We start from the raw sequence: 144,179 nt of genomic DNA on the forward strand, positions 1-144,179 counted from the left end.
TGTTTTTAATGAACAGTTCCCCAAGGTGGATCTGGGTTGAAACAAATTCCAGAACAATGCATTACAGAAGTTCTTCATCCCTTGGCTTGGGCCGTGGGTAGGGAACATCTTATACATTAACCCTTCAGAACCCTTGCCTAATTGGTGGCAATTTGTAATTGCTAGATGAAAGTGAAGTCCTTGTCCAGTGGATGAAGTGGACATCCCCATATGTTATTATATCTCCCTCAATGGTGTGCCTGGTCAGTGTTCTAGTGAACACTGAGTGAGTGGTGGTATAGGGCAAAACTCAATATTGACCAGGGTACTGGGAAAGGATGTATGTAAGAGGGTATCAGCAATTTTGCCCAAGTATTATTCTCTGTGGAGTCCCCTCACTTTGTCTTGCAAAGATTTGGCATCACTCACAAAGAGACCAGATCATTAAGATCCAGGAATTGATCCTTACAAAAAAGAAAAAAAAGTGAAGCTGGGGATTTCTGGTCTCCATTTTCCTCCATATTTAACCATTTTTTCAAGGAGCCACATTACATGACTTATTGTCCTTTTTCTGTTGTCCGTATTTGGTTTTCATTGTACCTGCACTAAACTTCTGTAGCATTTCCTATACTAGACTTTAATTGCCTTAAAATGATTTAAACAATGGAATGGCTTCCAGAGGACCTTTAGAACCTTGCCACCAAGGAGGTGGGCATGGGAGGAACAACACTTCTTGGGGTCCCTGGCACATAAGTGCTAGTTTTTCCATAAATGTATGGAAGTCATCCCCAAGATTTTTTTTTGGTCCAGGAGAATAGGATTTGAGCTGTCATTGAAGCTTCTTGATCACTCAGGGAATAAAATGTCCAGCCAAGGAAGAGTTAGGGCTCCTCATACTTAAAAAAATGTCCCAATACACTGTGTATCAACACACCTTTCTGACTAGATATGTTTCCATATGGAGACGATATATAGCATCTGCCTAAACTAGTTTGTGCTACCGCTGAATGAACTTTCTGTGCTTCTGTTAAATAAACCTTCTTTAATAAAATTAGTCTGAGAGTAACTCATTTTGTGCCAATCCAGAACCTAAGCCATAAGTCTGGCCTGAATCAGGTCTGAACCAGAAAAGGACCCAAAGAGCTAAAATTCAGTTTGTTGTTGCTGTTGTCCAGTCATTCCGGTCGTGTCCGACTCTTCATGACCCCATTTTGGGTTTTCCTGACAAAGATACTGAAGTGGTTTGTCATTTCCTTCTCTAGTTCATTTTACAGATGAGGAAACTGAGGCAAATAGGGTTAAGTGATTTGTTTAGGAAATGAGTAAATGCATGAGAGAGGCTATCCAGAATTTCATGAGAGATTAGAAGAGACGTCACTTCAAACTAAGAGGATGGGATGGTGCAGAGATTCATGGGAAATAGCAAGGAAGTATCATTTGAGAAGGGCTCTTAGAAGAAAAGGATTCAAATAAGTGGAGAAAATCAAGAAGGGTACGAGGATGAGAACTCTGTTTCAAGCATGAGGGACAGCCCAATGAGGCTGGTCAGTTGGATGTCTCTGGATCCTCCCTCAAAGGGTTTGGAGACGTCTCAAAACTCTCTGAAAGGTAAAATAAAATTAGACCTCATCATGAACCTATACTATACTGTAATATGCTATAAAGAGAAACGATTTAGAGAGATTCAGGGATGGAAAACAAAACACATGACTCCTACCCTAGCTAGTTTATTATTTTAATTGAAGAGATTAGGCATCAAGAAACAATTAAGAAGCAAAATTTTAAAAATCACATAATATGCTCAATAATATTTCATATACATTCTGGAGTTATTTCTCCGAGAACATGCTGTTTTTGACCCCACTGGAAAATAAGCTACTAGAGGGCAGGAGGTGTTTCTTTTGTCTTTGCATATCCATCACAAAGTCTGGTAATTGGCAGGTGCTTAACAAATATTGTTGTTGTTGTTGTTTGTCCTTCCATCTAGAAAAGGACCTTGAATTCAGGGAAGTTAAGCCAAGACATGTGTATTGGATTTAAGTGAGGGAAGGTGGTGCAAAGTCACCAGGTCCCAGTTTGACTGAGGCAATGCCCATTCAGTGATTTAGGCTTAATAAGAATTGAGGCTGAGAATGGCCTCTTTATCTAGTTTAAAAAAAAAATGGATCTAGGAGGGGAAGATCCTCAGGGGTTTCTGGCCAAAACAGAAACAACTGCTATTTACATTCATTCTGAGCCAATCAGGGCCCAAATCAGGGCTTTCCCTTCCCTTACCCACCTAGGGTATCACACCCTTACTGTGCTCTGCCCAAAGGGAATGTAAATTTTAGTCTCCGAAACTTTTTTTTTTCTTAAAGACCAGCTTTAACCCCAAATCACTCTGTCCCTCGCCAAGCCCTACTTGTCTTCACAAATGCTAGTGGAGTGAAAGAAGAGTTATCTAGACTATAGCAGATGGGTATTAGTTCTTGCTGCTTCTGTTGGGTTAAATAAAACCAGTTCTATTTTTGACATTTAAGTGGTTTTATAGGGACTGAGGAACCTTTTAGACATAAGTCATATTATGGTGCTGTTGGGGGAATATTTGGGTGAGGCAAAATGAACTGTGAGGAAAAACCCTGGGTGGAGACACAAATCATGCAAATTATCAGAGAGCTTCCTGCCCTCTTCCCTTACCCTAATTGAACAAGATTGCCCGGACATGTGTCTCTGAGCCATAGGCTACTCTGGTTATTTGTAGGTTTGATCTTTGCAAAGAAAGGGCTGTCTAAGACCTCGTACTTCTTGTTTGAAGATAATTCCAGGTAATGAATGAATCAGTTTCATTTACTGGAAGTGAAGTAAAGGAATGAGGATGTGTGGACTGGTTTTATGTTTATGTAAGATATATTGGGAAAGACTCTTTGTTTTATTAGTTACCAGATTACAGACTTGTAAACATTTTTACTGAAGGACTGAACAACCACAGCAAACATTTTTAGGAGCTGCAGAGAAGTCAAAGATTAGGTACCCGTGGGAAATGAGATTACTTTTCTGCTAAAGTCTTAAATCACAGATATCTTAGAGGTTCTTTCAATTTTCATACACTTTCCCTCCTCCACTTGTTGTTGAGTTGTGTTCAACTCTTCATGACTCCATGGATCATACTGTCCATGGGGTTTTCTTGGCAAAGATACTACAGTTGTTTCCCATTTCCTTCTCCAGTGGATTAAGGCAAACAGTTTAAGTGACTTGTCCAGGGTCACACAGCTAGTGTGGATTAGGCTGGATTTGAATTCAAGTTTTCCTGACTCTAGGTCCTATCCTCTATCCACTGAACCACCTAGCTGCCTCCCCTCCATCAAAACCTAGCGGCTAAGATATGGCAAATTGCTGGTAAGACTGGCTTTTTAGAAGAGCAGGTCCTAGGCTCCTTTGGGTGTCACACCTTTGGGTACCACAAAGCCAGCGCTTTGTTTTCATCCTCCAGAAACCCAGGGGCTTTCTGCTACCTGTCACAGCCACCACTTCCTTTTCCATCTCAAACTGACAACATTGACCCAAAGCAGACCCCTCCCACAGCCTTTTATGAACACTAATCTGAGCTATATCCTATTTCCTTAAAGCTCTACTCTCTGCTATTTGAATGTTCTAATGTCTAAATCACTAACAGCCTTGATGACTGTTAGGGTCCAGTGTGCTGCTATTCTTGGATAGGAAAGTCTGGTGACTTCCATCTGGGGCCATCTCCAGTTGTCCTAATCTGTAGTTTGCCACTGGACCTAGATGGCTCTGGAGGAGAAAGTGAGGCTGGTGACCTTGCACAGCCCTGCCTCACTTAAATCCAATTCACTTGCAAGTCTTAACATCACTTTGCTGATATCATGGTCCTCTTCAAGAACAAAGGACAAATAACAACAACAACAAACATTCTTGGATAGGAAAGTAATTGCACAGTAATTTAACAGGAGGAAATAGAGTAATCCAAAGGGATGACCCCGGCCCTGTGGAAGGTTGGTAGGGGATCTGAGGATAGACTGGCTTTCCAGGTCTCCTTTGGGATTTTATAGGGCTAAGATTAGCCCTGTTTGTAAGATCAGAAGATTCCACTTAGAGGATGATCTGTACAAAGGAAGCAAAGATCCCAGCTGGAACTGACACTGAGCTTCCTTTTAACTTATTCCATTCTTAGGATAGAAGACTTAGTCTAGGAGTGTGCTGGCACCAGCTCTAACCTGCTCATGAGCCTACCATTAAATTTGCAAGGTGAGCATTTACCTGTTAGAAATGGGCAGATGCTATAAATCAAGGTATGAGAAATTGTTTTGACTTAAGAAAGTGATAGAGAAAATGTTAATAAAGCAGATTATATTTAAAAGCATGTTGTGTATAATTTTTTTCCCCTAGAAAGTTGGTCATTACACATTTACCAACATACTCCTGCTTATTCCCTCCTTGTATGACAGAACACATTATTTCCCAATGTGTTCCATTGGCTGACCTGGAGCTCAGAAGAAATCCATGCTCTCACTTTACACGCCTTTGAATAATTTGGGTTTTGCACATGTCCAAAATGGCATATCCTTGGCACAACTCATCATTCCTAACCCCCAAAAGAGCTAGATATGCTCTTGTAAGACTTTTCCTTTTCAATAGGCTCAGGTCAGACTGTTCATGTGGGTAGTGTTCTCTTGGTAATCTAGGTCTAAGGTGAAAAGGTGCATAGATTTAGAGCTGGAAGGGACATTTTACAGAGGAAGAAATAAGCCCCAAAAGATAAAGTGACTTGTTCAAAGTCACAGGCATGGCACAGGCAGGATTTAATCTCCAACCCTCTGATTCCAGAGCCAAATTTGCTCCTTTGTATACCACATAACCTCTCCTATTTAATTCTTCCTGGCTTGCTTTTAGACTGAGGACAAGCCCAGAATATGTTTTTTATGCTATGCCATAATTCCTTCTTCTGTTAAATGTAAATGGTTAAATTTGCCCCTATTTATTGAGAGGATTAGAATAAAACTGACAATTTCTTGCCCTTTTTCTCTTTTTTCAACTTTTTCCTCCAGTCATGAAGGTTGTTTGGACACTGAAGAAAGTAGCAGTATTCTATAAATACAAAAGATACAAGTTCAGATACTGTTTGGTTGTGGTAAATAGAGGTGACATTTTCTTTATTAATGATTGATTCTTAAATTCATGGGTTGACCATTCCATCACAGCACCATTGTCTGTGAAACAAGACATGTACCAAGAAACTTTTCAATTTAACAAATACTTAGTGAATGCCTATTATGTATTTTTTTCTTTTCAAAATTATTTTGCTTTATTTTTAAATTAAGATCTGCTTTTTCACCCACTCACTTTCCTCAACACTGAGAAAAAAAGAAAAAATAAAACTCTTGTTATAAACTTGGATAGTTAAACAAATTTCCCTATGGTCATGTCCAAAAAGTATGTCTCAATATTTATTCTGAGTCCATCACTTCTTTATCATAAGATGGGCAGCATACTGAGGTACCACATCATATCTATTAGATTGGCCAACATGACAAAACAGGAAAATGATAAATGTTGGAGAAGATGTGAGAAAATTGGAACACTAATGCACTGTTGGTGGAGTTGTGAAATAATACAACCATTTGGAGAGCAATTTGGAACTATGCCCAAAGGGCTATAAAAATGTGCATACCCTTTGACCCAGCAATAGCACTTCTAGGGCTATATCCCAGAGAGATCATACAGATGGGAAAAGCACCCAGATGTACAAAAATATTTATAGCAGCTCTTTTTGTGGTGGCAAATAATTGGAAATTGAGAGGATGCCCATCAATGGGGGGATGGCTGAGCAAGTTGTGGTATAAGAATGTAATGGAATACTATTGTGTGATAAAAAGTGATGAACAGGCTGACTTCAGAAAAACCTAGCAAGATTTGTATGGTCTGATGCTGAATGAAGTAAGCAGAACCAGGAAAACATTGTACACAATAACAGCCACATTGTGCAATGACTAATATTGATAAACTTAACCCTTTTTAGCAATACAAGGATCTAAGACATCTCCAAAGGCCTCGTGATGGAAAATGTTATCTATAAAGAAGAAAGAACTATGGAGTTTGAATGCAGATCGAAGCATACTATTTGCTATTTTTTTCTTCTGTTGTGTTTTGTTTCCTCTTTCTGGTGGTTCCTCCTACTGGTTCTAATTCTTACAATATCACTAATGAGAAAATATGTTTAATAAGAATGTATATGTATAGCCTATATCAGATTGCACACCGTCTTGGGGAGGGAAGTGGAGAGGGAGGGGAAGAAAAATTTTAAACTCAAAAGCTTATGTGATTGTTGATAAATCAAAATAAATTAAAAAAAAGATGGGCAGCATATTTCATCCTAAGTCCTATGGAATTATAGTTGCCTATTATATTGATTAGAGTTCTCAAATCTGTCAAAGTTGTTTATCTTTTCAGTACTACTGTTATTGCATAAATTGTTTTTTTGGTTCTGCTCACTTCACTCTGTATCAGTTCATACAAATCTTCCCAGGTTTCTCTAAAATTGTCCCCTTCATCATTCCTTACAGAACAACCATATTCCATCACATTCGTACACTATAACATGTTCAATCACTTCTCAATTAATGGGCACCTCCATGGTTTTCAATTCTTTGCCACTGCAAACAGAGCTACTGTAAATATCTTTGTATGTATGGGTCCTTTTCTTCTTTCTTTGATCTCGTTGTGGGCACAGACCTAATATTTACATTTCAGGGTCAAATGGTTTGAACAGTTTATTAGTTTTTTGGTTATATATAAATATCTTTCCAGAAAGGCTAGACCAAACAGTTCAGAGCCCCACCAACAGTGCATTAATGTACCTGTTTTCCAATGGCTTCTCCACCACTGTCATTTTCTTTTCTTTCTTTCTTTCTTTCTTTTTTTTTTTGCCATATTTGACAATCTGACAGATGTGAGGTAGAAACGCGGTTGTTTTAGTTTGCCTTTCTCTAATTGTTAGTGATTTAGAACTTTTTTCATATTCTTCCTCTGAAAACTGCCTGTTCATATAAATGGATTTCTTCTCCAAAGTCAATGAATTAGAAGGTCTCAGAGGTGAATGCTAGTTTGCTTTTGAGAAAGAGTCCAACAGTAATCTAAAAAGTAAATATTTAAATGTCACCCCCCAGAAGCATTTTTGTCCTTGGATTTCAAAGCTATTGTCTTGAGGAAAAAAAAAAAGGTTGACTCTGACTCATTTCAATTGGACAACCTGAAGTAGTACAGCTTCTTCACAGGTTATTACGGGATGGTCATAAGGGTATTACAAATAAATGTAACAGTAAAGTGAGAAAGCATCCTACCTCACCCTCCTTACCCCTATCTTCAAGCTGTCTTGACAATCCTCATTAGCTTTTGAAATACACATTATGGCCACTCTGTCCCTCTGTCACTGGAACCTTAGGTCAACTTCCATGTCACCATCCACAAGTTAAAAGCAGAGAGTTCTCCCTCAAAGAATACAGCTCTGACCCAGTTTTTCCTTGCACTCCTTTTTCTCTACCCTTCTACTCTATCCAGTGCACATATCCAGTTACTATATATACTATAAAAGTCGTTATGTCTGTACTGAATAAGAACTTACCTTTGTATAGTACTTTAATGATTGTACAGCAATTCCTTCAAAACAACCTTTTAAAGTAGGTATTACAAGTATTCTGATCCCCATTTTATTGAAGAAGAATCCTCTGAGAAGTTAAGCTGTCCTTGATCACACAGCTAGTAATTATCTGAGGTGGAATTCAAATCCAGGTCTCCAACCACCAAGTTCAATGCTCTTTCCCATTCTTTAAGAGTCGTGAAAATTAGTGGTAGACCCAGAACGAATTAGCCCAAGGTTATTCATTTCTAGATATTGATGAGTCAGTCAAAAAAACAATTTATTAAGCAGTTTTTATATGTCAGGTAGTCAGCCAATTAGCATTTATCAAACACTTAACTATGTGCCAAGTGCTGTGCTATGCATAGGGAGACAAAGAAAGGTAAATATAACCCCTACCTTAAAGAAGCTCATCAAAATGGAAATAACTAGGTACATATAATATATGTACAAAGTACAGGAGATGAAAGATAATCCCAAAGCAAAAGTCCAAGGTAGGTGGGGATGGTTTCTTGCCGAACGAAGGTCGGATTTTAACTCAGTCTTGAAGAAGTCCAAAGAAACTAAAGGCAAAAGTGAGGAGAGAACATCCTAGGCATGGAGGAAAGCCAGTACAAGGGCAAAGAAATGGGAGATGGAATGGATTGCAAGAGAAATAACAAACAGGCTAATGCAGGAAGATCACAGAATGTGCGGAAGGCAGTGATGTGTACGAGGATTGTGAAGGCAGGAAGGGGCCAGTTTACGAGGTGTTTTATATGTCAGATGGAGGACTTTATATTTGATCTTGGAAGCATTAGGGAGTGTGTATGTATGTGTGTGTGTGTGTGTGGTGATGTGGTCAAACCTACGCCTTAGGTAAGTTTCTTTGGAACACTGAGTGAAAGATAGGGGTGGGAGAGGCAGGGAGGCTATTATTATAATAGTGTCAGCACAAGGTGATGAGGACCTGAACCAAGGTGGTGGTTGTATGAGCGAATGGAGACCTACACAAGAGGTGTTGTAAAAGCAGAAGTGATGACTTGTCAAGGGACTTGATATGTGAGTATGAGGTATTGAGGATGACACTCCTTCACTTGTAAGCATGGGTGCCTAGAATAATGCTAGTATCCTCAACAGAAATAGAGAAATAGGGAATAAGGGAGAGTTTTGGCAGGGGCAGCTAAGTGGTGCTGGGCAGCTAGGTGGCACAGTGGATAGAGTGCCAGGCCTGGAATCAGAAAGACTCATCTTCTTGAGTTCAAATCTGGCCTCAGATACTTACTAGTTGTGTGACCCTGGGTAAGTCATTTAACCCTGTTTGCCTCAGGTTCCTCATCTGTAAAATGAGCTGGAGAAGGAAATGGCAAACCACTGCAGTATCTTTGCCAAGAAAATCCCAAATGGGGTCACAAAGAGTCACACACAAACTGCTGAATGCTAATAACCAAAAGGCAGTTAGTGATCTATGAGTGTTTCTCAAGAGAGAGGCTAGGTCTGGATACATAGATCCAGGAATCATCTTCTTAGAAATGGTAATTGAACCCATGAGAGCTGATGAGATTACCAAGTGATAAAGTATAGAGGGAAATGAGAACAGCATCATTAGGGGCCACCTATGGCTAGTGGCCATAACATGGATAAAGAACCAGTAAAAGAGACTGCGGAGTGGTCAGACACATAGGAGAAGGACTAGGAGAGAGCAGTGTTACAAATACCTAGATAAGAAAGAATATCCAGGGGAAGAAGGAGACCAAGGGCAAAGTAGATTTAGTATCTAGTTTGTTTCTGGTCTTTGATATCAGTTGACATAATTTAAAGGTCACTGAGAAATGTCCTCCTGCTTTAAAAAAAAAGGGCAAGAGGGATGAGGATTGAGAAAAGGCCATTGGATTTTACATTTAAGAGTTCATTTCTAACTTTGGAGAGAACAGCTTATTTCTATATATATGGATCAGTTAAGACCAAAAATCTCATAACATAGGATATCTTAAAAATGTCTACTGACATCATTGCTTAATGAATTGATAGGTACCTGCCAGCTTTTTGTTAGGTGAGATGCTGGGACTGCTCTTAGTCCATTTAATAAAAAGGTAGAAAAAACATGATACAATATGATATGAAATGATATGATTATGACAGGATTTGATAGGATATGATATAATATGATATGATATAGTGTTATATATGATACATCATATTTATATAGCCCGTTGAAGTTTAAAGATCATTTTCACATACATTGTCTCATTTGTTTCTCATAATGACCATTTAAAGTAGGCAATTCAAGCATTTTTATTCTTATTTACCAATGAGGAAACTGAGACTCAGAAAGGTCAAGTCACTTAAGTTTACAGAACAAGTTAGCACGGATCAGGAACTTGAACCTGGGTCTTTGGATTTTAAGACCAAGGTTCTTTCTACTATACTTTAGGCAGCAAGTTCAGCTAAGATTTAGTAGTGAGACTCAAGGATGGAGAAATTCCTGTTTGTGTAATTACATCAATGACAAAAGTAGACTCAGAAGATTTTGATTATGATTATAGATGGACCTTTTGAAAAGTTGATCCTTCTACTACTTTTTATACTTGGATAAATTAAAAAGTAGTTTTACTGATGCTTTTTATTTTTATATTAGTAATTTCCAGATATCCTATCCCCCTATAATTCTGCCTCTCAATGAACCTTTCTATGTAACAAAGAAAAAGGAATGTTGAAGCAAACCAATTGATACACTGACTGTGTATAACCATGTTTACACAGGTTAGTACCTACAGTCCCCTGCTTCTTCAAAGAAGGGGGAAAGATGAACTTCCTAATCTCTTCTCCAAGGCCAAAATTGGTCACTGGAATTAAACAGCACTCTGCTTTCTTTTATTTTCTTATTTTTTTTTTTTTTGTTGTTGTTGTTTACAGAGTTGAAACTGTTTATATTGTTTTCTTGCTTCTGCTTATTTTACTCTCTCCCATTTCATTCAGTTCTTCCTATGGTTCTCTGAATGCCTCATATTCACTGTTTTTTGTTTTTTTTAATAGCTCAGTAATATCCCATTACATTCATATGTCACAATTTTTTTCAACTTTTCCTTAATTAGCATCTACTTTGCTTCCAGTCCCTGATGCCAGGCAGTATGATTTAAAAGGCACTAGGAAATGTCCTGCCCTCAGACATTTCTGTTGCTGGTCCTGTTGGGCATCTCAAATTCCCACTTCCCTCATTCTTTTGGGGCTAAGGCAGGGAGGATAACATAAGCCACTGGGTAAGGAAGGGTGGCTAAATGAACTTGTCAACTGCTACAACTTTGTTCTACATTGGAGGAGGGGAGGCAAAATGGAGAAAATCTATACCACAATTTTATTTGGGGGTGATGTTGCTTGGATAGAGCGCGAATGTCTTTGCACAGATAGGAGACAGGATCTTTTTTTGGCTTCCTGCTGGACTTTAAGCCACAATGGCCTTTTCTTTTAAGCTCCATGTGCAAATGATCCCAGAGCCTATGATGCAATCTCACAGTGAGCCTTATGTAATCAATAAGCAAATAGAGAATGCCAGCCTCAAGACCTTTTGGAACAACACTTTCACTATATTAAAAGTATATATATATATAGCCTAAGATTTGTTCAACCTAAATATTTTCAAGATCTTTGCTAAATTCCAGGTGGTAACGTCTTATCATATGAATAAGCATCTCTTATTTGCTTTGGGCTGAGAACAGTCTGGGTTAGAACTCATTTAACATTCCATCTTTGAATATTTCAGTATTGAGAGACTAGACCAAAAGATATTCATATTAGCAAACTATTGCTCAATCAAATGATTATCATTTACTGTGGCTAATCCAAACTTTGCTTCTTCCTTCAATTCAATAATACAACAGCACGTATAGAAGACAGAATAATTGCAAGAAGGGTAGACTTTGAATTATGAGAGTCAATTGGTGTCAATACTTTGCTTAATATAATGCTTTAAAAGATGAAAAAATGTCATACTTTGGGGTTCAATCTAAATTTACTTTTAATTATGTTATCTCAGTGTTGGCACACACATGCTGCTGTTTTCACTAGAAAACATCAATTTAGACCGGTTTCCATCATTGTCATTATCATCAAAAAACATTTTTAAAGCATGCATTTTCTTACAGCCCTGGGCTAAGTTTTGTACAAAGCAAGGTGTTAGACAAGAATTCTTGCCCACTGAGAAATTACATCAGGATGACAACCCTATTGTGAACATATATGAAAAGGCATATAGGCAATTGAGCAAATACACATGTTAAATACACAAGTAACATATAATCAATTGTAAAGCGCTTTGCAGTGCTTTCTTTTCTATATCTCCCATGACTCCTTTTCCCTTTGCCCCATCTCCTATCAAGTGGTGAGAGTATGTAAATTAAGTCTCTTTGAGGGAGATTTTAGTCAGACTTGGAAGGGAATGGCCTATGACATACTAAGTGCTATATAAATCTTAGCTATTACTATTATTATTTTTATTATTGTCAAGCAGAAGCAGGCATATACTGAGCCACAACAGAAGGCAGAAATTTCATGGAGGAAGTGAGGTTTCAGAAGGCTTTTAACAAAAGGGAGAAAGCTTGGTGAGTTGGTAAAAAGGATTACAGAATAGTAGATTTATTTTTAGTTGAGAGCCTTTAGTTGAAACATTTCCTCCATTTTGCTGATGAGGAAACTGAGGTGTAGAAAAATAAAGTGATTCATCCAGAGTCAAACAACTAAGTAGGAGGGAGAGCTGGGACTAGAATTCAGATCTCCTTACTCCCAACCCAGTGCTCATTCCATGACACCATAATGCCTCAGTCAAGAGTGTTAGAGGTATAAGCTGTGGCCTATCAAAGCTCCATATCCAGTAGGAGTTAGTTACCTTTGAACCTGCTGGAATAACCAAGAAAGAGGAAAGGCAAACCAATCAAACACTGAGGCTAACAAAGAAGGATGCAGTAAGAATGCAGTTGACTGGGAGTCGAGAGTTTTCTTGTCAAGATAGTAGTTCTGATACTGTGTGGCAAGTTACTTCAACTAACTAGCTAAATCCATTACACTAAATTTCAGTGATAAATCACTTCTCTGGACTATAAAGCATTTTACAGGGTGTTTGTGTATCTAATGGCCTGTTTAAGTTTGGGAAGGGAAACTATTAAAGATCTAAAGGGAAATGGTGGGTAAATCTTATGCTCATAGGACTAGAGCTGGAAGGGAACTCAGAGGCCAGACAACTTGTCCAGCCCCTTCATTTTGCAGTGAGGAAGCTGAGACCCAAAGAGGTTAAGTGACCTGCTAGAAGTCACTAGGTTAGAAAATAACAAAATTGGAACTTGATTGTAGGTCCTCTTTCTCTAAATACAGAATCCTTTCCATTGCCCTGTCCTGCCCTGTTACTGTTTTGGTGGAGGAGTAGCTCACAGAAATAAATCAGGACCTTCTTTTTCAGGATACTATTGAAAGTTATCCTGATTCAGTGATCCATTGTTCCCAGACCTGCTTGTCAATCTGTGTTGAGGGAAGCTTCTTCCAGTCTGCTATTTATCACATGCCAAGTCACCCCCTACCTTTTTGTACCTGACTAATTGTCACATACTTGCTACCTTGAGGAAGATGCAATGGCCCATCCCCTTTTGCTGATGTGGACCTATCTGAATTGTCTTTATCTCATTACAAAATTACCAATAAAAGTTGGCCCCATCTTGAAACCCTTGCTGATCTCCAGCAATCAGCCCATCAATGAGTTGCCACCTTGACGTACTTTTAATAAACTCCTTTAATTCTCTTTGTCCTGATTTGTGCCTCCTTAATCAGGGTGAAACCTCAAACAAAGAATTTTTCTTTTAACAATAGGATCAGACTTTATTTTTCCTTCTCCACTGGCTTCATTCTTCTGCCACATTTTCTTGGACTCAGCTTACACAAGGAGAACTCTTGTTTCCTGGACTCAGCACTTCCACTAACACTTTATATTCTATTTCGCTTTCTTTTCTATATCTCCCATGACTCCTTTTCCCTTTGCCCCACTCCCATCAAGTGGTGAGAGTATGTAAATTAAGTCTCTTTGAGGGAGATTTTAGTCAGGCTTGGAAGGGAATGGCCTATGACATACTTTATTAGAATGGTCTATGATATGCTTGATGAAAAAATAAGAAGGCAGATTATCACAACAGACCAGATTCCCATATCACTCACTCATTTGGGTTAAGGCACTGAGGGTAACACATTAAGCCTAAGGGTAAGGGAGGATGGCTAAATGAGCTTGTGAATCATGGGGTATTCTACATGGGAGAAGAGGAGACAAAATAGAGAAAATCTACACCACAATTTTATCTGGGAGTGGTTTTGTTTAGTAGAGTGATTTTCTTTTTCTTTTTCTTTTTTCCGAGGCAATTGGGGTTAAGTGACTTGCCCAGAGTCACACAGCTAGGAAGTGTTATGTGTCTGAGGCTGGATTTGAACTCAGGTCCTCCTGACTCAAGGGCCGGTGCTCTAACCACTGTGCCACCTAGCTGCACCAAGAAGAGTGATTTTCAAAATCATACAATTAATTGGAGAACACAAGATCTAGTTGTGCTTCTCAGTCATCCATTACAAAAAGGTAGAATGCAGACTTAAAGTCAATAAGGTATATTATCATATATATGTTAAACTCATAAAGGATTCCTTGTAAGATGTAACCAAAGAGATAACTTTGTTCAGTGACCCCTGATTATTGATCCCAAGCAAGGAATAAAGCAGGGAAATTTAAAGGTGTTCATCACTGTCATGGAGGATGTGCTGCACTAAGTCCAAATTAAAGATGGATTCCCTGTATCAGGGGTTCTTGGTCTGGGCTCTGTGAGCTTTAAAAAAGAAATGAAAACAGTATTTCAACATAATTGATTTTCTTTGGAATATTAATTTTATGTGTTTAAAAACATTATTTTGAGAAAGGGACTATAGGTTTCACCAGATTGCCAAAAGGGTCCAAGACATAGAAACCAACCTGGAAAGTGATTTGAAATTACACAGAAAGAAGTTAGATGGGCAGTTAGTTCAATGAGTTGGTCAATTAGTAAAGTATCTGACATAGGCACAGTGATTAGACAGTGAGATGGGCCCAGGGAGTGAATGGGAGAGAAGGCTTGTTTGCATTTGGGAAATTATGCAGGATTTTTAGTGATTCCTAAGCTGTTTTTTGACACAAAAATCTTTCCGTATATTCCCAACATTCTCCCAGGGATCTTGAGTGGCTTGGGTCATGGAATAAATACCAAGATAGCTAAAGAATCAATACTACAGGTAACTTAAAAAGAGATGAGTGACTCCATAAAAGATGTGTGGTGTATATAAGTAGCTTATAGTACATTACCAGTGATGACATATGTCCAAAATATGACACAAAAAATTATCATTAAGGAAATATTTGACCAGAAAAGGAATTGGCTTGGACATATAGCAAAAGAGAAATAATAGTTCGAGGGCTATATAAACTAGTAGTAATGTTAAAAGACCTAGAAGAAGTTTTCTAGGGCATAAGGTAGAACCTGTAAGGAGGATTCCTGGGCAGTCATGAACAAGAATTACACAGGAGTGAGAAGGTCTGTGATCTGGACCAGTGTGGAGAGGACCCACACTAATAAGATTATAGATTCTTCAAAGTAAGTACATTTGTCAGAATTGCTACCTTAACAAGTAATGTAGTCTGAAAATATAAATAGGTTGAAGATGCATATGCAGTCAAATAAAAGGTTTAGATAGGTTTTGTTTTTGGTCCTGATCTATTTTTTTAATTGATGTAGGTAATACCCAGGAAGGAAACTCCCTCTACCAAAGCAGGTTGGCAAATTGTAATTTATAGTCTTTCTTTCTTTCTTTCTTGGCTAGGCAATGGGGTTAAGTGACTTGCCCGGGGTCACACAGCTAGTAAGTGTTATGTGTCTGAGGCTGGATTTGAACTCAGGTCTTCCTGATTCCAGGGCTGGTGGTCTATCCACTGCCCCATGTAATTTATAGTCTTAAAGAGTTTCTTGAAACACTGAGAGGTGGTAGTTTGCCCGTGGTCACATGCTACTATAAGTCAGAGGCAGGATTAAAACCCAGTTCTCTCTGACTCCCACCTGAGTTTATCTTCTATTCACTACGTTACCCTGACTTTTATATTAAATTATACATGCATGTATCTCTCTATGGTGACAGTGGTTAAGGGTGCTGGACTTGTATAGTCAAGAAGTTAGGAAGCCTTAAGTAGAGATTCCATCTGAGAAACTCACTAGCTGTATGACTCTGGGCAAATCACTTATCCCCTCTCAGCCTCAGTTTTCCTTATAAGTAAAATGGGGATAATAGTAGTACTTGTTTCATAGGTTTGTTTTGAGGATCAAATGAAATTATGTATGGACAAAGCTTTGAAAACCTTAAAGAGTTACACACACAAATAGTTTAGGATAAGTTCGTGTATGAGGTCTATAAAAAGATTATTGAAGGAAGGTGGATGCTTGGCATGATCTTTGATAGTCATATCCTCTTACAGGTGATGGAAGGCATGGTCAGTGATAGGTTCATGGGCTAAATGGGTCACTAATGTGACCTGGTATGATATCTCATATACCCTTACACTGTGGTAAAGGTGGTGAATAGGAGAGTTGCTAATGTCAGAGGGCTACGAGCTACTCTTTGAAGACAGGTTATCTACAGCAAGACACAATCAAGAGGAGGTAGGAAAGGTAGTAGTAACAACATACTTATGCTCAAATTCAGAGTGAAGGCTCACGATTGAATGAACCAAAGCCAGAATGTCCTGCTTGGGTGTGACCAAGTCACTGTGAAGTCCACTGAGGTAGCCTGTTTTTCATTTTGAGGCTCAGTTTTTAATTACAATTGCACAAGAATGCATTTCTGTGTTCTTCCGTCTTTTTCAAAGGACACTTATGAACACCCAAGGTCGACATACAATATTTTCTTTTGTTCCAACCCGCTACCTCATATCCTTCCACTTTTAGAGTAGCCACAGGGCTTTTCTCTTAATATTGGGTGCAACTGTGACACTGGGGGGAGTCATGCCGAAATTGCAGCATCCTCTTTGGTGTCATTCAAGTGTTGTTTCTTGGAGCGAAAAGCCAGACCAGGATGGAAATGCCAATAGCAAAAAGCATTTGAATTGTAGTCTTGGGTTCGTTACTTAACATTCCATTACCTCCCACATTCTCATTTTAATCATGACATTATGGCCCTGATGTTATTGAAGGGATGGTACTGAGTATTGATGAGATAAATTTTGAAATATATTTTGAGCTTTCTAGATGAAAAGTCCTTGACAAATACCAGGTTACAGAATTATTTAGATACATGAGTCGGTGAGTATATATTAAAGTCACGGATATTTCTCATTTTAAAAAAAAGACTTTAAACCCACAGGCTATCTTTGACTTAAGTTCAGGAAATTATCCAACTTTCACTATAAGATCTATTATTAATATTCTTTTTCATCTTAGGGATATTAAATATGATTAACTTGTATATTAACTTAATCTGCACATATGTATGTGTATATATGTACATGTGTATATATAGAGAGAGTATATATATAGAGAGAGAGAAAGAGAGAGAGAGACAAGTCACTTAACCCTGTTTGTCTCAGTTTCCTCATCTGTAAAAAGTGCTGAAGAAGGAAATGGCAAACTACTCTAGTATCTTTGCAAAGAAAACCCCAAATGAGGTCACAAAGAGTCAGACAGGACTGGAATGACTGAATAACAAAATACACACAGACAGAAAGGGGGAGAGACAGAAACAGGCGTAGAGAAAGAGAGGAAGTGGGGCAGGGAGAAAAGAAGAGAGACAGAGACAAACAGTGCAGGAAGAAGACTGGGCTGGGAGCTAGTGGACTAAGGTTCTAGATCTGACTCCATCATTAAGTAACTAACATCGGGAAAATTCCTTAACCTCTTTGAATTTTAGTTCCCTCATCTGTCAAGTCCACCGCCTAACAATATCTGCCTTAACTATTTAATGACCTCACTAAGGCATTGCGAAGGTCAATGTAATAATAGATGTGAGAGTGAAAGCATTTTGAAAAAAATAATTGGAGGGGGTCTTCTGGCCTAGTACATTTCATTGGGTAGGGAACTCACAGTGTAGAAACTCCTTCTACTGACCTATTACTTAAAATTAAGTTGTTGGAGGCACTGAGAAGTAAAGTTAAATTTATCCAAGACCACCTGGCTACTATGCTTCAGACTCAGGAGTTCAACCCAGGTCTTCTGGTTCCAAGGCTGGCCCCTCTTATATACTATAGTATGCTGCCTTTCTTTGAAAATGATTGAGACTATATATATATATGTGTGTGTATGTATGTATACATATACATACATATGTATATAATGCAAAATTTTACTAATGTCTATATCAAAAAAATTTTAATTGAATTTTCAAATAAGTAGCCTGGAACTGATAGGGGATGGGATTTATGCTGGACCCCTAAAGGGACTCAGAGGCCCTAATCCCATATCTCTGGTGTGAGGCACCCATCCCATCCCAGTATAATCTTTTTAACTGCCCTTTCATGGTAGCCCTCATTGTCTGCACCAGGTCCCAGCCCAGGCTATTTCGCCACTCCTTAATCCCATCTAGACCCCTTCTCTGTTACCTCCCAGTCACCCCAAGCTATTTGACCACATCCAGATCTTCCCACAGTCTCTTTGTATATAAGGGTCCCATTAAATTGCTCAGATCCTTTAAGAATCTGGTCCGCTTGTCAGTGCAAGTGGCACAATAGCACAGATTCTTAAAATTGTACCCATCTCAACCAGCGTTTTAATAAACCTTGTCTCTGACTGAAAGAAGGCTTGAGTTGAATTCTTTTGAGGCAAAAGCTGTGCATTTTGCCCTTGAATTTTGGGGTTCCCAACACCCCCAGACTGCAACAGAATTAACATACTTTAGGGGAAAAAAATGAGATGTGCGGATTCAGCTTTTATGCAGGAGGGAAAAGTTTATATTAAGTCTGAGATCCATCATAAATCAGAGTAACAAAAACGTATACTCAAGGTCTTTTTTCAAGGCAAAGGGGAGTTCTGATCATACATATAACATTAAGTCATATATGAACCCATGTATGTATCTATATATACATGTGTGCATAATATATATTCATATGTGAACTATTATATATTCTATATAATGCAGTTTCCAAAAATGCTTTCCTTTTAACACCCCTGTGAAGTGGTAGTCCAAATAATATTATCGTTATTTTGTATTTGAGTAAACAGAAACTTCTCTTAGGAGAAGGCAGTATGGCATAATAGACAGAGCACAGGACTGGGCCTTAGAACACTGATTTGAATCAGCCCCAGCTATGTGACCTTAGGCACTTAACTTTTTTCATCTGCAAAATGGAGTAATAATTTCTGTATTACTTATCTCACAGAGTTATTCTGAGCAGTTATTATTATTTGCCTAAGGTCACATGGCTGATAAATGGTGGCTCTGGGACTAGAATTCTGGTTTCCTTACTTCAAGTCCAACTGTCTTTCTAAAAGTCTCTGTGTCCTAAGTTCCAGATTAAATTCGTGGGCCGCATTACATAAATCACTGCAGGCAAAAGTGATTTCATAAGGCCAAGCTAAGACTAGTCTCTTTTCATCATGACCAATGGTTACTTCCAAACAAAGAAAAAAAGTAACCAGACAAGGCTGACCGTTTTTGAACGTATGAGGCTGCGATAATGGAATACTTCTGTGTCAGATCCTGGTAAATAAACACTACTAGCAAAACCAGTGTGCTCCTGAATTTGAAAGAAAGGTACCACCAATAATTCATTGTCACTATTTCTTACAGCTTCCTGGTATTTCCCATCTGCTAAGTAACAGGCAAGAAAACACCTGCTGTGCCACTGACTCCCTGTATGAATTTGGAGAGGGCATTTCAGCTCAGTCAATTTTTGTTTTGCACTTAAAAACAAGAATAACTATAAAGAGCTTATAGTAATATGTGGTGAATGCCAGGCCTGAGAAACCAAAACTTATCTAGTTGTATCCCTGGTGTTTTAGGTAATTCTTTGCACAAAGAGCTTAATAAATATTTTTTTTATTCATTCATTCATATGACAAATTTATCTTGTCCCAACTATCAAGTTGACATCAAAGAAACATCTATACCTAGTAACTCAATCCATTTCTATTTTGATAATAAAATCAAATGCATTCTCAGGCCATGAGAATAAAATAGTTTAATTTTTGAGAAGTTTTTCCTTTATTTTATCCCATATTATCTACCTATTTAGTTTTACCGGATTGTGAGGGATGTGCTTTGTAACCCTTTTTTGCTGTTGCTCAGTTGTTCAGGTCTGAATCTTCATAACCGTATTTGTGATTTTTCTTTTCTTTCTGTTTCTTTTTTCCCCCCTCCAATTACACATAAAAACAATTTTCTACATTCATTTTTTAAAATTGAGTTCCAAATTCTCTTCCTCCCTCCTCACCCCTCCCTCATTGAGAAGGCAAGTGATTCGATACATGTTATACATATGTAGTCACGTAAAACATATTTCCATATTAGTCTGTTGTAAAAGAAAACATAGACCGAAATAAAAATCAAGAAAAATAAAGAAAGTAGAAAAAGTATGCTTAGATCTGTATACAGATTCCATCAGTTATTTCTCTGGGGATGGATAGCATTTTTCATCATAAGTCCTTCAGAGTTGTCTTGGATCACTGTATTGCTGAGAATGGCTAAGTCATTCACAGCTGATCATCTTACAATACTGCTGTTACTGTGTACAACATTCTCTTGGTTCTACTCATTTCACTTTGCATCAGTTCATTTCAGTCTTTCCAGGTTTTTCTGACAGCATCTAGCACATCACTTTTTATAGCAAAATAGTACTCCCTCACAATCATATACATTTGTGGTTTTCTTGGTGAAGATACTGGAGTGGTTCGCCATGTCCTTCTCCAGCTCATTTTACAGATGAAGAAACTGAGGCAAACAGAGTTAAGTGACTCGCTCAGGGTCATACAGCTAGGAAATGTCTGAGGCCGGATTTGGACATGTGAAGGAAATTCCTCCTCACTCCAGGCCCTGCACTGCGCCATCTAGCTGCCTTTGCAACCCTCAAAATGTAGCATAAATGTGATGCTTATTTTACATTGTTAAAAATAAAAGTCAACCCAAATTAAAAGAGGTAGGGAAGGAAGGGAAACTGGGTGGTAAATGATATATGCTTAGCAAGCCAATTTAGCATATCTGATATCTGAAATAGTGAATCCAGTCATGAACATATGAATATGCTAAAATATTCAGTGTCTAAAGAAACCACAGTGGGCTTGGGAAAAATTGGGCAATAAGCAACGAAAGTTGGAGAGTCTAAAAGAAATTTAGCTCTACCTGCTGTTCTTTCTGTGCCCTTTGAGTTATGCTGGAATGCAAGTGGGAACACGGGCTTGTGGGCAACTGGCTGTTTTTACGTGTAATCTCTGAATCTGTACGGGCACGGTCAGTTTGTTCAGTTCTTTTGGCACGTTCAATGGGTAACTGCTACAGAATTAATTAGATCCACTTTGCTGTTAGCTACTTGGATAGTCAAACAATGCAGGAAGCAGGCCTAATAGTTATTTCAGTTGCAAGGGCACAGTCTCTGAATATTTGCTGTAGCAGATGCTGAGAACTTATTAGCCTGTTGGCATGATAAGGAGTAAGTAAAAAGGAAGTGGGAGTGGGCAGCTAGGGCGCTCATAAACATTGGTTGAATGGAGATTAAAATTAGTTGTCCATGCAGACAATGGGTTTTTTTTGAAGCCCACTTACTTTCATAGCTGGTCCAATCTAGTCAGTGCAGAAAAGACTTGGTTTTTAAAAACAACAGCAACATCAACAAAGGCAAGAATGGACTGGTAGCCCTTTATAGAGCAATCATTTAGGTGAATTCTGGGGCCTTTGAGGAGGTAAGAAAGCATAAACTTATAGAAGTAAGATCCTTCCCAGAAAACCCTCCTTCCTTCCTCAAAGAGTTCAGTGCCTGACTCACGGTCTTTCTCTCCTCCCCAACTTCTGCCCTCATACTTGCTGTTGTTGAGTTGGCCTGACTCTTTGTGACCCCGCTTGGGATTTTCTTGGCAAAGACACTGGAGTGGTTCGCCATTTCTTTCTCCAGCTCATTTTACAGATGAGGAAACTGAGGCAAACAGGGTGAAGTGACTTGCCCAGGGTCACACAGCTAGTAAGTGTCTGAGGTCAGATTTGAACTCAGGTCTTCGGGCCACCTAGCTTCCCAGCCCTCATATTAGGGGACTTCAATGTGTACACTGATACTCCCTCAAACACCTTTACCTCTGAGTTCCTCAACTGGCTCATTTCTCATGACCTACTCCTTCATTCTACCTCAGCCACACACAGAGATGGTCTTACCTCTGATCTTGCCATCAGCCACAAGTGCTCTGCTTCCATGTTTATAAACTCTGAAATTCTCGTATCTGATCACAATTGGCTTATTCCATCTCTTCCTCTGCCTCGTGAACCCTGCTCTTCTTCACTATGACTGCTAACCTCTGAACCCCTAAATACTTCCCTAGGGATTTACCCCCTTTATTCTCCTCCCCCTCCCCATCTTGGACTCCCTTAGTGAACCAGTTCCTCCTGACACTGTTCTCGTCTTGATTCCCTTACCACATCGCTGATCTCGTCCTGCCAAAACAGCCGTGAATTACCCTCACCATCTTCCGCCTTTGCTCCTGCTTATGTGCCGCCTAACGAAGCTGAAAAAAAAATCCTGAAACTGCACTGACTGGATCCACTACAAATTTGTGTTCTGTAATATCAACTGCTGCTTACTGCTGCAAGGTAATCCTTTTACATTCCCCTAATTTACTCACTAGACCACTCACCACAGTAGCTTTTCCGAACATTTTTATCCCTCCTCAAACCTCTCACGGTTCCCCTTTCCCCAGCCTCTCAACTGAGAACTTTGCCTTACATTACATTGGAAAAAACAGAAGTTCCTCACCAAAAGTTTCCTCTTCTCCCCTCTTCCTCAATTCACATGCCTTGTGTCACTATCTACTTCTTCCTCTCATCTCATATGGAGACGTGACACTTTCCCTTGCCAAGGCAAGCCCTTTCTATGGTAAGCAGCTCATTTCAACCTGTCTTCTCCAGCAGACCGCGCCCTCTATCATTATCACTTTCTTACTTTTGTTCAATAGCTACTTGTTCCGCGGCTCCTTCCTTACTGGCTACAAATATGTCCGTGCATCTCCCATCCTCAAAAACCCCTCACTGGATATGTCCACCCCTCGTAGCTAGCATCCCTCATTTCTCCTTCCTTTTCTGGCTAAATTGCTTGAGGCCATCTACAATAGGTGCCCCCACTTGCTTTCCTTTTGCTTTTTAAAAAATTTCTGCAGTCTGGCTTCTAATTTCAACATTCAACCAAAACTGCTTTCCCAAAATTAACAATCTCTTAAGTGACAAATTGGGGCAGCGAGGTGGTGCAGTGCATAGAGGGCCAGGTTAGAGTCAAGAAGACTCAGCTTTGTGAGTTCAAATCTGGCCTCGGACACTTACTAGCTATGTGGCCCTGGGTAATTCACTTAACCTGGTTTGCCTCAGTTTTCTCATCTGTAAAATGAGCTGGAGAAGGGAATGGCAAACCACTCTAGTATCTTTGCCAAGAAAACCTCGAAGTGTGGGGAAATGGTTGAACAAGAAGTTATAAATCCAAAGGCATTTTTTCTCAGTTCTCATCCTTCTTGACATCTTTGTATTCTCTGACACTATCAATTGCCCTCTTCGTTTTTGGTAAATAGTATTTTAGTTTTTCTAATTACATGTAGAGATGGTTTTCAACATTCATTTTTTATAAGATTCTGAGTTTCAAATTTGTTCTTCCTCCCTTCCTCCTATCCCCCCCCCCCAAGATGGCAAACAATCTGATATAGGTTATACATGTGCAATCATGTAAACATATTCCCATATAAGTCAAGTTGTGAGACAAGAAATGAACAAACCTCCTTTTTCTCAAGTTTTTGTGACCCTACTCTGGTTGCTTCTTAGTCTCCTTTGCTAGATATAGGTCATGCCCATTAGCTGTGGATGTCCCACAAGGCTCTCTCTAAGCCCTCTTCTCTTCTCCTTATATTATTTGGTGGTCTTATCAGCTCTCATGGATTCAATTATCTCTATCATATCAATATCTCTATGTAATATTAATCATCTCTATGCTGGTGATTCTCAAATCTACTTATCTAACCTAACCTCCAGTCTTGCATCTCCAACTATCGATTAGACTTCCAAAACTGGAATGTCCCAAAGACATCTTCAATACCACATGTCCCAAACTGAACTCATTATTTCCTCCTCCCACCAAAATCTCCCTTCTTTCTAACTTCCCAATTACAGTGGAGAATACCACCATCCTTTTATTTACCCATGTTGGCAACCTAGACATCATCCTTCACTCCTCATTCTCTTTCAAACCCACCTCCCCCAATCCAATCTATTGCCAAGACCTATTGTTTTGTAACATCTTTCAAATACACCCCCTTCTCTCCTCTGACACTGTCATTACTGTGGTGCAGGCCCATATCACCTCACAGCTGGACAATCAAAAGAATGTTGGTTGGTCTCCCTGCCACAAATCTCTCCCCACTCCAGTCCATCCTCTGCTTAGCTGTCACTGAGTCTGACAATGTCACTACCCTACTCAATTAATTTCTTGTTACATACTGAAAATCTTGTTTTGGATTCAAAGCCTTTCATAACCTGCCCTCTTCTCTCCCCTCACCTTCTCGTCTTCCAACATCTTATACTTAGTCTGTGATCCACTGACAAAGGCCTCTTTGCTGTTCCTCACACAAGACACTCCATCTCTAGATTCTAGACATTTTCACAAACCTGGAATCTTCTCCCTCCCCATCTCCACCTCCTGGCTTCCTTGGCTTCCCTCAGGAATCCTTTCCAGATCCCCTTTAATTCTCCTGCCTACATTCCCTGTTGATTATCTGATTACCAGCTAGTCTGGAGCCTAATCCTATCACTTGAGGATTATTCCTCAAGGAAGGAAGGAAGTAATTAGGAAATTAGTAATTAGGAAGAGCTGAGGTGACTCTTAATCCACCTACTCATTAAAATGTCTACCAGTCAGTATTGCTTTACCTTTGCCAGGGGCAGTCTAAATGATTTAATCTCAGACCAATTAGAAGAAAGACACATCTACGTTTAAAAAACCCTGTCAGGCCCTCACTCAGAGTCTTTGGTCATTGAAGCAATTGGCCCAATTTACTGGTTACTGTTAGCCTAACTAATAAATTGATCATGTTTAGAACCTTGTCTCTGATTTCACATTTTTTGGGGGCTTTTTACAAATTTAATATTTTATTTTTCCCCAGTTACATGTAAAATCAATTTTCAACATTCATTTTTAAAACTCTGAGTTCCAAATTTTCTCCCTTCCCCCTTCTCCCCATTGAGAAGGCAAGCAAAGTTTACATTAATTTTCAAAAGTAGCAATAGCTTGATTGTACATAGTTGTTTGCATATTGTCTCCCCTATCAGACTACGAGCTTCTTGAGGTCAGGTACTGTCTTTCGTTTTCCTTTGTATCCCTAGAGTTTAGCACAATGCCCGGAACATAGAAGGTGCTCAATAAATATTTATTGATTGACTAACTGGACTTCTTTTTCCCCATACAGAAATATCATTGTACACACAATTAAACATGGCCCTACTACTTCTTCTGAGGATGTATCCTGAGGTGAGCTGCAAATTAGGGAATATGGATGCCAGCATCATAAGCACATCTCCCTGGTTGCCAATCCAATTCAATCCAGCAAACAGGTATTAGAGACTCACCATGCAAAGGCTGCATGCTGAATGTTAGGGCTACAAAGACAAAGAAACAAATGGGTTCCAGACCTCATGGTATTTGCATGCTATGGGGGAAGGGGAATATAATATGAAAACAGACAATTTACGTATAACATAAACAATGAGGAACATCAGGAAAGGTTTCCCATATGTGATAAACAAGCTGAGCCCTGAATGAAGTTAAGGATTCGAAGAGGCATTACAGCTATGGGGAGACAACTCCATGCAAAAGCACAGAGACAGGGAAGGAATATCAAGTTTGGGTAACATTCAGTTGATCAACTTGGCTTGAAAGTGTACTGCATAATGAGAAAGACATGAAATAAGTCTGAAAGAGTAACTAGAAGCAGATTGTGAAGGGTTTTAAATGCTGAGCTGAGGAGTGTATATTTTATCAAAGGGAAAACAGGGAATCATGATCAAGAGAATGAATGACCTGTTCAGTCTTATTCTTTGCTGAGGATCATTTTAGCAGCTTGAATGGGGATGACTGGAGTGGGGAGGGACTGGGGTCAGGGAAACCAATTAGTTGGCTACTGCAACAGTCTAGCCAAGAGGGCTTGAACTTCAAGGAAAGCAAATTGTTTTGGGTAATAGAACATGGTAATACAAAAATAGTTTGTCAAAACGAACCATGTGCGCTAATGGTTTTAATGTTTAACACAAATGGACAGCAAGATGTTCTTGGTAAGTACTACAATGAAATTTCTAAGAAAAATACATTTGGTACATCTTTGCTATGGAGAACTTTCAACTTGACAGTTGTTTATGGTGCTTAGATGCTCCACTATTATTTTCTAACTCCAGGGGCTATTAATGTCATTGTTGAGAGAAGTCAAGGCCCAGTAGGGGGAAGAGTAGGAAATGCCACAGTGCTAGGCTAGGGAAGAGGGACTGATGCAGGTCTCCAGAGCCCTCTATACTTCATCTGTGCTCCTGTCCTCATGTGTTTTCAACCTCTTTCCATACCTTTAGACACCATTCTAATTTTTTCCCTTCATTCCATCAATTTCCTGTGCTTTCTGGGCACTTCTTTTAGATGCTCCCTTGGTTTTAGTTTCATTAAATAACTACAGAATACCAAGAATGAAGATAAAACACATTTCTATAAAGTAATTGGCTAGAATCATGAGCAAGCAGCGCAAAAGGAGTCAGACCACAGAATCTTACTTTGGTGACAAAGAAGATCAAAACATACAACCAGAAGAAGACAACAAAGTCAAAGCTCCTACATCCAAAGCCTCTAAGAAAAATATGAACTGGTCCCAGGCCATGGAAGAGTCAAAAAGGATTTTGAGAAGTAAGAGAAATAGAAGAAAAACTGGTTAGAGAAATGAGAGTGATGTAAGAAAACCATGAAAAAGAAGTCAACAGCTTGCTAAAGGAGACCCAAAATAAAAAATGCTGAAAAAAATAACACCTTAAAAAATAGCCTAACCCAGGGCAGCTAGGTGGCGAAGTGGATAGAGTACCGGCCCTGAAGTCAGAAGGACCTCAGTTCAAATCTGGACTCAGACCAAACACTTGACACTTACTAGCTGTGTGACCCTGGGCAAGTCACTTAACCCCAATTGCCTAAAAAAGCAAAAATAAAAAACAAAACAAAACAAAAAAAAATAGCCTACCCCAAATGGTAAAAGAGGTTCAAAAAGTCAATGAGGAGAAGAATTCCCTAAAAAGCAAAATTGGCCAAATGGAAAAGGAAGTTCAAAAGCTTACTGAAGAAAATACTTCCTTAAAAATTAGAATGGAGAAATTGGAAGCTAGTGACTTTATGAGAAATCAAGGCACTGTAAAACAAAACCAAAAGAATGAAAACATAGAACACAATGTGAAATATCTTGTTGGAAAAACAACTGACCTCTCTCCAGGAGAGATAATTTAAAAATTACTGAACTATCAGCCATGATCAAAAAAGGGCCTAGACATCATCTTTCAAGAAATTATCAAGGAAAACTGTCCTGATATTTTAGAACCAGAAGGCAAAACAGAAATTGAAAGAATCCACTGACCACCTCCGGAAAGAGATCCCCAAAGGAAAACTCTTAGGAATATTGTAGTCAAATTCCAGAGTTCCTAGGTTAAGGAGAAAATATTGCAAGCAGCTAGAAAGAAACAATTCAAGTATTGTGGAAACATAATCAGGATAACACAAGATTTAGCAGCTTCTACATTAAGGGACTGCAGGGCTTGGAATATAATATTCCAGAGAGCAAAGGAGATAGGACTACAACCAAGAATCACCTACCCAGCAAAACTGAGTATAATCCTTCAGGGGAAAAAAATGGACATTCAGTGAAATAGAGGACTTTCAAGCATTCTTGATGAAAAGACCAGAGATGAATAGAAAATTTGATTTTCAGATACAAGACTCAAGTGAAACATGAAGAGGTAAACAGGAAAGAGAAATCATAAGAGACTTATTAAGGTTGAACTGTTTACATTCTGCATAGAAAGATGATATTTGTAACTATTAGTCCTTTATCAGTATTAGAGTAGTTGGAGGGAAAAAAATTATACGTATATATGTATATAGATATAGATACAGATAGATATAGATAGATAAATAGAGGACACAGGGTGAGTTGAAGATGAAGGTGTAATATCTGGAGAATAATATTAAGGGGTGAGAGGATTACACTGGGAGGAGGAGGAAGGGAGAGATAGAATGTGGTAAATTGTCTCACATAAAACAGACAAGAAAAGGCTTTTACAGTGGAGGGGAGGAGGGGGAAGGTGAAAGGGAATGAGTGAATCTTATTTTCATCAGATTTGGCTTAAGGAGGGAATAACATACACACTCAATTGGGTATGGAAATCTATCTTACTCTACAGGAAAATGTGGGGGGGAAGAGGACAAGAGAGCAGGGGGATGATAGAGGGGAGGGCAGATTGGGGGAGGGGGTAATCAGAAGCAAACACTTCTAAGGAGGGACAGGGTCAAAAGAGAAAAGAAAAAATGGTGGGTGGGATAGGATTAAGGGAAATAGACTTAGTTTTTCATAACATGACTACTATGGAGGTGTTTTGCATGACTACACGTGTGTAACCTGTATTGAGTTGCTTGCCTTATCGTTGGGGGTGAGTGGGGAGGGAGAAGGAGAGAGGATTTAGAACCTGAAGTTTTAAAAACAAAAGTTAAAAAAAAAACTTTAGTCAGGTACCCTCTCCCCAAAGGAGCCTGGTGTATACTTATTGGTATCCATACTTTCTCCTCCCATAGAATGTAAGCTTCTTGAGGGCAAGGGATTTTCAAGATTTTGTTTTCTTCTGATGGTTTGTTTTGGTTTTGGTATTCTCCAACAGCTAGCACGGTATCTGGTATAATAGGTGCTTAATAAATTCTTGACTGATTGAAAAAAAAGTCATAATTCTTAATTACATTATTAAATGCTGTACTTTGTCTTAAAGGATCAGGAGGACCTGCAAAATCTTAGTGCATTTGGTACAAATGAGGGTAGCTGACACCATCCACTAACAAATCTTGTCACAGATGAAAACCGAAACAATTAGCTGGATGATTCAAACTTGTTGAGTCAAAGTATTGGGGTGGGGAACACAGCACTTTTTTTGAGGGGAGGCAGCTAGGTGGCACAATGGAGAGAGTGCTGGTCCTGCAGTCAGGACAGACTACTCCTCCCTAATTCAAATCCGGCCTCAAACACTTACTAGTTAATTGATCTTGGATAAGTCAATTAACCCTGTTTGCCTCAGTTTCCTCATCTCAGAAATAAATTTGAGAAGGAAATGGCAAACCACTACAGTATCTTTGCCAAGAAAACCCCAAATGGATTCATGAAGAGTCAGGTACAACTGAAAAATGACTGAACAACATTGGATGAATGCCTGATTTAATTTATCAGATAATCTTTCTACTCTCTCATTTGCCTGTATTAAAAAAAAAAATTTTGGGAATCAACACTAACTTGGTGAAATTTTAGGGTAGGCCTTCCTTTCTAAACCAGGTCCCTATTCTTGCCTATGCAATTATAAATAGAGAAAAATTCTGGGGCTATTTAATCTACCTGCTATCTCATGGTGTATTTTTTTTTTGCTTTTCCTCTTCCTCCTGAGAAACAAATTAAATAAATAGGCTCACATCCCATTGTATTGATTATTATCTTCTTGAGTAATGAAGTAATTTATACATGATGATATATTTTTATCTGTTCGGATGATCTTCAATGAGTTTGGAAGGAAGGTGGAATACAGTATATAGGAGAAGGTAAAAAATTAAATAATGAAAACAAAAGTAGAAAAAGGTTATAAAGAATGTGATAAAGGACGGGAACCTGATTAATTACACATAATATTACTTCTACCAACTTGTCATCACTGTTGCCTTTCTCTAAATTTATGCCATTCTCTATGTCCAATAGAAAGTCTAACACCCACAATAATAACTACCCAACCAAATATCTTTTATTTTGTTTCAGGGATGGCTGGCCAGTTTGTTGTTCATTAGCACAGCTGAGCACAAACAGCCCTTCACTTGAAGAGTTTGTCATTTTTTTCTTTTCCTTATGAAATTCTTCTTCATTATATGTGAGTTAAGTGCAAATTAAGGCTAGATACCTGTTCTCCTCCTCATGCTTGGGAACACCTACCCTACATTAGTTAAAATGTCTAGTATTTTTCTGGGGGCAACAGAAACTGGATGATACCTCTAACAGAATCATTTTCTCCACGAAATCTCATGTAGCATTAAAACAATTAAACATCAAAATTCAATATAGCTAGGACTTTTAAAACATTTGTATTTTTAAAAATTTTTATTTGTCCAAGAAAAATAAAAGATAATTTCAGATAACTGGAAAATAGGGAGAAGAGTGACTTTGTCTTCCGGGACAAAACTACTGCAACAGCATCTCATGACTTCCTCAACTAGCTTTACGTAGTAAGACCCTACGGAGATTACAAAGACCTACTCGATGCTCATATTCCATTTTCTAAATTTTAACATATACGTGGGGTACACACACTTTTCAAAATTTTATTTTCAATCTTTCAGCCAACTGTATGATATAGTCTACTGTAGAATATCTCATATGTGAAAACCCATCTGTTTCCTTCCAAAATCATAAATACTAGGATCAAAGATTTAGAGCGCTAAGGGATTTTAGAAGCCATCCTAAAATGCTTTACCCCTTCATCTTTCAAGGGAGGAAACTGAGGCTCAGAGAGATTAAGAGACACGCCTAAGGTCATACAAAGTAGGATGCACTCAATATATGTGTAGATTATTCTCACAAAATTTTTACATGGCCAGGAAAAATTCCCTGAAAGTTGTAAGAACACAGATAATACCTTGTCATCAAGAGAGGCTGAAGGGTACTTTTGGCCAAGACAAATGCCTGAATGGGCCTGGTGCCTGACAAAATGCTGACATTTGTTTTAGACTGAATAATGATCAAGAAACCCATTGACAATCTACAGTTGCTTCCTCCACCTCAGAACTACACAGTCTGCAGAGGAAGCTAAGCCCATGGGCAAAGGAAAAGGAGGCCCTCCAGCCAAGCAAATCGAGTGCAGAGGCATTCTCCCAAGCAAGCAACGAAACCTATAAAGTTCTGTGTCTTCATGAAGGCATTGAGAGCAAATGGGATCCCGACAAAGTCCCAGGGTGGTCCAAAAGGCCCAGTATGGAGACCTTGGGAGTCCCAGGGAGTGGGAGCAGGCAGCAGCCTGATTCCCCTTCCCTGTGATGATTATTTCCAGTTTGTCCTCGACAGGGCTTGTTTGTACAGAGTTGCTTTCATGCTGTCTCCTCCATTAGACTGTCAGCTCCTTGAGAGCAGAGGCTGTTATTTGCCTTTCTTTGCAGAAGGCATTTAATGTTTATTTGAGCGACTGAGCTTACACCCATGGTCTCTGAGGGCCCTAACACTCTGTTATAAGACATCAGAGAGGGCCCTGAAGTTCCAGCACTGTGAACCTCAAAAATTAATGGGCAGGGAAGAGAAGGGTGTACTAATCCTGGGAGTTGGTCAGTTTAAGATCCTTGGGACCCAAGCTGAGACCAAGCAGGGTGGACCATCTCACCCAAAAGCACAGTAGGGGGCAGAGGTTTTTCCTGAAACAAAGGCCCAATTCAGGAACTAAAGCTGGAGAAATGAGTAAATCAGAGAAAATAACAACCAGTATCAAAAATTACTGCAAATTTGGAGATTCCCCAAAAGGAGTAAATAACTCAACAACTAGGCAGCTAGGTGGGGCAGTGAATCAAGGGCTTGGAGTCAAGAAGACCTGAATTTAAAGCCAGCCTCAGACACTTAATAGCTATCACTTAACCTCTGTGTGCCTCAGTTTCTTCATCAGTAAAATGGAGATAATAATAACACCAAGGGTTGTTGTGAGGATCAAATGAGATAATTGTGAAACTTTTTGTATAGTGCCTGGCACATAGCATTATATAAATGTTAGTTGTTTTTATATTATTAACTGCAAGTAGACACAGGAAACATTAATTTTCCATGAGGACTATATAAATAACTACAATAAATTAAGTGAAATTTTAAAAAAATGAAATAAAAGCTCTAGAGCAAAGAATTGGAAAGAGAATAAGAATCTTAGAAGAGAAAGTGATAAACCTTCCCCAAGAAATGGAATCCCTGAAAACTCAAACAGACCAAACAGAAATGAGACAGCAAAAAATATTGGAACAAAATAAAATGATTGAAACAAAAAAAAGAAAATATAAAATATCTGATTTAGAAAACTGATCTGGAAAACAGGTAGAGGAGGGAATTTAAGAATCATTGGACTCCTGAAAACCATGATTAAAAATAAAAAGCCTGGATACTTTATCTCAAGGAATCATATATGAAAAATGTCCAGATCTATTAGAACCAGAGGGCCAAGTAAAGATAAGATGAATTTACCACTGGCTTCCTGAAAGAAACCCCAAAAGGGTAAATCCCCAGAATGAAACAACCAAAATCCAGAGCTTTCAGGAAAAAGAAAAAAATGCTGTAACTAGCTGAAAAGGAGTTCAAGTACCAAAGATCTAGAGTCAAGATCACATAATGCCTGACAGCTTCTACTAAAAATGAGAGATCTTGGAATACAATATTGCAAAAGATAAAATGTAATAGACTATCAACCAAGAATAACTTATCTAACAAAGCAAAGTATAACCTTATAAGGGGAAAAAAAGAACTTTTATTAGAATAGAGACCTTTTAAGAGTTTCTAATAAGCTAAATACAAACTTTGAAATATAAACAATAGAGTTTAGAGAAACCTAGAAAAGTAAATTTATTTGAACAGTTGGAAGAAGCACTAGGATGATTCAATGCTAACAATTTAATAGGGAGAAAGAAGAAACAAGCAACCCTTTAGAACCTTAAAGCCTTCAAAGGGTACTGAGAGAGTTAAATGAGATAAGCTGAGATCTTAGGGGGCAGTCTTTCATGGCTATTGTTCAGACTAAGTTATTTTTCTAAAACACAGGTCTGATCATGGCATCCCCCCACTCTATAAAATCCAGTGGCTCTGTTATTGCGTCCAGAAGCAAACACAAAATGTTCTGTTTGGCATTCAAAGCCCTTCATAACCTAACCCCCTCTTACTTTTCCAGTCTTTGTACACGTTACTCCCAGAAAAGTATTCTTTGATCCACTGACACTGGCCTCCTAGCTGTTCCATGAATAAGACCCTCCATCTCTCTGTTCCCAGCATTTTTTCTGGCTGCCCCCCAACCATCCTCCCCCATGCCTGAAATGCTCTCCTTCCTTTGCTTTAACTACTGACCTCCCTAGCTTCCTTTAAGTACCAACTAAAATCCCACCTTCTACGGGATGCCTTCAGCAACCCCTCTTAATTAATTAATAATGCCTTCCCACTCTTATTTCCTATACATCTTGAACATAGCTTGCCTTGAATATATTCATTTGCTTGTTGTCTTCCCCATTAAGTTGGAAGCTCTTTGAGGGCAGGACTATCTTTTGCGTCTTTTTGTATCCCTAGCATTTAGCACATGGTAGAGCCTTAGTAAATATTTTTGAATTGAACTGAATATGCAGTTGGATATGTAACTTACAGCACTTGTCTATATATACAGACATATACACACATATCATATAGATACACATATATACGCATACACACGTGTGTAAAAATTTTGATTTTGACAGAAATGGAAAATAGACAATGGGTTGGGCCCAGAATCAAAAAGAGGGAAAAGAATAGTCTTGACTGCCTTTAGAAACTGCAAAGTTATTTTAATGATCTTAAGATTTTCTCTGAAACAAAAGTGCATCTTTTTGATATTGACATTCTTCCAATGACAATATATGGTTGCATCTAGACGGCACAGTAAGTAGAAAGATGGACTTGGAGTCAGGAAGTGCTGAATTCAAATCTGACCTCAAACATTTACTATTTGCGTGATGCTGGCCAAGTCATTTAACCTCTGTTTCAGTTTCATCTTCTGTAAAATGGGGATTATAACAGCAACTACCTCCCAGGGGTATTGTGAGAATAATATCTGTAAAATGCTTTGAAAACTTTTAAATGATATATACATATTAATGATTATGGTAGTCTCTGAAGGATTAAAGTTGAAGATCACTCAAAGGGTAATAGAGACGTACGTGGCTGGCTTGAGAGGGTGGCAACACACTGAAAAAAATGGGATTAAATAGGAGAAGCAGTAGATGGTATCAAAGAAACATATTTTTGAAAAAGAAGACAGACTGGTCATATAAATGGAGGTAAACCAATGGACCGTGTCCTCCAGTGATATACTTTTGATCAAGAGAATGCAAGAAAGGTTCCCCTGCAGCAAATTTATATGATGGGGGGCCAAAGGTCACACAGCATAGGTAGGTTGCTTTGGAAAGGAAATCATAGATGCATTGGAGTGTTTGAGTACATTTTGTATTACAGTTATTTGTATACCTTTATCTCCACAATTAGAGTTTAAGCTTCTTGTAGTCAGAGATAATTTTATTTAGTTTTATATCCCTTCTCCTCAACTCCAACACAGTGCTTTCCATGGAACAGGCCTTTAGGAAATGTTCATTTAACTTGTTACTGTTAAAGGTTTATGAGAAAGGAGCAGAACCAGCCATACCTCCACAGCTCTAGCATATGTAATAAGAAACAAAGACAAGCCCACTAATAAAAATTTCTAATTATTTTATTAAAATTATATTCCATCTCAAAGTCAAATTCACCATCACACAATGTATGTGAATATATATATGTATATATATATATATATATATATATACACACAGAAGAATAAGATATCTTAGACATTCTGATAATGTTCAGTGAGGTATAATTATTTTTTAAATAAGCAATATGAAATATAATTGGACTTAAGAAAAAACTGAGCAGAAAACAAAGTACAATAAATTTTAATAAGAACCTACTGCAGATTCTGGAATGATTGTTGCATGCATATCCCTAGTCATATTTGACTTCTCCTTTAGTTTTGACTGGAGTAATGTGTGTTCCACTACACCAATTCTAATGTCCATTTGGACTGTTTCTTGCTTCAGTTTGGTTAAGCTCTGTTTAATCTTTACCAAAGGAGCTGTAAGACAAAAATAACATGGAATAAAACTGTATTTTTGGGGTGGTGGTCTACTATTGAGTTTGCATAATAACAATTTCTTTAATCTTTGCCTTACACAAAAAAGAGAGATTAAAAAATATAGCCAACAACTCACTGTTGACAGTTTTGCTGTGGTATTTTGGACATCAGTGACATGTTTTATCTGATCTTTTTTTTTTCTTTTCCAGTGAATAGGCTGCTGTAAGGGTAAGGATGAATAAATAGGATTTTATGTGCCCCTTTTGAGTTATAATGGGTGGAGATTAGAAGGAGAATGCAGTGAAGGTCAGTCACCTTCCATGTAAGGGCAGTAGGGCTGCTATGGTGTGGTGCAACATGGGAAATAAACGGCCCCATTTGGGAAAGCTTTGGGCAAATTGGGAAATCTTAGGAAAATTGAAAAAAAAATAGATATATCTAGCTCACTGTGAGAGCTGATTTTTGGTGAATGTTTCCTCTTGCCCTTTCATGTCTACTGTAGGAAGAAGAGCAATGTAAGATCATTCCCACTACTACTTTTGTGCCCATTTGTACAAAGAACCAACATTTTTCTGGCTGTACCTAGAATAAAAATCTATCTTTTACCATACGGTACTATTTGGTTTAATAAACTGATTATTTTTATACTTTTTGCTCTCTCTTCGACTTCATCAAAAAGACGAATAAAAAAATCAGTCAGTCGACAAGTTACTAGTGAACTATAATCAAGAAAATATTGCTTTGAAAATTAGAAATGTCTTTTGTATTATGTATTTCACCTCCAACAAGTTAAACAACTAGTTCATACAAAAATCATAATCATTATCTTAGTAATATTTTACTAACTAGATTTTTTATTTAGCAATCATTCATCTCTTTCATTGACATATTTTTTCCTTAAAATGAGCATATACTTACCACCATCAGTCATGCTACTGCCCTTTTCTTCCATTTCCTGTTTTACTTTTTCTAATTCTTCTGTAATCTTAAATTGAAGGGAAAAAAGGTTTTCATAAACTCTGTATCTTTAATGACCATTTAAATATTCTGAATGCTTATGGTAGGAAGAAAAAAGTGAAGTAAGTATTAAGAATGTAATCTGGTCATGATTCCAGTAATAAAAAGAACTAGGCATATACTCAGTATGGTAACCTTTGGTTCACTTTCTTTGGGGTATCCTGCATGAGTGTGTAACAGTACCAGCCCATCACTTTTGGGATCTTTCCCATTGTACAATCTTAGAGTTGCCTAGCTAACATATCAAGACTGAGCCCTGTGTCCCTTTACCACTAATCACTGGTACCTCCTAGTCCCCTACCTCAATAGAGATGATTTGGCATCAAGACCTGGCGACAGAGAGAAAGAAAGGACGTTCAGGACTCCAGTCTATCCCTTATATAAGTCCCTCCACCATTCCCATGGCCAAAACACCGGTGCCACTTTCCATCTGAGGGCAATATATTCTATAGCATCCCTTCATTTGTCTCAGCTGCTTCTAGTGATATGTGCTGAATCAACCTGCTTTTTTGACCTGCTTCCTGCCTCTTCAGTTCCTGCAGCTTCCTAAGACCCTCACAGAAAATCCTCTGAATATAACTAATCTTTTGCCCTGTGCTATGTGGCCCTGTCCAACTCACTCTCCTCCCCCACCTACTTAGTAGAGCCACTAAAGGACAGGACACACAGTATCAGAGATTTTTCATCTTCAAAGAATTTTACATTAGCATTAAAATTCACTAAATTAGTTTCTTATTCACTTTTCCAGGCTACAAGATGGTAGAGTATATCTATTAAAACTGTTTTAGGAATGAGGTGTTCAAGACGTGTGTGACATATGCATATCCTATTATGCTATTCCCTAATAAACAGTTATTAATTAAAACAGTATAAACACCTAAGGAGGTTTGGGATTCCAAAATGCCTCATATTTATCTTTTCAGTGTTGAGATTTTGAGAAAAAAAAAGATGTTCCTTTTTCTTATAGTTTGGTATTGTAGGAAAAAAACAAACAAACAAAAAAACTTTATGTACATTGAGGCAAAACGTTAAAATGCAAAGCTTGGCAAAACATTGCTGCTAAAACAAATACTGTTTAGAATTCTGTAATATTAAAATGAAAAAATATGTTTTTAAGCTGTATCTTTTTTTGAGTCCTTATCTGCAAGCCTACATCTGGACTGCATTATTTCTGTCTATTATCAGCAGTAACATAAACTTCCACTAGAAAGTGTGGCCAATTACTTATTGGTTAATTATGAAAAATGTTTGATACAATCTAGACATTACTGCAATTTAATAGGTATTATTTTCTCATAATTTAGTCTAAATAAAATACTCCCAAGGCATATAATACTCATTCAAATAAATCAAGTTAATTTTTTCATACACCTCAAAGTTACAATTGGGAAAGCCACCTCTTCTAGAAAACTAAATGATTCCCTGGAATCCTTAAATTGTTGATTTCCCTAAAATATCTGAGCACTTTTTTCCACAGAATGTTTTATCTGATTGGGTGCACCACAGAATTTGATTCACAGTATTTCTAATGCTATATATCAAAATACTTGAAAATCATTAGCAAGTTTTTCCTCATTTCTCCCTGAGCTATTAAAAAGTATAGTTTATGAAATATCACTGGATTGAGAATAAAGAAAATGTGGGGTTTAGTCCCAAGATGTCCACTGATCTTGGTCAATTTAAATTTACTGTTTTGGGTTTTTCACTAAAAAAATGGGAAATAGAATCTAGAACTTCTCACTTAGAATCTTAGAATAGAACAATCTTAGAATCTTACTCCTAAGAACATAAAAATGAATTAAATAATAGGTATGAATGGCATAAAACCCTCAGAAGGAAGTTATTATATTAGTATCTCTCCTCTCAAGTTTACGGATGGTGAAACAGATAAAAATAGGTTAAATAAAAACCCTAGATCACAGAAGGAATGAATGGTTATTAAAACATTGCTTACATGGCATAGAATCCCAGGCTAGTGTTATACTTTTTACACTATATATTTCTTCTAATTCTGATGTAGTATATTATGATTTATGCAATTAGAGATTTAATCATATCATAAAGAATTTTCAATTAGAAAATTAAAGGTTTTTCTCCTATAGAAGATTATTAAAAGTCACAGGACACTTGTACAGTTAAAAATGGCTGAAGAGAACATTAACCAGTGCAGAAAGCAAGTATTTATGCTCACGGCATGACTTTTCCACAACTGAAAACAGCATCTGAAAGCCTAGGTAACTAAGTGCAGGATCAATATATCAGCAGTGCTTTCTCTGTACCTCAGAAAGAATTCTAGTTCTTTCAGTCACTCCACCATTTCCCTGCTGGTATCTTTCCCTTGCCTGAAAAAGAAGATATTTAATTTAGTCACACGTCCAAAATAGAAGCACAAGATTACTTAAATATGGCCACTTTGCAGTTGCCATTTCTGCATATCATTACATGACAAAAGCCTCCTTTTTTGGTGGAAATGTTTGTGAAAGTATCAATTAAGTGCAGCTATTTTACATGGCTAATGAACATTATGTCTATTAGATATATATCTGACCTACAGTACTATAAAGTGATAACATTATCTCTATTTTAGGATTTTGACTGTATAACTTGCAAAATCATTGTTCAATGTAAAAATCATCTTCTGTAATTCTTAAGCAGTACGGGAGAATGGTTTGCGTTCACTCTGATCTGCACAGCAAGAAAGGAAAGTAAGTCCTAAAAATCAATTAGAATAGATCATCATGCTTAGCACTTTACCAGATTTAACTAACAGGATGACTGTAATCAGTATGTATATAGTTCTAGGGAAGAAATGTTAAGAAAATAGTTAATATTAATGCTTGACAGTTACAGAATGGTTTTAATCTGTTTCCAAAGCATTTCTGAAGAAATAACAATACATATAAGTATATTACATGTGGTTAATCAGCTAATAGGAATATGGGAACTGTCTCAAGTAAAAAGCACTATCTACTTTGTCTTTATGTGGGGAACTCCTGAAGGCCACCACAGTGGCTTTGTCTTTTTTCCCATTTAACAAAATTCTACCTCTTCTCTCTTCCCTACTTTCAGTGGGTACAAGTGCCTGCTAAAGTTAGAAATACGCCTTTTATCTATTTATGCATTTACCATCATTCTATCCCAGTTTCAACAAAGCAGAGAGATAAACCCCACACTGAACTCTTTTTACCCCAACTTTTAGAAGAATGGCTACTATAAAATTTTGCCATCTTCTTAAAAGTGCAGGACTTTAAAATAATTCTGATTTAATTAACTGATGTGTCTTGCATTCATTGTGTTCAGTCACTTTTTAATCGTGTTGGACTGCAACCACTTTTGGGATTTTCTTGGCAAAGATACTGGAGTGGTTTACCATTTCATTTTCTAGTTCATTTAACAGATGAGAAAACTGAGGCAAACAGGGTTAAGTGATTTGCCGAGGGTTACACAGCTAAGTAAGTGTCTTGAGGCTGGATTTAAACACAGGTATTACTGACTTCAAACTCAGTACTCTATCCACTACATAGGGCATAGGCTGCCCTATGCCACCTGGCTACCCCTAGCTGTTTTGGATTTAGCCTTACTTTTATGCCCTTATATTACGGTAAAAACTGTCTTCTTCCTTTTCTTCAGCCATTCTTCAGTGGCTCTAAGATCTCACTGGTACAGATATACATCTCACCAGGGCAGTTCCAAACACCTCCATGGTTTCTTATTCTTCCCAATTTTTGTCCATTGTTTTCTGTAAACCTTCCATACAGTGTCTACCCAGTGTCTTTGATGATTTTTTTTTTGTATTTCTTAGATACCAATGTAGCACTCAGGTCAATCCATCTGTCACTCTTACTACACAACCAACCCATTTTCTCTTCTAGCAATACATATCCTTGACAATGACTATTACATTTCCTCTATTCTGAGCCATATATGTCTCTCCATTTAATACCTTTTTGTGACTGTCACACAGCATTACTGAATCATATTGAGCTTGTAGTTCATTAAAACCCTCAGATCTTTTTCACACAAACTGCTGCTGGGCTAAGCCTCCCTTATGTTCATAAAGTGGAAATTCTGAATCCAAGTGTAGGCTCTATTAAATTTCAACTAATAAGATTTATCTAATTGTCCTAATTTCTTAACTGCTTTTTAGTTCCTGATTCTATGATCCAGTGCACTAGTGACCTCTCCCACTTTGTGTCTTCTGAAAACATGCTATCTAAGCCTTCATTTAAGACTCTGATAAAAATGTTGAAAAGTATAGGGCCAAAGGTAGGCATTCTAACAAGTTGTCACCTATCTAATATTCTTTGAGTTCGGTCATTCAGTTAAGTTCTGACTCATCTCTCCAAGAAGAGTATGACAAACTTTGCTGAATGCTTTGCTGAAATCTAGGTAAACTATATCTACATCTAGAATTCCCTTGATCTACCAGCATAGAAACTTCATCAAAAAAGGAAATGACAGTAGTCTACCATGACCTGTCATGGACAAAACCATGCTGCCTTTTCTTTCTAAATGCTTACAAACCATTTCTTCAGTACTAAATTCTAGACTCTAGCCAGAAAATCAATCCAACTTACTGGCTAGAAGTTAGTAGACTCTGATATCTTCACCTCTTAAATAATAAGGTACAATCATCAGTACTTCTCCAGCCCTGTAGCACCTTCCCTACTCTCAAAAGTCATTCAGAGGTCACTGATAGAGGCTCATCAATGACATACTCTAATTCTTTCAGTAACCAATCATCTGGCTTTGGTGACTTGAACTCACCAATGGCAGCTAGATGCTCCTATTCTCTCATCTTTGATTTCAACTCTCTAGTATTAACTCTTTTACTTTGTACTGCTCAGCCCAAATATTTTCTTTGGCAAAGAAAACAGAAACATAGTAACAGCTGAATAGTTCTATTTTTTCCCTTTTAACCTGTTATCTTATTCATGCTAGGAAGTAGTCTTTCCCCTTCTTTGATGCTTCTTTTTTCTCTTTTTCTCCTAATAGAACTAAAAAGGCTTTTTTGTTGTTGTTGTCCTTAACATTCACCACTAATCTCAGCTCATTCTGAGCTTTAGCATTTCTGCCACTATTCTTTTAAGACATGCTATTGTTATGTACTCATCCTCCATTAACTTCCTTGACTCAATCTTTTAGTCAGGTCTTCAAAAATCCAAATTCCTTGATGAATCCCCCCTGTCTCCAGTTTGGTTTCTTTATGTGGATAACTCTTTTTTATTCTTTATTGTAATTGTTTTTGTTTATGTCTTTAGAATTCTATTCGAGAGCTTCCCATCCTATAGAGGACATACTTCTTCTATAGAATTTTAGGCCGCGGGAGCCTACCTATCCACTTCTGAACTTTGAAATCCAGTCTCCCCAAAGCTGGAATGCATGTCAGACTATGTCTGGCATTCCTTTTTTTCCCCCAATACAAGTAATAAGACAGAAGGGTCACTTTCCCATAAGGTCCCTATTATTTCTATTTCAACAACCAGTTTCTTCTTATTAATCAAAATCAGGTACAAAAAATCTTCCCTTATTTTCTCCATCTTTTGAAGAATGAAATTATCTTTAAGTTGATTCAAGAATTTATTAGCTGCTCTAATGTGAAGAGAGAAAGCTCTACCAGATGACCAGATAATTTTAGTCCCCACTTACAGATTAAAGTCTTTTGAATCAGATTTGCAAGACTCTAAGCAAGAATATTTTTACCAGCCCTCACTAGGTGTCCTCCATCTCTGGCCAAGAGCCTATTGTTTCTGTACTTGAAGACATGGTCCAGAAATCCAAATCCTGTTCTCACATACTATCTTCTTACTCAGCTGTTCACTTTGCAAATCTGTTTTCCTTTCCAAAATCCCTCCCTTCAATTGGCAGCAGTGATAAAAACACCACCTGTGCCCCAAAGGTTTCCAATTTTTTGCCCAGAACTTTTTAATTCCTAGCAAAGCTTACTTCGTTCCTTATGGAGGTATCATCTGTCCTCTTCTGAATCACCAGAAATAGGTAATGATTGTCAGGTTTAAAACCTCTCACTTATAGGAATGTGAAAATGTGGCATGTTGCAGAAAACTACCCTGTCCGCTCCCTGCTTATGCTTCCTTCAAGGATGCCTTCAATGTATACAAAGATCAGTCTCAGAAAGATTTTATAGAGTTGAAAAAAGTAGATATATGGCTCAGTAGTTGTAGGTATTTTTTAGTTACTTTTTTTGGCGTAATAATATTGCTTGTGATTTTTTCCGTTTTTTCAGGCTCTTCTCTTCTTTGGGATAGCTTGAAAACTGATCTGAGAACTTTAAAAACTGTGTCATTGGCTGGATGAATTTCTTCTGCATTTCTTTATTTAGCAAAGTCTGGTCACTCTTCCTTACTTACCTGTGTAAGTATATTCTTGCTTCTTCTTCTTATGTTGGGTAATAAGATGGTAAAGCCAAATGTGCAAATGTGGTGATTCTGTTATTATCAATTAGACTAGATTGAGTCTTTGCTTGCTTCAGAAATGCTGGCACATGCTCCACTTCACATATCTTTTCTTTTCTTTTCTTTTCTTTTCTTTTTCTTTTTGCTTTTTGGTGAGGCAATTGGGATTAAGTGACTTGCCCAGGGTCACACAGCTAGTAAGTATCAAGTGTCTGAGGCCAAATTTGAACTCAGGTCCTCCTGACTCCAAGGCCACAGCTCTATTCACTGCGCCACCTAGCTGCCCCCACATATCTTTTCTGTCTTCAGTTTCATTTATAAATGTTCTTGGTATGATCTGGGTTAGCTGGATTTCATTCCAAGATCACTATGGAAACTCATTTTCCCTTCAAATACTTTTCACTGTCCTATGAGGTGTCAAGATTTACCAAAATATTTTATACTGTTTTACAGATGAGTTTGTACTCTAAACCAATGATGTCAAACTCACATAGAAATGGGGGCCACTGACCATACATAAAGATCTCTGCGATTTTTCAAGACTGATTTAGAGAACCACGTATTACTATAACATGTTTTTTCTTATTTTTGTTTTGATAAATATTTCCCAATTATGTTCTAACATGGTTCAGGCTGCACTTGGGAGTGTTGTGGACCACACATGGCCAGCAGGCTGTCTGTTGGACACCTCTGCTCTAAACTACTATTGCCTTTGGTTGCCATCAATTTCTGCTTGACAAGGAGAGCAGCAGGCTTGTTAGCTGAGGTGGTTTCTATGTTTTTTTCATGTTCCACTGGCAATTAATTGTTAAACTTCTCTGCAAAATTTTAGTCCTGGTCAAAACCTTCTGTCATCCTCTTCTATAAAGCTTTGTAAATGATCTGATACTACAACTTATCTTTGGCTGCTGTGTCTCCTTTGTTGAGGAGAACAAGTGCTTGCCAGCGAAGGCGTTCCAAGTATTTTTGATTTCCGCTTTGTGGTGACTGTTTTGCATGGCTAAACTTTTCTAAGAAATAGTAATAATAATTGTTTAAGAAATGGTGATAATTAGTTTTGTCTATTTCCCATTTTTTCTCTCTGGGCCAACAGTTTATTAAACAGAGTGGGTTGGAGGTGCTCTACTTAGGTACACTTATCTTCTCATCTTTATCATTTCTTTTCATTTACTGCTAATTTTGCTCTATGGTGATTTGATTACACCAAAACAGTCAATTCTGAGATAACTTCCACTTTGGTCATTAGGTGTTTCTGGTTTATTAAGAGTCAATTTAATTTCTTTGTGATGTTGTTTGGTACTGTTTGGGGCTAAGACTATATGATGAATTGAACTGAATTCAATGATGCATAAATAGGAGGAGCCTTCTGAATCAGTTATAAGCCTTTGACTTCTTACATTTCTTGATCCCTAAATATATTTCCCAACATTACTTTTGCCCTTCTCTACTGTGCACCAACCTTTATGTTACTATAACCCAATATTAAAGGAAAACATATAAGTGCATTTTATCTTTATTCCTCCTGTTCACAAAGTAAGTTAATGGAAGAATCAGAACCTGAATAAGAGAGTTCCCTGTCTCAAAGTTTGCTGCTCTAGATCATGTCTCTCAGCAATATGAACCTAGACCTCATTTCACATGGATATTACTTCAAAGACCTTCATCCAGAAGATGGGTCTTTAAAAAGAAATTACAGGCTTAGCATACCTGACAAAAGGAGATAATTAGGTCTGCTGCCTATTTAGCTTCCAGAATTACCAAGAGAAGAATATGCTGCTATTGTAAAGAACTTCAAGTTTCTCAAGAGAAAGGTATTAAGCTAATGCCAAGGATTAGGATCATTAACCAGAACTCTTAATAGTCATTCTTAAGTTACCTCACTCAGCTGGGCTTGAGCAGCACGATACTCTTGAATCAAATGCTCAAGCTGATTGTTGATGTATTTTTCTCGGCTACTGATCTTTTCCAGGGTCCTGCTGATCTCGTTATGGAGTTTGTCCAAAAATCCCTAGAAATTTCATAGGATTTTCAGTAAGAAAGAAACTTCACAAAAATTTTTTTCAGAAATCCAAATGAAATATGTATATCATTCCATAATCCTACCTAACATTGCTCAACTGCTCTAAAGACCTACATGAAAAATTTTTCTGAAATTTTTAGTTATGAAAAGTTTATTAAAGATATTTTAGGCATACTTTGAAGACTGTGAAAAAGCACCTATGTTAATGTATAAGTCAATGCATTTTTCTGTCTTGATGTGTGTCAGAAATGTGCATGTGTAGTATTAACCGTGTACAGAGTAAAATATGTAGAAGGAATATACCCAAATAGGAGCTTAAAGAGAGCTCCTTCAGTGGAAGGGTGATTTTCCAGCCCCAGAGCTCCTACTGTTCTGACATTTCTCATCCCCTCCCTTCCTGGCCAACAGTGTCACCCTGATAACAACACAAAGTTAGCTTTTCTTACATACTATTCAGCTAGATGAGCTCCTCACAGGACTCAGTTATATCTTCTGTTTCATTTAAGTCACATCACAATGAGGACTTTTGGAGGACAGGAAATATTTGTTGACTGATAGTAATATGCTTACCTTTGTCTCTTTTAAAGCAGATTCAATTTCACCTTTGTGTTGGTGCATTTGGTCAACATGGATTCTCCAGTCCTAGAAACAAAAACACATGAAAGCATTGAGTTTAGCAATGGCATATAGAAAAAATACTTTTTTTTTCTAAACTAGAGATATATGGCATCTCCCCTTTTGTTGTTGCTGTGTGGTGCTGCCCTATATGTAAATCACTGTACTTAGAATATTTCATCCCAGAAATAGTCCCATTTTAGGTGAGGAAGTTCCTAAATATAGTTTACAATCAGATTATAAAGCAATACGTGTAAAGCATTTTAGGATAAAAGGTTCTAAATAAATGTAAATTATTTTATGTGTTTACAGAATGATGTCTGACAATTTCAATATAAATTACTACTGTACTGCTGGTGGTTAATATTTATGACTATCCATCAACATAAAAAGTATTATGCAAGAAAAGAAATAATTATTTAAGCAATTAGAATCATGTTGCCAGGAACCTCTTTGGACCAAATACCATATATCAAAAGATTATGTATCCCCTGGGATTAATACTGAACCCTTGTTTGTAATAAGATATTTTAAGTCAACTTTTCTTATGAAGCTCCTGAAGATCGCTATAATTCTTTTTTCTTCTCAATGTAACAAAATTTATTGAATTTTATGTATGAGATGTATGTATGAGGGCAGCTAGGCGGGTGCAGTGCAGAGTGCTGGGCCTGGAATCAGAAAGACTCATCTTTCCAAGTTCACTCAGATACTTACTAGCTGTATGACCCTGGTCAAGTCACTTAACCTTGTTTGCCTCAGTTTCCTCAACTGTAAAATGAGCTGGAAAAAGAAATGTCAAACCACTCTATTATCTTTGCCAAGAACACCCCAAATGGGTTCACAAAGATTTGGACATGACTTAAAATCACTGATAAACAACAAATGTATGAGATACAAGAAACCACGGATGCTATTTCTTTTAGATTTCTTGACTTCTTTAAACCGGCTTGGCTAATTGATATGATGGATTAGTATGCTTGTTGAAATCTACACTGACATTTTAGTTATATTAATCTAGTATCTTAAAAATCACAGTTTAGAACTGAAACAGGACCTTAGAGATTATCTAGTGTGACTTATTCATTTTAAAGATCAGGAAACTGAGGCCAGAGAAGCAAAAGACTTGCCCAAGTCCGTACAAATAGTGAATAGCAAAGCTGGGATTTGAATAGGTCCTTTAACTCCAAAACCAACAATGATCTCAAATGTTTTATTTTTTTTATTATTTAAAAATTCCTAACAGTTTTTGCAAAAGGGACCTTAGAAATATTCTCTGGTCATGTCCTATTAAAAAAAAATAAGTTACAACTATGTAGACCATTGTACTTTATGCTGTGGTGCTTAGTGAAAAGTGATTAAGACCTACAAGCTTAGTCTGACAAGGGAGATAAGATGTGTATATAAAAAAACAGGATATAAAAAAGCAGAAGAAAGCTTAGTCTGACAAGGGAGATAAGATGTGTATATAAAAAAACAGGATATAAAAAAGCAGAAGAAAGCTTCAAGGGGCAAGTTCTAGAAGGGAGTCATAAAATGTCAAAGGAGCTCACAGGAGGGTCAGGTTAATTCTGGCTGAGGACATGAAGGAAGGTTTCAGAGTGGAGGTGGCATCTGAGTTAGGATTTAAAGGACGGGAAAGACTTCAATGGGCATCACAGAACACTGGAAGTGTAAAGAACAATTTTAGCAAAAGAATGGAGGCAAAAGTGTACAGGGAATTTGTGGGCAATAACAAACAGCACAGTTTGGCTTGAATGTAGGATTGTGTGAAAGGGAATAATGAGAAATAAAGCTGGAAAGACAGATTGGGACTGGACCTCGTGGGCCCCGAATGCCACATGATGAAGTTATATGGAGACTTAGTAGTAAGGTGTTATAACAGTCCAGATTTGGGTAAGACAAGTCTAAATCTATTAAAAAAATTATATATACATTTTAATTGTTTTCTATGTATAAAGGAGTAAGACTAGGTAAGGCAGAGAAAACAAAAAAGAATAAGGAACTTTCAGTCTTGTAGGGGAAAGAAAATATTTATGTACCCCCAAATATAATACAAAACAATAGCGGCAAAGGGGAGAAAAAAAATTGATTCATTAGCTCCGGCCAGGGGGAAATGAGGTAGGAATCAAAGGTAAGCCTGGGTGACTAGGAAGACGGTGGCATCACTAACAAAAATAAGGAAGTACAAAGGAATAGTGTATGTTGAAGTAATCTACAGAGTATGTATAAAGGACTTTTCTAGAACATATTTCATATTTACTTATATAGCTTCTTCCCCTAACCCTCCTATACTCTATATACCACTTTATTATAAGAAATACAAAAAAATGTTTCATGAAAAACTTCTACTCATTTTTTCTTTCTGCTTTGGAACAATAACTCTGGATACGGTCAATGCAACAATTAGGGTGGGTGATAGGCACTTTTCCCTTGGGTTCTCCCCTCTCCCCTCTGTGGCCCTAGCCTCCCCAGAGTTAGTCTTCATATATGTCCTAGGTGCTCTGTCTTCTCTGCGGGGTGATGCTGCTCCTTGTCTTCTCCCTTTCCCCTACCAAGGTTTGTGACCCTTTCTCCATTGTGAAAATTGATAATCACAGCTTTGCCTATGGGTGACAGCAGGGGCTACCTGGGAACTTTAAGTATGTCAGCTGGCAACATTCACTTTGTGTGGGGTACAGAGACCCTTATCAATGAATCGGAGATTCAGAGATATTAACAAAAAGAAACATTCATTTCTTAGTTTTCTCGAGAAAGGGCTCCCTCAGAACACCAAAAAATTGGCGCTGACAGAAGAGAGCAGAGGTGTGTTCAGATCAACACGTTATATAGGTCCTAATGCAATCCCCTCCCCCCTTCCTCAGGGCTCATTAATGCAAGCTTTGAGGGTACAATCTATTGGAGGCAATCTACCCCAGCAATAAAGAACAAGGACACTTTTTACAACTTGCCTGGAGACAGGAGGTTTTCTTTTTCTTTTTACAGTAAATAGTTTTAGAGAGGGAGGAGGAGGTCTGATAAAGTTGAAAAACATGTTTCTTTACAAGGTCAACCAGCTGCAAGTGTTTCAACAGAACAAGAAGCAATTAACTCCCTGAGGAGGCTTCATTCCTGAGAGATTCTCAGAGATCATCTCTCACAACTTTGTCCCAAATTAAAAGAGCAGCCAGATACTTTGTATTGACAGGTTGTAGAACAAAGAACAAGTCAGCACTTACATTCTACACTCATTTCTTTTAATCCATTTCTACTTAATCTCTGTCTCCCCTTCACCTATGCTAAGGTGGGTTTACAGAGCTTGCAACAAAAAAAAATTGGCTTGCAATGAACTACGGCAATTATGACTGAGCAGATTTGGCCCAGGAATAAGGTCTCACCAATCCTGCCAAGAAACAAAGGTACAGTGAGAAGTTGCCTGAACCTTATACTTTCTTTTCCTGTACCAAAGGTACAAATTCTAAATATAAATGCTAGTTTTGAGTCATTTTGCCGATCTCCTTTTTCATCCTGTCCCTGTCTTTCTCTCAGACTGCTAGCTTACTATCATTGGTCAGGTAAGTATTTAACAAAATACTCATTCTTAAATGATTAAAAAAACAACAACAACAACAACAAACAACCCGAAGCAGGGCCAAGAAATGGAAAATTAAAAAAAAAAAAAAAACCACCATCCTAGATTCCAATTAACTTTGTCTTGATGGCTGTGTGATTCTGGGTGCATCATTGTTTTTTAAGTAAATGGAAATGTGAATCTCAATGATGAAAGTGGCCAAGGGTGGAACTGGAATATGACATTATACTTATTTAATTCTACCACCATCATCATTTTGGGATGAAAATACTAGGTGAAAAGATGGGGAATTATGATTGAACACTATAATGGATGATTTCATATCCTATATGCTTGGCTTCAGCCTAAATCACGCAAGATTTTTTAGCATTTGCCACCACCCTTAAAAATGAAAACTTGGTAAAGCGTCACAATCACAGATTCTAAGTGTGTACTTTGTTTAAAAAAAAAAAAGTCCTTATGGAAGGCTATGAGGAAATTGGAGAAACTTAGGAAGGGCTTGACTGATATGGTTATAATGACAATTATTTGAACTGTGGTTATTTTAGATTGACTTGAATTCATAACATCTAGATTACAGAAGATTCTAGAAGGGGAGGGAAGAGAAGGTGTCTCTACACTATAGCATTGGGCCAAATCCAGTGCCCTATAGCCTTGAGTTAAGAAGGATTTTTACATTTTAAAATACAATGGAACTTAATTTAAAAATGTAAATATCAATCTTAGCATTTGGGCTGTAGTTTGTCAGGCTCAGCTTTAGAAGAACATTACCACTGTCTACAGTATCAAAAGGTTTATGAAGATTTTTGCAGTAAGAATAGGAAAGAAAGTATGGATTTTGGAGGTGTGCCAGGACTTGAAAATAATTTGGATTTGTGATCAGGCTTTTCTGCAATGCCTCTAAGTCACGAGGAATGGCGTTTGCAATAATGACTATCTCACTTTTATATCTGTATCACCAGCACCTAGTAGGCACTTACTAAATGTCTGACTGATAGCAAATTGATATACAAGATGAAGTAAGAGATTTATATTTGTACTATGCTGATTTTGTAGTGCTCAGATAAAAGGGGCCATTTGAAGGAGAGGGAATGGATCTCAGTATATTACTCCTATCTGATGGTCTAAGCATCCTCAGTCCATAATTTTTAAAAGATTTTACGATATCCTACTTCTTTGCCCCTAAATGAATGGAAGATGACTAATACTACTGACAATACCTTACATTTATATAAGTTTCATACTTTTTCAAATTACTTCCATACACATGATCTAGTACGATTCTAAAAACAACTCTAGGAGACAGACAGGGCCCAATGTGTATTAAAAAGAAAACCAGACCTGAGTTTGGGTCCTAGTTCTGTTATCGCTTCCTTGGGCAATTTTAGGCAAGTCACGGTTTCTCCCTGGGTTAGTCTAATCATCTGTACAAAGAAATATCTGATATATCCAGTTTAAAGTGAGATTAGAGAAGATTAGAGATTAGAGAAGATTATGAGAATCAAATGACACCATCAATGTAATGTGCTCTATAAACCTTAAAGTGCAAAATGAGTCAGCTAATGATAACAGCTAACATTTATATAGATAGCCCTTTAAGGTCTATAAAGAGCTACATATATTATTTAAATTTGAACTTCATAACAACACAATGAAATTAAAATTCTATGATTCATATCCCCAGTTTAGAGAAGAAGAAATTGAGGCTTGGAGAGATTAAATGACTTGCCCAGAGTTATCGAGCTGCTACTGAGGTAGAATATGATCCAGTGTCTTTTCTGGCTACTCTGCCTTTATGTTACTGTGATTTGGAGGCACACCTCCAAAATCCATACTTTCTTTCCTGTTCTTACTGCAATTGTTATGATTGAGAGAAATTATTATTTCTCTCTTGTATTAATAACTAATTAATTGAATCAGGACCAAGGTTTTTCCATTTTTCCACCTCACCCAGAAATCAACCAGTGCGGTTGGGCAAACACTTACCCAGACTAAGATCTAATTAAAGACAGTAAAAGAAATTCTAAGTTTAGGTGAATGGGTGGATTCCTACTCATTGTGTTTACTCAGGTCTGGGAAAATGTGGATTTTTCCCTTTTGTCAGACAAGTGATATGGAAATTGATGTTTCTTTAACAAAGATCTAAGTGCTCAGTGTCACCTACCTCAAGACCCTCATTGGAATATAACCTACCTCTCATTATAATATTCATTCATTGATTAATTGTTAACCAATTAGAGTTGATTGCCAGCCTTAGGAACTACCCACTCTTCCAAGGACATATAAACTATGAGTCCAGGGGCCACCTCTAATCGTCTTGATCTATATCTTATCACTGGGCTCAGATAATCCTGGAGTACAAAGTGAGGCTGGTGACTTTGCAGAGCCCTCCCTCACTTAAATCCAATTCACTTGCAAGTCATTGCATCACCTTCCTCATGTCATGGTCCTCTTCGAGAACAAAGGACAAACAACAAACTGTGAGCCCAATGCCATGAGGGGCCTTTGGCATTTGAGAGTGTCACTAACCTCTTTTATTAATAAAATGCTAGCATTATTAATAAAGCGACTAATTACCCAGACATTATGTCTCTCAAACTTTTTATATGTCACATGATAACGAAAGTAAAGGGCTTTATAACTCTAAAGGAACATAGATCTATATCATTCTCTCCCCTGCCCCACCCCAAACAGGCAGACTGAGATTAAATGATTTGTCGAAGTTTCCACAATGAGTTAGTGACTGAGCCAGAACTAGAAACTAGGTTCCTTAATACAATGTTTTTCCTACCAGAACACTAAGCTGCCTCCCTATTTCTTTTTTTTCTATCATTCAATTTCTATGAGAAACAAATTCTAAGTACTACCATATCTCAATGCCTCTGTTTCCTTAATTGTAAAATGAAGGGATTAGACTCAATTATGCATCAAAGCTTGAAGAACATAATGTAAATATTCATTAGCTAGCACCAGTGGTGTGCAAATTATTTGGGGCAAGCTATAATTTTTGTAATGGCTTCATTTTGTGATAGTAATGGTCATATATGTGTGAGCTTCTATTGATATTAGACTGAACCAGAATTTGTGACTTGTACAGATGAAACCAGAAAGAGCTGGGTTTCTCGCCTTTTTAGTTCTCTACCAGCTGAGTGCTAGATTTCATGTCATACATACATCTCATTGCTCTTTCTTGTTTGTTTGTTTTTTTTAATTCTATGGTTTTAAACAGTAGGTAACATTCCAAGGAAATGTGCAAGTTGTGGCTCTTAAAGAGTACACCTAAAGGACAACAGAGATACTGAAGCAACTGGGGATGAGGGATGGTCAAGTGTTTCAAGAATCACTCCAGTTCAGTTGTGATCAAGTGAAAAGGAAGGTGTCATAAATGGAAGGGGGAAAACATCCTCTAAGAACTGAAAAACTATTGATGTGAAACAGCTTAATTAATCCTTAAAAAGTAAAAAAAAAGACCTTCAAAGGGATCAGAAAGCTGGAAGGATTGCTAATGATTCCTTACAGTGAGGATTAGGTTTCTTAAGAGATGGAAGAATAGTAAGAAGACAGTTTTAAAAAGTTATGAAGAAGCAATACCTGTCATTGGCAAGACAATATAAAGACTGGAGTACTGAAGATTGGGAAAAGGCAATTTTTTTTTTTTTTGGCTAGGCAATGGGGTTAAGTGACTTGCCCAGGGTCACAGAGCTAGTAAATGTTATGTGTCTGAAGCCGAATTTGAACTTGGGTCCTCCTGAATCCAGAGCCGTTGCTTTATCCACTGTGCCACCTAGCTGCCCCTGGAAAAAGGCAATTTTTACCGATGAAATTCACTTTTTCATTTAAGGTTATGCCAAAACAATTTTAAGAACAGGTAAGCCTGTAAGCCCTGGGCATTGTCATCAGACTATAAAAACAGAGCTAAAATATGTTTTGGGGATTTTTTTTTTAATGGTGAGTAGACTTGGAAATCTTGTTCTCATATGGTGTATGATGAATTCTGATAAATGTATTGATATATTGTGGGGCAGAAATTATCCTAAAATTACTGAAATTCCCAAATGGAAACAGAATCCCACAATATGACTTGCAATATGCCACAAGTCATTAAAGGTTAAGAAATTCACCCAAGAAATGAAGATGAACATGCTTGAGTGACCTGGAAACTTACTTGGTTTAAATTCCACTGAAAATCTATGAGCTATAATCAATGTTAAATTCAAGAAGACAAATTGTTTGTCAAAGATATAGTTAACATTCAAAATGACCAACATGTATCTTCATGATGAATTAAATCTTATGAACTCAATGCCTATTTATATAAAATAAATAATCAGAAAAAAAGAGAGCATATCATTAAATTTTTTCAAAATGTAAAGAAGTTTGAAGATTTTTTTTACGTTAAGAAATTTAATGATTTTCCTTTGTCCCAAGTAATTCACAGGACAATATAGGATCACAGATTTAGAACGGGAGGAACCTTTAGAGGTCATCTAGATGAGGAAATTTATAGATGTGGAAACTGAGGCACTGAATTAAGTGACTTGCCCAATATCACACAAAGCTATTGTCTGAAATAGGATTTGACCCTAGGATTTCCCAACTCTAGGGCCAGTGTCCTAACCACAATACCATGCTGCATCCTTATATATACATATGGTGGTTTCTGTATCCTTTCTATTTGTCCGCCATTACAATCTGTTTACATATAAGTTCCCAAGAGGCAAGACCATATTTCTTTAAGTTTTATTGCATAAAGCTTAGTGTGTAGGTAGACGCTTAATGAATTCTGAAATCTGTCTACTAAATGTACCACTTCATGTATTTTGTGTCTTCCGCTAGGGAATGAATTAACTGTAAAAAGCCAAATCACTGAAACTTATTTTTTTAAGTGCCAAAAGCTTAATTTAAACATTTGTGATAGAAAGCTTTCTGAAATCTATCACCTATTTCCCTGCCTTCTTGAATAATCTTTTTCCTGCTTGTTAAGGTTCATGATTATGAACCTCAATTACTGTCCTCAGAAATAATAACACAATAACTTAAAGGCTGACTGAAGTGTACAGGGGTGTTTATTTTTCCCCTAAATAGCCTCATACTACTGTGATTTTTAAGTTCTTTGTGTTTATACACTTTTGACTTTGCAAACCAGATAAGCAAGTTGGTTAGAGCTAAGTTAAGTAAGAGTTAAACAGGCTCTTAAGTGGGGGCCTATTTTTTTTTTCCTCATGAATAACAGCTCATTTACATAGCACTTTGGGTATACAAAGAGTTCTGGACATACTTGATTTTCACAACCACTCTGCAAAGTTGCCTGTTTTAAAGGCGAGGAAGCTGAGGGTCAGAGAAGTTAACTGACTTGCCCAACCAAGGACTCGGTGGCAGGGCCCAGCTCTTGGGACTCGAGTTTCGTGCAATTCTCTCCCCATTATGACACTGTGTAACCTTTAAGTGAAAACTCTCTGATGTCTATTTTGCTTGCTCGGGGAGTTTTTATTTCTTTCCTGTTCGGTTTCCCACAACCACCCTCTCCCCCACATGAAATCCTCAGAGGTCATCTTGTCCAACTGCGTCGTATTTTATGGCTGAGGAAACCGAGGCACAGAGTGGTTAAATGACTTGTCCAAGATCACAAGAGGCAGAACAAAGATCTAAGCTGTAGTTCTGAAACCAAATCCACTGTTCTTTCAGCTATACTGTGCCTTTGATTCAACATTATTATATAACCACAAGATGAGAGCATATCCCAGTTTGGTTGTAGCAAATATTTCTGGGACAAGTCTATTATTCTTTTATTTCTAAGATCATTCATTTACTCAATTGGCATTTATTAAATGTCTACTGTATATACAAGGCACCAACCAATCTTTCTCTTCTCCTCAGACTCCCTTCCCTGATAAAATAATAACCTCTATTTTCTCTTTGTACAAGCAGTCTTAAGAGTACCTTTTGTTTTTGTTTCTTCCCCTCAACAAAAGGAGATTTCACATTTATTACTAACAAGATTTTTTGTTGATATAATTTAATTAAAGACCTGTTTCTTACTAGTAAATTATTTAAGTAATGAAAAATTATGCTGATCATGTTATGAAACAATGATTTTTGAATGTAACTTTTCTCAATTTTAAAATTTGGCATTTTTTCTTTTCGTCAGTAGTACTAAGCCTGTTGCTGCACACCCCTGAAGCTCATATGCATGATTTTTTTCTTTGGACATTTTCAAAATATTGCTAAAAGCAGCATTTGAGCAGGCTCAAGGGGAAGGTTGAAAGAGATTCTGAACTAGTTGAAATACTTCTTTTTCCTGCTTTCTGAATGTTCTTATTTATATAGAGAGAAGCAAGATAATGGGGTGAAGGGTATGTAGAGAGGGAATATGTAGTATCAAAATAGTCACTGTCATTTTCAATGTTGCCTATAATTAACCTGAAGCTAGAGACTCATGATCTTAAAATAAAAATGCTTTATTACTTAAACAATTTTTGTTTCTAATGCAGGCTATGAGTTTGTTATCTTTGTTCAATGCCATCTGTTTCCAAGAAAGGGATTTTCATTTTTTGATGAAGAGACATTCTATGCATTTATCCTGATTCACGTGTCTCTTTCTAGACCTGCACAGTTGTTTTGTTTTGTTTTTTGCAAGGTTTCCAGAGACATAAAAGGGAATTCCACGTCTAGAGAACAGACTTGGCAAAACAGAAAGGGAGTGAATCAGGTTCCAGTAAGCCAAATTAGAATCTGATAATTTTACAATGTGCGGAATAATTATTCATTGCATATCAAAACCTAAATCACCTTTTAAATGAGAAACAACCTACACAGACATCAATGACAATTAAATCTGACAAGGAGCAGGGTGTGGTAAAATGTTATAAAAACTAAAAGGCTCTCAATTATTAGGAAAAAGCCAACCAAACACTGGCAGTATTAACTATGAGACTACTGCTACAAAGAGAATATTAATCAAATCAGTAAATATACAGTTTTTCTTTGCTGTTTTTTAGCCTTTAAAAAAATTCTGAAGTTAAAACACCAAATAAAATAGGCATTTTCATACATAGATAAGACAGAAAAAGAAGGTTATATGTGAAACTGCAGATTTCTATTATATCAATCTCACTTTTAAATGTGTCTTGTTTGTCTGGGCTTCTTTTCTAGCTCTCCTTCTGTTCTCTGTATTTTTTTTTAAAGACGCCTATTGAGGCATTTTTTATTATGAGACTTATTTTTCTTTTAAAATATGTGTACTTTTTAGGACAATCTGCATAACAAATAGTTCACTAATTTGTATTAAACATTTTAAAAAGAAATATTATGTTCCGTACTTTGACAATAATAAAACATTCAAGTAGCCTATAAATTTCAGTAAATTAATATTTAATTAGCTAATCTCAATCATAAATGCCTATTTATATGATGCCCAGTTAGCAGCACACTCATGGCTTCCCCTTGAAGCATTTACATAATAGGTACATCCTTTATTGGAAATTTCTTTAAAATCTGCCATTGCTAACTACAAATTGCCGTTGTAACTCTAGTTACAGATGATGGTAATCTCTAAAGCAAAACACTTGTTCTCCTACTTCAACTTGGAACTAGTGATAAATGGAACCTTTCCATGAACCAGTTGAAACATTTATCAAAATCAGGGTAGATATTCAGGAAGGCATTATCAGGCTATCTTTAAACACAGAGTATCCTGGATATTTGGAGAGGCTGTAACAAAAGCAACTGAAACTGTTCTCCAGTTATTCAAGGCTGGCTGGATTTTTCTCCACCCCTTTGCTGTATATTTTTACATGTATAACCTTAATTATAGGATTCCTTCCCACTATCCTGAAATGCTTCTATTGCACAGGCTCTACAAAAAAGGAAAAGGTTTGACCTTGATGAGGCAACTTTAAATACACTACTGAAGCTTCATTCAAAAACTCCTTGTTTTGTTTTGTTTTCATATGTGTCAAGAAAAGCTTTCTGCAAAATCTATTTTGTAGTCCATGACTGAACGTTTTCCTATGTTCTCAGACAGCACATGTTTGTCAGTTGACTAATCATCCATGCTGTTCAAAAGTATGTGTCTAGTTAATTTAAGCAGTTTATTTTGATAGTGTTCACCTCCTTTTGATTATAGCAGGTGTTTCAAGGATAAATTTGCTGAAAATTGTATTTTGTTTAAACAACAGCACCATGTACATTTATGGACTTACTATATTAAATAACATTTATTGTCTGAAAGCAATAGATACAATTACAAACATTTGTGACAGTAATTGGCGCTATTACTCCTGCATGAAGTCTCACAGAGACCAGCTTACTGCCACCTGTATTTACATTTCTTTGTTGCTGTGTAATTCTCAGACTTGAATTTTGTATTTGGCATTTTATTTTTCCTCAAATTATGTGGATATTTCTCAACAGAAGGTCTGTGTACTTATAAATTTACCAGAGATAAAAATGTCATCTCATCATTATTCAAATTATAGGAGGAATTTCATTTTAATGAATAATGTCCAATTCTATATAATAAGGCTAGTTCCGCATCCTGGCAGACAGCTCATTCTAACACTACTTTGCTGACATGGATACAAGAATAGAGGTAAAAGACAATGGGTAAAAAATGAACTCAACAAGCAGTTAGTAAATCTTGGCCTTTGCAGTAAGGTTTTATTTGCATTTCAATACCTGTGTGGTGTTAAATACTTTTAAATAAAATTTGGAATGTTTTTTCAAGATGTTGCTAGTGTTGTTTTGGGATTTTTGTTTGTTTCTTAACAGTGATTCCTGACTGCTGATGTTTGGGTGGGTGGGACTGCAAAATGAGAGTGTTCTGTTCAGCTTATGGAGGAGACAATTGTGAGGAAATGTGGGTTTCTTTGCAGTGCTCACAAACTTCATAGGATCATACATTTAGAGCTAGAAGGGAGTGCAGAAGTTATCCATTCCAACTTCATCATTTTACAGATGGGGAAATAAGGCCCAGGAAATTTAAGTGCATAGCCCAAATCACAAAGACAGTAAGTGTCTGAGGTGGCATTTGAACCAAGGTCATCTGAATCTAGAACCTGTGCCACTAGTACCATGAGGCTTGATAGGCAGCAAAGTAGCCAGAGAACAGTTTATTGCCAAACTTGCCAAATAAAATTATCACAGTCATTGATAACAGAATTTCAGTGCTGGGAGGAACTTGGAGGTCATTTAATATAAAAAAACTGAGAATTACCTTGTAGCTCAGTTAACAGCAAAGCTGGGGGCTCGAATTTCCACCAAGAACTATGAAGTATACTTTGAACGATGATGTAAATTATTTCATTATATGAAGTAATTAACAGAACAGTCCTAGTAAAATGTACTCAAGTCAAGAGATCTGGTTCTAATCTTAGTTGGCTCAGTACTTCACTGTGTAACCAACAAGGCTGAAACTTTCCAGGTCTCAGGGTCCACCTTTGGAATGGATTACCCATCACTAAGTTCCCTCCCCGTTCTAAGGATAACAATTCACATTCATAAAGAGCCTTAAGTGATTTCCAAAACAGTTTATTCACAACAGTAGTGAGGTAGGTAACAGTCAATCAATCAACATTTATTAATTACTTACAATGTGCCTGGCACAAGTGCTAAATGCTAGGGATAAAAAAAAAAATAGCAAAAGACAGTCTGTCTCTGCCCTTAAAGTGCTTACAATCTAATGAGGGATGAAAAGGTTTGGAAGAGTGGCTGGGATGAATTGGATAGTGAGTTAATTAGGGATGTGTATAAGGATTTCCTCGCAGCAGTGAGGGCCTAGTTGAGTAGCATAAATGTGTAGTGGACCTGGTCAGCACAGGTTTGTGATTTTTCTCCAGCTTCGTTTAATCACACATGCATAGGAGCAAAGGAAGCAGATAGTGAGCATGATGTAAGGCTGAGGATTGGCAAGGCAAGACTGACAATACAATAAGGGGGCAAGAGACTCAAGAGAAGAGGGCAGTATAGAGTTGAACTGGCATTAGAACCAAGACTTGAAGCTAGGTGTGCTGACCAGAGTTAGGTCTATAATTTTTACAGTGTCTAGTATTCAAGTACTAACAATTAAGAAGTATTCTTAACTATTACTAATATCCAACAATTTCTAATACTACCCAACCTTACTGACCCAAGGTTTTACAAAATATGTGAAAATAATTACTAGTCATGGATCAGAGACAAAGTGATATTTGCTCTTAGTCAATAATCTCTATATATTTATAACTTCTACCCTTCTCACTGGCCCCTTGGGCCATCATGACTTCTTACTGTTTGGAAATGTAGTGCCATATACTTAACACCTCTTTTAAGTAACTAATACATGAGGGTCTACATGACATCATAAATGGAAGGCAAAGAAAAACTGGGTCCTAGCATTAGGAAGATGTGATCAAGTCTTATCTCTGATATATGATGGACAAAGAGCTGGAAAGGGTCTGGACCATCTAATCTAACTCCTTCATTTTGCAGATGAGAACACTTAGACAGGAAGTAGGTTGACTTTACCAAGGTCACACAAGTTACTGAACATCAGAAGTGGGATCTGAACCCAGATCTTCTGACTCCAAAGCCAATGCTTCCAAGTAGTTGTTTAACCATAGAAAAGTCAATTAACCTCTTAGTGCCTCAGACAACTCTCTAAGACTATAAGTTATACTAAATGATACACAATTATAATAACCAAGAATCCTGACCCTAGAGAAGAACTGAGAAAATGCACTTCTTTCCTTGCAGAGTTGGAGGGTTAGAAGGATGGGATATTAAACAAACAGTCAGACTTTGTTAATATGTTGATTATTTTTTTTTCTTTCTCTCTCTCTTTTTTTAATACTCCGCTATAAGGGAAGGGGGAGGGGAAGGAGGAGGAAGGGATATATTCTAAAATGAAGGGGATATAAAAACAAAGGATAACAATAACTTTTTTTTTAAAAGGGGAGGGGAAAAAAGACTATTATAGGAGAGTTAACAATCTGCTTTGGTAGAGGAAATTTTCACATTGGGAATTTCCTAGATGAATGAAATCACAGGTCCAAACCAAAAAAATTATCACGATTCAAAATACAAACAACACAGTTATGTTTTTGTACAGTGTCAAAATTTGCTTCCATTTTTATGGGCTTTTGTATAGTTAAGCAACTCTGATGGTCTTTCAAGTTTATTAAAGTGAAATTCTATTTGTAATCCTCTGAAATCTCATACCTTTTATGTGTTGTCATTTTATGAAGAGTCATAACATTTTTTACAAGTGGAAGGCAGAGTATTAGGGCACTAGAAAGAACACTGGCTATCTGGACAGAAGCTATGACTTTGAATCTTAGCTCTGTGGGTTCCTGGTGTGCCTTTAGCCCAGTCACTTCAGCTCTTGGGCCTCAGTTTCCTCCCCTGTAGGTTACACCAGTTAATTTCTAGTTGTAAAGCCTATGAGCCTGTGAACTAAGTCTCTTATTTGTTTTAGTCACTGGTTCCTAGGGAAGAAGCTGTGATATGTGGGTGGATTAAGGCACTGGACTTTGAAATCCAATGAGATTTCCTTGCGCAGGTTCACATCCTGCTCAATGCAATTTCTTATGTTTAATCAAACAATGGAAAATATGGTAGTTTTCAACTTCCTTATGGAATAATGCTCCTGCAAAGACAACAGAAAAAAAAGGGTCAAAGTTGGAAGGGCTATGGGGAGACAGGCACACCCACTGCACTGCTGGTGGAGCTGTGAATTAATCCCTCTATGATAGACCCTAACCCTCCCAACCCACCTCGAACTGGAATACTGGAAAAGTAAATAAATTGTACAAACCCTTTGATCTAGTGATACCACCACTAGACACATATATTGTACTACAAGGAGGTCAAAGGCAGAGTGACAGGTCTCATATGTACAAAAAAAATTTATGGTAGCATTTATTAGAGTACCGAAGAACTAGAACAAGAATAAATATAAGACCCCAGTGACTGGGAAGTGGCTTATGAAATTGTGGAATATTAATGTAACAAAACTGTTATCGTACTATACAAACTGAAAGACTTGTATGAACCATACAGAGTGAAGTAAACAGAAATAGAACAATTTATAATACTTTGACCACAATAATTTAAAGGAAAATAGTACTAAAAAACTTCAGAACTCTGATCAATGCAATGGACCACCAGACTACTGACAGTGAAACACGCCTCTTGGTTGTTATAGATTCAAGAACGAAGTATACATCCTGATTACTACTTTGTTAGTGTTCCATTGGGTAGTGGGATGAAGAGTCACTAGGAAGTGAAAGTGTCATAAAAAAAGTATCAACAAAACATCTTCCCTCAAAAGAATGCTAGATTAAAAAGATCTGGGTTCGATTCTCAGTTCTGCCACTGACTAGCTGTGTAGCCTTGGCTAAGTCAAGCAACTTCCCTCGGCCTCAGTTTCAGCATCTGTAAAAGAATCTTCAGTTGGTACAGTGGGAAAAATCCTGTACCTAAAAGTCAGAGGACCCAGATTCACATCTCAGTTCTGTCACTACCTTTGAAACTATGGACATGTAACAAGTTCTCTGTACCTCAATTTTTACATCCATAAATGTAAAATGGGGGGTATGTGAATAAATGACCTTTAATGTTGCTTCTAGCTCTAAACTTAGGAGCCTATGATCTTTAGTGGTTAAACTAACTATATGACCTTCAAGGTAACTTTTAGCTTTAACATTCTGTGATCTATGATAACTGATACTTCAAGAAGAATTTTTTTTTCGTTCAGGTTTTAATTGGAAAGCAATGCAAAATCAAAGGCCAAATGAGATTTCAATTACCCCTTTCTTAACAATGTATATTTTCTAAAAAATCTTTTGCAAATAATAAGATAAAGGAAAGAGTATTGTTTTAAAATTTTTTAAAATTATCAAATTGTTTGTAGGAATTGTTTGTACAATTGTTTGTAGAATCTAAGATTGTTTTTACAAATGTAATTAGTGGTGGGGAGGGGAGAGAGACCAAGAAAAAACATGTAAGCATAGAAGAAATGCAGTGAAAAGGTTTGAGATCATTAGAAACTTCCAAGCCTTTTTGGTGAGAATCTCTATATCTAAATTCACTGCAATGAATCTAAAGATTTACATAATTATGAAAGACGCTTTTGATGGAATGAAGGAGGTAGCCAACCGTCTTTTGAGACAACAAAGAAGGAAACATTTAATTACAATTTGGAAAGAAAAAAAAACTAAGTCATTAATCAAAAATTTTAATTCTCATATCTGTTGGGCATTAAAGCATGTTAGAACATTTGTTCAATGCATCAAATATCCTATATTAAATCATTACAATTTATAATGTTAGAAATAATTTCTGTATAAATGAAGAGAGTCATGCAGGCATTCACAGAAAGTTACCTCACATTTTCTATTACTCATTATTTCCAAAGAGTAGCAGTAGGGTATCAGAATGCTAATTTCCCCCTGTTCTCTGGTTAGAGTTCTAACCCTTGTCTAGAAATATCACTATCCAAATAAATGCTAATAAGTTTAATCATTTTAAGCAGGTATTTTCCCTTGCTTCAGTGCATGAAGTAAAATGAAGGTTAGCTTTATCATTAAGACTGGAAAAGGGAACATAAAATGATTTTGTAGCATTCAAGACACTTCATCAAATATTTAGAGGTTCAGAATTAATGAAAATAAGAAGCTTCCAAATAATCTGAAGATGTCTCATCATTCTACTTTTTAAAAGTACACCCTGAAAATAAAGGCTTCTTTGCAAACCTATTTCCACAACTATTTAAGTGAGCAACAAAGAGGGGGCAGTGTAGGAGTAGAATAATTTAATTTTTAAAAACAGTCCATCATCCAGGACAATGCTGTCCTTTAGCTATCCCCTAAAATTATGAGCTGACATCATGCTAAATCCAGATAGGTAAACAGCTGCTTGGCTAATATTCCCAACCTGGAGTTTGATTTGATTCCAAGCTAGTTCTACTTGTATTTCTTTATGCACTAGCATTTAATGTGTTAGAGATACATTTTTGACATTTTATGTGCTATCTCAACACTTAAAATTATTATTGATCTTCTGTTTATACATCATATGTCCCAATATTTTCTTCCCTATTCCCTTCCTAGAGAACCATCCCTTCTAACAATGAAGAAAAAAAAGAGAAGCAAAATATGGTTGAACAAAGTGAACCAATACATTAAAGAATTTAGTGTTCCACACCCATAGTCTACCATGTCTACAAAGAAGGGAGAGGAGAGGTACAATCTCCTATAGCTTCTTTGGGGCAAGCTTGGTTGTTGTACTTTTACAATAGACTTTATCTTTTTTGAGAACAAATGCCCTACCACTTCTTAGAGGAAAAATGGCTACACCTAAATCCAAGAGTAGCTGACATTCTTTTCTACTTCTCTAACTGAGCCTGTTTGTCTTTTTCAACTGTTAGGAATGTTTGCAGTTTCATTTTGTTTACTTTCACATGGAAAGTCTGAAGTGGGGAAATTTCAAGTGCTCTTTGGAATAAGGACCCATATGAAATCTGTCTGGACCTCTTAAGACTATACTTTAGGGGATCACCAGGGGGACCCTAGAGAATTTTGGCATGCCCTGTGTAGAAAGGGATCTTTTTTGGTCCAGACCCAGGTGGACAGCTTTGCGCACTGAAGAAATCATGGAGGAGTTTCCACTGAGGAGAGTTTTCTCATCTGAGAAAGTTGAAAGAGTTGACTTCAGGTCCCAGATTCTTGTGGGGAGAGCTGCATGTGGTTTGGAAAACTCCATGTGGACTGGGTTTCCATCTGAGAAGGGAAGACAGTTTTCTTTGCCTTTCTTTGCTCTTTCTTTTGCCTGTGGGTTGAGAAAGACCCTGGCAGATAGTGCGTTTTGAACATAATACTTATCCCCATTTTAGGAGAGTCGTGAGGCATAAGCAATGATCTCTCACTTGCTTCCCCAGTGCTGTACAGTAAAATCTCAAAACAACCAATGTTGCGTGATCATATGCAACACCACATGTACAGATGAAATATTTCATGAAGTTTGCCAAGGATTTCTTCTTGCTAAATCTTAGCCTTACAGAGCCTTTCTCAATTATAACCCTAAGCATTGGACTCAAGATAATCTGGTACTTAGATGGATTGTTAGTCTATTATAAAGGTAGTCTTGAAATACACCCTTCATCTGGCCTCTCTCCATCTTAGGTTAGAAACGTATTCAGTTTGGACTTTGAGGGCTGAAGGGCAGGTGGCACTTACCTCACACTTTGGTTCACTATGGGACCATTTCACAGAGAGAACAAACCAATTTTTTCATCATCTGTGATCAACTCTCAATTATACATGCCAATGGAGGGCACTGGTGATACAGCAAATTCAAGAGGCTATATAATAAAAAAAGTTTTGCCTGTCTGAATCTGGAAAATATAATATACATCTTGGTGACAATGGATTTATTTTCCTAACTGTATTTCTCCCCCCCCCTTTTTTTTTGTTGGTGAGGCAATCGGGGTTAAGTGACTTGCCCAAGGTCACACAGCTAGTACATGTCAAGTGTTTGGTCTGAGGCTGAATTTGAACTCAGGTCCTCCTGACTTCAGGGCCAGTGCTCTATCCACTGTGCCACCTAGCTGCTCCCTAACTGTATTTCTCTTAAACCAACTGTTAGGTAGGAATAGCCAAGATTCTAGTAGAACTCTCCCACGAATCCCCTCCAAACAATTTTAAAATAATGCATCAAATCAGATTCTGGAGCAGCATAAATAACAAAAGGTCAGAGTGAGACAGTTTTCTAGCCCAGAACAATTTAGGAGGTTGGAATTAAGACGTCTGTGGCACTGGAGTGGGGGCTGGTTAGGAGGGCAGCAACAACACCAGTTAGGGGCCTTGGAAGCAGCAGCAGAAGCAATACCAAGAGCTCTCACTGCCAAGAGATGATAAGGGGACCGTACAGTTGATTAGAAAGAGATTACAGGGGACGTCTGTGCTGGCACTAGGTGTGGGACTAGGTGTAGGGCGGCAACTCCATTGCTCATTACCCAGTTCCGGGTCCCAGTTCCAGGGGGAGTGGAGTGCGTCTAGTCACAAGACATAGGAACCCTGGTTTCAGGTTACAGTTCCAGGGCAGGGAGGTAGTGCAAAAAATGTACTGAAGAAAATAACTTCCCCCCAAAGTAGAATTGGCCAAATGGAAAAAAGGATACAAAACCTCATTAAAAAAATAATTTCTTAAAAATAGGAATAGGTTAAGTGGAAGCTAATGACTCCACAAGACATCAAGAAACAATAAAACAAAGCCAAAGGAGTGGGGGGGGGGATAGAAGAAAATATGAAATATCTCACTGGAAAAACAACTGACCTGGAAAATAGATTGAGAGATAATTTAAGAATATTGGACTACATCAGCCTAGATATCACATTTTGAGAAATTATAAAAGAAAACTACCCAGAACTAGAGGGCAAAACAGAAACTGAAAGATCCCAAAATGAAAACCTCTAGAAATACTATAGCCAAGTTTCAGAGCTCTCTGGTCAAGAAGAAAATATAGTAAGCAACAAGAAACAATTCAAATACTGTTGAGCCACAGTCAGGATCATGTAAGATTTAGCAGTTCCCATGACAAAGGAAAGGAAGACTTGTAATATAATAAGACAAATTCAATAAAGGCCATTATAAGCACAGGTTAAAAATTAATTGGAAACTAAATAATCTAATTCTAAAGAATGAGTGAGTCAAAGAACAGAAGCAGTCAATAATTTCATTAAAGATAATGACAACAATAAGACAAAATATCAAAATGTGTGGGATGCAACCAAAGCAGAACTTAGGGGAAAATTTATGTCTTTAAATGCCTGCATCAATAAGACAAAGAGAAGATCAATGAGTCTGGTACAACTAAAAAAACCAGAAAAAGAACAAATTAAAAATCCCCAATTAAACACAAAAATAGAAACCCTAAAAATCAAAGATGAGATTAGTAAAACTGAAAGTAAAAAAAACCAAAACATGAAACCACTGAATTAATAAAGCTAGGATCTAGTTTTATGGGGGAAAAAACAATGAAATAGATAAACCATGTGTTAATTTGATTTTAAAAAGAAAGAAGAAAACCAAATTGCTGGTAACAAATAAGGGTGAATTAACTAAATTAAAGCAATTTTTTCCAAGTTATTTTGCCCAATTATATGCCGCTGAAACTGACAATCTAAGTGAAATGGATAAATATTTACAAAAATATAAATTGCACAGTTTAACAGAAGAGGAAATAGAATACTTAAATAACCCTATCTTAGAAAAAGAAATTGCACAAGTCATAAATGAACTCCCTAAGAAAAAATCCCTAGGACCAGATGGATTTACAAGCAAATTCTACCAAACATTTAAAGAGCAATTCATTCCAGTACTACATAAACCATCTGATACAATAAGGAAAGAAGGAGTATTACCTAATTCCATTTATGACACAAATATGGTTTTGATATGTAAACCTGGGAGAGCAAAAACAGAAAAAGAAAACTATAGACCAATTTCCCTAATGAATATTCACGCAAAAATCTTAAATAAAATACTGGATACTAGCAAGGAGACCACAGTAATATATATCACAAATACCTTATACTATGACCAGGGGAGATTTATACCCAGACTGCGAGGCTGGTTCAATATTAGGAAATCCATAAGCATGAGTGAACACAGCAATAATAAAAACAACAAAAATCATGATTATATCAACAGATGCAGAAATAGCTTTATGTAAAATACTATACACATTCCTATGGGGAAAAAAACACTAGAAAGCATAGGAAAAAATGGAATTTCTCTTAAAATGGTAAGTAATATCTATCTAAAACCAAGAGCAAGCATTATCTGTAACAGGAATAAACTTGAGGCCTTCCCAATAAGATTGGGGCAAAGCAATAATGTCTATTATCACAACTATTATTCAATATTCTATTAGAAATGCTAGCGATAGCAATAAGACAAAAAAAGAAACTGAGAAATAAGCATAGGCAATGAGGAAACAATACTATCACTCTTTGTAAATGCTAAGATGACATTCTCAGACAACCTAGAGAATCAACTAAAAAACTAGTTGAGACAATTAACAACTTTAGCAAAGTTATAGGATACAAAATAAACCCACGTAAATCACCAGTATTTCTATATACTACCAACAAAACCCAGTAGCAAGAGATAGAAAGACAAATTCTATTTAAAATAACTGCGGATAGTAGAAAATGCCTGAGAGACTACCCGCCAAGATACACCCAGGAACGATATGAATAGGACTACAAAACACCTTTTATACAAATAAAGACAGATCTGAACAACTGCAGAAATATTAACTGCTTATAGGTAGGCCAAGCCAATTTAATAATATAAGAACTTATTCAGTGCCATACCAATCAAACTCCTAGAGATCAAAGTGAAAGGAAAAGGGATTTTATGTACAAAAACATTTATAGTAACTTTTTGTGGTGGCAAAGAATTGGAAATTGAGGGGATGCCCATCAACTGAGGAGTAAGTTATGGTATATGACTGTGATGGAATACTATTGTGCTGTACGACATGACAAAAGAGATGGTTTCAGAACAACCAGGGAAGACTTATATGAACTGATACAAAATGAAGTGAGCAAAACCAGAAGAACACTGTATACAGTAAAAGCAATATTGTAAAGATAAAAGACTTTGCTACTCTGATCAGTACAATGATACATGACAATTCCAAAGGACTCACGATAAAAAAAAATGCTATCCACCTCCAAAGAAAGAATTGATGTAGTGCAGACTGAAGCACATTTTTCTCATTTATTTTTCTTGCTAAGATAGATGTTTTGCATGACTTCTTATGTATAATTGGGTATCACAGTGCTTGCCTCCTCAATGGATGGTAGAGGGGCTGGAGGGAATGAGAGAATTTGGAACTGACAATTTAAAAATGAATGTTAAAATAAAGTTTAATTCTATGAGCACTATTTGTAGCAAAAGGTGATGGTTTGAATGTGCTAAGCAACAGGAGCTTAGTTTCTACCTGACTGCTTTTCAGTTTTCCCAGTATTAAAACTATGGCTAGCCCACGAAATGGAGAGTTGGCATGCAGCTAAAAGACTGTCATTAGGTTGCATGTTGTCAATGATTGGGCATTGTAAAATGCAGAGAAGAAATAAAAACGAGCTTTAACATTCTGTATTTTTTTTTTAAGTGAGGCAATTGGGGTTAAGTGACTTGCCCAGAGTCACATAGGTATTGAGAGTTATGTGTCTGAGGCCGAATTTGAACTCAGGTCCTCCTGACTCCAGGGCCAGTGCTCTATCCACTGTGCCACCTAGCTGCTCCCATTCTGTATTTTTTTGCTGGCAAGCAAAGTAAGGAACAAATCTGAACTTTCTGCTAGAAGGTCAAGAAGGTAAAGTGTTTGGTTAGGTGCCAACTAAACTGATTTACAACTGATCCAAAGCCATTTAAAAGTTAAATTCATAATGAGTTTATATAACTGTTGCCCTTTATTACTTGTCTTCCCCATCTCCATTAAAAACGAATTTAAACGCAAAGAATGATACATTGATCCTAAAGAGAATTTAATCCATTCCTGTGTGCATGTGTCTGTGTGCACACGCACACGTACACATGCTTATAGGCAAAGTTTTAACTGTCAATTTTAACAGCTGTTATATGTAATGTAACAGATTGTCATTTTAGCCAAAATAAATTTTTGTTTTAGCCAGGAGTTGAACAAGAGTGGAATCTGAGGTAGCATCTAACTCCTTAAATTCAAAGAGGAAAGTGAGTGCTTGAGGAGATAATTACCTAAAAGAAGTCTTAAAAATGTGTTTTCATATAAAATTTATTTGGAATGTGAAAAGTACAGATAATTTGTATTCATTAGCACCTTGTAAATGGTCTAGTGTATAATTCTATTTTACTACATCAAGTTTAATGGAAGATGTCTGACTTTATTATACTACTTTTCTAACCAATCTGTAAAATATAAAATTTGATCCTCTAGCTGCATTTGCTCAATCTGAAATGCAGAAAGAAAATGTTTTTGATATCAATTGGAAATAATTGATTTAGGCCAAATTGGCTGAAAATGAGAATTCCTAAAGACTGGTGATTATCTAATAACTTTGGGTCATTATATTTTTACTACCAAAATGCAAACTAAAAAGTGATGATGTACTTCAAGAAACAGTAAATAGAAATATCAAAGAACAAATGTTTTTTAACTAACAATATGACTCTTCTGCCTAAACCTTGAATTTTACTACTTAAAATAAATCAGTTCTATTATGTCTGGTAAGTACAAAGTTTTCAAACTGTCTAATTCTTTCTAAATACTAGAGTATGTGGATCTACTAAATGTTGAGGGAGAAAAACCTATTTAATATCCTTAGCATGTACTTCCTTTGCCTGTCTTTGCATCTCCAGAGCTTAGCATAACACCTGACATATAGTAAGCTCTTAGTAAATGATTATTAAGGATGATGATTTTTTTTTGATATGTTACTTTCCTATATTATACATTGCTGTGAGATGTAATATTTTTTCTGAGCACTAATAAGTGGTGAAATAATGCACTGCAATGAATGGGTCATTTAGGATTGAAGTTCCACTGACAGAATACTCAGGGTAGTAAGGGGTAGCGAGGTGATGCAGTGGACAGGACACTAGGCCTGGAGTCTGGAAGACTCATCTTCTTGAGTTCAAATCTGGTCTCAGACACTTACTAGCTATGTGACCCTGGGCAAGTCACTTAATCCTGTTTGTCTCAGTTTCCTCATCTGGAGAAGGAAATGGCAAACCACTCCAGTATCTCTGCCAACAAAACCCCAAATGGGGTCACAAAGAGTCAGACATGATTAGGGGAAAAAAAGACTGAAATTGGGGCAGTGGAATAGAAGAAAGGTATCGTCACTGGTCTCTGTGTGTCTGGATATCATAAAGAAGAGGAAACAGAACTATTTTAGAAGGAATCCTATCACCAAATGTTCTGCCTTCCCTATATTTAGTGATAGAATTCCTTCATCTACACTACAGATGAATGGTGAGTGCTATTCTCTGTGTAATGATTAAAACCAGATTCTTACCTGAGGGTTGTAGAACAAGGATGAATGTTTTTGCTAGTTAGGTTTGGAGGTATGTTTATTAAATATTGTTTGAAATGGTTACTTGGATGGTTGATTAAAATGTATTATAATGGCTATAGGACCCTACTATACTTCTTTCTTTCTTTGATAGCAGCTGCAGGTGGGGCGGCTAGGTGGTGCCATAGTGCACAGAGTGCTGGGCCTGAAGTCTGGAAGACCTGAGTCAAAAATCTAGCTGTGTGACCCTGAGCAAGTCACTTAACTTTGTTTGCCTCAGTTTCCTCATCTATAAAATAAGCTGAGGAAGGAAATGGCAAACTACTCCAGTATCTTTGCCAAGAAAACCCCAAACAGGGTCGTGAAGAGTTAGAGATGATTGAAATGACCTGGTAACAACAAGCAGACATGGTAGCCAGGAAATCACTTGGCAGAGTCTGTTACAATATTCTTTCATAGGAGATGAAGAGATGTGAATTTCATAATAATACAATTATGTACATTTAAAATTTTTCTCTAATATACCCCCTTCTCCCCTCTAACACTGCCATCACCCTGGTACAGGCTCTCATTTGCTCATACCTGGATCACTGCAATAGTTTGCTGGTTGGTTTGCCGCCTCAAGTCTCTCTCCATTCCAGACCAGCCTCCACTCTAGCTGCTGAAATGATTTTCTAAAAGCACAGGTTTTACCATGTCATCTCCCTACTCACTAAACTTCAGTGGCTCGCTATCACCTCTAGGATCAAATATGTAAAATCTTCTGTCTAGCATTCACAGCCCTTCCTAACAACTCCTCTCCCCCAGCCCTTCCCAGTCTTATTGCTGTTACATATCCCTATTTACTCTTCAATACTATGGTCTCCTTGAACAGGGCACTCCCTCTCCTGACTCTACAGGCATTTTCATTGGCTGTCATTCAATGCCTTCCTTCCAGAATGTTCTCCTTCCTCATCCCCACCTCCTGGCTTCCCTCAAGTCCCAGCTAAGAAATCATTTCTAATCCCTTTTAATTTTAGTATCTTCCCCATGCTGATTATTTCCTATTTATCCTGTATACAGCTTGTTTGTACATAATTCTTTGCATGGTTACCTCCCCCATTAGGTTGTGAACTGTGAGGACAGGGGCTGTTTTTGCCTTTATTTGTGTCCTGAGCATTTAGCACAGTGTCTGACACATAGCAGGTGTTTAATAAATGTTTACTGACTGACCATACTCAAAGAGTACTGATACGAAAAAACATAGAAGTTTTAGCTGACTAAAAGCTAACAATATGCTGCAGCTACAAAAAAAAAAAAAAGATCAGTTACGGTTGCATTAATAGAAACAGAAAAGTACTAAAAGTTAGGAGGAGAGGGCTCAGTCCTCAGCTATGCTCCTGTTCAACACTCATCAATAGTTTGGATAAAGACAGATGGCATGAAGTTATTAAGAAGGTAAACTAATATATTAGAAAATAAAAATAGGATCCCCAAAGATCAAAATAAGCTAGAACAATGTTAGATTAACTTTATATTACTTTTAAAACTGTTTGGCTTGTTGGTGCTTCCTTCTGAATTTCCCTCTGTTTTCTCGACATTTTACAATGTTTCGATGGGTTAAATGATGTGCATCTGATGCCTACTCCCTCCTACCTATTTCTCCATGTTTTTATACTCTTCTCACACATCTTAATCGTGAGAAAGTGCAAGTTCCACCTTCCTCTTCCTTCTTTCTATACTTCATATTCTTTTTACTTTCTCTTCTTTTTCCTCTCAAAACTGTGACAATCCACCCCCAAGGTTCTATGTTCATCTTATTTAATCTTTCTCTCCTTTGAAGATACTAAGGTTCTGGATTTTTTCAAATTCAAAATGTGTTACTTAAGAACTTGAATAAACTTTTTTGTTCTTGTTTCTTCACCCCCAAAGCATAAATCCCATCTAATTGCTCAAATAGCTTTATATTTCTAGGTTTCTCCGAGTCTCATGTTTACATTTCAAAATCTCTACTCAGTTCTGCTATTTTCATTAGAAATTCTTGAAAGTCCTTTCTTCCATTAAAGATCCATGTTTCATTGTAGAATTACACTTAGCTTTGTGGGTTAGGTTATTCTTGATTGTAAACCATCTTTTACTTTTCTCCTCGCATTTGTAATACTGTATCATTTATAGTCCTACAAGATTCTTACTGGCTCCTCAGTATTTGAATTCTTTCTTTATGGCTGCTTGATGTATATTTTTCTGTGATATAGAAGCGGTGCATTTGGACCAGGACATTCCTAGGACTTGGTTTCCTCCAGAAAGTTATCAGTCAATTTTTTTCTATCTTTACTTTGGCTTCTGCTTCTAATGGATCTGGGCTGTTTTCATTTATGATTCCTTGAAATACAGTATCTAGGTCTTACTTTTTTAATCATGGTTTTCAGGACATCCAATGATTCCTAAATTATCCCTCCCTGACCTATTTTCCAGAGCAATTTTTTTTTTATCAGATATCTATCTTACATTTTCTATTTTAAAAAATCTTTTAATTTTGTTCTATTATTTGCTCTCTCATGGCTTTACCGAATTTTGTTTGATCTAATTTTCAGTTAATATGCAAGGTTTACTACTTTCTCTTCTGAGCTATTTATTTACCTTCCAATTCTTTTCCATAGAACTTTTATTTCATTTTTGAATTTCTTACTTCATTTCTGCTAGCTAGTCATGTAATCCTTATGTAAAATCCATTTCTTTTTAACAGTCCTGAACTGACCTCTGCCTCAAAGGGTTAGTCCCTCATGGATCTTCAGGGCCCTCTATGTTGCCTCATGACTGGCTGTAGAGCCTTAGAGTGGCCCATTCTAAGTGCTGCCAAGCACACGCTGGTGCTGTTGTTCCCAGGGGCTTTTAAGGTCCACACTGTGGATTTCTGACCATGCTGGGACATCCTCAGGGAAGTCCTCTGTTCTTGCTATCTCCAAACAGAAAACCTTACATCTCTATCTCATCTCTGGTTGTGTCAGAAGGCTGCTAGCTAATTCGCCTTCATTGGAACTGGCTTTGCTAGAAGGCTTTCTTTCCATGAACAATAGCTCATGGGCTTCTGGCTGAGGTTTTTGTGTAGTGCCTGGGTGGAAAATTCATTCATTACAGTGTCTTACTGAGTTTCTTGAAAAGTATTGGGTCTGTTGTCATATTTAAGTTTTTGCTTGAGTAGGTATGTGGGATTTGGGCTCTCTGTTGCCATTCAAGGTAACTATTGTGGCTCTAGGTCCCTGATGGTCTTCAGTGGTTTTTGTCCAAGACTTAGATAGATAGATAGGTAGTTAAAGTATTTATTAAATTTTTGTTATATTCTAGGCGGTGTGCTGGGCACTGGCAATACAACTAAGAAGCAAACAAGGGAATCCCCGAGAAGTTTACATGCAAATGGGGAAAGAGCACATAAAGGGGAGGTGGAAAGGCAGGAAGAGTTGAAGGGAAAGGGTGAAGAAGAAAGCACTAAGAATGAGGTTAGGAGCTACTAGCCCATAAATGCAAAAGAGACCTGGCTCCAGACAAGATAAAGGCGGCACCTATGAGCCGCCTGAGTGGTTCCAGGGATGAAGTCCAAAGTTCCTGTGGAGAAGAAATCGGGATGGATGCTGGCCAGAGTGGAGTCGGCATGAATTAGAGTTGTTGGCCAGAAAGTGACTTTGTAGTATTTGCTAGGTTCCCTGTAGCTATGAATGCCCAGGTGAATCGCCACAAATAGGTAGCAGCCAAGTCTTTTTCTTTTTTTTAAACAAAGCTTAGGAGATTCTCTGGTATGGCTTGGTTGCATGCCCTGGGAATATGGCAGACCATTCTCTTGTTAACAGATTGACAAATGTCTGTCATGCTGTCCTTGATCCATGAGAGTCACCCACCACTACATTCTACTCTTCTGACCCTTAAAGGATGCTCTCTTACATGACAGCTCTTGCCATTTTTGCCATTTTTTGGATGACAAATATCTGCTTCTTTTTCAAGCTCCTGCCCCTCTTCAGAACTTCAAATTTGTTTTTTCTTTTTAGCTCCAAATATAGAGTTGCCTTTTCCTTCCCTTCCTCTTCTGGATGACAGTCTTGTAGGCTCCAAACTCTTGACATACGTCAAATTTTCTTCTAAAGTCAGTCTCTGAAGGGTCCCACTATTCAGTGGGTGGCACCAGGCAATGCCCCAGGTTGTTTGTATTTGATACCCGTTTGGGCAGAGTCCCAACCCAGTGGCACCATCCTGCCCCATTCTCAACTAGCCCCAAGCAGTGCCCCACACTTCAGTCTCAGTTCTCTCCACTTCCAAAGCTGCTGTCTTCCTCTGGTGTCCTTTACCTTTTACCTGGACCCATTTACCTTTAAACACAATCACTTCTCCCCCTCTTAAAAAAAAACCCAAAACCAAAACCAAGAAAAACTTCACTCATCTCTGTCCTGTATTTCTTCTTTTCTGTCTCAAACCAGAAAAACCCAACCACACTCACTGCTTCCACTTCCTCCTTCTCACTCACTCCTCACTTAACCCTTTGCAATGTGGTTTGTGACTTCATCACTCAACTCAAACCGTTCTGTCCAACATTATCAATTACTGATTGCCAAATCTGATCATCTTTTCACAAACCCTTATTTTTCTTGACCTCTGCTTTATTTGACATTGTTGACTGCCTTCTCCTCCTGGCTGTATTCTACGCTCTGAATTTTTGTGACTTCATTCTCTTCGGGTTCTTCTACTTGTCTGACCACTCCTTTGCTTATTATGACCTTTAACCATAAGTGTTAACTAGGATCCGTCCTTTGCCCTTTTCTCTTTTTTCTCTCTTTGTGTCTCATGTCTCAAATACCACCCCTCTGCACTTCCGCCTCACAGAATTCTTCTTTCAGGATTTAGCTCAAGAACCAACATCTACCTGATTCTCTCAGTTGCTAATATACCTCTCTCCCTAACTACCTTGAATTTATTTGCATTTATTTTCTTTTCTATTTATACTCTGGGATGCTTATATATGTTCTTGTTTCCCCTGATAGAATACAAGTTCTTTGGGAGAAGCAAATATATTATTCTTTGCATTTGTATCTCTAGTATCTAGCATCTAGTAGATACTTAACAAATGCTTGTTGAATGATTGCAAAATGCCCCTTACTGATTTGAGATAAAAAAAAAAAACAAAACTATTTGTGGGTGTTTATACTTTTTAATCTAAGTACCTTTTAAAAATAAATATTTGCTAATATCTTTTGTTCTTACATCATCTAAATCTTTCCCTGTACTTTCTTCCATATAAAAAATAACTTTTTAAGGAAAAAAGAAATAGCAGGAGAAAAGGAAAAAAAAATGCAACAAAATCAATTGATATATTCAAAAACATAAAAATATATGAATGCTCACACCCATCAACCTCCCACATCTGCAAAGGAATGTGTGTGTATATGTGATAGCGGAGGAAGGGGATTGGGGAAGGAAATACTGTGACTTGTCAGATCTCTTCTTTGAAGTCTTGCTTGTTTGCAGTTTTACAATATTCTGCTTTTCAATTTTCCCAGAAGTTCTTATCAAATAAGGAGTTCTTTCCCCAAAAATTTATGGTTTCAGGTTTATCAAACACTGTGTGACAGAGTTCCATTATTTCTGATTCTCCCTTGTCCAGTTCTTCCCATTCCATGGATCTATTTTTCTATTTTTCCATTTTTTAACCAATACCATATAGATTTGATGACTGCTGCTTTAAAATATAGTCTGAGGTCTGAAATGGCTATTCCCCCTTCATCTTTTTTCCTTGATATTCTAGACTTTTTGTTTCGACAAATAGATTTTGTTATTATTTTATCAATTTCTGCCATTTCTCTCTTTGATGGTCTGATTGGTAGAGCATTGAAACTGTATATTAACTTTGATTGTACTGTCACTTTACTGGGGAAGGAAATGGCAAACCATTCCAGGATCTTTACAAGAGAACCCTAGGAACACAGACGTCCATGGGATCACAGTCAGACATGACTGAAAATGACTAAACAACAACCAAACTGTCACTTTGCCAAGCCATAAGCATTAAATATTCTTCCAGTCTGAAAAGGAATTAACAACTTAAGTTGTTCTTTCTTTAGGAACACTTTATATTAAGTTGTTACAAGTACATTTTTTTTTTTTTGTGAGGCAATCAGGGTTAAGTGACTTGCCTAGAGTCCCATAGCTAGTTAGTATCATGTGTCTGAGGCTGGACTTGAACTCAGGTCCTCCTGATTCCAGGGCCTGACTCCACTGCACCTAGTTGCCCCCTACAAGTACATTTTGTATGCTTTGGGAGCTTGACCTCCAAATATTTTAATGCATCGAAATCCCTTTTTAAAGTCCTTAACAGCCTTTATCACCTCTTCATAGCTTGACAGCCACACCACACTTTCTTCCTTATGTCTCAACAACTTTATAGCCACACACTGCTTCCTTTAGCACTAACTTTTTTTCCCCCATCAATTTAACTTGACTAATTGCATAGCAAGGACCAACAGAAATATAAATCCCTAGTTACAAATTCAAATACCTCTGTCACTAAACTTGCTATTCAACTCTCATTACTTATAATTTGCTTTCCTTAATACTTTGAGAAAATTTTTCATTTACAAAGCTATTGATCACCCACACAACTCACATTTTAAAATTCTTTATCTAGAATGTCCTTATGTCTCATTAATAGGAAATAGTTACTACTGTTTTTTAATTTCTCTCCATAACAATACACTTGTCCTAGTGCTAAGCGCTAATGGGAACACAACATTCAAAGCTGTCAGAAGAAACTTGGAGAAAATCTAGTCCAACTGCCACATTTCATGGATGAAGAGACAGAGGCCTAGGGAGGTTAAGTTGCTCTGTCTAAAGTCACCCTGGGAGAAAATGCAGTGAACCCTAGTCCTCTGATTATAAATCTAACATTTTGCTACCATATCATTTCAGTGTGTTCTGTGTCTAAAACTTTCCCCAAAATGAAACTACAGTAAGTACTTTTTTCCTGCTTCGTAACTCTGACTCATTCAGCACCCATCTCCTATGGTCTCATCATTTTATAACCAACTACTGCCAGATGCTCCTTGAAGGCAAAAAATCTTTTTTTCCTTCTTTGAATATTTCAACACCATTTAACCAAACAGCACATAAATAGTTTTTAAATATATTACAAAAACTTAGGCCAAAAAGTTCACGTAGTGCTTGAAGGGGATGGAGGAATTGTGCAGATAAAGGCCAGTCCACGAGGCAACTCCTGGCAAGTCTTCAGTGCAAGTCCATTGTTCCTGAACTCAATCACCATCAGAGTCCCTAATCAGACTAGCATATCTACTTCATGTCTCATTTTTTTTTAACCTAGAAAGTTTTGGTTAATCCCCTTTAAAGACTGGGTTTGCAAAAGCTAGCATTATGAAGTTCCTTATTTCCTGCTAGGTCCTAATACCTACAATGTGGATAAGCTGCTACAAGATCAAATACAGGTCAAATCTTATTATGCAAATTCTTTTTAGCATATTGTGATTCTGTCATATTGGATCATAAGGAGAAGCAGGTATTAATAGGGGTCTAGAAATCCTTTTGTTATACAGAAACTTTTTTTGTAGTAAAATTTGTTGCTACAGGATTTAACCTGTATTTGATTTTCTAAATGCTATTATACCCATTAACATTTGTGATTTATAATATTTATTATTAGTTATATTATGTAGCATGTTTGGTGGAAACACAGAAATAAAAATATCTTTAATACACATATTTAAGTAATGAAAGAGATCTTTAAGTTTGAGCATTTGCTTGTAAAATTTTTTAAAAATTAAAAATGTCCATGATATTATTATTATTAATTTACTAACATGCAAACATTTACTAACATTTTACTATATTACACTACCTGGTATCATAACAAATTAACTTTTAATTTAAAAAGTAGATTTCTTCTGATAAAGTCTTGGATAAGATTTCTCCCTAAGAGGGCTAAGCTTTAAATGAAATTTCAATAAGTTAAATTAAGATTTCCAGTAGGATCTAATAAGAGAAAAAGAAATTCCTACTGACATATTGACATATAGGAGATGTGAGAACATCCCTGGAATAAGCAAATAGGAATCATCTTATATAATCACTAGATGACTGTTAAAACAATATGATCCTTCTTTCCTAAACCAAGCTGGTTAAAGGGAAAGAGGAATAAAACTAAGTCAAGTCCAGGAAACCTCTGGAAATTCCAATAAATTCTGTAGTTGTCATGGGAGCTAGTTTGGTCAACCCTAAAATGAAACAGATTTCAAGGTCCATTATGGGGTAATATTGAGGCAGTACTTTAAAAGAGCATTTTTTTTTCCCAACCACTTTGGAACTTCAGAACAAATCTAAAACAAATCTCCTAGTGCCATTCTGCTTTGGGTATACAATGGAGCAAAAGAAAGAAAGAAAAGGAAGAAAGGAAAGAAAGAAGGAAGAGAAAGAGAAAGAAAGAGGGAGAGGGAGGGAGGGAGGAAGGAAGAGAGAGAGGGAAAGGCAGGGGAGGAGGAAGGTGCCTTTGGTTCTTTCAGCCAGGCATTTGTCTGGCTCATTTTGGGGGTGGAGGGGGGAGAAGGGACACCATCATAGTAGTACTGACAGGAGCAGCCAGCTCCACCATCAGATGCCTCTTCTGTCTCTCCATACCTTATTATCAGTCCGAATCGTGACTTTCAGTTGTGGTAGTACACGTTCCACTTCTAGATTCCATTCTGCAGCATCTGTTGTAGATTCCAAAATATCTTCTTGTTTGGCAGACTCGTTCATATCCTAAGAAAAGAAAGATATTACAAGATTGAGAGTTTATAAAAAGATATGGTGAAATCTTGAAGCATTTTAGCAGCAGTACACAATTTAAATCAGGCACAGTACTACTGAAATTATTATGGGAACAGAAACTATTCTATCATCCCACCCATATCAAAGAAAAATTATCCAAAACTGTATAAAGCAGCAAGAGTACAGGAATCAAAGGATCACAGACTTAAAGGTGGAAATGACCTTGGAGTCTATTCTAGTCCAGTCTCCTCAGTGTAAAGACAGGGAAACTGAGACCTAAGGAGTTTAGGTGACTTGCTTAAGATCACCTAGGTAATAAGTGGTAGAGCCAGGATTTGAACCCAGGTCCACATCTTTGAAGGGAGGCAGTGTGTTTCAGTGGAAAGAATTCTGAACTTTCCCACTAAATTTGGAGCCATGGGACTAGAGTTTGAATCTCTGCTTTGCCACGTAGGTTCATCTTGTTGTTCAGTTGTTCAGTCATGTCTGACTCTATGTGACCCTGTGGATTCCATGGGATTTTCTTAGCAAAGATACTGGAATTGTTTGCCATTTTCTTCTCTTGTGGGCTCCCTCCCATTTTACATATGACTGAGGCAAAGAGGGGTGAAGTGACTTGCCCAGGGTCACACAGCTAGTAAGGTCACATTTGAATTCAGATCTTCCAGACTCCAAGCCTGGAGCTCTACCCACTGCACCACCCCGCCTAGGCTGGTCTACCTAATCTTAAGTAGGGGGCTGAACTTAGATTTGAAAGAGAAAGCATTGTACAGTGGAAAGGGAGCAAGATTTGGACTGTAATGCTAGGATTCAATTCAGGGTTTGTTGCTTTTTATCTATGTGACATTGGGCAAGTCACTTCCTTTCTCTATGTCCTCATCCATAAAAATAGGAGAATTATCTTGAAGGTCCTTTCAATCTCCAAATCTTTGACCCTAAAATGCTAAATAAGATACATTCTAGTGTTCAAACTGAAAGGGACTTTAGATGTTATCTAACTCAACCCTATCTTTTTTTAAAGTGGGCACAGAGGGAGAAATGACTTGCACAAGGTCACCCCCAAAACTGCAGAAGCAAGATTCAAAGTCCAGGTCTTAGCATTAGTCCAGATCTAGCATTCTTTCTGCTGTGACTCTGCAGATTGGCAGCTCAGTATTCTACTGGTGCTTGAGGTCTTTAATGGCTCAGAGGCTAATTCCCACTTTGGAGGCTTAACACCACACTTAGACTTTTGGGACACTCCGTGTAAAGAAAATACAGGCTTTAGTGAGTGCCTAATGGACAGCTATATACATAATGTCACTTAATAAGAATTTCACTTAGTTATCCCAGTTCATAAGTTGCTCCATGCTCTAAACTAGACACTTTAGGAAGTTGTATTAACCTTTTCAGAACACAAGGGTGTCACTGAGTTCATTTATGTGGTAATTTGCTAATCAGTAAGATATCTTAGTGAGATGAAAGCCTTTCATGTAGCAACTTAAATTTCCTAATTCATTCCTAGAAAATAACTTATATACTACCAGAATCCACCTAATTTCTTAATAGGGAAGGGGAGAAAAAGAAAAAGGCTAGTGTCTGTAAACAAGCATTAACTCAGGACACTTCAATTACTTCCTGTTTGCCCCATTTATTTGACCACCATTTTCCCCAAAAGAAATTCCTAATGCCTCAGTCACTTGATGCATTAACTAAACAAGCCATAAATTTGACGAAGTATATATAATTTTCAGAGCCCACACCTTGCATTGGTTATATTACTCCCTTAAAATATTATACTTCCCAACTCATTTGTTCTCTATTTAGTAAATGTAATTTTATGCAGGGTTCTGAGTAGAAAAGAAACAAATAGTTGCTTTGGTTTAATCAAAATAACCTATTGTGATGACAAAGCACTCCTATAAACCAGCATTCACAGGGATAAGTGCTACTCTCTGGAAACAGTCTTTTCTAGAGAAAAGCTGCTGTAGGGATAGATAAGCCTAAAGCCAGATCACAGTAGCCAAGAATCCTTGGACCACAGTGTCATTCTGGATGGCAAAGTTCTCTTGACTAGCAGTTAATCCCCTTTAAATAACAACATCTTTAGTTTTAATTATTTCTAACAAAAACACATTACACTTCATTTATTCACTCAAAAAGGATTTATTAAGCATCTAATAAGTGCCAGGTATTGGGGACACAAAATCAAAAACAAACAGGCCCCTGTCCTCAAGGAGCTGACAATCTACATAATGTAAGCTTATATACACAGAGAAGAAAGCTTACATACACAGAAAAGAAAGTACAAAATATTTACAAAATAATTTCCAGGGGAAGGGGACTAATAGTAATAGAGGGAAGGGAGAATCTCTCTGCCTTCTTAAGAAGAGTTTATTGAAAACAGTTTAGCTTTTTCTTCATAACTCAGAATCAGCCTCATGAATATCAAATTTTATACTCTATTGTATGTAACACAGAGTGGTGCCCTTAGAGTTTATTAAGGTATTTTTGGAGGTTCACCCTCATAGAAAGTGGCCCTAGACCATTAATTTTCTTGAGTTCTTCTGCCTATTGTTTCTTCCTTACAATTTTTCTGTCTCCTTCTTTGCTGCCAAGTGACACAAATTATTCCTGCCTACAGTAGGCCCTGTGCCTATCCATTTTGCTTCTTGCAATTTTTATGGCCTTGGAAACCAGATAATTAAGTTTATTAAAATTATGTGCATAGTAAGAGTCAATACACTCTGAATAAAGGACTAAGAAGCTCTGCTATGAGTAAAATTCACACACTTTATTTAATGAAGACACCTATTTTGGTGATTCAAAGGTCTTTTTAGCTTCCTTCCTAATTTTTTCTTAACTTTATTCTAGATAGGTGAGATAGCCAAGCTCTAGATAGGTGAGGTATTACTATCGGGTAACAGAATTTCCCTCTTCATGTTTCTTTCAGGTGTAAATGGAAAGCTAGATTAAGTAACAATAATATGCTACTTGGATTAAGAGAATTTTCCCCAGAAGATATTACTATTTTTAAGTAAACCAAAGTTCAGGTTGGAAGAATCTTAAAATCTTGTATGTCTCTTTAAGTGCTGTATTTTTTTTAATTCAGTGAGTTTGATTCATTGCTTTCTTGCTATATTAGGTTTTACATGATTTAACAGTGTATTACCATGAATATAAATGTTTAAAAGTACAAGTTAAAATGTATATTCAGATCTGTTCTGAATGATTCAAATTAAATACTAGTTGTAATCTCTCAAGGGAAGAAGATGGATAGAATCTCATGTCCTTAAATACACTTGGTTCATGAAAATTAAAAAACAAAAAACCACCCTCAAGTTTCAATGCTGATAATGAGAAGAAATTTTATGCCAGACTGAGTAAACTGAGCACTTGAGAAAATCACATTCTCATAACAAGAAATGTTTTTTAAAGAAGGAAAAAAAAACAATTAAAAAACACCATTTTATTATTTCAATTAGAAATGTTAACTGACCTTTGAAAGCTTTTATTTCCAAATTTAACTTTCATTAGTCAGTTACCAAGAAAAGAGGTGGCTGATCATAAAGTGAGAGTGAGAAGCATTAGATGTTAGCCTGAGTATGGCAGTTACTGAGATAATTAACAAACAACAACTGGAAAACGAAAGTAAGCTTCTCATGTACTGGGGAGATAATGTGAAGGAGTTTGGGGAAAACATGGGAAAGAATTGAGCAAAATATGAGAAATTATAGAACAAAAGGAATGTAATCAGCATTAGCTGAGGAAATATATAGGAAATCATGTATGTAACGAATTACCAAGGCACAACATATAGTTAGAGTTGGTCCTTAGAAATGCCAGGCCCCACATGTATGCACAGTGAGTGGCTTAAATTGTACAAATATGCGAGCAAGCTTGTAAGAATGATTTTAGGGAGTTAGGCTTCCACAGCAGGACAAGAAATTCCAAGATTTTGTGGACAGTCCCTCAACCAATCATAAAGTGCTCCAAACTTTTCTGTAAACAACTAGTTCCTAAAGAAAGAGCCCTAGAGACTAAAAAGGTTGCAACCAGCTGGGTTCAAGGATGGGGCTATGAACTGACACACCCCAAGGGCGGAGATAGCTGCCATTTTTGAACGTGGGACCCATTAAGTGGGAGGAGTTAACAGAACATGGATTAACATGCGATGAGCTGTCTAGGAAGGGTGTAACTCAGACGAACTAGACCAATTGGAGCCCTGATGGGTGGAGTAAGGATCTTACTAACAGCTTAAAAGTTGATTCTACCACTGAACCAGTGCCCACGTGCACTCAAGTGCCCGCTTATCTCACAAGATGCATTAATAAAGACACTCCTTCACTCACTCACTGTAGCAGATTTTTGTTTCAGATTTTTCTAACAAGCTGTTACTGCATCTATTTTCTTTCATTCCTTTCTAATCATGACCCCCTATAGCTGCCATCAGGACATTGAGTATTAGTCTGTTCTGTCTTCTAGGTACTCTGAGACCATACTTACTGACGTATCCTGACCCCAAACCCAACTTTTAAATAGAGCAAATTACTGCTTATTCTGTGGTTTAGAAAAAAAAAAAGTTTTAACCATATTCTTTGCAAAACAAACAAAACAAAAAAAAAACAACAAAAAACCCAGAATTACTATGTGGTTAAGTAATATGAGGAAAACAAAATGAGTACTAGATATGGTCAATCAATTAAAAAAAACATTTTATTAGGCTCCTACTATGTGCCAGACACTATGAACAGGGGATTTGTGCTAAGCACAAATAAAAAAAGGGACAAAAGACTGCTCCTGCTCTTAAGGAGCTTACAATCTAATGCGGAGTGGGCGGGAACAAAGTACAAATAAATATATACAAAACAAGCCATACACAGGATAAATAGGAAACAATTAACAATGGTTTGGAAAACACTGGCATTAAGAGGAGTTTGGGAAAGCTTCCAGAAAAGGTGGGATTTTAGCTGGGACTTAAAAGAAGTCAGAGAAGTCAGCAGTCGGAGTGGAGGAGGGAGAACTTCCAAGCATGGGGGAAGAGTCAAGAGAAAATGGCCAGAGCTGAGAGGTGAAGTGTCTTGTCTGTGAAACAGCCAGGAGGCCACTATACCTGGACTAAAGAAGTGTGTTAGAGAGTATGGTATAAGAAGACTACAAAGGTAGGAGGGGTCACGAGGGGCTTTGAATGCCAAATAGAACATTTTGAATTCGATCCTGGAGGCAATACAGAGCCACTGACGATTATTGGGGGGGGGGGGGAGGGGGGGGAAGGAGGGGACCCAATGGTGATGGGGTTGGGATCTGGACCCCAGAAAGGAAAAACCTGAACTTTCCCACATGGCCAAATTTCTAGTGTTAACCTGAGGCTGTAAGCCCATCAACTGGCCTTTCATTGTGGCTATACCCAGTCTTCCAATTCTGTTACCCTTAAACCTCCCTATGTCCTCTGGCCACTTCCCACCCTTAATCCCATCTAGGCTCCATTCTCCCTAGACTATGCCTAGGGTTCTATTACCTCATAGACTACTTGGCCACTCCTAGATCCCTCACATAATCTTTCTGTATATAAGGTCCATCTTGTCTCCACTAAGATGCTGGGAGTCTTATAATCTAGCCACTGCTCAGATTCTAGCCAATAGCTCACAGATGCTCAGATTCTTTAAGAGTCTGGCTAATGTGGAGGATCTTTAATAAACCTTGTCTTTGGCTGAAAGAAAGCTTGGGTCAAATACTTTCGGGCAAGATCCGCATGTTGTGATCTCGGGGTCCCAGTACCCCTAAACCTCTAGAACTCATCAATGGAACTAATCAGACCTGTGCTTTAGGAAAATCACTTTAGTGGCTGAATGAAAAATGGACTGAAATAGGGAGAGACTTACAATAGCCCACTGTCAGGCTACTGTAGTAATCAAGGCCTGAGGTGAGGAGAACCTGCATTAAAGTGGTGGCAGTGTCAGAGAAGAGAAGGGAATGTTGAAAAGGTAAAATTGACAGGCTTTGGCAACAGCTTGGATACAGAGAGTGAAGAGATAATGGGGAATCCAGGATTACTCCTAGGTTGTGAACTTGAGGGACCAGGAGGATGGTGTTGCCCTCTATGGCAACAAGGCGGGTAGGAGGGGGTGGGGGCTGCAGGAAGAAGATAATGAGTTCCATTTTGACATCTGGTCCTTGATCTCTAGGAATTTAGAATATTTTGGGAGTGACAATATATATAAAAATTATGTATAAACAAATATATGTCAGAAATCATGACAGTGAATGGTTATCAAAATAAAGTTAAAGACAGTTATAGAAGAGATTAAGATAAGGAAAAGTTCAATGTGTGACTGGCAGGTTTCATAGAGGAAGTGAGACTTGAACTGGGCTTTGAAGATTAAGAGTGGAGAAGAGGAGAGAGGGTATTGCAGGTAAGGAAAACAGTGCATGCAAAGAGGAATCAATGGGATCTATTTAGGATGCACTAAACAGAATGGCCTGAAGGAACAGAGGGAGGGCTGTGGAGTTGTGGAAAATAATACAGGATAGATAAGGTAGACTGTGAAGCACCTTGAAAGGTGGCCTTTGAGAAATTTGTATTTTATCTTAAAAGCAGTAGGTAGTTATGGAAAGTGTATGAACTAGTAAACACACGATAGTGAATTCTGGGAAGGCCTAACTGTTAAGTGCTTAATTAACTATTGCTGACTAATTGATTGAAGGTAAGAGGCAGTATGGAGAGAGCTGGCTTTGAAATCAGAAAGCCTCAGATATCACACAGAGTATCCCTGTGATTTGGGGTCAAGTCACTCAGCCTCAGGGCCCCAGGCAACTCTCTAAGACTATAACTAGTTTAAAAGTTGTTGATTTGTATTAGAAGAGAAAGTTTACATACTAGGAAGTTCCTATAATGATGAAATCATAGGTAAGACAAACAAAAAATGGCTGATGGTAATGTGAAAGATGGAATCATCTCTTCTTTCCTCAAGCTTATCACATCTTCTCTTCCCTTTACCTTTTTAGATCATGACCTTAACTTACTTTAAAATATTTACTTTTGTCTTTACTGAGAAAATTGAGGCTATTTACACCATAAGTTCTCTCTTCTGTTTCTCTTCTCAAAACCCCTTTCCCCAAGTCTCTAATAATGAAGTGGTCCTTCTTGCCAAGGCCAGTTCTTCTTCACGCGCACTTGATCTCATCCATCTTTTCCAGCATATTACATCCCTAATCATATCCCCCTTCCCAATCGTCTTCATTTCTCTACTAGTTTCTTTCTTGCTGCCTTCAAATACACCCAAGACTTCAAAAATCTTCACTAGACCCTACCCAATCCCTTAAGTCATCATCCTACATATCTTTCTTTCTCAACCCAACTGCTAGAAAAAGCCGCCTACTCTCATTGCCTCCACTTCCTCTCTCTCCTTCATTCACCCCTCAGTCCTTTGCAACCTGGCTTCTGACCTTATCACTCGTAAAAAAGCTCTCTCCCAAATTACAGAGAGCTATGAACAGCCAAATCTGATAGACTTTTCTCAGTTCTTTCTTCTTGACCTCTCTGCTACACCTGTCACTACCGACCACCCTCCTCCCTCCTGGATACACTCTCTTCTCTGGATTTTGGTGATACCATTCTCTCTCCTAGTTCTTCTACCTGTATGATTATTCCTTTTTGGTCTCCTTTGCTGTACAACATCCAAATCATGTGCCCTCACCATGGGTATCCTCCTAGGCTCTGTCCTGGGCCCTGCTCTTTACACCCCGCCTGCCCATTCCCCTCACTCCTTCACCAGTCCCAATCCCAATTTTGAACCTCAGCCCCACCTCACCCATTGCCCACTGATTATTTCAAACTGGATGTCCTGGAAACATCTTAAATTCAATTCAACATGACAACGGACTCATTTTCTTTCCACACAAACCTGTTTCTTTGTTATTTCTGTCAATGGCACAGTCTTTTTTTTTCCCCTGAGGCAACTGGGGTTAAGTGACTTGTCCAGGGTCACACAGCTAGTAAGTGTCAAGTGTTTGGTCTGACGCTGGATTTGAACTCAGGTCCTCCTGAATTCAGGGCCAGTGCTCTATCCACTGCGCCACCTAGCTGCCCCTACAATCAGTCTTCCAGTCTCCCAGTTTCATAATCTCATTATCAATCCTTACTCTCCTTCCCCCACATAATTAGTCAGCTGACAAAAATGGCTATTTCTACCTCTACCTCACGTCTGACTCTCTATAGTCAATCACCACCTTAGTTCAACCCTTAATTATTTTTTCTTTTAAGACACAGCTAAAATCATCAAAACTACTTGGTACTGGAGTGGTGAATCAGTGGAAAAGGTTAAGTACACAAAATACAGTAGTAAATGACTATAGTAATCCACTGTTTGATAAACCCAAAGGCTCTAGCTTCTGGGATAAGAACTCACTATTCGACAAAAACTGCTGGGAAAACTGGAAAATAGTATGGCAGAAACTGGGCACAGAACAACATCTTACACTGTATACCAAGGCAAGGTCAAAATGGGTACATGACTTAGACATAAAGGGTGAATCGATAAGCAAATTAGGAGAGCAAGGAATAGTTTACCTGTCAGATCTATGGAGAATGGAAGAAATTATGACCAAACAAGAGACAAGAGAACATTATGAAATACGAAATGGATAATTTTAATTACATTAAATTAAAAAGTTTTTGCACAAACAAAGTCAACGCAACCAAGATTAGAAGAGAAGCAGAAAGCTGGGAAACAATTTCTATAGCCAGTGTCTCTGATGAAGGATTCATTTTTAAAATATATAGAGAACTGAGTCAAATCTATAAAAATACAAGTCATTCTCCAATTGATATGGTCAAAGGATATGAACAGGCAGTTTTCAGATGAAGAAATTAAAGCTGTCTATATATATTGATTAGAGAAATGCAAATTAAAACAACTCTGAGGTACCACATCACACCTATCAGATTGGCTAACATGACAAAACAGAAAAATGTTAAATGTTGGAGAAGATGTGGGAAAATTGGAACACTAACGCATTGCTGGTAGAGTTATGAACTGATCCAACCATTCTGGAAAACAATTTGGAACTATGCCCAAAGGATTATAAAACTGTACATACCCATTGATCTAGCATTATCACTACTAGGTCTGTATCCCAAACAGATCATAAAAAAGGGAAATGGACCCACATGTACAAAAATATTTATAGCAGCTCTTTTTGTGGTGGCAAAGAATTGGAAACTCAGTGGATGCTCATCAATTGGGGGAATGGTTAAACAAGGTGTGGTATATGAATGTAATGGAATACTATTGTTCCATAAGAAATGGGGGGCAGGCAGACTTCAGAAAAACCTGTAAAGATTTATACAAACTGATGCTGAGTGAAATGAGCAGAATCAGAACACTATACACAGCAAAAGCAATATTGTGTGATGACCAACCTCATTAGACTTTGCTCTTTCTCTGCAATGCAAGAATCTAATACAGCTCCAAAGGCTCATCATGATGGAAAATGCTCTCCACATCCAGAGAAAGAACTATGGAGTCCTACATGCAGATCAAAGCATACTATTTTCTCTTTTTTTTGTTGCTTTTTTCTTTCTTAGGGTTTTTCCCTTTTGTTCTGATTCTTCTTTCACAACATGACTAATGTAGAAATATGTTTAATATGATCATACATGTATAGCCTATATCAGATTGCATGTTGTCTTGGAAAGGAGGGGGGAAATTTAAAACTCACAATCTTACAAAAGCAAATGTTGAAAATTAAAAATAAATAAATTAAAAAAAAAAGACATTTGTAGCACCATCTTCTTTCTACACAAAGCCTTTCTAGAAAATGGCAAATGACCCCTACCTTTAACAGCAGTGTATTTATTTGTATTTGTTCTCTTTATACTTATTCATATTATACACATACACACACACACACACATACACACACATCATATATATATATATAGGCATATATGTGTACATATTTTTTCTTGTCTTATTCTGACATATATATTCTTATTTCCTCTTCTAGAATGTAAGCTTCTGGAGAGTAAAGATGGTTTCATCCTTTGTATTTATATCCCAAGTGCCTAAGCATAGTGCTTGACATCTACTAAGAGCTTAATAAATGCTTACTGATTGACTGAAAGAAATCACTGAGGGTTGGTATGGTAGGAAAAGATTTAGACCTTTAAGAATCTGCATGACTCAAGCTCAGCCTAGGCAGATGAATCTTTTATGTACAGGAAGCAAAGCTGCAGAAGCAGTAATGACATGGTATGTTTAGGACATAGTGAGAAGACCCGTCTAACTGATGTATTCACGTAAGAAAGCAGTAGTACGTGAGGATCGAAGGATAAGTAGACATCAGGTTGTTTGGCCTAGAGTATCTGGTTAAGGATCTTGGACTTTGTCTTATACTCAAGGAAAGACCACTTAAGTAAGGTTTTTGAAAGGTGGAGTAGTAAGACAAAAGCTATGTGTTTAAAGTGGAAGCACTGTGCATTGAAGGAAGGAAAGGCTAAAATTAAAAGGACTAGTTAGCAGGCTACTGTTGTTGTTGTTTATCCTTCCTTTTTTTGTTTTTGTTTTTGCTTGACAAAATATTTTATTTTATAAAATAATTTCCCTAAGATTATTTTATGTATCAAATTTCCTGAGTACATTTAATATATGATTCTGCTTACAAAAATTCTCTTTATGGAGTTTACATAGATAGAGAGCATTAGAACTCCGGTTGGGGATTAAACTAGATGACTTCTGAGGTCCCTCCTAACTTAAAGATACTACAATCTTAACACACTTTATCCTAAAAATAAGACATACTTGTACTTGGCATTGCTAATTTCTTTCAAAATAATTTTTAGATCTTTTGCTTTTATACAACCTACAGTTCTCACTATGATCTCTCCTCTATCGTCTCCCAAAGGGCAATCCTTTATAATAAAAAGAGAAAGAAAAAAGTTACACAAAACCAAGCAATATATCAAAAAAGTCTGATATTAGGTAGTATTAAATGGTCCCCCATCTCTGCAAAAAGGATGCTGAAGTGTCTTCTCCCATCTCTTCTTTGGGACCAAATTTGGACATTAAAATTTCACAGCATTGCTTCTTTTGTCATTGTGCTTTCCTCTAACACTGCTGTAGTCACTGTATACGTTGTTTTCCTGGTTCTATTTACTTCGTTTTTCATCAGTTCATGTTTGGTGCTTCTCCATAGTTATTATATCTTACAGTGCAGTAATATTCCATTACTTTCATGCACCATTCCCCAATCAACAGGCATCTACTTTGTTTCCAATTCTTCGCTAGTACAAAAAAGGGTTGCTATAAATACTCTGGTGAACATGGGGCCTTTCTTTGTGTCACTTACCTCCTTAGGGTATATGCCAATAATAGAATCTCTGAGTAAAAAGGGATAGACATTTTAGTTACTTTCTTTGCATAAGAATTTGAATTCCAAAGGGCATACGATAATTTACTGATATTTAAACCTTTGGAGTGGTAACCCAACTCTCCTTTTCTTATACTTCAATATTTTTCTGGATTTTGTTCCTCAGTAAGAACTATTGACAAAAATAACAATTTTTTCCCTATTATAATTAGTTATTTTTATTATCATTAATAACAAAATGAAAATCCACAGGCTTTGCAAACAGTATGACTTCTTGTCAAATTCTCAGTCTTTCTGAAGGAGAGACATTTTCCTGAGGGGAAAATATCTCTACTTCCATGTTTATTTGCAGTCAGCCACCTCTTGACTTGAAGACACAAAGTGAAATTCCTTCTCAGCATTCTGGATCTCTGGAGAGGAGCTCCAGGAACATCATGTTACTGCAACAGCTGGTGAACACCAGGCTGACAGTGCAGGCTGACAGCGCATGGTGGCTCTGGGGTGGAACTGGGGGTAGCTGGAGTGTGCTGCCTACGCCACTGTCCCTAGGCACCGGCCTGCTCCGTCCACCTCAGCCAAGAGCATCTCCTCTGGGGGCTCTGGGGGTTCAGAGGCAGCGCCGACTTTCCGCTCCTTCAAGGAGCTGTCTATCCTTCGTTCTTGAAGAGGATCATGACATCAGGGAGGTGATGCCGTGACATACAAGTGAATTATATTTAAGTAAGGGAGAGCTGTGCAAAGTCACCAGCTTCACTCTCTTCTCAGGAGTCAGCTGGGTCCAGTGGCAAGATATAGATTAAGACAACAGGAGATGGCCCTGCAGGCTACTGTAGTAGTCCAGCAAAAGTGATGAGGTCTAGAATGAGGGTGTTAACTTTATAAATAAAGAAGGGATAGAATTGGAAACAGAGAAAGAAATTTTGGAGACTTGATACAACTTGGTAATTGGAGATATAAGGTGAAGTACAGGTACTTGATACTTTGAATGACTCCAGGGCTTCAAGTCAACAATAGCAACAACAACATCATCAACAAGAAGCAGCCATATATACTAAGATTTTTATGTGTGTTTCTGGAGGACAGAAACTATATCCTTTTCTGTAAGGTGTCATCACCACACAGTGTTACATCCATGCTGTTTAATTGCCACGTGACACAAAAGCATACTGTTATCCTAGTGTTAGCAAACTCCTCCAAATTAAGTGTAGAGCTTTATCTCACAGGACTAGAAAGGCCACTGAAAAGTCCTATTTCGTGCCTTTTCCACTTTCACAGCTTACTACTCAGATGAAGGTGAGAATCCATCCTATTCTGAGTTTAAAAAAAAAAATCCTAAAACTACATTAACAGGGGCAGCTAGGTGGCACAATGGACAGAGCACCTGACCTGGAGTCAAGATGACCTGAGTTCAAATGTGACCCCAGACACTTATTAGCTGTGTGACTCTGGGCAAATCACTTAACCCTGCCTGCCTCAAAAAAACAAAACAAAACAAAAAACTACATTAACAGATTGAGTGAAACACTGTCCTTCTCACTGAGGAGGGCAAGAATCATTTGTCTTCCTAAAAGCAGAGGAGCCAGATTTTTCTCCCCCGTTTGCTACATTTCTGTCCATTTCCAGATATTTAGGTTCTAAGAATGAGGGAAAAATTGGAGAACTAAAAATAATTCCGCCACAGGCTTTATTCCACCATAGAGAATAAGAAAGTAAAAAGTGTAAAATCATAAAGTGTAAAAAAAGGTTATTTTTTAAATTGACAAAAAAAAACCCCTACATTGTTCCTCTTTGACTGCCACATTATTGAAAATCTGTACTAGTGACATTCTAGCTAAAACTAAAATAACATTTCCATTCCAAGCCCACATTTTCACTTTCTTACAGCTTTTGCTTTTCAAACTGAAATTTCTTGGTATGATGATATTTTTGCTAAGCAATTAAAAACCAATTGTGTTCAAACCTTTTGAAATGCTTAGTTTTATTCTGTATAACTCAGGATTTGGTTTCTAAAATCTCAAATTTAGCATCTCAATGAAGAATAGTGTCTAAGACATGTTTGAAAAAAATGTTTTGAAATGAAGTGATGGGCATTTTAAAACAGCATTTAGAGTATGCAGTTTTCTTTTTTTTTTTAAACCAGAGAAAGAGAATGCAATGTGCCAATATGATGCTGTTACATGTGAACAGACGCTGCCTCCCTCTCCCTTGTTGCAGAAACTACTGCCTTGGAAGCCTTAGACCAGCCTTCATTCTCATCTTCCTGCAGCCTAAACCCTCCCTTAACAATGCCACCAGAGATAACCAATCACAAAAGCCTCTGCTCATTTTCCCACTAGTGATTTCTCAATAGACTTGGGCTCTGGATGCAAGGATCTGAGCACCACCCATACCATGCTTCTATCGGAAGACAGTTCCAAACAACAAGCTCATAAATACCTTTTCAAATTTAACATATTCTGCTGGTTTTACACATAATACATGCACTATATTCTTTAAATTTTGCATATTTCTAGCTTTGGTAAAGGTCCCATTACATTCACTTTTACTAAAATAATCTCTCTTATACCTTGCAAGTCCTCCTCGTTGAATCATAAAATCTTAAATCTATTATGAGACAAACCTAAATAGCAATCCTGTTGTGAAAGCGCAACCTGTGCCATCCTAAGCTTCAGTCAGACACACAGCTGTCTCAGGCAGATGGCTTTAGTGGGCAACATGGTGAGCTTGCCAGATTTTTAAAAAATGAAAGAGCTGTCTGCCTCATTAGTACTTGATGGCTGACCATCCACAAACACCTGGTATTCTAGGCTTCTTCCTCTTATGGAATAGCAATCATAGTTCTTACCTGTTGAGGATATTTATTATATAACCCAAGTCAATGGAATTTAGTACTTAAAGGATTTTACAAAGCCACAAAGTGGAAAAAAAATCACTTAAACTTACCTATTCTATGTAATGGAGGTGGGGCAGAAAAGGTCCTAGCAGGGTCACAAGTCAGTGATGATCAGGGTGGGGAAGCCATACTGCACCATAAAAATTATTTCTATCTCACTACTCATATCTGGTCATTTTTTTTCCCTAAGGGAGAAGTCATGAGACATTAATGTCTAATATAAAAATTATGAAGAAAGACATTTTCTTCCTTCTAATAACCATGTGTATATCCATCTAAACTACTTTTTCTTTCTTCTTATAACTCTAAGTGCATCGTCTCTAGTCTATGATCCCCACATCCACCTTCTTCCCAGGATCACAAAGCAAAAATAATGTTTAAAAAAGATGGCAAGGTAATAATGCATTTAAATGGCAAATGGTAGTTAATGAGTGTTGCAATGGTTATTGGATTTTAATCTGGAATTCTTTGGCTTATTTGGATTTAAATGCTAAGTTAACAGTTGTATTCAGTGGTTTGCTGGTAAATATTTAACAACTGACTCTCTGGGAAAAAAATGTACATATGATACACTTTAAAGTTTAATCTGCATTGTTAACATTTTCTCCACTGCTTTCTTAAATCTAGACAACCAACAAAACAATAAGTCAAGTCCTGATTTGTAGCATTTATTGATATCTGAGACAAACATTTGTTTACTTCCGAGGTATAAATGCTCACAATGAAAAGTTAACTACTAAGCCAGTTTGACCTGGCTCCAGCACCCCTCTGATGCCATTTGTTTCAATTTAAGTTCAACAAATGTTTATGGAGTCTTTACTACCCACAAGGCACTTGCTGGGTGCTTGGGGTAATATAGAAATGCATGGTTCCTATGACCATGAAGCTCATGGTCTAGTTAGGCATGGTGATTAAATAAAATGGTGGCTACATTCCCAAGATAACCCATAAAAGCTAATTTAACCCACAGGTACTAAAAATATAATAGTTCAGTACTATACTTAGTTCTGTAGTACCCAATCAACATGTTTTACAATGTTTCTATGTAGGAAAAAAAAAGGCATATGTAGTTCTAATTTTGAATGCCAGCAACACATTTCTCCTGACTCCTACATTGGGAATGGGTAAAAGTTCCAGTTTGAACAGGGACTTCCTCAGCTCTAATCTACTCCCTGGCTCCCATGGTTTTCAGGTCAATGATTCCAAAAGGGCAGACGCTGGTAAATGAATGGTGGAGATGAGGAGTACAAAGGGGCAAAAAAGGGGCTTAGAGGGATAAGAGGAACAGAAATAGGGCTTTGAAAAGATGGGGGTGCGGGATTTGAAAGCTATAGGAACAGGACTCTTGCTGGTATGACTCCCTATTGGCCCCAATCACTCCTTTGTTGTTATTTTAACTTTGAGAAGGTTGAGAACATGGGTATAATGTCTTTGTCTACCTGTTCCCACATGAATGAATGTGTCAGATGTTGCTTGAGTGATCCTTGTTCTATTACTAGGCATATGTTTTTCACAAGACCATGCTGCTGGATCAATGTCTTCCAATTTGTAATGGTTCATAAAACTATTAGTGATCGAAATAAAATACTTTTAACAAACAAAGGTTTTTACTTCTTAAATTCTATAAATTAAAAAAAAATACTCTTCTTATTCTGTTCTTCTTATCCCCAGCTCCAAGTCCTGGCCTCTGAATTCTGAGAGTAAGTACACTCAAAGGATTTCTCCATACATGGCAGAGTAACTTAGACATTCTTCTGGTCTACACAGTATGCGCAGGATGAGTCTCATGATGGCAGCACTCATTCCTTCTCTCCAAGAGCAGAAATTACCCTCAGTCCTCAGCTGCAGCTGGTGTGTGGTCCCCTCACAGAGAAGCTCCTTGACAGTCACAGCCAGGACATTAGCAGTTATTATCATCACACACTAAGAATTCTCCAGAAAAGTTCAGTTATTGGGGAATAGGTTTCATTTAAATCATGGGGTGGCTGGCATTTTAGCAAAAGTCATGGTCTTTGTTCCTCTAATTATTCCTTCTTTCACTACAATTAAATGAACCTTGCTTCTCCCCTGAGCAATTGCTCAGGATCCAAAAATGACTGTATTTCCCTTGGGCCCACTAGCTCCCCAGTTAATGAAATGCCAGTGGGATATTGCCAACACCTCTTTGGTTTTCAAATATTATCACTGGATATAAGTTTGTAGTATATTAAAGAATATTCTGCCCGTAGCTTATATTGGCCATAGCCTAGTAATCACAAATATTTCATGATAGTCTATGTATATAATACTGGCTTCTGCCAAAGATCATAGGATCATGTATTTAGTCCTAGATGGGACCTCAAAGGCCATCCAATCCAAACCTTTCATTTTATAGATGAGGAAACTTGAGGCCTGAGGAGGTTAAGTGCCTTGCCCAAAATCACTCAGGTAAACAGAAAAGGTGGGATTTGAAACCAGGTCCTCTTATTGCAATGACAGTGCTCTTTTTTCTTTATTGGATTAGAAGCCCTTTGACCTTGCTTGCTTTACCACACGCTGAACAACTGATGGAGAATTCCCTTCTTAGATTAGCCACCTGAGCTTTTTATCACTTTTTTCTTCATGTACTGCTAAGCTTAGTTTATTCTCTTTTATTTTTGGTAGTTCCCATTGCTGACTTCCTTCCCTTTTCTGAACTGTGAAACACATGTCTAGTAGTCAAGTTCGAAAGACAGTTGGGTGCACTATTATATCCTGCTAGACCCATAACACTTTCTTCTACAGGCCATGGGTATTGGCTCATTAGCTTGTTTCCCTCTACAGCATTACCAACTCTTTCTGATCATTTTTTTTTTCATCAGATAGTGGGAAGAACACAAGACTTGAAGAGAGAAGAGTTCGGCTTGAATCCTGGCTCTTGAGAGTTTACCCTTTTCCACCTCCTCCTCAGTAACACCAGTGGCCACCGAAGACTTTGCCCTGGACATCCTGGGCTGGGCCAAGGGGAGAAGATGGAATGGTAAAGTGACAGTCCAAGGCAATATGAGTTGAAGAGAAAGACAAACGACAAAGGAATATCCACAATAGGGAGGGAAGTGCCTTTACTATGGCTACTAAGTTAACCAGTCGAACAAATGTTCAAATGTAAGGCATTGGGTTTCTCTATTAAAAAAGGTCTACTTATTGACTTTCCAGTTTATCAACCACAAATAAATATTTATTCAACACACAGGGCACTATGAGAGATACACAGAAGTGTAAAACAAAGTCTCCACCTTCAAGAATTTTAGTAAATAAGGCATTTGCTTATAATAATATTAACTAATGATACAAGGTAGCACTTGATAATGTCAAATAAGCCCCAGAGACACAGTATTACTACTTATTTGGCCATTAATAATAAAAATAAACTCACATTTACATAGCATTAAAGATTTACAAATTGATTTCCTTACAACAATCCTATGAGGTGAACAAAATAAATACTATGATCTTATTTAAAAGAGGATAGAACAGGCTGCTCAAAGGAGTCAACTGCTTAGATGTGGTAAAGAACCAGTAAAGAAGAAAGCCTTCTTTCCACTGTACTATGTTAAATGTATTTAACTAAGTCTTAAATCAGTGAAATTATAGTATGCATTTGTTTATTCATTTTTTTGTTACAATTATATTTTTAGATATGTGAAAATAATTAAAGAACTTTTAAAACAAAAACTCCAAAAACAAAACCGTTGGTTCTATTAATTTCAACTTATGCCAAAATATAAGTAGTGATTAAAGCTTAATTACTTAATGTTTTTTGTTTATGAATCAGTAATGGATATATTAACTCACCAATCGGTAGGTCTGTGCCTTTAAAACATTGAGATCAATAAAGTTTTCTTCATTGTCAGTCTCCTCTTCCTTGGAAAAGAAAAAATTTCTTTAATACATTGTCATCATAAATCATAATTTAAAAATACTATATGAATATACACACATTATATTAGGTTTTATCTAAGATTTCTTGCAGGAAAAAAAAAGACAAATCTATAGAGACTGTGAATAATAAGGTAGTATACCATATTGAAGGCAGTATTTTCTGGTGAAAGAATTTATGTCTGTCATCTAGGAATCATCTTAGCAAAGTTCAGAAACTCTTCATCTATAGATAGGCTACCAGGTAATTAATCTTTTGCATCAGAGCAACTCATGATTTCATCTATTAAGATTGAGATGGGTTTGATCTACACAGACAAAAATCACAAATCCTTGACATGTAAGTTGCTATTGCTTTTTTGAAAAAAGAAATACTTACTAGCCATCGGATGGGCCCAAAATGAATGGATAAGGAAATTTATTGGGACTCAGTCTTATGACTGATTAAGAAACAGAGAATATCTATGCCAGACCTAGAAACATAGTCACTGAAGGCTATTTATAGGGCTGCAGGATTTGGGACAGTTACCATGCAAATGAACCAATGCATTGGTTTTCTAAAAAATATAGAGTATCAATTTATACCATAAAGGAATAATCATCAGAACCTTCTGGAATTAGTTATAAAAACAGAAAAGTACATCAGTAGAACAAGCTAGATAAAGAAGAATCAAAAACATTTTAACTCAGTAATAAAATGCTTGATAAATCCAAGAACATAAATTACTTATGGAAAAATTCCCTATTTGACAAGAACTTGTAGGAAAATGTAAAAAATATGGCAGGAACTGGGTTTAGATCAACATGTTATGTCATATGCCAACATAGGCTAAAAATCCGCACAACCTGAATATCACGAATATAGAAAACCATAGAAAAAATACGAGAACCAGATCACTTAACTTTCATAGCCAAGGCTAGGCAGGGGGAGACTTCTTAACCAAACAAGCCATAGGATTATGACAAAAGATAAAACAGATAATTTTTTATTACATTAAATTATAAAAGCTTTTGCATGAACAAAGTTAATGCAACTAGGATAGGAAAGGCTGTAGTCAATTAGAAAATAAATTTGCATCAAATATCTCTGAAAAGGGTCTGATATCCAAGATGATACAGAACTGATACAAAAAATATGTCTAGGAACTATTCCACCATAATGTGTTCAAAGGATCTGACCTTTGAGAACAAACATTTGTCAAAAGAATTATTAAACTATTAAAAACCATATGTGAAAGATCGCTCCAAATCACTAATAAGAGACTTATCAATCAAAACAACCCTGAGGTTTCACCTCATAAATAGCAAATTGACAAATATGAGAAAAGATGAGATTAGTAAATGCTAAAAAGGCTATGGAAAGACAGGAAACAAAGATTGTACTCTTAGTGGAGCTGTGAAGTAGTCTAACCAATTTGGAAAGACATTGCAACTATGCTAAAAAAAGTGACTGAATTTTGCCCACACTCTTTGACCCAGATATTCCTCTGTGACCCCCAACGAGGCCAAAGAAGGAAAAGCCCTATACATACCAAAATATTTATGGTACTATTTTTTTTTTAAGGTAGTAAAAGACTAGCAACAAAGCAGATGCCCATCAATTAGAGAAAGGTAAAATTAACTGTAATATATGAATGTAATACTATAACCCCCAAAAAAGGATGATTATAAAGAATACAGAGAAGCACAAGAAGAGTTATGTTAGTGAAATAAGCAGAACCAGGAAGATAACATACACATCAACTACATAAATGGAAAGAGCAATCAAAGCAAGAATGACAACAAAACACAGATGTAACATCCTAATTATAATAATTTTAACAACTAAGTTTGGTCCCAAAGAAGAAAAGATGAAATGAACCCCTTTTCCTTTCTTGCAAAGGTTGAGTATTATGGAATGGAAGATTATATTATACATAGGCAGATTTGGCTTATGGGTTGGTTAGTTTTGCTGAGGTGTTTTTTCCTTTTCCTCTCATTGTTTTCATATTTCTTTCTTACACAGGATAGCCTCTAGGTAGGGAAGATTGAAAGATCTATTTGTAAATGATGGTGATATAAAAACAAAAATAGAAGTAAAAAATTTAAAAATCATATCTATATGCATATATACATCTCTTTCTCTCTCTCTCCATATACATATATAGAGAGGACAAGAGAGAGAAAGGGCTACTTCGTGGTTTCCTAGAAGCGTTTAAAAACAAGTCAAGGTTCTTCTAAATTACAAAAGCATCACAATCCTTCCATATTGACTTAGGATGTTCCTCAAAGAAACTGTGATTCTTTATGATGGATTTACCTTGGCTTTCCTACAATCTAATCTTTTGTTCAGAGTTTAGGCTGCCTAAACTACTCCACCTAGAAATTTCCTACTACAACCTGGTCACATGCTTAGGCAGTCAATCAATTACTCTAAGTGTATTTTTAATAGCCTGCAGAAACAAGTCCAATACTTTTCAAAATTATTAGCCCTATAACTCCTCCAGAAAATTTCTAAGTTTGATACCTCTTATTGGGAAAGTGTGTGAGAGATAAAAAGGGAAATCACAGAAACAGTGTTAAGGACTGTTAAAGAGTCCCCTGAATTTGAAGTAAAGGAGAGAATGCTGATAAAAAAAGAAGTACAAATACAACTTTGAAAAGAATGTGTTAATATTATAATGAAAAGTGGGAAAAAAGTACAGGGATAAAACTGAATATGCACAGACAGAAAGGATCCTAGGCACAGGTCACATAGGAAAGGATCTGAATCTATTAGAAAAGCCTGGCTAAGGACCTTATTTCCATGGATTCTCTAAGGCAGTGTTGTCAAAATCAAACAGAAATGGAATCCCTACAGACCACACATTGACTTAGAAAACCACAAATTAACATTATTTATCTTTTATTTCATTTTTATTTATTTTGTTAAACATTTCCCAACTTTAATCTGGTTCCACCCATGGCAGGGAGGGAGGCATGGTGAAGTAGATGGGATAAGGGGGGAGGAGTTCTGCAAGTTTGACATCTTTGCTCTAATGTGGTCTTAACCTCTTTTTGTGTCATGGACTTCTCCCAGAATAATGTTTTTAAAGGCATAAAGCACATAAAAATACAAAGGAAACCAATGGATATTGAAATAAAGATGTATTTTTTCTCAACAAAATTTGTGGATGCCCTGAAATTAATCAACAGAATCCTTGGGAGTCCTTGGACCCAGGTTAGACACCCCTGCAAAATGATTATCTCCCCTCTTCCCCCACTAATGCTGCTATAATTTGGTTTTAAATGCACCCAGGACTTCAAAATGCTGAGGTGGCCCAGAAGCCACAGCAATAATGTGCTATAGTTTTATTATGTCAAACAGCATGTAGTGGAGGATCTTTAAAGATTAAAAATTGAAGTACTGGGACTAGACTTAACCTTTAACACTAAGGCAAAAAAAAAAGAACAGGAAAGTAGAAGGAAGCAGGAGTCTGATGTAACAGGGAGAGTGAAAGAGATTTTCAGAATTATATTTCTTTATTGAATCAAAATACTTGATAAGGCTTATATATACACCTTCAAATTTTCAATTTATAATGCAAAAAAGTATATCCTTTTAAATGATACTAAATTCATAAATATAATTATCTGTAATATAATGGCTTTTCCATCTTCAGTTAGTGAGTAAGAAATTTCCTCTGATGGTTATTTGCTATCTTAACTGCTTTCTTACTTCCACATTGAGTTTTCAGGGTATTTTACTAGTTACAGGTAAAGTTTACTCAAAAATTTTAATTAGTTCAGGACACAATAATTTACACACAGAATAAAGTAGTTCTTTAATATATTTCAATCACCAAATTCCACATATGTTTCCATATTCAAATTGTCAAGTCTAATCAATCTATCTCAAGTTCTGGGCAATGGACTATCTGAGAAGTTCTCTCTGTTCCCACTGGCCTCACAATTCTGATCTGTTGTAGCAAACAGAGATTTAAACATTAGAGACCTGGTCTTTTAAGTTTTATATTATGAACAGCATGTTAAACATGCACAAAGGCCCAGAAGGTGTAGTGCAATTTAAATAAGATCTTTTATTTGAAGCCCTCAAGAACATTTGACCAACATTCATTGATCTGAACATTTCTGTGGGGTGGTATTGTTATATTCATTTTATGGACACAAAAGCACTAAGAAATGAAATTATGGTGTTAGGGCAAAAGAATAGGAATTAAGCCAGGCTTACGTATTTGGCTAGAATATGGAGTGTATTGAGGGGAATGATATGAAATAAGCTTATAGATAGAGGGAGGCTGAAGCCAGATTTTGAGTTTTGAATGCCAAGCAAAGGAGCCTGTATTTTTACCGTAGAGGCAAGAGGGAGTCACTGAAACTTTTTGAGCAGGGCAGTGACATGGTTAGAGTCATGTTTTAGGAAGATTATTTTGGCAATGGCACAAAAGACAGAAAAATCTATGGAGAACAGACTGGAGAACACTGAGAGTCAATTAGTAAGCCCAAGCAAGAGGTGATGAGAAATTTAACTATTAATCAACAGGCATTTATTAAGAAACTCCTCTATGTGACGTGCTAGGGACACAAAGCTTTGTTTTGAAACAAAACAAAGGTGGTGGCTATGGAACCGAAGAGAAGAGGATGGGTGAGAAAAATGGGAAAAATAGGTGGAAGCAGAATCAAAATTTGGCACTTGCTTGGGTCTGGGGAGAGGAAGAAGAAGAGATGGGGAGACGGAAGGGGGAGGAGGGAGAAAGAAAGGGAGGGAGGGAAGGATGGAGAGAGAGAAAGAAGGCAAAGGTGACTCCCAAGTTGTGAACCTGAATCAATGAAAGGATAGTGATAGACTCCATGGGACATCCATGGCTACTGGAGATGACAAACTGGAGCCCAGGAGAAAGATGAGGTCTGGGCGTGAAGATTTGGGAGTCATTGGAATAGAGATATAATTGAATGCATGGGCACCAATAAGATCACAGAGAAAGTGAGAGAGAGACAGAGAGACAGAGAAGAGAGAGAGAGGAAAAGGGGTTTTTAACCTCTTTTTTGTCATGGACTCTTTTGGCAATCTAGTCAAGTCCATGGAACCCTTTTCCAGAATAAGGTTTTTTATATGTATAAAATAAAATACAAAGAGATACAAAGGAAATAAATTATATTGAAATAGCTATCTATATCTATATACATATATATATATATACATATATATATATATATATATATATTTTTTTTTTTTTTTGGCTAGGCAATGGGGTTAAGTGACATGCCCAGGGTCACACAGCTAGTACATGTCAAGTGTCTGGTCTGAGACCGGATTTGAACTCAGGTCCTCCTGACTCCAGGGCCAGTGCTCTAACCACTGCGCCACCTAGCTGCCCCCCAAATATTTTTTAATCAAGATTATAGGCCCCAGGTTAATAACTCCTAATATAGAAGGATAAGAGAGCCGACGATAGTTCCTGATGTAAAATGATGTTTAGCAGGTGGGACATGAATGATGATCCAGCGATAGAAACTGAGAAGGAATTCAGACAGGTACGGGGAGAACAAGAAAGAAATATTTCTCTTGAGAGGGGAGTAGAAAGGCAAGGGTTTTATTAATGAGAAAGACGAGAAACTCCCAATCTAAACCACCTGATGAAAGAGGGGGAATGATCTGAGGGCTGGTAGATAACTGCAAACAGTATCTGCATATATGAAGGAGATATTAGCAGAGGGAGGACCTGAAAGTAGCAGTGAAGAAATAAGGAGCACATACCTACTCTTCTTACTTGGACCTATATTTAATATTTTTCTCTCCTAAAAGTTACTGAAAAAAATATATTCTAGGATATGACAACTTCTATCACTGTATTTTTAAAGTGCTTAAACCAGTGCCTGGCATATAGTAGGTGCTTAAAAAATGCTTCCCTATTCTTATAGGAAACAAAAGATATTTATGCACAGGAAACTCAGAGCTAGTGATTAATACAATTAATAAAAAATCTGATGTAAACAAATACATACCACAATTTCTTCATCTACTTTATTTACTGTCAATTCTGCATCATCTTCTGGAACTGTTTCTTCTTCTAATTCTTCTACTGGGTATACTGGTCTAAAAGAAGACAGCTAAGTTTAATTTGTGTATTTACTTAAAAAATAAATTATAAAAGAAATAATAAGGAAAATGCTCAGAACAGAAACAAACTTTTATTAAAATTTTCTAACTTCTGATATATGATATTTACAAAGTACAAGCCACAACAGTGACCTTCACTGGAATTTTCCTGAATGTGACATTCGGGAATATGAAAAAATATGAGTTAGTATTTGTGCAAACTTCCAGGTGATCTGTGTGTGCTAAAATAATGTTTATGTTATTGTATTATTAAATTGGTATATTCCTACGTAGTACTTTAGCATTCCCTCTGTGGTAGATAATGTAAGTATTACAATCCTCATTTTAAAGATGAGGAAACTAAGGCATAAAGAAGTTAAATGACTTGCCCAGGGTCATATAAGCTACTAAACTTTAAACTTTTAAACTTTGAACTCAGGTGTTTTAACTTCAAGATCAATGTTTTTTCCACTATACCACAGTACTGATACAGACTATAAGCTATGACAGTTAAGATTTTATGATTCTTACTTGGAGTTGTTGATTTGCTGATTGTCCCCTCTAATTTTTTTTTCAGCTATTGATGTCGTTCAGTTGCTTGAGTTGAATCTGACTCCCATGACCCCATTTGGGGTTTTGCTGGCAAAGATACTGGAGAGGTTTGCCATTTCCTTCTCCAGTTCATTTGACAGAAGAGGAAACTGAGGCAAACAAGGTTAAGTGATTTGCCCAGGGTCACACAGTTAGTAAGCGTCAGAAGCCAAATTTGTACTCAGGAAGATGAGTCTTCCTGAGTCCTGGCCTGGCACTCTATCCACTGGACCACCTCACTACCCCTTTCTCATCTATGGACTATGTAATTTTATAAGGTTTTTTTTTTTAACCACACTTATCATTCCTCATGTGTAAAATGAGTAACTTGGTCTATGTGATTTTAAAGGCCCTGCCTAACTCTAACAATCAAATTTAAAATGCACACATCCCTGCCAGAATAAGTTTATATAGTTGATCACAAAAGCAAAATATCTAACCCTTTACTTTAAAACTAGCATAAAAAGTCACTAAACATTTCAGTTCTATATTGACTTTTTTCTCTTCTCTATTATCTGAGGTGTTTTTCCAATATGAAATAAAACAATAGGAAGGGTTTTTCATGAGATCACTTTTTAAGGTTCTGAACAGTTTGTTTTAATGTGCTGCTTACATAATATAGTACTACTAGACTATGATCTTACCTTTTCCAACTGAAACCAACATATTTTAGGGCTTCTTCAGCTAAACAATCAAGAACATAACATACATGCTCTCCATGACCTGACTTTAATTTTGATGGAGGAAAATCTGCAGATCTTTCCTAAAATAAAAACAAAGTATTTTCTTTTTTATATTCCAAATGTGATGAGACAAATGACATGCTGCATATATATTTTATATATATATATATATATATATATATATATGTTTTGGGGAGAGGAAGGTTAAATACTGTTTTAAATAATTATACTTCTAGTCCATCTTTTTTTTCCCCGTCTCTTCTTCCTAAGACACAAATAACATGGCCTAAATTTGGCAAGAAGTCAGTTCATCTTTTCCTGATGAGCTATCTGACTAGGGAAAATCATTATTCCCTTAGGCCAGCCTACACACAAAGGCAAAACAACCAGCTGAAAAGTGAAAAAAAAAAATCAATAAGCCTGCTGTTTGATCTATATAATGCCAACTGGTTTTACAGAATCTCTCAAACTCCAACACTGAATTGCTGAAATCAATTTAATTTAATTCAAAAAAATATTAAGTACCTACTACGAACAAGGGACTTTTCTAGGCACTGGGAATACAAAGATAGGCCTGACTGTATCTGTGATGAGGATTTATAACTGAATAGTGAAGAAACACCATCACATACACATGTAGCTGATACAAAGGATTATCCAAGGCACACAAGTTATAGGAGGCATGGTCTCAGTCAGGGAAATCTGAGTTTAAGTCCCATCTCTGATTCATATGTGACCCTGAGTTAGTTATTTAACCTCAAGGTGTCTCCAAGCAACTCTCTAAGACTGGAAGTGGTAATCTGCACTGGTAGGTAAGGTTTTTTCACCTGGAGTTACCTATACTACTGAAATCACATTCCCAGACCAAAAACAAGGTAAGATGGAAGGGAGGAGAATATCAGGAAATGCTTCAAGAAAGAGGTGGCACCACAACTAGGTCTTGAAAGATGAAGCACTCTTAACAGGCAGAGACTTAAGGAAGCAAGAGAAATTCCATTCTGGTAGAAGGAATAGTTTGAGCAAAGGCACTGGGACACAATGACAGCAGGATACAAAGAGCGGTCTGGCTAGAACATAGCCTAAGTGAAAGAGAGTATGTGAAATAAGGTGGGAAAGATAGAAGTCAAATTGGGGAGGATCTCAAAATGTCAGGATTAGGAATTCATAAATTTGCAGACAATGGAGAGGCAATGAATTTTTGAGAAGAAATAATATTGAGAAGAAATAATATTATCAAAGTGATACATTAAGAAGATAATTAGAATCCCCATATGAAGGATGGAAAGTAGGATAAACTAGAGGCTGACAGGTCAGCCATTTTATTTGCCATTGAAGGCCTACTATAGTCTTAAGTATTTGGAAGATTATGATGAAAGTAAGATAAAAGATGGGATGATAAATTAGGGCCACCCATGATAGCAACTGGAATGAGAACTCCCAGAGGTATTTAGAAATGAGGAAGACATGATCAGCGTCTCCTAAGCCCTTTCAATCTCTTCAAGGCAAATGTCTCTACAAATGCATGAATATATGGTAACTGTGTTCACATTAGAGACTGGAAAAAGAAACCCACACTCAGGACTTATGTGTCCTAAGGATATTTATTAAGGGATAGTTTTTTATAGCCAACAGGAGATGGGATGCTACAAACTGGCAAATCCGTATCCAGATTTGGGCAATGTTTTGGCAGTTCAGATTGGGGTGGATAAAGAACTAAGGCTGTTTTCTAGCTTCCTCTGAAAAGTCCCATCTCCCATATATGTTAAGAGCTGTTCCTTTCTTTTCCAAGGTTCCTGGATGGTGATCGGTGGGTGGAGTCAACAGTGTTACCTAACATCTGGTTCAGGCACACACTTTTGTGTCTTTCAGCATAGTAACTGGTTGAGATAGGAATGCTCACTGATTTACTCAAGGTTAGCTAATGAATGACATAATGCAAGGTGCTATGGGATTGTCTGTGTCCACACAGACATTTTATAAATGAAATTATTTGGAAAAGAAGAAACTTTCTCAGCAGATTTTAGTGTTGAAAACATGAAATCAAAGTTTAAAGCACTTTGTAGAGGTGTTCTCTCTCCTCTCCCTCCACTGTGCTAATTTAGATTCCATAAAGGGGAAGGGAGAATAAACTTCTAATACACAAAGATCCAGATAAGCACAGAAAGCCCTAACATAGTAGTATAGTCATGTGTAGATGAGATTATTTACATCTCTCAGAGTGAGGAAGGATAGGTTTTCAATTAAAAAATTCACAGAAGCAAAATTATACCCTCATACACATAATGAGAGAGATATAGAACTGGAGTGACCATACATTAGGTAAAGCATTGCAGTACTTAAAAGTACTTGGCCCTGTCAAGTAGAAAAGGTGTAGGTAGACTGGGGAGGGGGGAAAAGAGGCAGAGTAGGAACAACACTTAGGCTACTATAATAGGCTAGGCAAGAACTGATATTCTACTCTCTTACATATCTGACTGTTCATTCTCAGCTTTCTTTGCTAGATCATGCCTCTTACTTGTGAACGTACTCCAAGACTGACAGTTTCTCTTGTGTCTCTACACTCTCACTCAGTGACCTCATTAGCTCCCAAAGGTTTAATTATCACCTCTCTACAGATGACACCCAGATTTATATATTCAGGCTAATCTCTCTTATGAGCTCTAGTCCCATATCACCACATATTGGGTATTTCAAATTGGATGCACTGGAGCCATATCAAACCCAAAATATTCAAAAGAGAACTTATAATCTTTCCTAAAAATCTCATTTTCCCACTGAATTTCCCTATTTCTGTCAAGGGCACCACCATGATTTTAACCACTGTTATTCTTCAACTTCTCATTCTCCTACACTCCACATAACCAACCAGGTGTCTTATATGGCCTTTTTTACCTGCATAATATTTTTACACCTGCCCTTTTCTCATATAGTCATCATGCCTTATTTCAGGCCCTAATCTGTTCTTGCCTATATTATTACACTGGTTTCCTAATTGTTCTTTTTGTCTCTTCATCCTCTACTGCAAGCTATCCTCTCTACACAGATGCCAAAGTGATTTTCCTTACGCACAGATATGACCATGTCACTCCTCTACTCAAAACATTCCAGTATCTCCCTATTGCCTCTTGGACAAAAATATAAACTCTTTTGTTTGTTTTTCTTAAAGTTTTTCACAGCCTCAGCTGAATCTATCTTTCCCTTCTAATCTTATACATTACTCATGTTCCCGTATCCTATGGGTAGCAAAGGCTATTCTCTTCTCTGTTCCATGTTCCATTCCATGTGCCACCTCCCTGACTCTGCAATGGCTGTCCCCCATTCCTAGAATGTACTTTTCTACTCCACCTCATAGTATCTCTCATTTCCTTCACAACTTAGCTCAAGTAACTACCTTTCCCAACGCTCCCAACTACAAGCGCACCTCCACTCTAAGGTGTATTTATTTGTATCTATTTTGTACATATATCTGTATACACATGGCATCTCCCCTCCATAGAATGGATGCTCCTTGGGAGCTGGGACTGTTTCATTTTTGGTTTTTGTATCCCCAGCACCTATAATAATGCCTGACAATAAGTAGACACTTAATAAATGTTTGTTGATTAACTGATTGGTTGAATAGATTAAGATTTTGACTGAGATTAGTTAGAGTGAAAGCAAAAGAGCTGGACCTGAAAAATGTGAAGACAGAATTTCTTGGCAGGATAAGACAAATGATAACACGTAGGGGAAAATGGAGAGGGAAGAGGATCAAAGATGACTTCGGGATTTCAAGCCTGTGTAACTGTGTAGATGCTAGAACCAACAGGAAGTTAGGAAGAAAGTTAGTTTAGAGTGTGTCTGTGTGTGTGAGAAGGGAAAGATGTAAAAGAAAGGGAAAGTGAGGCCATGTCTATATGATGGAGTGCTAAGGAAAGCACAGAGGTAGGTCAAGTAGATATAGCCTCTGATTAATTTTTACAACTTTTACAATTAGGTATTATGATAATCTACAATTTCTCTGATGCAGCAAGTTCATGAATTAATTAAATGCTTGCATTATGTTTAGTACCTCTATTAGTACCTCTACTACCTCTTCCCTGGAGTAAGAACAGAAATAAAAAGCATACTTGCATTATGAACCACCATCAAAAGATGTGTCAAAATAAAAATTGTTGTTCAGTTGTTGGATGCTGCTTATTTTTTCAGAAAGGTGAGCTAAAAATCCATATTTTAGTTCTGATTAAGAAATTTTTAAGATTAAGAAAAATAATGTACATTTTTGAACTATATATCAGTGTAAATTAACAATTTTTGGAAGACAGATACAGGAACCTAGAGATGCTTGAAACTATGTTGATAATACTTTAAGTGTAATTGTAATACTTTGATATATCCCATCTGAAAAAGTTAGAAATTTATAAATAGGAAAAAGATTACAGTCTGCCATTTATATTGAATTAATTAGCAAATACAGTGAGCTTAAAATTCACAACTTGAAAATAGAAACTCTTGTGCACTTACAAATGATCGAAGCTCAGATAATATATTAGATATTGTTGCATTGGGGTCATCATATTCCTGTGGCTGTTCAAAGGGGCATCCTGCTTTATTAATTAGCCAAGCGGCAAGAGTGCAAAACATGTAAAATTGTTCACCTGGGTTGGTAGGCAAAGCAAAATAATGTCTGTTTCAAAGGAAAAAAAAGAAATCTTAAAGAGCTGCAAGATAGTAACATCTATGATATTTCAAAAGGATATTTTATTTTAATAGCAACATCAAAAACAAACAAAAACCTCAGGACAGATCTCTTTATCAATTTCCATATCAATATGCCACATGAACATTAAAGTTTCTTAATACAGAAAATCACAGGTGTCAGAGCTGCAAGGGAATGTAGTGGTCTTCTCAGGTTAGAAATTAAGAAGAAAAAGAGGCACCCAGAGTGACCAAGCCAATTTTTGAAAATGTATTTATTATTCTGTTTTAAACTCCCAAGAGAAGTTATGTAGCTAGTTACTGACGGCATTGGATTTGTTAATTTAGGTCTCCTGACACCTAATTCTGTGATCTTTTCACTACTACATGGCCTTTCCAAATGAAAGAATCAGAAAAATCATTACTGTTATTACAAATGAAACATTTGAACTAGTATGTCTATAGTACAAGGAAGAAAGGATATGAAATAAAGAAGTATATCTGAAAACTTAAAAAAAAGATTAAGAAGATCCTGAATCCATCACATGAGTTAAAAAGCTTTAAGATATCACATTTTAACTTTAAAATATACATATTCAATGTAACTTCTAACCCCCAAGTTCAACAAAAAACAGTCCCAGATCTGAGATCTTACGAAATTTAATAACAAATTTCAGAGCAAGATAGCTAGCAATAATAACATTAAAGTAATACTAGTTCAAGAATTTTTCCTGTCTCTGTCATATCATAAACTTTAATTTATAAAAAAGCATTTATTAAGAGAGCATGCTATCTATGTTGCAGTTCAGTTTTTGTGAACTTTTTTCAGTACATAGCCCACCTGTGAATGGCCACAACAGAAAGGGGCAAAGAAGGGAGATGATGACATGTTATAAATACAAGTACACATATACCTCTTAAACCCTTCCACAGCTTCTCTCAAGATTATTATGGTTATATATGGTTATTACTACACCTCCACTCTCCTGGTCAAAACTGATAAATGGAAACAAAGAAACCCACTATGTCTCTATACACATATTTAAGATGCACTCAAGCAGCCTGATGCACTGGTCAGGTAATAGGGATATAATCAATATTAATACAAACACAGAACATATTACTTTAACTCTTAAAAATGTATTTGGGCAAAGTGTCACATCTTTGGCAGTACAAGTATTTTGCAGAGTGGGTACTTAAGTGTTTGTTGAATTGAAATATAAACGAATCACATACCAATCAATCCAGTCTAAGCAATCAATTTATAATAACATGTAAATCATAATATATAGTGACCTATGACTAAAACCAATATTATAAACATGTTGTTTTTTTCCTCCAACTTTTCACTGATTATAGATAAACTATGCAAGAGAGATGACTTAGACAAAGGCTGGGTAGTTGAAATTTTGGATGATTACAAGAATGAAGAGTAGAAGAACATGCCTGAGATAATCCCAGGAAAATTATTTGGGCTTATTACACATTAGGTAAAGCAAAGTTGCTTCCAACTCTAAAGTCGAATTCTAACTCGAATTCATCCGTACAACACAAAAATAATCAAAACAAATCTTAACAGCATTATGGAAAGAAATTTATGAAACCAATTTATTTGGCTAAATCTAGACTCCGTGCGTTGGTGAAGAAAGTGGTATCTGTCTATTCTTATCAAAGAAAAAGAGGCACTGTTTTGTAGACATGATAGATTCTGAATTTTCCACACCAACAAAAGTAAGTATTTTGTTCTTCAGACTTCAGAGAACACAGTGCTCTGCCCACAGGATGGAGAATTACATACCAGGAGCTTGGTGTACACGGCAATAAACAATGGACGTAGTCCCAAGAGCTTTGTCCATAAATCCTACGAATGCATTTTCCAGCCTCTCCTTGCATCGCGCCTTGCAAATGGGACACATTTTGAAAGAAAACCAATCTGAACTTTTGCACGCTCTCTCCCCCTCTCACCTACGCCCCAAAACTCCTCGGGTTTGGTACTGCTGTCCTAGCTGGGCGATGCAAGCACGGAAGAGTCTGGTTCAGCTACCTCCTCTTTGGGATAAAAGGGGTGTGCGCATGTGTGTGGGAGACTACGGAACGGACGGACGGGATACCACCAGCCCTCCGGCCCAGGCCGCCGGAGCCAGGCGCGTGGCGCCCGAGGGCGGTAAGGGGGCGTGGCCGCCGCCTCGAGTCCTACCTGGACAGGGGCTTCAGGTTGTTTCTGCGCAGGATCTCCTCTTCGTAGCGCAGCAGCTTCAGCTTCTCCACCAGGTCTTCCATCACCACGAACATGTGGTAGGCCGCTCCAGGGCCCCGCTCCACGTACACGCCCTCCCCGGCCTCCTCCCCGCCGCGGGGCCGAAGCACCGTATCCTCTACGCCCACCGGCGACACCACGGCCGCAGCCACAGCCATGTGTGCGGGGGGGGGGGGGAAGGGAGAGGGGTGGGGGAGTGGGCGGGGGGTAGATGAGCGCTCTGAGTCCGGGGCTGATCAGCCCAACAACCTCCCCTGCAGGGCCGCGCTCCACTCCGCCGCTAACTCTGGGCGCCACCGTCGCCTGGCAACGCGTCAACCTCCGGTGACGTCACGCCCCCCAGCGTCCTGGAGCCCCGCCCTTTCCTTGTGATGCCCACGCGCCCGGGAGCTCCGCACCCCTGGTTACCTTGGCCCCGCCCACTCCGCTCTGTGCATAAAAGAGCAGGCGGGGAGCGGGCGGGGCCGAGGAACTTTTCTGCGTCTGTGCGAAGATATTGTGCAAAGTGGAAGCCTAGTCCCCTCCTACCTTTCCAGTCTTCTTATATCTTACTTCCTAACTCGAACTTGTTGATCCGTTGACCGGCCTCCTGCTTGTTCTTTGAACCAAACCCTCCATCTCTCTTCTCTGGGCATCTTCTCTGGCTGTTCCCCATGCCTGGAACGCTCTCCCGCCTCCTCTCCACCTGTTGCCTTCTCAGGCTTCCTTAAATCTCAGCTAACATCTTACCTACTACAGGAAGGCTTCCCCAAACCCTCTTAATTCCATCTGTTAATCATTTCCTATTTAGCCTGTATATAGCTTGATTTGTATATATTTGTTTGCATGTTGTCTTCCCCGTTAAATTGTCCTTTGAGGACAAGGGACTATCTTTTGCCCCTTTTTGTATCCCTAGCGCTTAGCACAGTGCCTGGCAAGTAGTAGGTGTTTAATGTTTATTGAATTGGATGGTAGGTAGGCGGTTAGCAAAAATAAGTTTGTGTCTCCTAGTAAGGCTTAGACGCCAGCTTTCTACCTCTTAGAACTCTGTAAATTTTCTGTAAGCTTCGAAGCGCCCTCTTCATTCTATTGGCAAGAAATAATGGTTATTTTCTTCTCTAGTGGACTTTATTGCTTGCAGTTTATAAAGTTCTTTAACAGGTTTTGTAGGTTCCCAGAATAGAGAGGAAGGGAACGTTCTCTTGATCTGACCTATCACTGAAGCTCTCAATTTAGGGGATAAATGCAGTGTGGAGGCTTTGAGGTAGGGGGAGAGAGAGAGAGAAGAGAGAGAACATGAGAATTTCTGGTGTTGGTGCATTTTTGGCTTAGGGTGACATTGGAGAGATCTACAACCTACAACCTATTTACCTGTTAACTGTCGAAATTAGTGGAGGGAGAGTATTTGCAAGACTCTGAAAAGTGGTCTTGTGAGGAGTACCTCAGAAGAGTTGTGATTGAATAATGTCTACAAGATAATCCTAAAAATCAAGTTTTAAAAAGTGATTGTAGCAGGTTTTAAGAATAAAAATTTCTTAGCATTTAAGAATAAATATTACTTAGCACTTAGTGAGCTAATGTCTTTAACTGGTTCCAAGGGTAAGGAAAGTTCAAGTCCCTACAGGTTTTCAGTCACAAAGATTTCTGAAACCTTTCCATAATGGTATAGAAATTTCCAGTTGAGGTCCAGAGTGATTCTAGAAAGGAAAACAGGCATTGAAGGCCTTAGAGCTGCTCTTGAGGTAGTATTTCAGCTTCAAATTCTATTGGCAGGCAATGATGTATTGCCTTCCCACGTGTTTTCTGTCTAAATTGTGGGAGAAGTACAGTATTAACTAAGGAATAAAGCTTCCTCTCTAGTTTCATGTAGAAATTTTTTTAAAGAAGTAGTTACAGGACATAGAGAAGAAATGTTTGTAAAGTTTTATGGGGGTGACATTAAAGATTAGAAAAATCTCTTGGCTTTTCACTATGTTTAAACTAGTTTCAGTGGATAAAATATTGTAGCCTTTCAAACCATTCCTTCTCGATCTCATCAGGATTCTTTATCCATTAATTTTCATTCACTTTTACTTGGATACAGTAGCACTTGACAATGATACATTTTCTCTGTGCTCCTGGGAGGTAATAGTGATTCATTGCAGGCAAGTTCTATTTTGCTGAAGCTCTCTTCTCCTGGCATTGGTTGACCCTTTGGATGCAAGTCCTTTTTTGTTTCTAATGCTCAGTAGCTCTCCTTGCCTTTTCCAGGTGAAATGGTTAGCTATATCTTAGAACAGGGGTGGGGAACTTGAGGCTCAGAAGGCCATATGTGGCCTTGAGGCTGCAGGTCCCCCACTATTTCGTCATTGTTGAGACAATAGTGGATGATTTCAAGACTTGCTGTGGTGAAAAAAATTTATCAATAACCAACCTTCTGGTAATGAGCCTCTCTGCATCATGCCCAGTTGAAAGATATAGGAGTCGTCAGGGCCCACTTTAGAAACTTTTCCATTTTGGAGAGGAACTGCCAGAGCTTAGGGTCAGCTAACACAGTCCTCAAAAATCCAGAATCACCTAAAGTGTATCAGCTGATATTGTTTCGAGTTTTCATCCATAGTTAAGCAGCTAATAAGGAAAGTAGACAACCATAAGTAGGGCAGCTGTAGGTTAAAAAAAATGGTACCAGGGAATTTGCCATCCAAAGTTGAGGCAGGAGTAAGTGTACCTCTTTGGAGGATGGTAGTGGGATTGGAGCTGGTCAGAAGACTCAAGCCACTCTTTCTTTCTCTGATTCTTCTGGTTCCTCCAATTACTTAATAACAACAACAAAACTTAATAACAACAACAACAACGAAAGTATGGTAGTACACTGTATTATTAGGGTATGGAAGGCCTGGCTTCTAGGATGAGTAACTCTAATACTTAATGGCTGTTACCTTGGTCGAGTCATTTAATTTCTCTACTATTCATTTTTTATTTTGTTTTGTCTATAAAATGAGTGAGTGGAACTAAATGTTCTTTTAGGTACTACTAGCTCTGTCCTAAAACTGTGAAGTTTGTCTTACATGGGCTTAGATGAGTAGATTTGACTTATTTGGTGCCCATTTTCAACTCTGATTCCAAATAATAATAATAGCAGGTAACATTTATGTAATGCTTCCTAAGTGCTACTCACTATGCTAAGCACTTTACAATTGTTATCTCATTTGATCCTCACAACAACCATGGGAATTATTTTTATCCCCATTTTATAGATGAAGGAAATTGGAGGTAACAGAGGTTAAGTCCGAAGTCATATAGCTTGTAAATATATGAGGCCAAATTTGAACTCACATTTTCCTGACGTCAGGCCCAGTTCTCTATGTACAATGCTACAAAAGTAGTTGAGGATCAAGTGGGAAACTGTGAAATAAATATTATATATACAAATATAAAGTTTTAGTATTGCCATCAGTAGTGAAAATTCTAGATAACGTGAAACTACTAACCTTTTGTAACACATATTCAAAAATTACTTAATGCCTACTATGTGTAAAGTATTGGGGGACAAAAAGCTGGCACGTTCCCCAAGAGTATAGAAAGTTACATAGCCATACCAATAGAAATGTAAATGGCAACCCAATTCAAGGACTTGAATTGATATGACATTTAGCAGACAGATCTACCAGAGACAAACACAAGAAATATTAAACAATTCTGTTCAACAAATGTCCCTTCAATTTCTTTCAATTTGAGGATCGGGGAGAACAACAGAATAAGAAAGGGTCTAGTGCATTAGGACCATAGCAGGCCTGTACACTATATGGCCCATGGACTGTTTGCAGTCCATCAAAGTAAGTAAGAAAAATGTAAGGCATATAAAAGAAAGTAAAGATGTAAGGAGTGCTTTGCCTATGCCCCCCTTAACCTGCTTTCCACTAGTCACTACTGTGCCTGTCATGCAACTCGGCAAATGGGTTGCCGCTGTGTGCTCTGTCCTGTTTGTCACATGACCCGCAGTGATGGACCATTGTCAGTCTACGTGACTAGACTATCTGCAGCCCAAGGAAGTTTAGCCTATTTTAATTTTGGCCCCTACCTACTGTCAAGTTGTGCAGGTCTGGACTACGGGGTTACAAAGATAAATAAGGTAATGCGTCTGACCTTAAGGACTTTATAAGCAAGCAGGGGAGATAAGTCTAATGAGTCTTGTAGGTCTAAAAAGCTGTTATGAAAGATGTTTAAGGAACTCTTTTTGCCCCTGGCCCACCCTTCTGTGACCTGGTTTTTAGTAAGGGAATCTGCCAAGCCTAAACCCTTTACAAGACTTTCTATATGTGTGCAAAGTTAAATAAGCAATTAGAACCTTCCCATAAATCTTTTTGTTGCCCAGCCCAAAGATGCATTGAGTCCATGCATTGAGTAAAACAAATTGATCTCTGTGATCTCAGTGATCTCTGAGGTCCCTTATAAGTCTATGAGGTAGGTGGAGGCTCTGGTTCAAACTTCCCTAACTGGGCTTGTTCCAGGTGTCACATGGGAGGAATTAGCATTCTGCCAGGGTGGAGAAGGATAGCTTTCCCCCACTCCTCATGGGAAGTCCCAAAATTACATAATACATAAATAGCTTGGAGATTCAAAAGTAGAGAGAAAGCCAAAAGGTGGGATGACTCATTTTTATTTTTATTTATTTTGTTAAATATTTTCCAGTTACATGAAAAAAATTTCACATTCTTTTTTTTTTTATGACACTTGTTTAGCCATTCCCCGACTGATGGCCAATCTTTGCCACCACAAAAAAAAAAAAAAAGAAAAAAAACAGCCATGTACAGCTGATAAAAAGCTAAAAGGCATACTACTTTCTAGTCCCATTCAGTTTTCTCCAGAGGTCTATCATACCTAACTTTTTGAAGATTCTATTCATCTCTTCAACTTCTTTCTTATTTATTTTCTGGTTAAATTTATCTATCTCTGAGAGAGGAAAATTGAGGTTCCCTCACCAGTATAGTTTTACTGTGTATTTCCTCCTGTAATTCATTTAACTTTTTTTTTTTTGTTTTGGAGAAAAATTTGTTATACATACAGAATAGCCACTAACTAAAGGTAAACAAGCTAGGGCAGAGTTGTTGGAAGATGGCAGCAAATTCTTTGGAAATCAAACAGGTGAGGGTGATTCTGGTTTTAACACAATGTTAGCCACTGAGGGATCGGGGTTGTCTCTGAGCACAGATGGCAGGAGTTGGGGGCGGGGGTGACATGACCACTCCAACCAGACACTGTTTCTTCACTATCTAACCTTAAGATACACAGGCTGGGCTTCAGTTGGACACTCACCCAGAAATGGGCATTTGAAGGAAGGGATGACTTCTCCTATGTCACTGAATACTATTTTAAGCAACTGGTTTAATGAGATGATTTCCACACACTCTACATGAAGTTCATAAATGTCACAATTCAGTGAAGTACAAAACATTAAATTACAAACAGAAACAGAGTTGGGCAGTGCCTTCCCCCTCCCATTCCCTCAATGGTGGTAGAGACTGAGCCAGGCTGCTATTAAACCAAGGCCCCTTGTTTCCATATACAAAAGAGTTACTCTGATCAATATTATCGTTTAACTTTTCCTTTAAGAATTTGGATGCTATGCCATTTGGTGCATTTATGTTTAATATTAATATTGCTTCATTGTCTGTGGTTCCTTTTAGCAAGATGTAGTTTCCTTGTTTATCCCTTTTAATTAGATCTCTTTTTGCTTTTGCTTTGTCTGAGATCATGATTGCTACCTCTGCCTTTTTTACTTCAGCTGAAGCCTAATAGATTTTGCTCTAGCCTCTTACTTTAACTCTGTGTGTGTCTCTCTGTTTCAGATGTGTTTCTTGAAACAACATAGTGTTGAATTCTTGTTTCAAATCTGTTCTGCTACCTGCTTCCATTTTAAGGATGAGTTCATCCCATTTATTTCACAGTTATGATTGCTAACTGTGTATTTCCCTCCATCTTATTTTCTTCTCCTCTAAAGTCTGTTTTACTTCTGACCACTACCTTCTTTTATTCTGCACCCCCTTTTATAATGCCGCCTTTCTCTTATCTCCTTTCCCTCCTACTTCGCTGTTGGGTAAGATGGATTTCTATTACCATTTGAATATGTGTATATATATTTTCTCCCTTTGAACCAATTTAGATATAAGTGAGGTTCAAGCATTGCACAATCTTTTCCTCTACTGCAAAAGCTCTTCCTTGCGTACCTCTTCTCTGTGTGATAATTTCTCCCATTCTTCCTTTCTCTTCTCCTAGGACATTCCTTTTTCCCACCCATCCTTACATCATTTCAACATAATCACCTCACTCCTTTGCCCTCTTTCTATGTCGAATCCTTATAATTGATGTAATAAGGATACAGTTCTTAGGAATAACAATTCCCATATAGAAAGAAAACAGTTTAACCTTATTAAATCCCTTATGCTTTCTCTTTCATGTTTACCTTTTTATGTTTTTCTTGAGTCTTGTATTTGAAAGTCAAATTTTCTATTCAGCTCTGGTCTTTTCATTAGGAATGCTTGAAAGTCCTTTGTTTCATTAGATATCCATTTCCCCCTTGAAGTATTATACTCACCTTTGCTGAGTAGGTTTTTCTTGGTTGCATTCCCAACTCTTTTGCCTTCTAGAATTTCATATTCCAAATCCTCCTTTTATTTATTTATGTATTTATTTTTAATATAGTAGCTGCTAAAATTTATGTGATCCTGACTGCAGATTCACAATATTGGAATTGTTTCTTTATGGCTGCTTGAAGTATTTTCTCCTTGACCAAGCTCTGGAATTTGCCTATGATTATCCTGGAAATTTAGATTTGGGAGTCTCTTTCAGGAGGTGATCAATGGATTCTTTCAATTTCTATTTTATCCTCTGGATCTAAGATTTTGAAGCAATCTCCCTTGACAATTTTTTGAAATATGATGTCTAGGCTCTTTTAAAAAAATAATAATTTATTTATTTTTAGTTTTTCAACATTCATTTCCATAAGATTTTGAGTTTTAAATTTTCTCCCCCTCCTTCTCCTCCTCCCTCCCCAGGATGGCATGTGATCTGATATGGGCTCTACTTATATATTCATATTAAGCATATTTTTGTATTAGTCATGATGTATAGAAGAATTAGAACTAATGGGAGGAACCATAAGAAAGAAGAAATAAAACAAAGCAACAAAAGAAAAGGAGAGCAAATAGTATGTTTCCATCTGCATTCAGACTCCATGGTTCTTTTTCTGGATGTAGATAGCATTTTTCTATCATGAGTCTTTTGGAGTTGTCTTAGATCCTTGCATTTCTGAGAAGAGCTAAGTCTACCAAAGTCAGTCATTGCACAGTGTGGCTGTTACTGTGTATAATGTTCTCCTGGTTCTGCTCATTTCACTCAGCATCAGTTCATATAAGTTTTTCTAGGTTTTTCTAAAGTCTGCCTGCTCATCATTTCTTATAGCACAATAGTATTCTACTACATTGATATACCACAACTTGTTCATTCCCCACTTGATGGGTATTCCCTCAATTTCCAATTCTTTGCCACCACACAAAGTAGTGCTATAAATATTTTTGTACATGTGGGTCCTTTTCCCATTTTTATGATCTCTTTGCTGGCTACAAATTTTTGTAGCCCTTTGGGCATAGCTCCAAATTGCTCTCCAGAATGGTTGGATCAGTTCACAATTCCACCAACAATGCATTAGTGTTCCAATTTTCTGGGCTCTTTTTTCAATCATGGTTTTCAGGTAATCCAATAATTCTTATTATTATAAATCCATTAACTCTCTTCAATCTATTCTGTGGGTCAGTTATTTTTCAAATATTTCACATTTTCTTCTACTTTTTCCATTCTTTTGACTTTTGTTGTATTATTTCTTGATGTCTCATGGAGTCATTAGCTTCCACTTGCCCAGTTCTACTTTATAAGGAAGATCTGTCTTAAATGTCTTGCATTGCTCTCACTAGCTTTTTGATCATGAATATTACTTCCTTGAGCAGGTAGGTGGCACAGTAGATAGAGTGCTGGCACCAGGCAGGAAGATGCCTCTTCCTGAGTTAAAATCCAGCCTCATACACTTACTAGCTGTGTGACCTATGGCAAGTCACTTAACCCTGTTTGCCTTAGTTTCCTCATCTGTAAAATGAGTTGGAAAAGGAAAATAGCAAACCACTCCAGTATCTTTGCTAAGAAAACTACAAATGGGGTCACAGAGAGTTGGACATGACTAATAGACTAAACAAATTATATCCTGAACCCCAACTTGTCAGTACTTTCAATTACTTTGAAACCCCAATTACTTTGTTTTTACTTGCCTGTATATAAGTTATTCCTCCACCTCAAAGCAAAGCTCTTTGAAGGTGGGAACTTTCATTTTTTGATGCTTGTATCCCCGGCACCTAGAAGAATGCCATAATAGACATTTAATAAATGTTTGATGAATTAATTGTTTAATGCCTTTTGTGAGCATTGATTTCATGGTAGATTTGGTAGACTTCACTGAATCCAATTGCTCTTAAGCCCTGTAAGGTTATGAGGCCTGTTTTTTTAAAGCACTGGTATGTGTAGTGAGGGCAGGTAATTTGGAGTGACTAAACTCTTGCCATCATCATGTAGGCAATAGTTGGAAGAATCTTTTGTTTCTTGAGTAGTGGTTTTTCCAAGAGAACAGGATCCACAGAATCTAGTTTTCAAATGGGCTATCAGGAAGCTCCAAGAATATGCTGGCAACATTTGTGAGAAAACGAATTTTGTCAAACCTTTAAAAAGTCTCTTTTGGTTTCCTGAACAGCAATTGCCAGAACTTGGAGAGGAGAAAAAAGAGAAAATATTCTCTAATGCTTCTTTAGAGAATGTTCAGTAAATAAAAATGGTCATGTGTGCAGTATTTTATGGCATCCTTTGCATCCAGATATAAGGAATGGGAGAAAGACACTAAGAAGCAGCACAGATCATGAACCCATAGAAAGTGACTTGATAGGACTGAGGGTGATGGCCCCAAGAGCCTCCTGCTCACTTCTTGCAAAGACTTGGGTAAATCCTAAACTCAATCTGACTCTTCCATTACTCTTTCTTGAGAAATGTTGTTTTCTTTGGAAAACCTCTTTTCTTTTTCTTTTTTTTTCTTTTTTTGTATTTTAAAAAGACACAAGTCAGCAAAAACATCAAATTGTGGAGAGATACCTGGGTACAATGGAAAAAGCCCTAGACTGAGATGTAGATGCACTGTTGGTTCTAGCACATATTCTGCCTCTAGTTGTGTGACCTTGGACAAATCTGCCTCTCTGAGGCTGCTTTTCCTTTACCTTAGAGTTCTTCTCTAAATCTGAATAATAAGGGGCTGGGGTTGGATCGATGTTTCTCAACTGCTGATACACAGCCAATTTTTAATGGCTCCATAAAACTTTTACTAATAGAAAGCCTTACTACTTACATCTCGAAGTTTAAACTGAACTCTGCCTCACTGCTTTTCCTTGACTCTGAGTACTTACCAATATGTGTTAGGAGATCCTGGGTGTTGAGGCTTCAGAGGACAGAGTAGTCTCAGGTAGAGAATTTAAATATTTTACAGTTTTGGTTGGAAAATACTGAGCTAGGAGCTTCACCATTGTACAAACTGTTTGAGCTTCATGGATTTGCACAACATGTAGTGTAACTATAAACTAATGTGACAGGTTAATATTGTTTCCCTCCAGTGGAATATAATAACTGCCTTGTAGTCAGAGACTATTTCTTTTTTTAATCTTTGTAACTATAGCATCTATCATAGTATTTGGTACCCAGCAAGTGCTTAATTAATGCTTGCTGACTTGTTTTCCAGTTGTGTTCTTAATTTTTATTTTCATTTATTTTTTATTAAACAATTTATTTATTAATGTTTAGTTTTCACCATTCACTTCCATAAGATTTTGAGTTTCAATTTTTCTCCCCCTCCCTTTCTTCCCTCTTCCCCAGACAGCATGCAATCTGATATAGGCCCTACTTATACATTCATATTAAGCATATTTTCACATTAGTCATGATATAAAGAAGAATTAGAATCAATGGGAGGAACCACAAGAGAGAAGAATCAAAACAAAACAACAAAAGAAAAGGAGAGCAAATAATATGCTTCCATCTGTATTCAGATTCCACAGTTCTGGAGCAGCTAGGTGACACAGTGGATAGAGCACCAGCCCTGGATTCAGGAGGACCTGAGTTCAAATGTGGCCTCAGACACATAATAACACTTACTAGCTGTGTGACCCTGGGCAAGTCACTTAACCCCATTGCCTAGCCAAAAACAAAACAAAATAGATTCCACAGTTCTTTCTCTGTATGTGGATAGCTTTTTCCATCATGAGTCTTTTGGAGTTGTCTTAGATCCTTGCATTTCTGAGAAAAGCTAAGTCCATCAAATTCAGTCATTGCACAGTGTGGCTGTCACTGTGCACAATGTTCTCCTGGCTCTGCTCACTTCACTCAGCATCAGTTCATATAAGTCTTTCTAGGTTTTTTTGAAGTCTGCCTGCTCATCATTTCTTATAGCACAACAGTATTCCACTACGTTGATATACCACAGCTTGTTCTACCATTCCCCAGTTGATGGGTATCCCCTCAATTTCCAATTCTTGGCCACTACAAAAAAAGCTGCTATAAATATTTTTCTACATGTGGGTTCTTTTCCCATTTTTATGATCTCTTTGGGATACAGCCCTAGAAGTGCTACTGCTGGGTCAAAAGGTATGCACAGTTTTATAGCCCTTTGGTGTGTTCTTAATTTTTAGCTAATATGCAATTTGAATTGAATTTTTGAAATTGAATTGAATTAAATTGAATGAACACTTAGTAAATGCTTACTATGTGTAAGGCACTGGTAGGCACTAGGAAGACAGAGAAGAAAAAAGACATAGCCTCTTTCCTCCTGGGACTTACTATATTATTATTAGGAGTTTACAGCATATTAAAACAGACATCTCAATAAGGATGAAGCTTAAGCCTGAACTTATGCCTTACAGAGCAGCTATCTCCCTCAAATTAATGATTTCTTGGAAGTTCATGGCATTAAACTGCTATTCAGACCCTCATCACCTTTTGCCTGGATTATTGCAGTAGCTTTTTAATTAGGCTCCCTGTTTCTAGACTCTAGCCTCTTTAATTCATTCTCTACACGATAGCCAAATTGATATTCCTAATGCATTTGTGGTTCAGTTACGTCCTACTCTTTGTGACCCCATGGACTTGTCCATAGGGTGTTCTTGGCAAAGATACTGGAGCTGTTTGCCATTTCCTTTTCCAGTGTGTACTCATTTTACAGATGACTTACTGAGGCAAATAGGGGTTAAGTGACTTGGTCAGGGTCACACAGCTAGTAAGTATCTGAGGCAGATTTGAACTCAGATCTTCCTGATCCCAGGCCAGTGCTGTATCCACTGTACCACTTACAAAACCATGCCATTCCCTTACTTTGGTATTGGAGAGTCTTCAGTACCTCCTTATAGCTTCTGTGATATAATACAAACTGCTGTATTTGCCACTTAAAACCCTCTCAATTGGGCTTCACCCTACCTGGCCAATTTGCTGTTTCCTAGGTCCCAGGAAATAGCTCCTGGCACACAGTAATGGCTTAAATACTTTTGCTATGACATTTGACTTTGCGCAAGCTGTCCTCTATGCCTGGAATGGTTTCCTTTTCCATCTCTGCCTCTTGGAACCCCTCATTCTCCCTCAATCTGAGGCCAGGAGATATCTATTATACAAAGCCCTTGTGAACTCTATCACCCATGCCTAGCTGTAGGGTTCTTTCCTTAATAATGAGATATATATATATATATATTTATTTATTTTTCTGTATATGTGGTTTCCCTCTAGGTGAATGTTAAGCCTTCTGAGGGCAGGGAATGTTTTGATTTTTTGTCTCTGTATCCCAAGACCCTAGCACAGTACTTGGAACACAATAGATGCTAAATAAATACTTGTTGAGTTGAATTGAATTAAGCAAAGCTACTAACTGCATCTTTGATTTCCTGCTATAGAATTGGTGATTTGAGTCTACTTCAACTGATGGGGTTGTCTTATGCTTTTTAAAATTTAAGACACTTAAGACATAATCTGGTATTGCATAAACTCAGCTGGAAAAAAACAGCAGATAAGTAACTCCTAAATGTATTTCAGATATTGGGCCTGTTTTCAGTATAGGAGTTCCATTCCATCAAATGTGCTAGTGGCAGTTTAATTTATTACATATCTGGCTGTTAACAAGGAGGATTGATCTGATTGCCAAGTTTGAAGGTTAAATGGAAATTTAGTTTACTCTGTGAGGGACAGATTAAAAAGATTCAATTTATTTCACAGTCAGAATAAATTTTTTTAAAAAAGAAATTAAATTCAAGACTCAGGAGTTGGGTTAACATACACTTTGTAGAGGAAAGCTGCTGGTGGCATCATAATGGGACTCCCAAGGATCTGAATATACTGAAAATCTTGCTAGAAAAGTCAGATCATTTCTTCTCTTCTGTAGGAACCCTCACATGTGCATGTATGTAGGATGCAGAAAAGCTTCAGGGTGGTGAATGATGATAGGAAGGACCTTTTGAATAACCAATCTACAAATGTGTGACTTTTGGAAACGTTGTCTTGTAGGTTAGGAGGCATTTTGCAGTTAAAGAAACTATTTAATAAACTGGCAGAGGTAAGGGAGAGAATTTAATCAACTCTTTTGGTCCTGCTGGAGGAGAATTAGCCCCTGTCTAGTGCTTTGCCCCAGAAATGTCAGCTTTCAGTCTCCTATAGCTTACTACTCTGTGACATTCATTGATCACAATTGTGGTTTACAAATCACTTTCCTTACAACCTTGTAAGATAGATGATGAAAATATTATTTTTATTTTATAGAAGTAACACAGATACCTGTAATTTCAGCCTTCTAAAAACAAGTCATCAAAAATTGTCATGAAATTTTTAAAAATTCAATTAGAGAGGGGTCACCTTAAACCTCCCTGGTGTATTTCAAATTGAATTTATAAAATAATTGAGTCTTACCTTGTTAGTATAACCCTGTTCAAGGTGATAAGCAGGTAGAGATTAGTGAGCTGATGAGAATAATTAAATAAGCCAGAAGTCTGTAGCAAAGGTAGACAGAAAGGTTTATTGTGTGGGAACTCCTGAGTTCCTCTATCCCCTTCTCCATATTCATTTCTACATATAGAGCACCAGATTTCACCCCTCACTGGGGTTGCCTATTTGTTACATCTACAATGCACAAGAAATTTATTACTATCAACCCTGCACTATTCACCCAACTTCTCTAACTTTGAGATAGCCCCTAAATGAAAGAGCGTATAGCTTCCTGCTCAACAGAATAAATACCATTGACCCTAGCAGAATGAGCAAATGTCTATTTATAACACAGAATTGTCAGTCTAAAAATGGTAATTGTGGCAGAGTCATTAGTGATGATCATTACATCTAATCCTTGAAATTTTATTTCCTTTTAAAACTGTTTATAACTAATCTCTAATTTTAGGACATGATTGGGGAAAGATACCAACATTTTAGAAATTTTTTTTTTTTTTAAATCAACTGCCCAGGTCGATACACTAGATGAGTGAGATCTGGCTTCCTGTGAAGTGTTAGTGTTAGGCTGTAATTTCAAAAGATCAATAGTGTGACATGGCCACCAAAAAATGCAATCTTCAGCAGAAAACTGGGAAAAAAATTTTTACAACCAGTGTCTCTGATAAAGGCCTCATTTCTAAAATATATAGAGGATTAAGTCAAATTTATAAGAATACAAGTTATTTCCCAATCGATAAATGGTCAGAGGATATGAACAGGCAGTTTTCAGATGAAGAAATCAAAGCAATCTAAAGTCATATGAAAAAATGCTCTAAATCACTATTGATTAGAGAAATGCAAATCAAAATGACTCTGAGGTACCATATCACACCTATCAGATTGGCTAACTTGACAAAATAGGAAAATTATAAATGTTGGAGAAGATGTGGAAAAATTGGAACACTAATGCATTGTTGGTAGAATTGTGAACTGATCCAACCATTTTGGAGAGCAATTTGGAACTATGCCCAAAGGACTATAAAAATGTGTATACCCTTTGGTCCAGCAATAGCACTTCTAGGTCTGTATCCCAAAGAGATCATAAAAATGGAAAAAGGACACACGTACAAAAATATTTATAGCAGCTCTTTGTGTGGTGGTAAAGAACTGGAAATTAAGGGGATGCCCATCAATTGGGGAATGGCTGAACAAGTTGTGATATATGAATGTAATGGAATACTATTATGCTATAAGAAATGATGAGTAGACCGACTTCAGAAAAACTTGGAAAGATTTATATGGACTAATGGTGAATGAAGTAAGCAGAACCAGGAGAATGTTGTACACAGTAATAGCCACGTTGTGTGATGGCTTACTTTGATAGACTTAGCTCTTCTCAGTAATGCAAGGATCTAAAACATTTCCATAAGTCTCATGATGGAAAATACTATCCACATCCAGAAAAAGAACTATGGAATTTGAATGCAGATCGAAGCATACTATATGCTCTTTTTTTTTTCTTCTGTTTTGTTTTGTTTCTTCTTTCTTGTGGTTCCTCCTGTTGGTTTTAATTTTTCTTTACAATGAGACTAATATGAAAATATGTTTAGTAGGAATGTATATATAGAGCCAATATTAGATTACACACCATTGTGGGGAGGGAGGTGGGGAAGGAAGGAGAGAAAATTTAAAACTCAAAAGCTTATGGAAGTGAATGCTGAAAAATAAAAGTAAATTAATTAATTTTAAAAAATGCAATCTTAAAAAAATTCTGTGCCTTCCTCATAGTGTCATTCTCTCTAGCATACAAATTGTCACTCATCCATACCTCAGTAGTTGCTTGTTGTCCTTCGTTCTCAAAGAGGACCAAAAGGACATCACTATGTTAGAGTAAGGTTTCAGTGTGTTTAACTGTGACTGATCTGACCTTTGCAAGCTCAGAATGCTCTACCACAGGTCAGGCACAAGTAGTCTGTGTGAATATTTGGAGTGGATTCTCTAAATTTGCACATCTTGTGTTTCTTTTGAACTACTTCAACTCTGTTTTCCTCATAGAGCATAACACCTTGTCTGAAGAGAGCACACCATGCTAGGTGGTCCTGTGCAAGTATCTCCCGTGTCACACAATCAATTTCAAAGCTTTTTTTTAATTAATTACTTAATTTTTAGTTTCAGCATTTACTTCCACAAGATTTTGAGTTACAAGTTTTCTGCCCATCTCTCCCCTCCCCCATTCCAAGATGGCAGGCATTCTGAATACCCCTTTCCCCAATCTGCTCTCTTTTCTATCACCATTTTCTGTTCCCCTTCTATTTTCCTGTAGGGCAGGATAGATTTCTATACCCCATTGTCTGTATTTCTTATTTCCCAGTTGCATGTAAAAACAATTTTTAACATTTGTTTTTAAAACTTTGAGTTCCAAATTTTCTCCCTTCCTCCCTCCCCACCCATCCTCATTGAGAAGGCAAGCAACTTGATACAGGTTATACATATGTAGTCATGCAAAACACTTCCATAATAATCATGTAGTGAAATACTAACTATAATTCCCTCCATTCTATCCTGCTCTCCTGTTTATTCTGTTCTCTCCTTTGACCCTGTCTCTCTTCAAAAGTGTTTGCTTCTGATTAGCCCTCCCCCAACCTGCCCTCCCTTCTATCATCCCCCTCCCCTCTCTTATCCCCTTTCCACCTATTTTCCTGTAGGATAGGATAGATTTCCATAGCCAGTTGAGTGTGTATGTTATTCCCTCCTTAAGCCAAATCTGGTGAGAGTAAGATTCATTCATTACCTCTCATTTCTCCCCTCTTCCTTCTACTGTAAAAGGTTTTTCTTGCCTCTTTTATGTGAGATAATTTATCCCATTCTATCTCTTCCTTTCTCCTCCTCCCAGTATAATTCTCTCTCACCCCTTAATTTTATTTTTTACATATCCCTTCATATTCAACTCACCCTGTACCCTCTGTGTATATATATGTATATATATATTCTGTGTATATATATTTATGTGTATATGAGTGTGTATACATATGTACATACACACATATATGTATATATTCCCTCCAACTCCCCTAATACTGTGAAAGGTCTCATGAGTTACAAATGTCATCTTTCCATGAAGGAATGTAAACAATTCAACTTTAATAAGTCCCTTATGATTTCTCTTTCCTGTTCATGCTTCTCTTGAGTCTTGTATTTGAAAGTCAGATTTTCTATTCAGCTATGGTCTTTTCATCAAGAATGCTTGAAATTCCTCTATTTCATTAAATGTCCATTTTTTTCATCAGAAAAATTATACTCAGTTTTGCAGGATAGGTGATTCTTGGTTGTAATCCGAACTCCTTTGACCTTAGGAATACCATATTCCAACCCTCACATCCCTTAATGTAGAAGCTGCTAAATCTTGTGTTATTCTGCTTGTGTTTCTATAATACTTGAATTGTTTCTTTCTGGCTGCTTGTAATATTTTCTCCTTGACATGGGAACTCTGGAATGTGACTAGAATATTCTTAGGAGTTTTCCTTTGGGAATCTCTTTCAGGAGGTGATTGGGAGATTCTTTCAATTTCTATTTTGCCCTCTGGTTCTAGAATATCAGGGCAGTTTTCCTTGATAATTTTTTGAAAGATGATGTCTAGGCTCTTAGAATTATTGTCTCCTATTTTTTATTTTTTTTTTAAGATTCATTTATTTATTTTTAGTTTTCAACATTCACTTCCACAAGATTTTGAGTTCCAAATTTTCTCACCATGTCATCCCTCCCCCAACCCCAAGACAGCATGCATTCTGATTACCCCCTCCACCAATCTGCCCTCCCCTCTATCATCTCCCTTCTCTCTTATCCCCTTCCCCCCTATTTTCCTGTAGGGTAAGATAGTTTTCCAGATGTTATTCCCTCCTTAAGCCAAATCCAATGAGAATAAGATTCATTCATTCCCTCTCACATTCCCCCACTTCCCCTCCACTGTAAGAGCCTTTTCTTGTCTGTTTTATGTGAGATAATTTACCCCATTCTACCTCTCCCTTTCTCCTTCTCCCAGTATAATCCTCTCTTACCCCTTAATTTTATTCTCCAGTTATCACCCATTTATCTTTAACTTACCCTGTACCCTCTATCTATCAATCTATCTATACATATAATTTTTTCCCTCCAACTACCCTAATATTGACAAAGGTTTCATGAGTTACAAATATCATCTTTCCATGTAGGAATGTAAACAGTTCAACCTTAATAAGTCCCCTATGATTTCACTTTCCTGTTTACCTCCTCATGCTTCTCTTGAGTCTTGTATTTGAAAGTCAAATTTTCTATTCAGCTCTGGTCTTTTCATTAAGAATGCTTGAAAGTCCTCTATTTCATTAAATGTCCATTTTTCCCCCTGAAGGATTATACTCAGTTTTGCTGGGTAGGTGATTCTTGGCTGTATTCCTATATCCTTTGCCATCTGCAATATCATATTCCAAACCCTGAGGTCTCTTAGTGTAGAAACTGCTAAATCCTGTGTTGTCCTGATTGTGTTTTCACAATACTTGAATTGTTTCTTTCTGTCTGCTTGCAGCATTTTCTCCTTGACCTGAGAACTCTGGAATTTGGCTAGAATATTCTTAGGAGTTTTCCTTTGAGGATCTCTTTCAGGAGGTGATCGGTAGATTCTTTCAATTTCTATTTTACCCTCTGGTTCTATAATATCAGAGTAGTTTTCCTTGATAATTTTTTGAAAGATGATGTCTAAGCTCTTTTTTTTTTTTTATCATGGCTTTCAGATAGTCCAATAATTTAAAAATTATCTCTCCTGGATCTATATTCCAGGTCAGTTGTTTTTCCAATGAGATATTTCACATTGTCTTCTATTTTTTCATTCTTTTGGTTTTGCTTTATAATTTATTGATTTCTCAGTCATTAGCTTCCATTTGCTCCATTCTAATTTTTAAGGAATTATTTTCTTTAGTGAGTTTTTGACCTCCTTTTCCATTTGACCAATTCTGCTTTTTAAGGCATTCTTCTCCTCATTGGCTTTTTGGACCTCTTGCTATTTGGGTTAGTCTATTTTTTAAAGGTATTATTTTCTTCAGTATTTTTTTGGGTCTCCTTTAGTAAGCTGTTGACTTGGTTTTCATGATTTTCTTGCATCACTCTCATTTCTCTTCCCAATTTTTCCTTTACTTCTCTTACTTGCTTTTCAAAATCCTTTTTGAGCTCTTTCATGGCCTGAGACCAGTTCATATTTTTCTTGAAGGCTTTGGATGTAGGAGCTTTGACTTTGTTGTCTTCTTCTGGTTATATGTTCTGATCTTCTTTGTCACCAAAGAAAGATTCTGTAGTCTGATATTTTGTGCTGTTTGCTCATGTTCCCAGCTAATTACTTGTCTTTTAAACTGTTTGTTAAGGTAGGGCTCTGCTTCCTGTGTGGAGGGTGTACTGTCCCAAACTTCAGGGGCTTTGTGTAGCAGTTTTCAGAGGTACTTTAGGGACCTGTAAGTTTTCAGTTCATCCAAGGCAGTATGATCAAGGGTGAGGTGTTTACTCCTTTCCTGGACTGTGCTCTGGTCTATGACTGACCATAAGCACTCTTTTCTGCCTTGGATCTGTGAGGAAGATTCCTTCTCCACTGCCTCTACAAGCTCCACCACGCTGTTGCTCCTCCTCGTCCCAGGACCGCCACCTAGCATTGTGACCCAGATCCAAGCATGGGCAAAGCAAGAGAATCCTGCCTTAGCATCAGCAAAGAGATCCCTGTAATCCCCCTCTGATCAGCCACTGGATTCCCCCTCAGCCTGTGGACCAAGAGCTCCAGAAGCAGCCACTGTCCCTGTGGCCACCGCCCTCTGACTGTGCTAGGGCCAGGGCTGGACCATGGTCCTCTCACCTAGGTCTGACAGAACTTTCCCGCTGACCTGAGTTGTCTTTGGCATTTGTGGGTTGAGAAGTCTGGAAACCACCATAGCTCCCCTTGATTCAGTCCCCTGAGGTCCACTCTGGGTTTGCTTTAGCTCAGTCTTTGCCTGTATGTCCCAGACTGAACTGCACTCCTCTCCCAAACTGATGCAACAGGCTTTTCCTGTCAACTTTTAGGTTGTCATGGGGTGGAAATTTTTCACTCTCTCTTTTTGTGGGTTCTGCTGCTCTAGAATTTGTTTAGAGTCATTTTTATAGGTCTTTGGAGGGGTTTGAGGGAGAACTCAAGCAAGCCACTGCTTTTACTTTACTATCTTGACTCCAGCCCCAATTCCAAAGTTTTTAAGACAGACCTTGAAAGTGTCCTTGTATAGCTTCTTCTGACCACCAGGTGAGTGCTCGCCTTGTGTGAGTTCTCCATGAAATAGCCTGTTAGGCAAGAGCACTTTTGACATTCGAACAATGTGGCCAGCCCATTGTACTTGCATTATCTGCAGTAAATTTGGATGCTTGGCAGTTTTGTTCGAGAAAGGACCTCAGTGTCTGGTATCTTATCCTGCTGATCTTCACCTGGTGAATAGTTTGATAAATGAACAAAAAAGCATCTATAAAGTACTTAATACTTGGCCCTCTGGGGGCGGAGCCAAGATGGCAGAGTAAAAGCAGTGACTTGTTTGAGCTCTCCCCCAAATCCCTCCAAATACCTATAAAAAATGGCTCCAAACAAATTCTAAAGCAGCAGAACCCACACAAAGATATAGTGAAACAAATTTCCAGCCCAAGACAACTTGGATGGTTGATCAGAAAGGTATATCACGCCAGGCGAGGAGAGGATTGCAGTTTGGCGTGGGCGCGCAGGCCACAGCGACCCTGGAGCAGGCCTCAGAGGACTGGATCGCAGGCAGCTGTGGCGGTTTCCAGACTTCTCAACCCACAAACACCAAAGGCAACTTAGAAGGTCAGTGGGAAAAGTCTGTTTCTAAAGTGGTGAGAGAGGAGCGCGAAGTCTCAGCCCCATTCCTTGGGGCAGCAGCTGCTTCCTGAGCTTCTGATCCACAGACTGAGGGGGAATCAAGTGTCTGATAAGAGGGGGGTTGCAGGGATCTCTCTGCTGGTGCAGGATTCTCTTGCTTTGCCCGTGCTTGGATCTGGGTCCCAGTTCTGGGTGGTGGTCCTGGGGCGAGGAGGAGCACTGGCGTGGTGGAGCTTGTAGTGGCTGTGGAAAAGAAATCCTCCTCACAGTTCCAAGACAGAAAAGAGTGCTCATAGACCAGAGCACAGGCCAGCAAAGGAGTAAACACCTAGCCCTTAATCATACCACCTTGGAAGAACTGAAAATTTACAGGTGCCTAGAAGTATCTCTGAAAACAGCTGCACAAAACCCCTGAAGCTTGGGACAGTATATTCTCCACACTGGAAACAGACTCTTACCTTAACAAAGAGTCTATAACTCAAGTAATTGGCTGAGATCATGAGCAAGCAGTGCAAAAAGAGTCAAACTATATTATCTTACTTTGGTGACAAAGAAGATCAAAACATACAACCAAAAGAAAACAATGAAGCCAAAGCTCCTACATCCAAAGCCTCCAAGAAAAATATTAACATGGTCCCAGGCCATGGAAGAGCTCAAAAAGAATTTTGAGAAGCAAGTAAGAGAAGGAGAGAAAAAACTGAGAGTGATGCTAAAGGAGACCCCCAAAAATACTGAAGAAAACAACAACTTAAAAAATAGCCTAACCTAAATAGCAAAAGAGGTCCAAAAAGCCAATGAGGAGAAGAATTCCCTCTAAAAAGCAAAACTGGCCAAATGGAAAAGGAAGTCCAAAAGCTTACTGAAGAAAATACTTCCTTAAAATCTAGAATGGAGAAGTTGGAAACTAGGGACAATTTGAGAAATCAAGGCACTGTAACACTAATCCAAAGGAATGAAAAAATAGAAGAGAATGTGAAATATCTCATTGGAAAAACAACTGACCTGGAAAATAGATCTAGGAGAGAGAACTTAAAAATTATTGGACTATCTGAAAGCCATGATCAAAAAAAGGGCCTAGACATCATCTTTCAAGAAATTATCAAGGAAAACTACCCTGATATTTTAGAACCAGAGGGCAAAATAGAAATTGGAAGAATCCACTGATCACCTCCTGAAAGAGATCCCCAAAGAAATATTCCTGGGAATGTTTTAGCCAAATTCCAGAATTCCCAGGTCAAGGAGAAGATATTGCAAGCAGCCAGAAGTAAACAATTCAAGTATTGTAGAAAAATAATCAGGATAACACAAGATTTAGCAGCTTCTGCATTAAGGGTCCAGAGGGCATGGAGCATGATATTCTGGAGGGCAATGGAGTTAGGCCTGCAACCTTGAATCACCTACCCAGCAAAACTGAATATAATCCTTCAGGGTAAAAAATGGTCATTCAATGAAATGGGAGACGTTCAAGGATTCCTGTGGAAAAGACCAGAGCTGAATAGAAAATTTGACCTTCAAATACAAGACTCAAGTGAAACATGGAAGAGGTAAACAGGAAAGAGAAATCGTAAGAGACTTATTAAGGTTGAACTGTTTACATTCCTGCAGGGAAAGATGATATTTGTAACTCATGAGTCCTTTGTCAGTATTAGGGTAGTGGGAGGAAAAAAATTTATATGTATGTATAGATAGATAGATAGATAGATAGAGGGCACAGGGTGAGTTGAAGATAAAGGGGTGATATCTGGAAATTAAAATTAAGGGGTGAGAGAGGAAGGAGAAAGGGAGAAGCAGAATGAGGTAAAATATCTCACATGAAACAGAAAAGAAAAGGCTCTTACAGTGGTGGGGAAATGGGGGAAGGTGAGAGGGAATGAGTGAATCTTATTCTCATAGGATTTGACTTAAGGTGGGAATAACATACACAATGGGGTATGGAAATTTTACCCTACAGGAAAATAAGGGGGTAAGGGGATAAGAGAGCAGGGGGTTGATAGAGGGGAGGAAAAATTGGGGGAGGGGATAATCAAAAGCAAACACTTCTGAGGAGGGACAGGGTCAAAAGAGAGAATAGAATAAATGGGGGGTAGGATAGGCTGAAGTGAAATATACTTATTTTTTCACAACAGGACTACTATGGAAGTGTTTTGCATAACCTGTACCGAGATGCTTGCCTTTTCAGTGAGGGTGGGGGGGGGGAGGAAGGGAGAAAATTTGTAACCCAAAGTTTTAAAAACACGTGTTAAAAATTTTTTAAAAATTAATTAAAGAAAAAAGAAAGAATTAAAGGAACACCCCAAAAAAAAAATACTTGGCCCTCTGCGAACTCTGGGGATGCAGACAGTCCCTGTGCTCAAAAAGCTTACTTTCTAATGGAGGAGAAAACACAAAAGGGAGTGGTAATCAGAGGAGTACTTTGGTCAGGGAAGTTACAGGGATGATGAGTTGATTGACACCCCATCTAGGAACAATGGCATAGTTGATCATGGTTCATTCCATGGTTCATTCCAACCATTCATTCCATGGTTCATAATTCCATTAAGTGGGGAACAGGAAGATGGCAAGGCAGTTGGTGAGGCTGTGGGTGAGAGTTGCTGAATGATGATATCATAGGTCCGTTTGAGTTTTGACTCATTTCTGAGCTATCATGTAGGAAAAACAGTAAATTTATTTTATCTCCAGAAGGCAGAATTGGGACCAATGGATATCCATAGGAAAACAGTTTTTAGGACTAATACTAACACTTGATTCTACCTCAGCAATATCATTCACATCTGTGCCCTCCTCCTATGTCCAGTGGATCACAAATCTAGATCAGAAAGGCATTTCAAAGATAAATTAGTCCAGAGGTATCAAACATGTGGCTTTAGGGCCACGTACAGCTCTGAACCAATTAAAATGGAAATGGAAATATTTAATAAAATAAATAAAAATATAATAAAACATAGATAATATAATACTACATTTTAAAACTAAATCAATATGTAGCCTGTAGAGATCCTTTACTAGATCCTTCTCCAAGGTCATGGAGGCAGCTAGGTGGCACAGTGGATAGAGCACTGGGCCTGGAGTCAGGAAGACCTGAATTCAAATCAGGCCTCAGACACTAACTAGCTGTGTGATCCTGGGCAAAGTCTTTTAAGCTCTCTTTGCCCTAATCTACTGGAGAAGGAAATGGCAAACCATACCAGCATCTTTGCCAAGAAAACCCCATGGACAGTATGGTCCATAGGTCACAAAAGTTCAGACAGGACTGAACAACAAAAACCACTTCAGCATCACACGCTCTAACCTTAGGTACCCTCAGGGCTCTGTCCTGAGCCCTCTTCTCTTCTCCCTCTGTATTATTTCCCTTGGTGACCTTATTAGCTCCCATGAATTTAATTACCATTTCTATGCTGATGATTTTCAAATCTATTTATTTTGCCTCATATTCTGTACTCACCTTCGTTCTCAAAACTCCAAATGCCTTTCAGACATCCCAAACTGAATGTCCAACAGACGTCTTAAATTTAACCTGTCTGAGACAGAAGATATTATCTTTCCCCTAAACTCTCTCTGCCTCCTACTCTTCCTGTTACTATAAAGACAACACCATTCTCCCAGTCTCTGAGGCTCTCAACCTAGGAGTCATCCTAAACTCCTCACTATCTCCTTCCCCACTCCTCTCCCCACATACAATCTGTTGTCTCGGCCTATCAATTTCACCTTTGCAGCATCTCTCTGATACACTCCCTTCTCTCCTCTGATATTGCCATTACTCTGGTATCGGTCCTCATCACCTCACACTGGAACCATTGCAGTTGATTGCTGGTTGGTCTCCCTGCCTCAAGTCTCTCCCCACTCCAATCCAGCCTCCATTCAGCCACTAAATTGATTTTCCTAAAGTTCAGGTCGAACCACCTTACCCCCTCTACTCAAAAAATTCCATTGGCTCTGTATTGCTTCCAGGAACAAATTCAAAATGTTCTGTTTGGCATTCAAAGCCCTTCATAACCTAGCCCCTCTTACCTTTGTAGTCTTCTTATATCTTATTCCCTACCAGGTACTTTTTGAGCTAATGACACTGGCCTCCTTGTTCTATAAGCAAGATATTCCATCTCTTGGCTCCAGGCATTTTCTCTGATTGTCCCCTATGCCTGGAATGCTCTCTCTTCTCTGCTCCTGCTGACCTCCCTGGTTCCCTTTAAGTCACAACTAAAATCCCTTCTGTTATTGGAAGCCTTCCCTATCCCCTCTTATTCCTAGTGCCTTCCCTCTATTAATAACTTAGTATTACTATCCTATATGTATATATATGTATATATATATGGCATGACATACATGTATTTAATTGTTTGCATGTTTTTTCTTCCATTAGATTGAAAACTCCTTGAGGGCAGGGACTTTTTGCCTCTTTTTGTATCCCCAGTGCTTTGCATAGTGCCTGGCACTTAATAAATGTTTATTGATTTATTGATCCTTATGTACAATGTAGTGGTGACCATTTCTATTTGAGTTTGACACCATTACACTACACCATGGTGTGTACCATAATTGCTATTAGATTATAAACTCTTTGGTGTCTCTTTGCCTTATTGTATGTTTTGTATTCCAATTCCTTGCACAATAGGTACTTAATAAATGTAGCATTGAATATTTAAAAATAGAATGGTCCTTTTTGTAAGGTAGAGAAATTCTCAGAATCATAGGATCATAGATAATAGCTAGCATTTATATAGCACTTTAAGGTTTGTCAAGTGCTTTACATAAATTATGTCACTTGAAAATGGAAAGTAAAGGATATTTCAGGCCGAACAACTCAGTGAACTGCTAATTATAGAGTGAGTGGATATTTTTGTATGAATTAGGGGCCCTATAGGCAACAATTCTATGGCATATGACCAATGTACGTTAGAGAGCTTAACCACAGTGAATGATGTTATTCATTCATGTAGATGGGGAGACTATTTGTCACTTAAGCATTTTGTAAGTTGCTTAAATTGAGGGATTCTCTGATGTTTCGGACCCTGAGCAGAGTTCTGCTTGAACTATGCCTCCTTCAAGTAGAAGTAAGATTCTTCAAGTCGAAATTATGGTCTTGAACTTTGTTCTTAATTTCTGAAGTCATAACCTCCAAAATAATAAAGTGAAGTATGGTCTCTTGTCATCTAAGGAATTGAAGGCAATTTCAGGAAGGTGCCTGGTTATAAAGGAACACTTCAACAAGATGGAGTAAAGGTTTTGTTTCATTAGTAGTAAAAATTCTTTACAAACTATGGTCAAGTGGCCCCCACTAGTCTCTTCTTTTTCTCAAGCCTTAAATGTTGGTGGGCCCTGCCTCACATTATTTTTTCCTTAGTTTATAGAGTGTGGAGGTAGATGTTCATGTACCAGGGTGACCAGTAGGCAGGCTATCCTGTAAAAGCTGTCCTATATCCACCAAGGTGTTCTTGGAACTGGGTGGGGCTTAACCTTGGTAAGAAAAGGCTGTTGGTGAGGAGCAAAGAGGTAATGGTAGACATGGTAGCTGTGTTCAAGGGCTTGAATAGCTGTCATATGGAAGAGGGATTAGACTATCTGTGTTTAACCCTAGAGGGAGAACTAGAAGTAGGTAAATGGGGTAAATTTAGGCTTAATGTAAGGAAATACTTCCTACAATAAAATGCAAATGAAATGGGCTAATCTGGGAAGTAGTGAGTTTCCCCTTTATTGATGGTCTTCAAGCAAAAGTTTGAAAGCAATTCTTTTGGGGGGCTTGGATTGGGCTAAATGAGGTACATTTAAACTCTAAAATTCTGTGCTTCTGTGATACGGTATGTAAACCATACACAGGCATTCCTCTAAATTAGGGAGGAAGCCAGACATGGAAACCAATGGATCAAAACCCTTCAGGAATCTAGAGATTATCAAAGGAAGGAGAGTGGGTTGAATCAATAACATGTGTTTTTCCCCTATTGGACTTATCCCAAGAAGGGGAAGAAAGATCCAATGAATACCTATAGCTGCCAACCTTTTACAATGGCCAAGCATTTAGGAAAGATGACTTCCATTGTTACTATCTGCCAGTTCACCTGAGAGCTAGGTGTTAAGCTTCCTGGGGTGGATTGATACTTGCCCTCCTTCTATCTCAGCTATTACTACTTATTCAGTTAAAATCTGCTTTCTACCCTGAGCACTCTCCCATACCAAACAAAAATTTGCTCTTTTTTCATGGCTGGTCTCTTCCTTGAGCACAAGCATTTTTTATATACCAACTGATTTTTTTTTTTTCTCTCCCTAGAGCACTTCAGCAGGAAACTGGTATTCTGCAAGGAAGGCTGTAGAAAATAGATGTTAACAGGGGTTAGTCCCATAGGAGCCAGTTGTTTAGGCCATGAAGTCAAATAGAGGACCCATCCTAGTGAATACAGAAACAAGGGTTTTTGATAGTTTTATTTCATTTGAGAGCATAGAGGAATCCTTGGGCATTATAGAGTACAAAGACTTGAAAATTAGTACCTTCTCCACCCAAAAAAAGGCTGTTAGTTAAAGACAAAGCAGGAGTGGCTTTTGAAAGACAAAATATAACATTAAAAATATATTCGATATAATCCATGCTGGGTAGCAGTAAACCAAATAAGGAATGAGCAAGCTTTAAACATGATAGTCTTTTTTTTGCTATACAAACTACTACTCTCTGCTCCTGAAATTTGCTGGTTCCAGGGACAAAAGGCCTCTAATGAACCTGGATGAAAAGGGTATGGCCTAAGCTGAAGTGCCTACTAAGGGAAGTGCCTACAATGCAATAATGTTAGGAAAATATCATGAGGGTGGCTGTTACTGTGTACAATGTTCTCCTGGTTCTGCTCATTTCACTCAGATCAGTTCATATAAGTTTTTTCTGAAGTCTGCCTGCTCATCATTTCTTATAGCACAATAGACCTTGTTTACCCATTCCCCAATTGATGGGCATCCCTTCAATTTCCAACTCTTTGCCACCAGAAAAAGAGCTACTGTAAGTATTTTTGTACATGTGGATCCTTTTCCTTTTTTTGTGATCTCTTTGGGATATGGACCTAGTAGTGGTATTGCTGGATCAAAGGGTATGCACATTTTTATAGCCCTCTGGGCATAGTTCCAAATTGCTCTCCAGAATGCTTGGATCATTTCACAACTCCACCAGCAGTGCATTAGTGTTCCAATTTTCCCACATATCTCCAAGATTTATCATTTTCCTGTTTTGTCATGTTGGCCAATCTGATAGGTGTGAAGTGATAACTCAGAATTGTTTTAATTTGCATTTCTCTAATCAATAGTGATTTAGAGCATTTTTTTGTATGACTATAATAACTTTAATTTCTTCATCCTAAAACTGCCTATTCATATCCTTTGACCATTTATCAATTGGGGAACAACTAGTATTCTTATACATTTCATGCTGTTCTCTATATATTTGAGAAATGAAACCTTCATCAGAGCATTGTCACCAATTTCCAGCAAAAGATTAACTTGTATAAAGCAGCCACCATGAGGAAACCAAAAGAGCCCAGGACTGTTCTGCTTGCCCAGCAGAGAAATATAGCAGCCAAAGGCAATATTAGTTTAAAATATAGTCTCATTTATAAAACACCATGAAGAAGGATGAAATAATATTGCTTTGGAAAACAACAATATGCAAAAGAAGAAAACACTTGTTTAAAAAAAAAAAACCCAACGCAACTCAAGCCATATTATCCCAAAGAGATTCTTAGAGGAAAACAATGGAGGATTCTCAGAGGAAAACAAAGATATGAAATGGAACAGATTTGTCGGTTTTTCTATAATTATTTATTGTTTTTGTCAATGACATTGAATCTGCCACTTTTCTACTAATATCTTAGCCTGCTGTAGAGATCAGTGGTGTCAAACTCAAATAGAAATGGATCCCTGGAGCACCTACATATTGACTAAGAAAACCACAGATTAACATTACCCATGTTGTATTGTATTTTTTATTTATTTCGTTAAGACATTTCCCAATTTTATATATATATATGTATATATATATAAATATATATATATATATTTTTGGTGAGGCAATCGGGGTTAAGTGACTTGCCCAAGGTCACACAGCTAGTAAGTGTCAGGTGTCTGAGGCTGGATTTGAACTCAGGTCCTCCTAACTCCAAGGCCAGAGCTTTATCCACTGAGTCACCTAGCTGCCCCCTCACAATTATATTTTAATCTAGTTCAGGCCTCATGTCTGAATTATTGTTATTATTTTTGGGGAGGTGCTGCTTGTGACCTACTGGCCATGAGTTTGACATTTCTATATTACATAAAGGAAATAGAAATAGCACTTATGAAGATTAAGTTGGGAAGAGTGGTTGGGTCAGACCAAGAACGCACAAGAAATTAGTACTGAAGACAATATAATCTTGAAAACATTTAAAGACTGGTTTTTATTTTTGTTTTTTATAGGATAGCTCAGGAAGGAAAAAAAAATGAGGAAAAATCATGGATGATATTGTTATTTTAGAAGGCAACATTAATAGCTACTGATGTATATAGCTGCTTTCCTATCCTTTAAACCTTGTATGAATGTTTTGTTCTATGGAGATATCAAGGCTATCCTTTGTGAACATGAAAGAAGAGTTCACAAATAATTATCCACATCAGACTACATCTTAGGTGATGTAATAGAAAAATGCAGAAAAGGCAAGATGTCACTGTGTTTGTTGATTGTTGATTTACCCCTTTCTACAAAATGACTTTATAGAGCAAAATTCATTCTTAAATGTTATCTCCCCAAGGAGACTATTGTGCATATATTAAAAGCATAAAAGATTCTTTGATAGATGTAATCACTAATCATGGAGAACTCTTTTCACCAACTTTCAGATCATTAATACCTAGCAAGGCATAAAAGAGAGAAATGTATACTCAGCAAAGGTGAATTATGGATATGATCATCAATGCTATAGAAGATATCTTGCACAGTGTCCCAAAGGAAAGGGGATTGATTACTTACGGACAATAAGATCCTCCTCCATCCCCACCAGGTGTTCTGGTTTGTTTCTATAAGTAGGGTTTACGCCATGTTTCTAACCACAGTCTGTCTGCAAAAAGAGGCCTAAGTGATAATATCTAAGTATAGGAAAGGAAATGGGCTGATCATATGTAGCAACAGCCAGGGATAACATCTGAATAGCCTGCAAATTACAAAAGTACCAATAAAATGGAAAACCGACTTATGAAAAGGCAAATCTATCATGTTGGGATGGATTTATGGTAGAACATGGACAAGAATTGCACAGGAACAGAAGGTATGGATTGATTGTGATCTGTACCAATCAATGAAGGTAAGACCCACATAGTTGAAATTGTATATCCACTGAAGCTTACATAATCAGCTTCTAAAAAGTTTATAGCAGGCTAGAGTGAAGGGCTGGATTGAATAAAATGATATTTGTTTTCAAATTATTATTCGTATCTTTTGTTTTTGTACTGACTTCATTTATAAATATACCTTTCCCTAACCATCACTAAGTAAGACATCCTTTGTAATGAAGAATAAAACAAAGGTGGAGGGGGAAAACATTTCAGTGAAACCAACAGTGCTACTATATACTGCCTTGTTCAGAAAGTGTATGGAGTGCTATTTTCAGTTCTATGTTCCATAATCTAAGAAGAAGAGGCTAGAGATATCTTGATGATGGTGACCAGAATGGGGAAAAGGCTTAAACTATATGATTTAAGGTTCTGATAAAAGAAATGGAGATTTGTTTAGTTGGAGAAGAGGAGACTTGGCAGTTAGGTCTTAGGCATTTGGCTCTCTTCAAATATTGCAAGGACTGTCTTGTAGAAAAATGATTAGGATAGTTTTCCTTGTTCCCAGAGGATAGAACTAGGAGCAGTGAGTGGGAATTGAAGATTCTTATTCAGGAATAGAATTAAAAGGTTCTGAAGACCCTTTTTAACTCTGAGATTGTGTGATTTGGTGAAGTTTCAGGGGGCCAGATTTCTGCTTAATAGGAATACATTTCTTAACAGTTCAAGCTGTCCTAAAATAAAATAGACATTTTTGAAAGGTAAGCTCCCTATTACTGGAGATTTTCAAGTGGATATTGTCAATGGATGTTCTAAAGAACTTCATTTTAAAGTCTGGGTTAGCCAGTATAACTGCTAAAATACCTTCCAGCTCTAAGATTCCATGATTTTATAAATCATTAAGCCTCTTTGGCTCAGTATCATCTACCGCACCCATTTTGCAAGTATGATATGGTACACATTTGATTTTAAAAACTCAATTCAACATTCATTAAGTTCCTACTATATGCAAGACCCTATGGTATATGCTCCATAGCTAGGTAGCACAGTGGACAGAGTGCCAGGGCTGGAGTTAGGAAGACCAATCTTCCTTAGGCCTCACACACTCCCTAGCTGTGTGACTCTGGGCAAGTCACTTAATCTTGTTTGCCTCAGTTTTCTCATCTGTAACTTGAGCTGGAAAAGGAAATGGCAACTCACTCCAGTATTTTTACCAAGAAAACCCCAAATGGGGTCATGAAGAGTTGGACAGGACTGAATAATAACAAGTGGTATATGCTGGGAATATAGAGATGAGTAAGACATATTCCTTGTTCTCAAGGTACTTAACTCGAGACATAAGCATCTCCTGAATATACTGGACAATGACAATATCTTGTCAACTTAGTGGATTTCATATATGATGGTTGGATACCTCACAGAACTGGGAAATTGCGTGGAGAGAACTTTGGAGTGGATGTCAAAGACCTGGTTTCTAACCCAGCTTTGTCCTTGACTAATGGTATGATCTTGGACAAGTCACAAAATCCTGTAAGTTTCAGTTTCTTCACCTCTAACAGGGAAATAAGGTCTGTCCTAGGATCTTTGAGTTGTTATAAGCTTACTCAAATGAGAAAAAATGTAAATGATTTTTAAAGGTGATCTATATGGATCCTATGGAAGTTGTGTTTTTCTTGTGTCACTGTGTTCCTTGTGACATTAAGGTATCACTAAGAGGTCAACCAGAGGGAGAGAGGGGAAGAGGAGGCTGCAAGTGGTGGGAAATGAGTGTGGAAATCCTCAGGTCCCTTCTCCTTCCATGTACCACACCAGCTCCCAGGCAGGACTTTTCTCCCTATAGCTTCAGACACACACATACTTTCTGGGGCTCTACCTTTGATTTCTTTTTTTTTTCTTCCTAATTTCTCTTAAAAAATTTAGGGGGCAGATAGGTGACACAGTGGATAGAGCACTGGCCCTGGAGTCTGAGTTCTAGTCTAGTAAGCATCTGAGTTCAAATCTGTCCTCAAACACTTCCTAACTTAATCCTCATTGTCTCCCCCCTCTCCCCAACCCATTCTGAATTTAACAAGCACCACAGAAAATGAGTATTTACCTATACATTATAGAATAGTAGAAGATTATACTGAAGTTGGGAGTCTGTTGCACAGAGCTTGCTTTTCTTTTAAAGTAAACAATCTATTCAACATGCAACTTTCTTTCTTTTCTTTTTTTTTTTCTGTGAGGCAATTGGGGTTAAGTGACTTGCCTAGGGTCACACAGCGTCTGGTGTGAGATCAGATTTGAACTGAGGTCCTCCTGACTCCAAGGCTGGTGCTGAATCCACTGCACCACCTACCTGCCCGCAATGTGCAGCTATCCTACTTGTCTGTGATTTTCTGTTCGTCTTTTCCTTTTCCTTTCCTTTCCTTCTCTTTTCTTTCTTTCTTTCTTTTTTTTTTTTGAGTGCAGGGGACCCTATGCCTACCTTCCCCCAGAAAAAAAGAAAATTAAAACCCTTTTACAGTCAATCAAAACAAATTTCCCATGTTGACCATATCCAAAAATGTATGCTTCATTCTACACCTTGAGTCTATCACCTTTCTATACAGCAGTACATAGCATTCTTCAATATCAATATTCAAAATTGTGGTTACTTATTTCATCCAGCTCATTGGTCAGAGATTTTAAGTCTTTCAAAGTTGTTTTTCTTTACAATGTTGTTGTTGTATAAATTATTCTCCTGGTTCTTCTTAGGTCATTCTATAGGGTTTATACAAGCCTTCCCAAGGTTTTCCTGAAACAATTCCTTTCCCAAACAGTTTCCATTTACTGCACAATAATATTTCATTACATTTATAACAATTTATAATTTGTTTGGTCATTTCCCTATTGATAGGTATTCCCTTAGTTTCTAGGTTTTTGCTACTACAAAAAAAAAGCTGATATATATTTTAACCTAAGGGTTTCTTCTTCTTTGACTTCTTTGGGATATAGATTAGGGGTGGGATCGCTGGGTCAAAAGAGATGCACAGGTTAGTGGTTTTTAGAGGGAAAGGGAGTATAATTCCAAATCTTTTTCCAGAATGGCTATACCAGTTCACAGCTTCACCAATAATGTTTGTATCTGTTTTCCCAAAGTCCTTCCAACAATGGCAATTTTCTTTCCACCCTTGTTTCAATGACAATGAAAGTTTAGGTTCATTTAGTCAGAGGGGAAGTAAATGGCCCTGACTCAAAGACCCAGAGGAATGGCCCAGAGAATTTTAAAATTCCCTGCTTGCTGTGGGATTTATTGAGTTGTTAGTGAGAGTAAAAATAAAATCAATAACTGCTAGGTCTGCCCCCAGGTGTTCTATTTGACAGCCAAGACAGGAGGTGTGAACCTCACTTGTTTTCTGTGAAATATTAAATCTCCTCAGTTCTGCCTCCTTTTATACTTTTGGCCAGCAATTAAAGTTGTATTCAGCAAGATTATGGAGAATGGACTCTTTTTAGCTAAATTAATCAAGCTTTAAAAAAAAACAAAATAAAGGGGAACCCAAGTGGCACAGTGGATAGAGCACCCACCCTGGAGTCAGGAGGCCTGGGTTCAAATCTGGCCTCAAACACATAACACTCACTAGCTGTGTGACTCTGGGCAAGTCACTTAACCCCAATTGCCTTACAAAAAAAAAAACAAACAAACCACCATTGCGATTATAAATGACCAGCACAAAGGGAGTAGAAGATATTAAGACTGAATCTCTATCTGGAAGACTAGATAAGGACAAAACGAAGAAAGAGGACACTTCTCACCTTCTTGGCCTCATAACCAAGGAGGGAAAAGGAACTGTCTCTGTCTTCTCCCATCCTGGTTGCTGAGGTGCCCGATAACTCTCTATCCCCAACAGCCTCTACCCTGCTCTGCCCATCTCTAACAGTGCTGATACTTCTCTCCAGAGCCCATTACTCCTCAAGCCCTAGCATTTAAATATGTGCAGTGCAAAATCTCAAAATCTTATGTCATTTTTTTTCTAGCCATACTCTCCTGGCCTAAGAAGGGAAATGAAAGCTACATCTCCCAAGATTCTTTGCCATCATTTACATTAATCCCCATGAGATTTTAGCACCTGCTTTAATAGTGGGTTTTATACTAGCACATGTCTGATTAATTTACATAATTTGCTTCAGTCTCATGGGTAAGCACTCCTGTTACTGGAGAACTTCAATAAAG

The 144,179-nt window shown here is 37.6% G+C and overlaps 1 protein-coding gene across 1 annotated transcript; it reads right to left on the reverse strand.

Annotated features, from left to right (window-relative positions):
- Nucleotides 1-34,675: 34,675 nt before the first annotated feature.
- Nucleotides 34,676-111,026, reverse strand: IFT57 (intraflagellar transport 57). Its single transcript, XM_027868201.1, has 11 exons — nt 110,794-111,026; nt 108,423-108,585; nt 103,881-103,999; nt 102,552-102,642; nt 96,483-96,551; nt 78,296-78,418; nt 44,999-45,070; nt 44,285-44,416; nt 38,275-38,337; nt 35,897-35,963; nt 34,676-34,978 (listed from the first exon to the last, which is right to left on the reverse strand). The coding sequence occupies exons 1-11, from the start codon at nt 111,009-111,011 to the stop codon at nt 34,800-34,802; spliced, it is 1,296 nt and encodes a 431-aa protein (XP_027724002.1). The 5' UTR covers nt 111,012-111,026; the 3' UTR covers nt 34,676-34,799.
- Nucleotides 111,027-144,179: the final 33,153 nt, after the last annotated feature.

Source organism: Vombatus ursinus, unplaced genomic scaffold (genome assembly GCF_900497805.2).
Source record: "Vombatus ursinus unplaced genomic scaffold, bare-nosed wombat genome assembly UNPS02001419.1, whole genome shotgun sequence".
In the NCBI taxonomy this organism is placed as follows: Eukaryota; Metazoa; Chordata; class Mammalia; order Diprotodontia; family Vombatidae; genus Vombatus; species Vombatus ursinus.

What these genes read in the sequence shown, in the direction of transcription:
- IFT57 (XM_027868201.1), bottom strand. Translation starts at nt 111,011, where the DNA reads ATGGCTGTGGCTGCGGCCGTGGTGTCGCCGGTGGGCGTAGAGGATACG. An exon ending in CTCAAGCCCAGCTGAGTGAG is followed by an intron (nt 38,338 to 44,284) that starts GTAACTTAAGAA and finishes CTTCTTTTTCAG; the next exon opens with GCAAGGGAAAGATACCAGCA. An exon ending in CAGTAGCATGACTGATGGTG is followed by an intron (nt 34,979 to 35,896) that starts GTAAGTATATGC and finishes TTTGTCTTACAG; the next exon opens with CTCCTTTGGTAAAGATTAAA.